This window comes from Pistacia vera, unplaced genomic scaffold, assembly GCF_008641045.1.
Source record: "Pistacia vera cultivar Batoury unplaced genomic scaffold, PisVer_v2 Contig284, whole genome shotgun sequence".
Taxonomy (NCBI): domain Eukaryota; kingdom Viridiplantae; phylum Streptophyta; class Magnoliopsida; order Sapindales; family Anacardiaceae; genus Pistacia; species Pistacia vera.
The window spans coordinates 154,248-293,915 of NW_022196095.1; the positions used below are offsets into that span (position 1 = coordinate 154,248).

Sequence of the window (139,668 nt, forward strand, 5' to 3'; positions counted from 1 at the left end):
AGAGAAGCATGAAAATGTAGTCACTTCACTTCTGTGACAAAAGAGAAACGAGGGTTATGTCACGGAGATGCTGTAAAATCAACAAGATAATATGGATAATTTAATTTATTATAAAATAAAATAATATTCAAGAAAAAGTGATGATTTCTCGATACCTACTAGTTAAAATCCATTCATTCATATAATGTTGCATTCTTTTTAATTAATAAAATTATATATATTTTTTTTTCTAATGTTTAATTCAATAAAGTGCAGGAAAAAAAAAAAAGGTTACTGTAAGGATCTTTGTGTGAGATTTGATAATCTTTTCTCATTTAATGCTTGTTTAAGTTGTAACGCTCTCTCAAATATTGTAATTGGCTAAGCATTTAAAATATAAATTCAATAGTGCCGGTGGGCCCCACCCTGAGTAGACGTACAGTTATACCCCTCTTGAATTTTTTTAATTATTATTTTTCCTTTATTGAATATCTACTGTTTAAAGTAAAAGGACAAAAAAAAACAGTTTGATGTAATATAAATCACATGTGATGTGGGTACATTAAACCACTATCTCTTCGGGTTAAAATTAAATATATTTTTCCTTTTTATAGAATTTTTATTTTTGTGACATCACATAAGGAGGATGACCTCTCTAACTCTGGTGACAATTGGGTTAAATTTTTATGTTTATAACATTTGTTTAATCAAGCCAACTTTTTGGCACTGTTTATTTAGAATAACAAGCAGATTACTTGTTCGGAAAGTAGGGACTCTCCCGTAATTATAACAAAATCAAAGGTCAAGTAATAGGCCTACCCTTTTGGTAATTTAACGAATACAGTGGGTCCCACCTGTTGGTGCATAAAGCCATTGAGTACTTGTTACCAAACTGAGAAGAAAATTAACATAAAAAAACCAATAAGGAAAAAAAAAAAAATTTATTAAAGAAAATCTTAGGGTTTGACTGAAAAAAATTTGTTTGCGAATCGCGTGAAACCCCCAATAGAGAAAGTAGTGAGTCGAATCACGGGTTCCTCCGAGTTCGGTTCACTCTCATCTTCCTTGAAAGTTACAACCTTACAAAGATCCATCCGAAAATATCGCAATTTTAGAGAAAATGGGGCAAAACAAAAGTGGGGTCGTTTTTTTTTTTTGAACGTTGGGATCGTAGGGTAAAAAATAGTGCTTCGTTATTTTAAAATTTGGAGGGATCTTTTGTTGGAAATTTTTGGTGGGGTTTTTTTTTTTTGAATTTTATTTTTTCTTGTAAATTGGGGTGAAAATTGTAAATTTGCATGCAATCCGGAGGGGGTGGAGGTGGTGGGCCCAGCCGGAACCCGACGGGCCGGGCAGCATCGACATCGTCTGCGGCGTCGCCGTCTTCGTCATCTTCAGCTGTTTCGACTCCCCACCTGGGGTTTGATTCGGTGCAACAGCAGCAGCACCAACAGCAACAACAGCAGCACCAACAGCAGAGACAGGTAAGGAATTTGGCCAAATTGGCGCTTGGGTTTTGTAATTGAGAGTGTTTATGGAAATGGGTAGGGTTTTGTTACATAATTGAAAGGGTTTTGGCAAATGGGTTGGAATTAACTTTTGTAATTAATGATTCTGGTGTGATTAGTGTAGAACATGTTCTATATCAGTTGATTTCGGATTTTAAATTTTTGGGTTTTTTGGAAGGCCAACAGTGAACTGTGTAGCATTAAACTTTCGAGCTGCTGAACGGAAGTCGGGCTTGTGCTATGCTTAATAACACTCATATGGAGCATAGTTACAACCAGCTGGAGTTTTCGTCCATTATAAGAAGTTGTATTTCTGAACACAAATAACATTAGTTTATGGATTCAGATATGGAATAATCAAAATATTAGTTTAGGGTTGAAACTTAGTGCAGTGAGTTCAGTGTCGGGATTGATTGCAATGATCATAAAAGAATGCTGATTGTATAAATTTCAGTTCTACATGTTCTAGCAACAATCTTTACATGTTCTAGCAACAATCTTTTGGACTTGTTGTTATACCTTATATATGTTGTTTTGATTTCTATTCCTTGTTTTATTTGGTGGATCTCTATCTACATGTCATTTGTTGTTTTGGACTATTGTTTTTGTTATTATTTATTTCTTGGGTTCTTATCATTATGTAAATTCAGATATCCATGAAATTTTTTTATATACTTCTCACGAAATGTCTTTATGCTTTTTTAGCTCTCCTAAATATTGAATGTATGTGGTGTGATGTATATACATCTGAATTTGATAGTTACATTGTCTTCAAACTTGGAACATTTTTATTTTTTTTGTTTCTATTCTTTCTTGTGGATATCTGTCATAATTGTAGTTCTCATTCTTCGTCTGCATTGTGTGGCTGGTGATATTTTTTTGTCATTGTTGAATTTTATTGTTCAATCATTAATGTATCTGGGTCTAATATGAAATATGTGTTTTGAGTTCTACTTTTCTAACTGTTTTTGCAGTCATTCCAACAACAATTACTTCGAAAATCAGAAGGAAATGATGCCATTTTAGCATATCAAGTTGGTGGTCTCCCAGGAGTAATGGGAGCGGGAGGGGGGAACTTTGCTTCATCTCCAGGGTCCATGCAACTGTCTCAACAGTCCAGGAAACTGTTTGATTTTGCCCAACAGCATAATTCATCCCAGGAGGGCCAGAATAGAAGTCAAGGTATTGAGCAACAGGTTCTAAATCCTGTTCATCAGGCTTATCTCCAGTATGCTTTCCAGGCCCATCAAAAGTCTGCTTCAGTTGTGCAATCTCAGCAGCAAGCTAAAATGGGTATGCTGGGTCCTGCATACGGGAAGGATCAAGATCCGCGGATGGGAAATTTGAAAATGCAGGAACTGATTTCCATGCAGTCAGCCAATCAGGCTCAGGCGTCATCCTCCAAAAATTCATCGGAACAGTTTGGCCGTGTTGAAAAGCAGATGGACCAAGGTCAGCAACCAGCTTCTGACCAGAGGAATGAGCCAAAACCTCAAAGTCAGAACAGTATTGGTGGGCAATTAATGACCGCCAATATGATAAGGCCTATACAGGCAGCACAGGCTCAGCAAAATGTCCAAAATGTGGCTAACAACCAGTATGCGATGGCTGCTCAGTTGCAGGCATGGGCACTTGAGCGAAATATTGATCTGTCACAACCTGCAAATGCCAACTTGATGGCGCAGCTCATTCCTCTGATGCAGTCTAGAATAGCTGCTCAACAGAAAGCAAATGAAAGCAATATGGGTTCACCATCATCACCTGTCCCTGTTTCAAAGCCACAGGCTACTTCGTCACCTGTTGCTAGTGAGAGCTCTCCCCATTCTAATTCAGTGAGTGATGTATCTGGACAATCTGGATCAGCAAAGGCAAGGCAGACAGTGTCCCCAAGCCCTCTTGGTTCAACTTCCAAAGCTGGTGCTGCTAACAGTCATTCACTACAACAGTTTGCTGTTCATAGCAGAGAAAACCAAGTGCCTCCCAGACAGCCGATTGCCATTGGAAATGGAATGCCTCCTATGCATCCTCCACAGTCGACTGCAAACATGAGCCAGGGTGTGGATCAGTCTTTGCCTGTAAAAAGTTCAGGTGTCCCAGAAACTTCTCAAATGCAGTACCTCAGGCAGTTAAATCGTTCTTCTCCACAATCTGCAATTCCTTCCGGTGATGGAGGTTCAGTTAATGTCTCATCACAGGGTGGCCTGGCTCCCCATACACCACAGCAGCGGTTTGGGTTCACGAAACACCAACTTCATGTTCTTAAGGCTCAAATTCTGGCATTTCGGCGGTTGAAGGTGTGCAAAAATCTCGTTTTCTCTATCTCCTCTGTGTGCTTGTGTTTGTGTGTGTTCTAAGCACCAGTGCAAATTTTTGCTTCTTAGCAAGTGCTGAATGGACTATTTTAATTGTCTGCTTGTTTGACAGAAAGGAGAAGGTAACCTTCCCCAAGAGCTTCTTCGGGCCATTGTTCCACCAACCCTTGAGTTGCAGCAGCAGCAACAGTTTCTTCCTGCACCAGTAAATAATCAGGAAAGATCTTCTGGAAAGATGGTAGACGATCAATTGAGACATGTAGAGCCTAACGGAAAGGATTCACAGTCTGCTCCATCAATAAATGGACAAAATTACATGAAAGAGGAATCTTATGCAGGAGATGATAAAACAATTATGTCAGCAGTTCACGTGCAAGGTATGCCTACTGTGATCAAGGAACCTGCACCAGTGGTAGCTACTGGGAAAGAAGAGCAGCAAAACCCTGTTAAGTCGGACCAGGAAGTCGATCGTAGTCTTCAGAAAGCTCCTGTAAGAAGTGAATTTACTGCAGATAGAGGAAAGTCTGTTGTGCCACAGGCAGCAGTGTCTGATGCAATGCAAATTAAGAAGCCTGCACAAGCGACCACTGCCTCTCAGCCAAAAGATGTTGGCTCTGCCAGAAAGTATCATGGTCCGCTTTTTGATTTTCCCTTTTTCACAAGGAAACATGATTCAGTTGGGTCGACTACAATGGTTAACAGTAATAATAATCTAACATTGGCTTACGATGTCAAAGATCTTCTTTTTGACGAAGGAGTGGAAGTCCTGCATAAGAAAAGATCAGAGAATTTGAAGAAGATCAGTGGTATACTTGCAGTAAACTTAGAGAGGAAAAGGATTAGGCCCGATCTTGTTCTGCGATTGCAGATTGAAGAAAAAAAGCTTCGACTCTTAGACCTACAGGCACGCTTAAGGGATGAAGTCGACCAACAGCAGCAGGAGATAATGACAATGCCTGATAGACCATACCGTAAATTTGTCCGGCTGTGTGAGCGTCAACGCATTGAGCTGATGAGACAAGTGCAAACCTCTCAGAAAGCCATGAGAGAGAAGCAATTAAAATCGATCTCTCAGTGGCGTAAGAAACTTCTTGAGACTCACTGGGCCATCCGTGATGCACGGACTGCCCGTAACCGGGGAGTTGCAAAGTACCATGAGAGAATGTTGAGGGAGTTCTCTAAAAGAAAGGATGATGACCGGAACAAAAGGATGGAAGCCTTGAAGAATAATGATGTCGAAAGGTATAGGGAGATGTTGCTGGAGCAGCAGACTAGTATCCCAGGTGAAGCTGCGGAGAGATATGCTGTTCTCTCTTCATTCTTGACTCAGACAGAAGAGTATCTTTACAAACTGGGAAGTAAAATAACTGCTGCCAAGAATCAGCAGGAAGTGGAAGAGGCAGCAAATGCTGCTGCAGCTGCTGCAAGATTGCAGGCATGTTTTAATCACATTTCATTCTCTCTCTGTCTCTTCCACACCCTTTTAGTTGTTAAGTTTTAGCCTCCCAAACCCTCATAGCACCCATGCCATGAATGATGAATCTATGGAATTTATTTTACCCCTTATTTGATTTTTTCTTATATTACTAACTCATTCCTTTTTTATTTGCTCACAAAAGGGTCTTTCAGAAGAAGAAGTTAGGGCAGCAGCAGCTTGTGCTGGTGAGGAAGTGATGATCAGAAATCGATTTATGGAAATGAATGCACCCAGGGATAGTTCATCTGTTAACAAGTAAGTCCTCTGTTGAATTACTTGCTTCAAAAAGTTTTTTCATATATGATAGATTCAGGATGGAGTTAAAATGCATTGCCAGAAGAATTGTCAGCTCCATGAGATGGAAGTTTTGTGCTAGCCATGGATTTAGAATATGTCTATTATATGCAATAACAGTTTATAGTTTTATATTAGTTGTGTTTTCATATTGTTTAATATATTTTATTTTTCATTTTAACTCTAAAGTCAGCTTTATCTTTAATACTTGTACCATGCATAGTAGTTTTCTTATTTTGTCGTTCCTTATGTTTATCTTGATGGTTTTCCCCAGGTATTATAGTCTTGCACATGCTGTGAGTGAAAGGGTTGCAAGGCAACCCTCAATGTTACGAGCTGGAACCTTACGAGATTATCAGCTTGTAGGTTGCTGTTTAATATTTTTTTTATTTCTCTGTGTTTGCCCTCTGTTTAACTATCTTTTGTTTCATATTATTATTTTAAGCCTTTTTTATGTTTTATTTGGCAGGTTGGGTTGCAGTGGATGCTTTCTTTGTATAACAACAAATTGAATGGAATATTGGCGGATGAGATGGGTCTTGGAAAGACTGTGCAGGTGATTTTTTGTTAGGATCAGTGGTAGAAATCCTTTCTTAAAAGAGGAGATAACAGGAAATATCTTATATTTGTAATATTGGGGGACATAGCAGTTTCATATGTCTTCATCTGTTTGTTCATATATGTTAGCATCTTTCCGAATGTAGTTACTTAGTCTGACTGATACGGTACTTGGATAACATTAGAAATTCTCCCCGTCTGATGCAAGGAGAGTAAAACATAATGTGTTGATACAAGTACCTTTTCTGATATTTTATTTTCTGTGCAGGTTATGGCATTGATTGCTTATTTGATGGAATTTAAAGGGAACTATGGCCCACATCTAATAATTGTCCCTAATGCTGTTTTGGTAAACTGGAAGGTTGGTTTCTTTTCATTGCATTATGGCTATGACCATTTCTAATTCTTTTTTCCAAAGTGGCTAACCGTGTTCCCGTGGCAGAGTGAGCTACATACTTGGCTGCCATCAGTGTCATGCATTTACTATGTTGGTGGAAAGGATCAACGGTCAAAATTATTTTCTCAGGTAAGTGGCATATATTTGCGTACATATTGTTATTGGAGATTCTGTTTAGTTGATGTTTATTTTGTGCTACTTTTTTGTAGGAGGTCTGTGCCCTGAAATTTAATGTACTTGTGACAACTTATGAGTTCATCATGTATGATCGCGCAAAACTTTCAAAAATTGATTGGAAGTATATCATAATTGATGAAGCACAGCGAATGAAAGACAGAGAATCAGTTTTGGCCCGAGATCTTGATAGATACCGCTGCCAGAGGCGCTTACTTCTTACAGGGACACCTTTACAGGTATGTAAAGGGAAAGAGATATGTTCTAGTAATGAATGTGTGATCTCCCTAGTTACGAATTTTGCTATTATTCACCTTTAAAAAAATAAAAAGGCTTTCTTGTGGCTTCATTTTCAATTACCTGCTGTGTTCTGTGAATTGACATGATATCCAACAATAGGCTTTCTTTGAGTATGTATATGCAAAAAGGTTCCATAGTTGTCTGCTCTGGTGATTATTTATAGTCAATAATTCTGGGGAAGATATAAATGGCGTTGAAGTGACTTTTTTAAAATTGTAACAAAAAGAAAAATTATGGTTGAATTGTTTAAAATTCCTCAATGTTAATTTTTGATTGGCTCTTAAGGAACTGACTGACTGATTATATCTTTTAATGTACTCAATTTGTTTAACTGAGCATGAAGTGTTTTTATTTTGCAGAATGATTTGAAGGAACTTTGGTCACTTTTAAATCTACTTCTTCCTGAAGTGTTTGATAACCGGAAAGCATTTCATGATTGGTTCTCACAACCATTTCAAAAGGAAGGTCCTACCCACAATGCAGAGGATGACTGGCTTGAGACTGAGAAGAAGGTCATTATCATCCATCGACTTCATCAAATTTTGGAGCCTTTTATGCTCAGACGTCGTGTTGAGGATGTGGAAGGTTCACTTCCACCCAAGGTATGCTATTATAGCAATTGCAGTTAGTCATTTCCTTTTATATTTTTCTGATTCCCGATACTATTTCTGGACCGCAGGTCTCCATAGTTTTAAGATGTAAAATGTCTGCTATTCAGAGTTCTATTTATGATTGGATTAAATCAACTGGTACTCTTCGAGTTGATCCTGAAGACGAGAAGCTCAGGGTGCAAAAAAATCCACTATACCAGGCTAAGGTGTATAAAACTCTAAATAATAGATGTATGGAGCTTCGGAAAACTTGCAATCATCCTCTTCTTAATTACCCATATTATAATGACTTATCCAAAGATTTTCTTGTGAAATCATGTGGGAAGCTGTGGGTCCTTGATAGGATCCTTATAAAACTTCAAAGAACCGGGCATCGAGTACTGCTCTTTAGTACCATGACAAAACTCCTTGATATCCTGGAGGAATATTTGCAGTGGAGGCAACTTTTGTACAGACGAATTGATGGAACTACTAGTTTAGAAGACCGTGAATCAGCTATCGTGGACTTTAATAGCCATGATTCTGACTGCTTTATATTCTTGCTGAGTATTCGTGCTGCTGGACGAGGTCTTAATCTTCAATCTGCTGATACTGTCATCATATATGATCCTGATCCAAACCCTAAAAACGAGGAACAAGCAGTTGCTAGAGCCCACCGCATTGGACAGACAAGAGAAGTTAAGGTCATTTATATGGAAGCAGTTGTTGACAAAATTCCCAGTCATCAGAAAGAGGATGAATTCAGAAGCGGTGGTATGGTTGATTTAGAAGATGACTTTGCAGGTAAGGATCGATATATGGGATCTATTGAAAGCCTCATAAGGAATAACATCCAGCAGTATAAGATTGACATGGCTGATGAAGTCATCAATGCTGGGCGTTTTGACCAGAGAACAACCCATGAAGAGAGACGCATGACTTTGGAGACATTATTGCATGATGAGGAGAGGTATCAAGAAACTGTTCATGATGTTCCATCACTGCAGGAGGTAAATCAAATGATTGCAAGGAGTGAAGATGAAGTAGAACTGTTTGATCAAATGGATGAAGAGCTGGATTGGATAGAGGAGATGACCAGGTATGACCAGGTACCAAAGTGGCTTCGAACCAGTACTAAAGAAGTGAATGCTGCTATTGCTAGTTTATCAAAAAAACCGTCGAAGAATATTTTATTTGGTAGCAATATCGGTGTTGTGGAACCTAGTGAAATTGGAACTGAGAGAAAAAGAGGGCCCAAGGGAAAAAAATATCCAAACTACAAGGAAGTGGATGATGAAAATGGAGAATACTCTGAAGCAAGTTCTGATGAGAGGAATAGATATTCTGTGCATGAAGAAGAGGGAGAAATTGGAGAGTTTGAAGATGATGAAGACAGTGGTGCTGCTGGGGCGCCACCAATCAATAAAGATCAATCAGAAGAAGATGGTCCAGTTTGCGAAGGTGGGTATGAATATCTCCGGCCTTCAGAGAACACAAGGAACAACCTTATACTTGAGGAAGCTGGTTCCTCCGGATCATCTTCTGACAGTCGGAGATTGACACAGATTGTATCTCCAGTTTCTTCTCAGAAGTTTGGGTCTCTGTCTGCATTAGAAGCTCGGCCAGGCTCTCTTTCAAAAAGGATGGTATGTGTAATACTTACGTTGATGCTTTGTTATTGGATTAGCACATTTGTCCTATCTTTTTATTTCTGTACCATTAATATTGCCAGCCAGATGAACTCGAGGAAGGGGAGATTGCAATATCTGGAGATTCTCACATGGACCACCAGCAATCTGGAAGTTGGACTCATGATCGTGATGAAGGTGAAGATGAACAGCAGGTCTTGCAACCCAAGATAAAACGAAAGCGTAGTATTCGAGTTCGGCCTCGTCACACTGTTGAAAGGCAGGAAGAGAAGCCTTGCAATGAGGCACCTTCTCTCTTGCCATTCCAGATGGACCATAAATATCAAGCACAGTTAAGGACTGATACTGAAATGAAAACACATGGTGAGCTCAATTCTTCCAAGCATGATCAAAGTGAGTCATCTTCAAAAAGTAGGCGGAACCTACCTTCAAGGAAAATAGCTAATGCCCCAAAGTTGCGTGCTTCACCGAAATCTGGCCGATTGAATTCTCTATCTGGTCCTGCAGAAGATGCTGCTGATCACGGCAGAGAAAGTTGGGATGGTAAAGTTATGAACGCCGGTGGGTCTTCAAATTTTGGCACTAAGATGTCTGATGTTATCCAGAGAAGGGTATGTACTGTATTTTTGCTATTATCTGGTTCATTAAGTGGTAGGTATTGTCTATAATTTGCTCCTCTGGGTCTTAGTGTCTATTTCTTTTTCCTACAGACTTGCTTCTCTGTTTCTATATTGTTGATATTTTTTTTTGTGATCTGCATGATTGTTGTTCCTACCTTACATCTTTAGCCATACTTGGCCTTTTTAATTCACTCAGCTGTTCCCTGTTGAATGTGTTGCTTGATATGTTGATTGCTGTGTGACATGTAACATACTTTGATTGATATTGTTGATTGCTGTGTGACATATAGCATCCTTTTACCATTGGCTCTTATGTCTTTTCTATGCAATAATTCCAAGTTGGTGGAAGGGGATTAAAAATAATTTCCCTTAATCTGTTGACTTTTGACCCTTTTTCCGCTGCTTTCCTTCTTTTCCTTACTTGCCTATTACTGATCATGCTGTTTATTTTGTGAAATGACCTGAAATCTCATGTCTGCAGTGCAAAAATGTAATTAGTAAGCTCCAAAGGAGAATTGATAAGGAAGGACATCAAATTGTACCTCTGCTAACAGATTTGTGGAAAAGGATTGAAAATTCTGGTTACATGAGTGGAGGTGGAAATAATCTTTTGGATTTACGGAAGATTGATCAGCGGGTTGACAGAGTAGAGTATAATGGGGTGATGGAGCTGGTGTCTGATGTGCAGCTTATGTTAAAGGGTGCAATGCAATTTTATGGCTTCTCACATGAGGTATGGTTCCTCAATCCTCATCTTGAGCGTCTAAATTAGAATCACACCTCAATATCTGTGGCCATTAAAATTCAATTTTTTTTTTTTTAACTCAACAAAGTTGCTTCCAAGTCACGCCACCATTTGCTTGTCCTTGTTTCCCAGTAAAATTTAAAAATTATTCTTCTTGTGATTTCACGGATCTCCCACTGACCTGCAATAAATTCTCGTAGTTCTCCATTTGCTATCTCTAGCTAAAGTATTTTCAGCCTTATTGCATCTGAACATATTATTATGCTGTGCAGGTTAGATCTGAAGCAAGGAAAGTACACGATCTATTTTTTGATATATTGAAGATTGCATTTCCGGATACAGATTTACGAGAAGCCAGAAATGCACTTACTTTCTCTGGTCCCGCATCTACCTCTATCTCTGCTCCAGCCCCAAGACAGGTAGCTGCTGGCCAGAGCAAGAGACACAAGATGATAAATGAGATGGAACCTGGTCCTAGCCCTTCCCAGAAGCCACTACAACGAGGCTCTATTCCTGTCAGTGAAGACAACACTAGGATTAGAGTGCACGTGCCTCAGAAGGATTCAAGGCTTGGAAGTGGAATTGGCAGTAGCCGGGAGCAATTCAAGCACGATGATTCTCCACATCCCGGAGAGCTGGTTATCTGCAAGAAGAAAAGGAAAGACCGGGAAAAGTCAGTCGTGAAGCCAAGGACTGGTCCGGCTGGCCCCGTCTCACCCCCAAGCTTGGGTCGTAACATGAAAGGTCCAGGTTCAATTCCCAAGGATAATATACGGCAGAATCAACAATCTACCCAACAAGGGTGGGCCAATCAGGCTGGTCAACCGCCAAATGGTAGTGGTGGCAATGTTGGTTGGGCTAATCCTGTGAAGAGATTGAGGACAGATACCGGTAAAAGGAGGCCAAGTCAATTATGATTTTACTCAAGGGGTAGTGTATCATTTTAATGAAAGAAATTAAAAAATTGTTGTTATTGAGTTGAAAGCGCAGTGTATAACCGGTCCTCGCAGGCCTCAAGTTCAGTTAGTCCTTACTGTTAATATAGTTTAGATATTTGGTTCGCCATTGTATACCTGTTCCTCCATTATTGAAAATCAGTAGCTTTTCATAACCGCCTCATGATACCACAAATCTTTGTAAAGTGTGTACCTTAAGATGTCTGTCGTTTTGACGTCGATGTTACTCGGTGGAAGAAAACGGGCAGGCAAATCTCTCTTTGATTTTTGTGGGATCTGCTTTAATTGCTTTTCATAGTGTAACTGATCTGAAATAGTGTTATGATTTTGCCTCAGAGCGAAACCGAACTACCACATGTCGTGTATTTGCATCCTCTAACAAATGCGCAAATAAAATATTGCAACTTCAGTTTATGCATTCACAGAACATAGCTAATAAAAAAGAGAGAATTTGTTCGAGTATTTACAAATTATAGTATTGACTATTGAGTCTATTGGCACACAACTAGTACAGGCCGGGCTAAAGAACTTTCCCTACTGCATTCAGCTGGGATTGAATATTTTATTTTTACAAGCAAGTTGAGATTGATCTAACAAAGTTAAAAAGAAGAATGTACAAAACAATCATTATGGACATGATGAACTACTAGGGGTCACCTTGGCCTGCCACAGCCTCATCGCTTGAATTATATTCGTCTTCACTCATCTCCTCATCACTCGAGTTCTCTTCTGGGGTGGCTTCTATATCTTCTAGCCGGGCATATTTCTCACAGAACTCTAGACGAAACAGCAACATTTTTTTTGGCACAATTGCAAAGCAAAAGCTAAATATTAGTAAGACATTCATAAACTACATCTTCATAACATAAATAAATATCAATATCACTAAGAACGGTCCTGTATGGAGAAAACTGCACACTGCAGTGGTTCCATGACTGATATATAGACGTTAAATTAATTTCTTTAACAAAAAAAAATGCCATCTAGTCGTGTAGACCATTAGCAGATGTCACAACCACCTGCATATCAAATTTATTGCAGAAAATGGATAGCAAGGAACGCACAATCATACTTCAAATTTATAACAAATCAAGTAAAAAACCTTATAAGAAACAGATGTAGCATACATCGAAGGATAACTACAGTAGTATATTGGTGCAGTCTTATTGAAATCGCAAAGAATGCATATTCAGAACCCTAAAACTTGAGAAAATCACTACCTTTAACTCTTTGTTCATAAGCAGGTCGATCTCGCATCATCAGCGCTGCAGCTTCTCCATTCAATGGGTCTGAAGGGTTGGGATACAGAAGAAGTTGTGGCAGAAATACTTCAAACACATTAACCAGATCTGAAATATAATGGTCTAATAGCATAAGAAATCGCTACGGCTGGTAAGCAACTTTGAATCAAACTGAAATTGTATCGATTATTACCAAACATGGGGCTCCAAGTCTGATTAATAACATCTAAACAAACAGAGCCAGACCTGAAATTAATATGCACCAAGATAACCAAAACTTACACATAGTTCTCATTAACCAGATAAATGTAATGTACTACCAAAATAGAAAATTACAGATTTGAAATTGAAGTATTTAGTAACTCACAACTCATCAATATTTGGATGGTAGATCTTATTAACAAAGCCTATAGAGGGAGATTTATATGGATAAGCATCCGGTAGCTCCACTTTTATCCTCCATATGCCTCCATGATAAGGACCTGCCCATTTTCCTTTTTTTCATTAAAAAAGTAACCAATTCACTGGAAAAGTTGAGTACTAAACCAAGAATTAAACAATTAAGCTTCAATAGATTAGAGAAGAAAAAATTCATGTTGCTCAGAACCAAAAATACCGTAAATAAGTATGAAACTTATTGAAACCAATTCAAATAATGAGTTTACATCAAATCAGCGGCTCGAAAAAGCACCCGAGTAGGAGTATCCAATTTCTTAAAAAATTTACAGGGCACAAGTGGTTGAAGTCCGCAGGATAAAACATGGATATTAAGAACAAACTCAATACTTTGCTATTTATAAGTAAAATCTATACAAGTACTAAGATTCTATTAATTACATAAAATAATGAATCAATTAACTAAAAAAAGCATCTCTGAAGCTACAAGTCCGGGAGAGATAGAAGGTCAACTTTGTTGTAAATCTAGAAAATAAGCATATACCACAAAAGCAACTTCCACACAAAGCTCAAGATTTCTTATAAAACAGCCAAAAATGAAAGAAATCATAAAACAAAGACATGGGTATAGAAAATTTACTCTCATTAGGTCCATGAAAATGTACATAGAACTCTTGCATGCCATCATTGATCATCTCTACCTTGTAATCACTCATCATCCTATCAAAATTAAAATAAAAAAAACAGAGGAAAAGCTAGCAAAATCAAAAAGACGAACCTTCAACAACAACCAAAAAAAAAAAAAAAAAAAAAACTAATAGATGATTATTAACAGTTTCATCAAGTCCATCTCCCGTCGTTTGCTTGGTGAAGACATGATTTCCCTTTTTCCGGTTTTCCTTCTTGGGTTTCAAAGAGAATTATAGAGAAATGAAGAGGTCACACAAGTTAGCTAGAAGCTTGTGCGACTGGGATAAGCAAAAATAGTTCTGACATAAATGTGGAGATGTAACTAATACAACAATTAACAGTGGAATAAAAATTCAATTACGACCCTCAATAATACATTATTATCATGTTAATCCCTACAAGATTCTTGTTGACTGATATACTGTAGTAATATTAGTACATTGTAATAATAAATATTTCCATAAGGCCCCTGAATAATTTAATTAATCAGCATCATCCATTATTGTCCTCCTTACAATTTCAAAGATTCTTTCCAATCCAATCTAGTGATTAAATTTTATGTCGGCGATTAAATATTACAATAATTACCAGGTCTTTTTAACAATCAATGGGCGGGTGAGGATTTTGAACAAATTAACTTAGCAAAGACGTGTGCGGCTTATATTATGTAAATTCAACCGTATTTCGTGTCTGCGTAAGACTTCTTTTCCAAATCACAAACAGAATATTTAATGGGCATGTTCCAAGTATATTTGGTGGTATTTTTATGTTTAATATGGCTATTTGTTACATATAGATTTTAGGCAGATATTTATTCAAATTGTGGTCAGAAGAGATGATTGATGCCACCCAAAGACTGCTTGTTAGTGTACAAAAAACAGTTTTAAAAATTATTCAAGAAAGAAAAGATTTAATTTTAAATAATATATAATTTAATCATCTAAAATTGTTAATAGAGATGAAGGGTCTCTTTCTCTACCAACTTTGTGCAGCCCATTTTGTCGTTATACATTTATAGACGCCTTCAATTAAGAAAAAAATATAACCCCATGATTTCTGAAAGCACCCTAAAGAGCAAAGGGCATTTTCCTTATAAATAAATGAAGAAACCTCCTGTAACGCACGAGTTGTAGTGTTTATTTACAAAGATTAAAGTGTGTTATCTACTAATGCTATTGAATAATGACACGTCACCATTTTTAAAACTAGTACTCAAGGGATTTCTTTCCCGTAGAAAAGGCATTGCTACAATTTGAAATCTAGAAGTACTGATGGTTCCATCCATCTCCTCTCCAGCCTATTGGCTCCTCACTATATTAATTCAGCCCCGCTGTGAAGACCATTTGGAAAATTAATAAAGGACAAGAGTACAACATATTTTTAGGTTGGGAAAATACAGTGAATGTATATATCTCAAAACTGAGCCTACTAACCAAAAGCCATTTCAACACCCATCAAGTTGCTTGAGCTTTACAGTTGGCTGCCCCCACCACCACCGTAGCTTTCAATAACTGTCTTCAAAATTACCCCTTAACTGGCAAATTTTAAATCACTTTCTTCCAGTGGAATACCAAAACAACTATCCAAAATGACCACAAAACAAAACACAAAAATTGACAGACTTTACAAGCTTCCATCCCCTCATCTTTCAAGTACTATCTGGATCTTTTATGCTTCTTGTTGGGGGAATGAAAGATGGAGCTTGCCGACTTCATTGTTTCATGCACAAAACTGTTAGTTACTAATTCTGATTCATAATCATCATCACTGTCGACTTCTTCCGAGTTGGACCTATTTTGGAGTGCTCTGCGCTGCAGAAGGAAGACATTAAAGTAGTAGCTCACGAGTTCTTCCCTGCTTTTGGCTGGAAAAAACTTGAATATCTGGTCCCAGAAACACTTATCAAGAGATGGAGGATTTAATCTCACTATATTCTTGAACTTTTTCTGTTCTTGCTCAGTCCAAGAAAGCATAACTTCTTCACCCATCTTATCAATTTTCCATTTGTGAAAAGCTGAAGACAGTTCAAGTTTCAGTCTGTACCTTTTCTCAGCAATATGAAATCTAACACATTCAATAGATGCTGGGAACTGACAACCACACGAATCTTGTCTTCCCTTTCCGATACGATCCCTTTCAATTAAAAATCTATGTTCTACCTTTTCCAGTGGCCAAACCCGAGTCCCTAACCACTTAACGTCACTTTCAGAAGGCACACCAGTCCATTCTGGAACTTCAGCTTGAAAACCTGGTCCTATAGGAATTGGTTTCTCAACGTCATAGTCAAACACTGAAAGTCTAGTTGAGGAATCAGTGCATTGAAGCAATTCTTTGTCAGCACGATTTTCCATCCCTCCCTTGCTTGAGCCATTCTGGCCACCTGTGGAGAGTGACTGTGAACAAGCCTGTGCTTGAGATGTTTTTCCTAAAAGGTGCTTCTGGCTGCAGTTTAACCTTTCTCTGAGATTGTAACTGGATGCAGCATGATCATCATACAAGCAAGGGTGCATCTTCTGATTTTTCTAAAAAATGGAAAACTTATTCAACTCATAATTGTAAATAAATGGAGATAAAGTTCTATAATACGTCTGTTAAACATAAACCTAAACACAAGTCAGCATATACATAGTGGAGAAACCCAAATCTCATTTATGTTCACAAAAATTCAGTTGGCAGCTGCAAGCAATTCCAACACAAAATTCATTACCACAAGCACCAAACACTCACCTCCTCTATCCTACTGCTCCCAACAACAAAAAAAAAGAGAGGACAATGAAAAGAGAATTACAGGAACACCTGTTGATGTGATTTCCTACTAAACAATAACTTAAAAATTGACATTATCAGTGAAAGTTCAAATTATCATGAACTTAAGGGCTCCAGTGGGATATGGAAAGCAACTATAATAGATCAAGACAACCTCTTTATTAATAAAATCCATTAGGATGTGCTCTTTTAGAAATTCATAGTGTTTTTTGAAATATTAAAAAGGTTTGATCCACAAAAAAAAAAAATAATAATAATAATAATGGTGTTTAGCATGTTTGTTTGATAACAGTATTTTGAAAATGTGAAAATGAAAATGTGTTCAACATGTTTGTCTGAAAATGATTTTAAAAATTACAAGAATATAATTTGAAATCATGTTTGGCAACAAAACATAATCAAAATGGATCTTAATTGGATCAAAGAGATGGAATAGAATATGGTGTAAATCGAGTGAAAAAATCATGTGTAGAGAGCAATCTAGATTTAAGTTTCATGTAAATTTTGTTTAGGAGAGAAAAAAAGAGTTTGCTCTGTCAAAAAAAAAAAAAAAAAAAAAAAAAAAAATGACGACCTTTTTTAGTTTTCTTTGTTTCCTGAAAATAAATGGAAAACATAAACGACTAAGTGTTTCACATTTGAAGGACCAAAAAATGAAACAAGAGATTGGGTGCATAAACGAACATACCCTTAATTGTGCCAAACGGGGAAGGTTCATGTAAATTTTGTTTAGGAGAGAAAAAAAGAATTTGCTTTTTTTCAAAAAAAAAAAAAAAAAAAAAAAAATTGATGACCTTTTTTATGTTTCTTTGTTTCCTGAAAATAAAATGGTAAAACATAAACGACTAAGTGTTTCACATTTTAGGACCAAAAATGAAAAAAAGAGAATTGGGTGCATAAACGAACATACCTTAATTGTGCCAAACGGGAAGGAAGCTTGACTGTATAAAGTAAACAAGAAAGAACCCGTAACAGCCACAATCAAACCATATTCTGACAGTATAATATTAAATCCTAAGGTATATACAATAAATTAGGCATTCCCAAAATGCATAGCAATCAACAAGTTAACCGTATGCAATGCTATTGTCACAAAGTAGCACATCAGTTATTGAAACACCAATTGAAGGATATGAACAAGAAGGTGTTAGGAGAAACTTAAACCTCATGCCAAAAAGATATAACTATGAAATAAACATGAAAAAGATAAAGCATAGCATATCAACCTTAAAAAAAAACCACAAACCCAAACAAAGAAATGACTTAACAAGGCACTTGAAAGGCACAGCCTATAGCCACTATATAAAGATAAGAGTGTTTTTCAATTGACTTTACAACTGACACTGACAAAAATTTGTAGCAGACAAATACCTGACCAGGAGATTGTTCAACGCTTGAATCAACATGTCTTTTAAAGAAAACTGCCTCTCGATAAGATAAAACTTGCTTCCATAACTCCCCATTTCCATAAGACTTCCATTTCGACTTATCAGGTAATGAACCAACCACAGAATTGCATGGATTCATGGCAATCCCAGTAATCCAACTCAGCATTTTCCACGTAGACCCATGTTTCCTTTTACGACTAGACCTCTCTTCCTTTTTCTCATGACAACTAGAACTCTCTTCCTTTTCCTCGACAAATTTCGAATCTAGCATCACAATACCATCTTTATCACTATCAGCACAGTTCTTGCCCCCATCTGATTCCCCCACCACCACACTCTTCGCCTCCTCATCATTACACTGTTCTCCTGAATCCGATAAATTCAGTGCACATTTTGTTATGTCAGCATCATCCAGACTTGAATCCCCAAAATCAAAGCTATTCTTGTCCCCTTCTAAATCGAAAACTGTGCTCTTTAGCTCACCATCATCACAAAATTTCACGACTTCAACAGCATCCACATATCTCTTTACTGGACCAATGTGCATAGTTCCCTCATCATTAATACATTTTTCAAGTCCCTTAGACTCCACCACCATACTAAGATCATTTCTACAGACATTCACATCATTTTCAAAATCCAATTCTTTCAAATGTGGATACACCTCATCCGTTTTCTTTGAACCCGATAAAAAACCTTCAAACTCTGCTCCTAACTTCATCAAATACCCACTCAAACTTGAGCCAGTATCAACTGAATTACTCTTGGAGTCTCTTCTATCATCAGCAACTCTATCTAACCATCTCTCTAAAGCATCCAAATACTTAGCATAAACCAATTTAATAGATACTGAAGCACTCAAACCCAAGCCAGATTCTTTAGCTACTAAATCCCACAATCCATACGTCGAAACTTTATCATATCCACCTTTCTCTCTCACAACCAAAAAGAGTTTTAACAAATCAATAGGTTGTCCATCTTTAAGCATTGGAGGGAGAGGCCGAAGGCTATCTTGGGCATAGATCTGCTTAAGAAAAAAGCGAAGAAATTGGTCAAAACATAATCGAAGCTTTTTGCATTTGAGTTTAGATTCCTCAGAAGACGGTTCAAAATCGATCCCGAGTCCTTTTGCCTCGAGATTCTTTTGTTTTGAGGTTCTTTGGCCGCAATCTACAACAGACCCATTTGCTACCATCGACCACCCTGCCATGGATTTTCGATTTCGAGATCAAAACCCTAAAAACAAATTATGTTTGTTTGTAATCTTCGCATCATATTAGCAAAACAAACAAACAAAAATCAAAAACCTAAAAAATAAAAAGGACATCACAGTCGTTCTCATCTTCATTACCAACAGAATTAAAAAGAAAATCGTCTTTTAGATGATTCATTTTACGAACAAGTGACGATTATCATCTGGGTCATGTTTGTCTTGGCGGGAAAAAAATCAATCTAGGGTTTTGAAGAAAACCCAGTAAACGTTTTAAGGTCCCGCGCACTCTTTTGTAATTACAGACACAATATAACGTGTGAAAGGGAAAAGAGAGGGTTATATTTCAAGTTTTGAACAGATACAGACCCTGGTGTTCAATATCAAATAGAGTTGTATTATTGCATTATTGATTTTGTTTTGGGTTTATCGTTTTTGTCATTGTTGAAGTAAAAGAAAAAATGAAAAAAGAAATGAAAAAAAGAAAACGTACCAGACGGGTAGAAAATTGGGTGTGTTAAGAGTGGGGCTTGGAGTTGAATGAGACCTTCCGTGAAGACCTCCTTAGACTTTGGCTTTTTCTCTTTCTTTGCCCTATAAACTCCTCCACTTCATTTTTTAAGCCCCTTTTCCCTTTGGGTCTTTTTTATAAAACCGAGTGGTGAAAGTATAATAGGGTTCGGAGATGGATACTATCTCCTTGATTTATAGTTGTCATGATTGGCTAACCTTGGTTAATTATTGACTATGGGCAGAGTTTAACTTGGGTTGGGTTGAGTAGAGTTTTGAGTTAGGGATTTTGATTGTGATTGTGATTGTGAAAGGGATATTTTTGGAAATTAAAAATTATATATTTATTATGTATGGTTGTCTTTTGAAAATCAACCAACCCATTTTATAAACAATAAGACCCTATTTTTCATTTATCATATTATTCTATTCAATCATTATTCATATATAAAATCACTTCGACTTCAAAACTTTGTGTGTTTTATTCCTCCTGTGTGTTAATCAATTCCTTATCTAGTTTTTTTGTTTTTTTTTTTTTCAAAATCTTAATATAACAATTACAGATCTAATGATTCAACGTTAACTAATCATAGATCCAATGGTGATAAAGTTATCTTGTTAATAACCCTTAGATTATAGTTCAAGAGTTGATCTCTCACGATCTAAGGGCTATCACAAAGAGGTAATATCACAATAGCTCAAAGACTATGATTCAAAGTGTTGTTCACTTGTGATCTAAAGGGTGTCACAAAAAGGCAACATTATATAATGTAAGTCAGTAATTTCATTGTTTGATAAAAGTTAATATAATACAACCTTTGTATAATCATAATGGTGAGACCAAACAATTTTATTACTATAAAGAGATTATAACTTAACAGAGGTGTAGCATAGAGATAAAGTATGCACTACATTAATAATTAATTAGAGGTGGGAAAAGCCCAAGCCTAGTCGTCCCTTCAAGGTTCGGGCCCAATTTGGGTCTGGTCCTTGAGGGCCCAAGCCCAAATAATCAGGGACGGGTCATGGGCCCAAGACTGGTCCTATGGGCTTGGACAATTTTTTTATAAAATTTTATTTTAACTCTTACGTTTATTGTCAATTTCATATTAAATAGAGGGTTTTGGATATTTTACAGGGGTTAAAAGGAAATTGGAGAGGGGGTTTGGGCCCGAGCCTATGATCAGAGGAGGAATCGGCCCTAGGCCCAGGCCCTCCTCCCTTTGGCCTAGTCTGGTCCTAGGACCGGTTTTTTTGGGTTGGACTTTTTAGGTCCAAGCCTAATTCCCACCTCTATAATTAATTAATGGAGTATATCAAATCCGAGGTATAGATATTAATAAAAGAGACAACATAATTTAAAAAAACTAGTACATGTATCTATGTTGTATTGGGAATATATAAAGTTATCTTAAAAGTCTAAAATTTTGCATTCTTTTTAATGTTTTTCTCTCACTGTAAATTTTATAAATACATTGGACTATAACGCAACCCATGCAATCTTCAACCAATTCAAGTGATACATTTCCTTCTTCCTCTAGCAAATCAACCATGCCACCAAAAGTTAATACACGACTCGATTGATCGAAAATATTTGTGTTGAGTTATGTAAAATGAAAGTTAATACATATAATTATTACTATTGGAGGCAAATTCCTTAAAACGAGACCTAAACAAATTATAACTTATTACAATGTGGAGTTTATTCTTATTAATAACTATAAGGTTTAATCGAATAAAGTGCGAAATAATAAACAAAAAATTTATTCGAAACACATAATCCAGGATTATAAATTGATGTTAATAACTCATTCAAAACAAATATATGTATAAGATTGACCATTCGTTATAATCATACCTTTGATTGGAGGCTTCTTCGATTTTGGTTGTAGAAAACGCTACCACTTTAAGAGGAGAAGTAAACGAGCGGTAATCCACACAAAGACAAGAATTCCCACATGATCAATTTGCTAATTTGACGGTAGAGGTTCAAAGATGAAAATTTTCTAAAAGAAAATTTCTCTCAACAACTTTTTTAACTTGGGAGGTAAGATAAGAGAATGAAATAAGGGTCAAGGCCCCTTTTTATAGGCAAACCCTAACCCTAATATTCCTTTGACATATTCCAAGAATATTTCTCACTAATATTCATTATTTATAAGTAAATAATTAAACTTTACTTAGGGCCCCCAAAAAAGTCGGTTTGGTATTTTATTATTATTCAATAACAATTTACTATTTAAAATGTATATACAATAGTATATAAATTTAAATAATGATAATTTATTCATTAAAAAATATATATATACACCAATATATATATTGAAATAAATATGTAATCTTAAAAATTAAATCCAATATTAACGCGAGAATCTTCCAACAAATTTAATCGCATTGTAAGATTTAACAAAATACCCCTTCGCCCTGAAATACCGAAAGTGCCCTTATTCAAAATCTTCTTTTATTTGTCTTTTAAGTGTGTGACTCGTGGACTCCTTATCTTATCGGCAGTGTGTGACCCATGGACTTCTTATCTTATTGGTAGTGGGTAATATCGCAATTGACACTTAATAAATTGTCTCATTACACATCGACTCATATTGACCTCTAACCAAGCATCATGGCCACCTAATAGATTCGGATTCAGCATATTAGCTAAATGTTAACGGTATGGTTACTGTGCAATCAAATATTTTCATCATCTATTATCTTATCAAGGTTTGAAGTACATAAATAAGGTCAATTTCAAATATACTGCCTTGAAATGTTTGTATTCGGTAATCAAACTAATGACTTGATAAAATTGAACTTGAGCACCTACTCAATTTCATTGTGGTAATAGTTTTGGGTTGTTGTCATTTACCAAATTACTTAACGACATAAATTCTCCTGTATCCAAGAGTGATGAATCATATGTCGATCCACCATAGCCATAGTGTACTTCTCAATGTAGTCAATTACTCATGTACTGATAACCCTAAATAGGACTACGTTAGGTTAGCATCAAACTACATCGATATTTACACACGACGGTTTGGTGATCTCAAGTCTAAGGATCATATACACCACCATATGTTAGAGGATATATTCCATAGACATTGGGGTTACCATCTGTATGGAATCCTCTAGTGGATCCATCTAGTGAACTTGCCAACTGCAAGCACTAATGCGTTGCACCAAGTTGTCACCAAACAACTTCAACATGTAATATCTGTTACTATTTTTTGATAGGGTCGTTAAACGCTATGATAGCCTTATCGTATTATCTATACCGTTACTTTAGGATAATACTAAGGCTATAGACGTTTTTAGAATGACCACCAAATATGCTCACAAGGATCTCACAATCAAGACTTATTATCACTTGATTCCCTCGTCATAGTTCCACCATTCTAAAGACATGTATTATAACATATGTGAAATATGATTTACATAATACTGTGATACCTTATATTAATATTAACATGTTTTACAAATAGTCAATTACTACAATAAGATTGACTCTAGTGTAGCTACCCTAACAATAATTGGCCCAAGTTAGGACCATAATTTTTTATGACTGTATAGAAGTTATTCCTATATAAAGTATCAATGTAAAGAGGTTTTATTGTACTTGAAAAATGATAGAAATTAATACATTCAACAATTCTTTAATAGGGACATCCTTATATACATTTGAAAGTATCATACTTCAATACTGTTGGATTCATTTGTAAAATATCATTTCACTCTAACGTTGATGAATCTAATAATATTCCAACATTATCCTCACAAAATTTATATACGGATGCTCTTACTATAAAATTACTATTCATATATTTTTATTGTAAAAGCAAACAACTCAACACTTATAATCCAACTATAAAAAACTAAAACTAAACATATTATTTATATTCAACCATTCATCTTCAGTTTATAAACCAATTCATTTTTTTGTGATTAAAAAAAAAAAAAAAGCAGCACCTAATGCTACAACTTTATAATATCTTATAAGTAGGGCGGATCTAAATTTTTTTGTTAAGGTTGGTCAAAATCAAAACTAATTACACATTAATATTTTTGTTAGGGTGGGCCAAATTCTAGAAATTGTACATATTAATATTTAAAAAAAAAAGAAGGGTGGACCACCCTCAACTAGTATTGCATCCGCCCCTGCTTATAAGTTCCTTTATATCAAGCGACATGATAATTTTTTTAAGAGTAATGTTATGTGCATTAACCAATTTGTACTAATCCAAATATTAACATTGAAAATTTAAAATTTCTCAAAAAAAAATTTTAATTTTTAATATTAATACTTGATTAGTACAAATTAGTTAATGCACATAGTATTATTCTTTTTTTTAAATGTACATATCATGACCGGGTCAAACTATAGTCATATCGAATATATCGCCAACCAACGATTTCAACCGTCCAAGTGTCCTATCTCACTCGTCGACAGAAGTTTGCTGCCTTGCTGGGCATTATCTCATGCAAATGGCTTGTGATTCCTCGGCTAGTTTTTGTTAAACTTTTCTATTTAAGAAATTTTAACATATTTTAAAAATAACACAAAACTTAGTTAAAAATTACCCATTGTGATCTTTTTGTATTTATACTATTTTTTTTCCTAAAATTAAAAGTAATTTTAAAATTAAATAAAACAAATCCCTTATAAATTATTTATAAAGTTTCAATAAGTAATTATGGAATAAGCTACAAAATTCTCAAACTAAATCTAATAATACTTATCTCAAATTTCATATCGTCACCATATGGTTTTTCGGAAGAGTAATATTATTGAATTGTAATTATTAGATCTAATCTAATTAAATTGGGTGTATTGTTGGACTTAAAAAAGAAATTTATGGTTAGTATTAAGTACTAAGTAGATCAATCAACTGGATTTTTTAAGGATTGTATACGAGGTTTTAAAATTTAATTCCGTCCACAATTAAGGTGAAGAGGTAATTTTTTTTAAGAAAAAAATTAAAGGCAACTATTAATAATAAAATAAAGAAGACAATTAATTTAAATAATTTATATAAAAAAATTTGAGTTAAAATAGTAAAATACTAACCCAAAATGAAAGATAAGATGGGCATAACCACGACGGAAGAGCGCAAGCGATGATTATTTTCCAAAAGAGGGACTCAAATGTTACAAAAAAATTATTTTCTGGTTTTTTAAAAGATAGAAGGATCATATTGTAAATATAAGGAATTTGGGTGCATCATATAAAACAGAAAAGTACGAGGGCCTAGTACAGTGAAGAGCTGGAAAGGTCCATAAACGGAAGGTGTTAACAGTTAACACACTTAACGGAAGTCGTTAATTCACTTTGATTAATGATTACTATGTTTACGGTAATACGTAGACCGTCAAATATGAGAATCATTCATCAGCCATCTCAAAGTACTAAAAAAGAAACATGGTAGTGTTAGTGGCCAAAGCTATATATACAAGCTAGCTTAAGTGTTAGAATTTTTTTATTTTTTTTTAAATAATCGGAGTTCGAGTCAGTTTATGTGCATCTCAATTAATTTCTCGGATCCATTGAAGTTTTATACGTGCATCTCAATTAATTTCTCGGATCCATTAAAGTTTTAACACTTTACAAAAGCAAATGATTAGGTAAGCCACAATATTATCATACTAGATGATCTCAAAATTTGAATCAAAATAATTCAAAGAACGGAACAATCAAAAACCGCTTAGGATTTATCGTTAAACTATGGTTGATGAGATGGATGAAACCCAAGTCTACCCATCAAATCTTTGCTGCAATCCTCCCAAATTCCGCATTCGTTCAAATGTTTGCTCAACCTGAAATATATATATTCACTTTTAATGGCTAAAAAAGTTGAATTATAATAGTATAATTAATTAATAGTAATACGCTACTCACCTCCTTATTCCAGTTGGTTTTGTAAATGATGTACACCAGGATCATTGTCTGCAGAAAAGTCCCACAAATCATGCCAACCCAAATTCCCTGTTACAACAACACCGATCCACACATGTAATTCATGCAAATAATTGTAAATGAAATTCATAAAAGCTTCATCTTAACTAATTGTTACCTGCACTCCATATTCCATCTTGTAACCGAGAAGAAACCCAAGAGGGAGCCCAACAACGTAATAGCAAAACAAGTTTATATAAGCCACCAAAGCTTGCCACCCTCCACCCACAGCAACTCCTGCCAACATTATTTCTGTAATAATATGTTGATATATAACGTTTGGGATCTGTTAATTGTATTATATACATATATATCTCACCAGATATAACAGGCTGGACACTGTTTAGCACCATGGTTATACCAAGTAGGTAAGCTAAGTTAGACACAGCTTTTTGCATCTGTTGGCTGTCTGTGAAGATAATGGAAAACTGGTGTCTTGTTGCCATGATAATAGTTGCAGCAATAATCCCAACAAGAAGAGATTGCAAGACTGTGACAACCACAGAGTATTTTGCAGCTCTGGGATGTCCTGATCCAAGCTCATTAGACACCCGTACGCTGGAAGCAAAGACACGATTAAAACTAGCACCAACATAACATTACCAGAAAAAAATATCAAACATCCACATTTGTTACCTTATAGCTGCGTTGACTCCAATAAAAAACACGCCTTCCCACCCATTGATGTTCATACTGAAACAAACAATTGCAACTAAAACTAAGCATGACCACATACAACTCAGAAATAGTTTGTCAAATTAAGAAGTAAATTGGATTCTCACCATATAGAAAGAGAACCAACGGCGATAACTGGATCATCAAGATGACCAGTGAGAACAATTATGGTCATAAAATACCAAAACTCAAGGCAAAGCATAACAGCTGAAGCTATAGACAGTCTTACAAATCCCCACATATCTTTAAAGGCCAACCAAGACAATCCTTTCCACCCATCTTTACACCAACCAACCACATAAATAATCTGACCAATCGATATCCCCCAAGCTGATATGTCATAAGCAGCAGCAGCTCCAGCAGTTCCCCAATCAAACACATGTATAAACAGAAACAATAAACCAATGTGCCCAATCAAAGCTACAAAACCAATCCATGCTAGAACACCAACTTTGCTTTGTGCCTGCAAGAATTTTTGGGTTGGGAAATTGAAGGCTAATGAAAACATTTGAGGCATTACTTGAATAGTATATGTCCCAGCAAGTTCTGCAATGTCATCTCGTTGCCCAAGAAGCTTTAAGATTGGTGTTGCCAATATGAAAAGTGGCATTAGGAGGAAGCAGGCAACAAAAAGGATTATCCATGAACGTTGCATGTATACACCTAGTAATTGTACTTGCCCCGCGCCAAATGCTTGTCCACATAGCGTCTCAAGTGCGCTTCCCATGCCAAGCTGCATGCAAATGTATTATGGCTCTTAATACATTACCTTAGATTCCATAAATAAGAAAATTAAAGGGAAGAAATTAATGAATAGAAAAACGTTATGTTGAGTTGAATTGAAGGGTGCTAACCAAGAATCCAAAGGAGAAATTTGAAACGACAGATAAAGCAATTGAAACTGCAGATAACTCAATATCTCCAATATGGCCAACAAAGATATTGGTAAATGAGTTAATCCCATAATTGCACAAAATGTTGAAAGCAATAGGAGCAGCAATGGCCCATAGCTTGTTGGACTCAACAAAACATATATATTTTGCGTCTTGAAAGTTATGAACAGGAGGGTAATCAGCCTCATGGGAAGCAAGCAACGAGGTAGGAGCATGATGGAGATCAGCTGTGTCCCAGATATCGATGCCATCAATGGTGGATACTTTTGATCCCTTTAAATGCCTCATTATAGGTGATGAATCATCAGTGGAGGATGAACAACTTGTGTTCCCCTCTGCCGTAAGTTCTTCATTTTCCTTATGGTTCCCAATTTTTGCTGCTTTAATGAAGTCCTAATTCAATAAATTTTGGATTGAATGAGCTTAGAGTTATTTTCTTTTCATTTATTTCTTCCTGTAACTTAAGTTTGTCTTTGAGCTATTACTGGTGTTTAATGGTAGCTATGAATAACAGAATAAGGTTGTCCGTTGAAAGATAAAAGAGTTTTTACTAAAAAAAAAAAAAAAAAACAGAAAAACTTGTTGAGATGTGCATGCCATGTGACATTCTCTCTTTAGTCTTTAATGTGAAGCTTTACGATAGATAATGACCAGTGGTATCAAGGAAGGTTTGTACTTTGTATTTGAATGGTGCATATGGAATGGATGGTAAGCACTATTAACTATTTTCAAATACTGGGTTTCACATGCTTCTGATCTGAGCCAATAAAAATGTTTACCATTAATTTTATTATAGGAATTTGGTCTCTCTTTATGGGTCCTGGTCTCCTGGGCTAAAGATGGCAACTAGATAGTTGGGTTCAACTAAATGGACCATCATACATAACGAAGCCAGATGGGCTTACAAGCAAGCTGCTGAGGCCATTACAACGCAAAGAAGAAGATCATCTAATAATAATAAGATTTCTTAATGAACCAAACATTAGCACGAAGTTACGTTTCTAACAAGAAGAACAAATTGAACAACTTTCCTTCTGGGAAAGAGACAAAACGGATCCAAGAACTTTCAATTCCCAGCAGGCGCCTATAATGCACGCACTGGGTTAGAAGGTGAGAATCATGGAGCGTGCAAAGGGTTCTTGCTTGTTGAAGTGATGAGGCTGCATTCTATGTATCCAACCAATACATGAATTCAAAACTCAAAAGGAAGAGATAAAACAATGGACAAATTGAATCATTCGACTACTTAACAAAAAGTTGATGTGATTGTGCGGCAATTATTGGTTGAGCTGCCAAGTTTGACTCATTAATTTTGAGCTATTAACTGTAAGTGCATCGATATTATGACGATCAGTTGGCCTTGGGGCTATTTATGGTTAAACTATGGTTGATGAGATGGATGAAACCCAAGTCTACCCATCAAATCTTTGCTGCAATCCTCCCAAATTCCGCATTCGTTCATATGTTTGTTCAACCTGAAATATATATATATTCACTTTTAATGGCTAAAAAAGTTGAATTATAATAGTATAATTAATTAATAGTAATACGCTACTCACCTCCTTATTCCAGTTGGTTTTGTAAATGATGTACACCAGGATCATTGTCTGCAGAAAAGTCCCACAAATCATGCCAACCCAAATTCCCTGTTACAACAACACCGATCCACACATGTAATTCATGCAAATAATTGTACATGAAATTCATAAAAGCTTCATCTTAACTAATTGTTACCTGCACTCCATATTCCATCTTGTAACCGAGAAGAAACCCAAGAGGGAGCCCAACAACGTAATAGCAAAACAAGTTTATATAAGCCACCAAAGCTTGCCACCCTCCACCCACAGCAACTCCTGCCAACATTATTTCTGTAATAATATGTTGATATATAACGTTTGGGATCTGTTAATTGTATTATATACATATATATCTCACCAGATATAACAGGCTGGACACTGTTTAGCACCATGGTTATACCAAGTAGGTAAGCTAAGTTAGACACAGCTTTTTGCATCTGTTGGCTGTCTGTGAAGATAATGGAAAACTGGTGTCTTGTTGCCATGATAATAGTTGCAGCAATAATCCCAACAAGAAGAGATTGCAAGACTGTGACAACCACAGAGTATTTTGCAGCTCTGGGATGTCCTGATCCAAGCTCATTAGACACCCGTACGCTGGAAGCAAAGACACGATTAAAACTAGCACCAACATAACATTACCAGAAAAAAATATCAAACATCCACATTTGTTACCTTATAGCTGCGTTGACTCCAATAAAAAACACGCCTTCCCACCCATTGATGTTCATACTGAAACAAACAATTGCAACTAAAACTAAGCATGACCACATACAACTCAGAAATAGTTTGTCAAATTAAGAAGTAAATTGGATTCTCACCATATAGAAAGAGAACCAACGGCGATAACTGGATCATCAAGATGACCAGTGAGAACAATTATGGTCATAAAATACCAAAACTCAAGGCAAAGCATAACAGCTGAAGCTATAGACAGTCTTACAAATCCCCACATATCTTTAAAGGCCAACCAAGACAATCCTTTCCACCCATCTTTACACCAACCAACCACATAAATAATCTGACCAATCGATATCCCCCAAGCTGATATGTCATAAGCAGCAGCAGCTCCAGCAGTTCCCCAATCAAACACATGTATAAACAGAAACAATAAACCAATGTGCCCAATCAAAGCTACAAAACCAATCCATGCTAGAACACCAACTTTGCTTTGTGCCTGCAAGAATTTTTGGGTTGGGAAATTGAAGGCTAATGAAAACATTTGAGGCATTACTTGAATAGTATATGTCCCAGCAAGTTCTGCAATGTCATCTCGTTGCCCAAGAAGCTTTAAGATTGGTGTTGCCAATATGAAAAGTGGCATTAGGAGGAAGCAGGCAACAAAAAGGATTATCCATGAACGTTGCATGTATACACCTAGTAATTGTACTTGCCCCGCGCCAAATGCTTGTCCACATAGCGTCTCAAGTGCGCTTCCCATGCCAAGCTGCATGCAAATGTATTATGGCTCTTAATACATTACCTTAGATTCCATAAATAAGAAAATTAAAGGGAAGAAATTAATGAATAGAAAAACGTTATGTTGAGTTGAATTGAAGGGTGCTAACCAAGAATCCAAAGGAGAAATTTGAAACGACAGATAAAGCAATTGAAACTGCAGATAACTCAATATCTCCAATATGGCCAACAAAGATATTGGTAAATGAGTTAATCCCATAATTGCACAAAATGTTGAAAGCAATAGGAGCAGCAATGGCCCATAGCTTGTTGGACTCAACAAAACATATATATTTTGCGTCTTGAAAGTTATGAACAGGAGGGTAATCAGCCTCATGGGAAGCAAGCAACGAGGTAGGAGCATGATGGAGATCAGCTGTGTCCCAGATATCGATGCCATCAATGGTGGATACTTTTGATCCCTTTAAATGCCTCATTATAGGTGATGAATCATCAGTGGAGGATGAACAACTTGTGTTCCCCTCTGCCGTAAGTTCTTCATTTTCCTTATGGTTCCCAATTTTTGCTGCTTTAATGAAGTCCTAATTCAATAAATTTTGGATTGAATGAGCTTAGAGTTATTTTCTTTTCATTTATTTCTTCCTGTAACTTAAGTTTGTCTTTGAGCTATTACTGGTGTTTAATGGTAGCTATGAATAACAGAATAAGGTTGTCCGTTGAAAGATAAAAGAGTTTTTACTAAAAAAAAAAAAAAAAAACAGAAAAACTTGTTGAGATGTGCATGCCATGTGACATTCTCTCTTTAGTCTTTAATGTGAAGCTTTACGATAGATAATGACCAGTGGTATCAAGGAAGGTTTGTACTTTGTATTTGAATGGTGCATATGGAATGGATGGTAAGCACTATTAACTATTTTCAAATACTGGGTTTCACATGCTTCTGATCTGAGCCAATAAAAATGTTTACCATTAATTTTATTATAGGAATTTGGTCTCTCTTTATGGGTCCTGGTCTCCTGGGCTAAAGATGGCAACTAGATAGTTGGGTTCAACTAAATGGACCATCATACATAACGAAGCCAGATGGGCTTACAAGCAAGCTGCTGAGGCCATTACAACGCAAAGAAGAAGATCATCTAATAATAATAAGATTTCTTAATGAACCAAACATTAGCACGAAGTTACGTTTCTAACAAGAAGAACAAATTGAACAACTTTCCTTCTGGGAAAGAGACAAAACGGATCCAAGAACTTTCAATTCCCAGCAGGCGCCTATAATGCACGCACTGGGTTAGAAGGTGAGAATCATGGAGCGTGCAAAGGGTTCTTGCTTGTTGAAGTGATGAGGCTGCATTCTATGTATCCAACCAATACATGAATTCAAAACTCAAAAGGAAGAGATAAAACAATGGACAAATTGAATCATTCGACTACTTAACAAAAAGTTGATGTGATTGTGCGGCAATTATTGGTTGAGCTGCCAAGTTTGACTCATTAATTTTGAGCTATTAACTGTAAGTGCATCGATATTATGACGATCAGTTGGCCTTGGGGCTATTTGGGCTCAGCGTCATCATGCTGTCACGTGATTACAGGATAATACTATACTAATAATCTTCTCTCATAAACTTTCTTTCATAACTTTGATGTGAAAACTCGCAGTTAATCAGCTTACAATTAATTAATAGGACCTATGTAAAACCTATCATAAACTAACTAATTATGAGTTATCACATCATAATTGTGTGAGAGAGGATTGTTGGTGTAGTATTATTCGGATTTTGAACCCAATTTAGACTGTGCACATTCAAACAAATACCGTAACAACATCATCACCTAACTGCCCTTTGATGAAAAAAGGGAAACGTATACATGCACTTAAATACAATCACAGATATGTACAGCTGAAAAGGACATTAGGCATTTGAATCTATTTGGAATCATTTGAGAAGTGGCAAAACTTCTAAAGCAACATTAACTCTTTTTATACTTGCTTGGTAATCTACATTACATTTCTTTCTATTGCATTTTTAAATTGACAAAAAAAAAAGAGCTTCTAAACTTAAGGAGAAGACTGGAGTAACAAAAACTATAGACTTGTTACTGAACTTGGCTTTTCTCATCAGTTTTCCCGACAAATTTGTCAGTTAAAACATTCATTGGGGAAGAGACATTTCCAGAAGATGAATGTGAACCTCCAGTTGATACTCTTATATTGCCAGAACAGTCACCAGCAATGGATGCCCCATTGTTGGAATCCATCCTGATTCCGTGATATGACTCCCCGGAAACAAGTGCTTGTATTAGTCTTGGTGGTGGAGGAGTGGTCACCTCCACTACTCCCTCCAACATCTTAACCACCATCCCCATTGTAGGCCTCATTTCCTCGTTATCTTGTATGCACCAAATTGCCACCAATGCAACACGCTCTGCCTCCTCAACATTATAAACTCCACCTAGTCTATCATCCACGATTGCTGCCACATTGCCCTCAATTATTTGCCGTGCTGCCCATGGAGGGAAAAACCATTTTTCCCCATATTCAGCTCCACCACCACCATCAACATTACCATTGCCTCCAGAAGCTGGTGCCTCAACGTTTCTGCGACCTCCTATTAACTCTAACAATGTCATTCCATAGCTATAAACATCAGCTTTTGCTGTAATTGCCAATCCAGATATCCATTCCGGTGCTACATAGCCCCAAGTGCCCCTCATTGTGGCCAATACTCGGCTAAAGTCCCGACCAATTAACTTTGCTAGTCCAAAATCTGATACCTTGGCTGTGTAATCACTATCCAAAAGAATGTTTTCCGGTTTGATATCACAATGGATGATGCAGTCTCTGCATTCCTCATGTAAGTATGCAATACCTCTAGCCGTACCAATGGCTATCCGAAATCTAATATCCCAGCTTATATTAGGACTACCTTGGCGTAAATAAGAACTCAAAGGACCATTTGGCATGTAATCATAAACCAATAGTCTGTGAGAATTCTCTGAGCAAAAACCTCTAAGTCTCACTAGATTAACATGTTGAATGTTCCCAATAGTGCAAACCTCTGCCCTGAACTCCTTTTCTCCACTTCCAGGCCTTTCAAGGCGTTTCACTGCAACAATAGTTGCATCTGATAACTCTCCTTGAAAAACTGTCCCGAATCCACCATGCCCAAGTTTGTCTGAGAAACCCCTTGTCACTGTGTGAAGTTCTTTGTAAGAAAAAACCTTCAAATTCAGCACTGAAAATACACCATCTTCATCCTTACCCTTCTTCTTCTCTCTTCTCTTCCGTAAAATCAGCAACACCACCGCTGTGAAAGGGATATTTTTGGAAATTAAAATTATATATTTATTAGTATGTTTGTCTTTGAAAATCAACCAACCCATTTTATAACAATAGACCCTTTTTCATTTATCATATTTTCTATCAATCATTATCATATAAAATCACTTCGACTTCAAAACTTTGTGTGTTTTATACTGTTGTGTTTAATCAATTTCTATCTAGTTTTTTTTGTTTTTTTTTTTTTCAAAATCTTAATATAACAATTACGATCTAATGATTCAACGTTAACTAATCATAGATCCAATGGTGATAAAGTTATCTTGTTAATAACCCTAGATTAAGTTCAAGAGTTGATCTCTCACGATCTAAGGCTATCACAAAGAGGTAATATCACAATAGCTCAAAGACTATGATTCAAAGTGTTGTTCACTTGTGATCTAAGGGTTCACAAAAAGGCAACATTATATAATGTAGTCAGTAATTTCATTGTTTGTAAAAGTTATATAATACAACCTTTGTATAATCATAATGGTGAGACCAAACAATTTTATTACTATAAAGAGATTATAACTTAACAGAGGTGTAGCATAGAGATAAGTATGCACTACATTAATAATTAATTAGAGGTGGGAAAAGCCCAAGCCTAGTCGTCCCTTCAAGGTTCGGGCCCAATTTGGGTCTGGTCCTGAGCCCCAAGCCCAAATAATCAGGGACGGTCATGGGCCCAAGACTGGTCCTATGGGCTTGGACAATTTTTTTATAAAATTTTATTTTAACTCTTACGTTTATTGTCAATTTCATATTAAATAGAGGGTTTTGGATATTTTACAGGGTTAAAAGGAAATTGGAGAGGGGTTTGGGCCCGAGCCTATATCAGAGGAGGAATCGGCCCTAGCCCAGGCCCTCCTCCCTTTGGCCTAGTCTGGTCCTAGGACCGGTTTTTTTGGGTTGGACTTTTAGGTCCAAGCCTAATTCCCACCTCTATAATTAATTAATGGAGTATATCAAATCCAGGTATAGATATTAATAAAAGAGACACTAATTTAAAAAACTAGTACATGTATCTATTGTATTGGGAATATAAAGTTATCTTAAAAGTCTAAAATTTTGCATTCTTTTTATGTTTTTCTCTCACTGTAAATTTTATAAATACTGGACTATAACGCAACCCATGCAATCTTCAACCAATTCAAGTGATACATTTCCTTCTTCCTCTAGCAAATCAACCATGCCACCAAAATTAATACACGACTCGATTGATCGAAAATATTTGTGTTGAGTTATGTAAATGAAAGTTAATACATAATTATTACTATTGGAGGCAAATTCCTTAAAACGAGACCTAACAAATTATAACTTATTACAATGTGAGTTTTCTTATTATAACTATAAGGTTTAATCGAATAAAGTGCGAAATAATAAACAAAAAATTTATTCGAAACACATAATCCGATTATAATTGATGTTAATAACTCTTCAAACAAATATATATAAGATTGACCATTCGTTATAATCATACCTTTGATTGGAGGCTTCTTCATTTTGGTTGTAGAAAACGCTACCCACTTTAAGAGGAAAGTAACGAGCGTAATCCACACAACAAGAATTCCCACATGATCAATTGCTAATTTGACGGTAGAGGTTCAAAGATGAAAATTTTCTAAAAGAAAATTTCTCTCAACAACTTTTTTACTTGGGGGTAAATAAGAGATGAAATAAGGGTCAAGGCCCCTTTTATAGGCAACCCTAACCCTAATACCTTTGACATATTCCAAGAATATTCTCACTAATATCATTATTTATAAGTAAATAATTAAACTTTACTTAGGCCCCCAAAAAAGTCGGTTTGGTATTTTATATTATTCAATAACAATTTACTATTTAAATGTATATACAATGTATATAAATTTAAATAATATAATTTATTCATTAAAAATATATATATACACCAATATATATATTGAAATAAATATGTAATCTTAAAAATTAAATCCAATATTAGCGAGATCTTCCAACAAATTTAATCGCATTGTAAGATTTAACAAAATACCCCTTCGCCCTGAAATACGAAATGCCCTTATTCAAAATCTTCTTTTATTTGTCTTTTAAGTGTGTGACTCTTGGACTCCTTATCTTATCGGCAGTGTGTGACCCATGGACTTCTTATCTTATTGGTAGTGGGTAATATCGCAATTGACACTTATAATGTCTCATTACACATCGACTCATATTACCTCTAACCAAGCATCATGGCCACTAATGATTCGGATTCAGCATATTAGCTAAATGTTACGTTATGGTTACTGTGCAATCAATTTTTTCATCATCTATTATCTATCAAGGTTTGAAGTACATAAATAAGTCAATTTCAAATATACTGCCTTGAAATGTTTGTATTCGGTAATCAAACTAATGACTTGATAAATTGAACTTGAGCACCTACTCAATTTCATTGTGGTAATAGTTTTGGGTTGTTGTCATTACCATTACTTAACGACATAAATTCTCCTGTATCCAAGAGTGAGAATCATATGTCGATCACCATAGCCATAGTGTACTTCTCAATGTAGTCAATTACTCATGTACTGATAACCCTAAAGGACTACGTTAGGTTAGCATCAAACTACATCGATATTTACACACGACGGTTTGGTGATCTCAAGTCTAAGGATCATATACACCACCATATGTTAGAGGATATATTCCATAGACATTGGGTTACCATCTGTATGGAATCCTCTAGTGATCCTCTAGTGAACTTGCCAACTGCAAGCACTAATGCGTTGCACCAAGTTGTTCACCAAACAACTTCAACATGTAATATCTGTTACTATTTTTTGATAGGGTCGTTAAACCTATGATAGCCTTATCGTATTATCTATACCGTTACTTTAGGATAAACTAAGCTATAGACGTTTTTAGAATGACCACCAAATATGCTCACAAGGATCTCACAATCAAGACTTATTATCACTTGATTCCCTCGTCATAGTTCCACCATTCTAAAAGACATTATTATAACATATGTAATATGATTTACAAATACTGTGATACCTTATATTAATATTAACATGTTTATACAAATAGTCAATTACTACAATAAGATTGACTCTGTGTAGCTACCCTAACAATATTGGCCCAGTTAGGACCATAATTTTTTTATGACTGTATAGAAGTTATTCCTATATAAAGTATCAATGTAAAGAGGTTTTATTGTACTTGAAAATGTAGAATTAATACATTCAACAATTCTTTAATAGGGACATCCTTATATACATTTGAAAGTATCATACTCAATACTGTTGGATTCATTGTAAAATATTCATTCACTCAACGTTGATGAATCTAATAATATTCCAACATTATCCTCACAAAATTTATATACGGATGCTCTTACTATAAAATTACTATTCATATATTTTTATTGTAAAAGCAAACACTCAACACTTATAATCCAACTATAAAAAACTAAAAAAACATATTATTTATATTCAACCATTATCTTCAGTTTATAAACCAATTCATTTTGTGATTAAAAAAAAAAAAAAAAGCAGCACCTAGCTCACCTTTATAATATCTTATAAGTAGGGCGGATCTAAATTTTTTTGTTAAGGTTGGTCAAAATCAAAACTAATTACACATTAATATTTTTGTTAGGGTGGCCAAATTCTAGAAATTGTACATATTAATATTTAAAAAAAAGAAGGTGGACCACCCTCAACTAGTATTGCATCCGCCCTGCTTATAAGTTCCTTTATATCAAGCGACATGATAATTTTTTTAAGAGTAATGTTATGTGCATTAACCAATTTGTACTAATCCAATATAACATTGAAAATTTAAAATTCTCAAAAAAAAATTTTAATTTTTAATATTAATACTTGATTAGTACAATTAGTATGCACATAGTATTATCTTTTTTTTAAATGTACTATCATGACCGGGTCAAACTAGAGTCTATCGAATATAGTCGCCAACACGATTTCAACCGTCCAAGTGTCCTATCTCACTCGTCGACAGAAGTTGCTGCCTGCTGGGCAATCTCTGCAATGGCTTGTGATTCCTCGGCTAGTTTTTGTTAAACTTTTCTATTTAAGAAATTTTAACATATTTAAAAAATAACACAAAACTAGTTAAAAATTACCCATTGTGATCTTTTTGTATTTATACTATTTTTTTTCCTAAAATTAAAATAATTTTAAATAAATAAACAAATCCCTTATAAATTATTTATAAGTTTCAATAAGTAATTATGGAATAAGCTACAAAATTCCAAACTAAATCTAATAATACTTATCTCAAATTCATATCGTCACCATATGGTTTTTCGGAAGAGTAATATTATTGAATTGTAATTATTAGATCTAATCTAATTAAATTGGGTGTATTGTGGACTTAAAAAAGAAATTTATGGTTAGTATTAAGTACTAAGTAGATCAATCAACTGGATTTTTTAAGGATTGTATACGAGGTTTTAAAATTTAATTCCGTCCACAATTAAGGTGAAGAGGTTTTTTTTTAAGAAAAAAATTAAGGCAACTATTAATAATAAAATAAGAAGACAATTAATTTAAATTTTATAAAAAAAATTTGAGTTAAAATAGTAAATACTAACCCAAAATGAAAGATAAGATGGGCATAACCACGACGGAAGAGCGCAAGCGATGATTATTTCCAAAGAGGGACTCAAATGTTACAAAAATTTTTTCTGGTTTTTAAAAGATAGAAGGATCATATTGTAATATAAGGAATTTGGGTGCATCATATAAAACAGAAAATACGAGGGCCTAGTACAGTGAAGAGCTGAAAGGTCCATAAACGGAAGGTGTTAACAGTTAACACACTTAACGGAAGTCGTTAATTCACTTTGATTAAGATTACTATGTTTACGGTAATACGTAGACGTCAAATATGAAATCATTCATCAGCCATCTCAAGTACTAAAAAAGAAACATGGAGTGTTAGTGGCCAAAGCTATATACAGTAGCTTAAGTGTTAGAATTTTTTTTTTTTTTAATAATCGAGTTCGAGTCAGTTAATGTGCATCTCATTAATTTCCGGACCATTAAGTTTTATACGTGCATCTCAATTAATTTCGGATCCATTAAGTTTTAACACTTTACAAAAGCAATGATTAGGTAAGCCACAATATTCATACTAGATGATCTCAAATTTGAATCAAAATAATTCAAAGAACTGACAATCAAAAACCGCTTAGGATTTATCGTTAAACTATGGTTGATGAGATGGATGAAACCCAAGTCTACCATCAATCTTTGCTGCAATCCCCCAAATTCCGCATTCGTTCAATGTTTGCTCAACCTGAAATATATATATTCACTTTTAATGGCTAAAAATTGAATTATAATAGTATAATTATTAATGTAATACGCTACTCACCTCCTTATTCCAGTTGGTTTTGTAAATGATGTACACCAGGATCATTGTCTGCAGAAAAGTCCCACAAATCATGCCAACCCAAATTCCCTGTTACAACAACACCGATCCACCATGTAATTCATGCAAATAATTGTAAATGAAATTCATAAAAGCTTCATCTTAACTAATTGTTACCTCACTCCATATTCCATCTTGTAACCGAGAAGAAACCCAAGAGGGAGCCCAACAACGTAATAGCAAAACAAGTTTTATAAGCCACCAAAGCTTGCCACCCTCCACCCACAGCAACCTCTGCCAACATTATTTCTGTAATAATATGTTGATATATAACGTTTGGGATCTGTTATTGTATTATATACATATATATCTCACCAGATATAACAGGCTGGACACTGTTCAGCACCATGGTTATACCAAGTAGGTAAGCTAAGTTAGACACAGCTTTTTGCATCTGTTGGCTGTCTGTGAAGATAATGGAAAACTGGTGTCTTGTTGCCATGATAATAGTTGCAGCAATATCCCAACAAGAAGGATTGAGGACTGATACCACAGAGTATTTGCAGCTCTGGGATGTCCTGATCCAAGCTCATTAGACACCCTACGCTGGAAGCAAAGACACGATTAAACTAGCACCAACATAACATTACCAGAAAAAATATCAAACATCCACATTTGTTACCTATAGCTGCGTTGACTCAATAAAAAACACGCCTTCCCACCCATTGATGTTCATACTGAAACAAACATTGCAACTAAAACTATGCATGACCACATACAACTCAGAATAGTTTGTCAAATTAAGAAGTAAATTGGATTCTCACCATATAGAAAGAGAACCAACGGCGATAACTGATCATCAAGATGACCAGTGAGAACAATTATGGTCATAAAATACCAAAACTCAAGGCAAAGCATAACAGCTGAAGCTATAGACAGTCTTACAAATCCCCACATATCTTTAAAGGCCAACCAAGACAATCCTTTCCACCCATCTTTACACCAACCACCACATAAATAATCTGACCAATCGATATCCCCCAAGCTGATATGTCATAAGCAGCAGCAGCTCCAGCAGTTCCCCAATCAAACACATGTATAAACAGAAACAATAAACCAATGTGCCCAATCAAAGCTACAAAACCAATCCATGCTAGAACACCACTTTGCTTTGTGCCTGCAAGAATTTTGGGTTGGAATTGAAGGCTAATGAAAACATTTGAGGCATTACTTGATATATATGTCCCGCAAGTTCTGCAATGTCATCTCGTTGCCCAAGAAGCTTTAAGATTGTGTTGCCAATATGAAAAGTGGCATTAGGAGGAAGCAGGCAACAAAAGGATTATCCATGAACGTTGCATGTATACACCTAGTAATTTACTTGCCCCGCGCCAAATGCTTGTCCACATAGCGTCTCAAGTGCGCTTCCCATGCCAAGCTGCATGCAAATGTATTATGGCTATTCATAATTATCCTTAGATTCCTAAATAAGAAAATTAAAGGGAAGAAATTATGAATAGAAAAACGTTATTGTTGAGTTGAATTGAAGGGTGCTAACCAAGAATCCAAAGAGAAATTTGAAACGACAGATAAGCAATTGAAACTGCAGATAACTCAATATCTCCAATATGGCCAACAAAGATATTGGTAAATGAGTTAATCCCATAATTGCACAAAATGTTGAAAGCAATAGGAGCAGCAATGGCCCAACTTTTGACTCAACAAAACTATATTTTGCGTCTTGAAAGTTACGAACAGGAGGTAATCAGCTCATGGGAAGCAAGCAACGAGGTAGGAGCATGATGAGATCAGCTGTGTCCAGATATCGATGCCATCAATGGTGGATACTTTTGATCCCTTTAAATGCCTCATTATAGATGATGAATCATCAGAGGAGGATGAACAACTTGTGTTCCCTCTGCCGTAAGTTCTTCATTGCCTTATGGTTCCCAATTTTTGCTGCTTTAATGAAGTCCTAATCAATAAATTTTGGATTGAATGAGCTTAGAGTTATTTCTTTTCATTTATTCTTCCTGTAACTTAAGTTTCTTTGAACTATTACTGGTGTTTAATGGTAGCTATGAATACAGAATAGGTTGTCCGTTGAAAGATAAAAGTTTTTACTAAAAAAAAAAAAACAGAAAAACTTGTTGAGATGTGCATGCCATGTGACTTCTCTCTTTAGTCTTTAATGTGAAGCTTAAGAACCCGTAACAGCCACAATCAAACCATATTCTGACAGTATAATATTAAATCCTAAGGTATATACAATAAATTAGGCATTCCCAAAATGCATAGCAATCAACAAGTTAACCGTATGCAATGCTATTGTCACAAAGTAGCACATCAGTTATTGAAACACCAATTGAAGGATATGAACAAGAAGGTGTTAGGAGAAACTTAAACCTCATGCCAAAAAGATATAACTATGAAATAAACATGAAAAAGATAAAGCATAGCATATCAACCTTAAAAAAAAACCACAAACCCAAACAAAGAAATGACTTAACAAGGAACTTGAAAGGCACAGCCTATAGCCACTATATAAAGATAAGATTGTTTTTCAATTGACTTTACAACTGACACTGACAAAAATTTGTAGCAGACAAATACCTGACCAGGAGATTGTTCAGCACTTGAATCAACATGTCTTTTAAAGAAAACTGCCTCTCGATAAGATAAAACTTGCTTCCATAACTCCCCATTTCCATAAGACTTCCATTTCGACTTATCAGGTAATGAACCAACCACAGAATTGCATGGATTCATGGCAATCCCAGTAATCCAACTCAGCATTTTCCACGTAGACCCATGTTTCCTTTTACGACTAGACCTCTCTTCCTTTTTCTCATGACAACTAGAACTCTCTTCCTTTTCCTCGACAAATTTCGAATCTAGCATCACAATACCATCTTTATCACTATCAGCACAGTTCTTGCCCCCATCTGATTCCCCCACCACCACACTCTTCGCCTCCTCATCATTACACTGTTCTCCTGAATCCGATAAATTCAGTGCACATTTTGTTATGTCAGCATCATCCAGACTTGAATCCCCAAAATCAAAGCTATTCTTGTCCCCTTCTAAATCGAAAACTGTGCTCTTTAGCTCACCATCATCACAAAATTTCACGACTTCAACAGCATCCACATATCTCTTTACTGGACCAATGTGCATAGTTCCCTCATCATTAATACATTTTTCAAGTCCCTTAGACTCCACCACCATACTAAGATCATTTCTACAGACATTCACATCATTTTCAAAATCCAATTCTTTCAAATGTGGATACACCTCATCCGTTTTCTTTGAACCCGATAAAAAACCTTCAAACTCTGCTCCTAACTTCATCAAATATCCACTCAAACTTGAGCCAGTATCAACTGAATTACTCTTGGAGTCTCTTCTATCATCAGCAACTCTATCTAACCATCTCTCTAAAGCATCCAAATACTTAGCATAAACCAATTTAATAGATACTGAAGCACTCAAACCCAAGCCAGATTCTTTAGCTACTAAATGCCACAATCCATACTTCGAAACTTTATCATATCCACCTTTCTCTCTCACAACCAAAAAGAGTTTAAACAAATCAATAGGTTGTCCATCTTTAAGCATTGGAGGGAGAGGCCGAAGGCTATCTTGGGCATAGATCTGCTTAAGAAAAAAGCGAAGAAATTGGTCAAAACATAATCGAAGCTTTTTGCATTTGAGTTTAGATTCCTCAGAAGACGGTTCAAAATCGATCCCGAGTCCTTTTGCCTCGAGATTCTTTTGTTTTGAGGTTCTTTGGCCGCAATCTACAACAGACCCATTTGCTACCATCGACCACCCTGCCATGGATTTTCGATTTCGAGATCAAAACCCTAAACACAAATTTTGTTTGTTTGTAATCTTCGCATCATATTAGCAAAACAAACAAACAAAAATAAAAAACCTAAAAAATAAAAAGGACATCACAGTCATTCTCATTTTCATTACCAAAAGAATTAAAAAAAAAATCGTCTTTTAGATGATTCATTTTACGAACAAGTGACGATTATCATCTGGGTCATGTTTGTCTTGGCGGGAAAAAAATCAATCTAGGGTTTTGAAGAAAACCCAGTAAACTTTTGAAGGTCCCGCGCACTCTTTTGTAATTACAGACACAATATAACGTGTGAAAGGGAAAGAGAGGGTTATATTTCAAGTTTTGAACAGATACAGACCCTGGTGTTCAATATCAAATAGAGTTGTATTATTGCATTATTGATTTTGTTTTGGGTTTATCGTTTTTGTCATTGTTGAAGTAAAAGAAAAAAAGAAAAAAGAAATGAAAAAAAGAAAACGTACCAGACGGGTAGAAAATTGGGTGTGTTAGAGTGGGGCTTGGAGTTGAATGAGACCTTCGGTGAAGACCTCCTTAGACTTTGGCTTTTTCTCTTTCTTTGCCCTATAAACTCCTCCACTTCATTTTTTAAGCCCCTTTTCCCTTTGGGTCTTTTTTATAAAACCGAGTGGTGAAAGTATAATAGGGTTCGGAGATGAATACATTCTCCTTGATTTATAGTTGTCATGATTGGCTAACTTTGGTTAATTTTGACTATGGGCAGAGTTTAACTTGGGTTGGGTTGAGTAGAGTTTTGAGTTAGGGATTGTGATTGTGATTGTGATTGTGATTGTGAAAGGGATATTTTTGGAAATTAAAAATTATATATTTATTATGGATGGTTGTCTTTTGAAAATCAACAAACCCATTTTTTAAACAATAAGACCCTATTTTTCATTTATCATATTATTCTATTCAATCATTAATCATATATATAATCACTTCGACTTCAAAACTTTATGTGTTTTGTTCCTCCTGTGTGTTAATCAATTCCTTATCTAGTTTTTTTGTTTTTTTTTTTTTCAAAATCTTAATATAACAATTACAGATCTAATGGTTCAACGTCAACCAATCATAAATCCAATGGTGATAAAGTTGTCTCATTAATAACCCTTGGATTATAGTTCAAGAGTTGATCTCTCGTGATCTAAGGGGTATCATAAAAAGATAATACCACAATAGCTCAAAGACTACAATTCAAGTGTTGATCACTTGTTATCTAAAGGCTTTCGCAACATTATATAATGTAAGTCAATAATTTCATTGTTTGTAAAAGTTAATATAATAGAACTTTTTTATAATCATAATAGTGAGACCAAACAATTTTATTACTATAAAGAAGTTATAACTTAATAGAGGTGTAGTATAGAGATAAAATATACACTACATTAATAATTAATTAGAGGTGGGAAAGGCTCGGGCCTAGTCGTCCCCTCAAGGTCCGGGCCTAATTTGGGTTTGGTCCTTGAGGGCCCAAGCCCAAATAATCAGGGACCGGTCATGGGCCCATAAGACCGATCCTACGAGCTTGGTCAATTTTTTTATAAAATTTTATTTTAACCCTTATATTTATAGTCAATTTCATATTAAATAGAGGGTTTTGGATATTTTACAGGGGTTAAAAGGAAATTGGGGAGGGGGTTTGGGCCCGGGCCTAGGCCTAGGCCTAGGACCAGAGGAGGAATTGGCCCTAGGCCTGGGCGCTCCTCCCTTGGGCCTAGTCTAGTCTTAGGACTGAGTTTTTAGGTTGGACTTTTTAGGTCCAGGCCTAATTCCCACCTCTATAATTAATTAATGGAGCATATCAAATCCAAGGTATAGATATTGATAAAAGAGATAAACATAATTTAAAAAAACTAGTACATGTATCTATGTTGTATTGGGAATATATAAGTTATCTTAAAAGTCTTAAATTTTGCATTCTCTTTAATATTTTTCTCTCAATGTAAATTTTATAAATACACTGTACTATAATACAACCCATGTAATCTTCAACCAATTCAAGTGATACATTTCCTTCTTCCTCTAGCAAATTAACCATGCCACCAAAAGTTAATACACTACTCGATTGACTGAAAATATTTGTGTTGAGTTATGTAATATGAAAGTTAATACATATAATTATTACTATGGAGGCAAGTTCCTTAAAACGGGACCTAAAAAATTTATAACTTATTATAATGTGGAGTTTATTCTTATTAATAACTATATGGTTTTAATCGAATAAAGTGCGAAATAATAAACAAAATTTTTATTCGAAACACATAATCCTGGATTATAAATTGATGTTAATAATTCATTCAAAACAAATATATAAATAAGATTGACCATTTGTTTATAATCATACCTTTGATTAGAGGCTCCTTCAATTTTGGTTGTAGAAAACGCTACCACTTTAAGAGGAGAAGTAAACGAACGGTAATTCACGTAAAGACAAGAATTCCCACATGATTAATTTGCTAATTTGAGGGTAGGGGTTCAAAGAAGAAAAATGAAGAAAAATTATCTCTACAACTTTTTTAGCTTGGGAGGTAAGATAAGAGAGTGAAATAAGGGTCAAGGCCCCTTTTTATAGGCAAACTCTAACCCTAATATTCCTTTGACATATTCCAAGAATATTTCTCACTAATATTCATTATTTATAAATAAATAATTAAAATTTACTTAGTGCCCCCAAAAAAGTCGATTTGGTATTTTATTATTATTCAATAACAATTTACTATTTAAAATGTATATACAATAGTATATAAATTTAAATAATGATAATTTATTAATTAAAATACATATATATACACCAATATATATATATATATATATTGAAATAAATATGTAATCTTAAAAATTAAATCCAATATTAACACGACAACCTTCCAACAAATTTAATCGCATTGTAAGATTCACCAAAATACCCATTCGCCCTGAAATGACGAAATTGCTCTTATTTAAAATCTTATTTTATTTGTCTTTTAAGTGTGTGACCCGTGGACTCCTTATCATATCAACAGTGGATAATATTACAATTGACACTCAATCAATTGTCTCATTACACATCGACTCAAATTGACCTCTAGCCAAACATCATGGTCACCCAATAGATTCGGATTCAGCATATTAGCTATATGTTAACGGTATAGTTACTGTGCAATCAAATATTTTCATCATCTATTATCTCATCAAGGTTTGAAGTACATAAATAAGGTCAATTTCAAATATACAACCTTGAAATGTTTGTATTCGGTAATCAAATTAACGACTTGATAAAATTGAACTCTAGCACCTACTCAATTTCATTGTGGCCATAGTTTTGTGGTTGTTGCCATTTACCAAATTACTTGACGGGATAAATTCTCCTGTATCCAAGAGTGATGAATCATATGTCGATCCACCATAGTCATAGTGTACTTTTCAATGTAGCCAATCATTCATGTATTGATAACCCTAAATAAGACTACGTTATGCTATCGTCAAACTACACTAATATTTACACACGACGCTCTAGTGATCTCAAGTCTAAGGATCATATACACCACCATATGTTAAGGATATATTCCATAGACATTGGGGTTAACATTTGTATAGAATCCTCTGGTTGATCCATATAGTGAACTTGCCAATTGCCAGCACCAATGCGTTGCACCAAGTTGTTAGCAAACAACTTCAACATGTAAGATTTGTTATTATTTTTCGATTAGGTCGTTCAACGCTATGATAGTCTTATCGTATTATCTATATCCTTACTATTGACGTTTTTAGAATGACCACCAAATGTGCATCTCACAATCAAGACTTATTATTGCTTGATTTCCTCGTCATGGTTCTACCATTCTAAAGACATATATTATAACATATGTAAAATACGATTTACATAATACTGTGATGCCTTTTATTAATATCAACATGTTTTACAAGTAGTCAATTACTACAATAAGATTGACTCTAGTGCACCTATCCTAACAATAATTGGCCCAAGTTGGGACCATAATTTTTTATGACTATATAGAAGTTATTTTTATATACAGTATCACTATAAAGAAGTTATATTATACTTAAAAAATGATAGAAATTCATATATTCAACAATTCTTTAATAAGGACATCCTTATATACATTTGTAAGTATCATACTTGAATACTATTGGATTCATTTGTAAAATATTATTTCACTCTAATGTTTATGAATCTAATAATATTCAAACATAATCCTCACAAAATTTATGTAAGGATGTTCTTACTATAAAATTACTATTCATATATTTTTATTGTAAAAGCAAACAACTCTAACACTTATAATCTAACTATAAAAAACTAAAAATAAACATATTATTTATATTCAACCATTCATCTTCAGTTTATAAACCAATTCATTTTTTTGTGATTAAAAAAAAAAAAAAAAGCAGCACCTAATGCTACAACTTTATAATATCTTATAAGTAGGGCGGATCTAAATTTTTTTGTTAAGGTTGGTCAAAATAAAAGCTAATTGCACATTAATATTTTTGCTAAGGTAGGCCAAACTCTGGAAATTGTGTATATTAATTTTAAAAAATAAAATTAAGGGTGGGCCACCCTCAACAAGTACTGCATTTGCCCTGCTTATAAGTTATATATATCAAGCGATATTATGCAGTAAAACTTATCTATAGTGATACTTTATATAGAAATAAACTCTACATAGTCATAAAAAAATCAATTCCCAATTTGAGATAGTTATAAATAAGAATAAACTCTACATTGTAATAAGTTATAATATTTATAATTTTTGTCTTAAGAAAAGTTGCCTCCATATAGTAATAATTATATGTATATTACAAAAAAATATATGTTATGTTACGTTAAAGGTTTAAGATGAAATAAAATATTTATCTAAAGTTGTTTGATATAATGATTTATGCTTTAGAGTTGTTACTACATTTTTTAACTTGCAGGTACATTACTCGCTAGCATGAACATTTTCTTGTTAAAGTCATATATTTTTAGTTTCTTAAGTATGCTTAGAGTTTCTTGGCACAAACTTTTTGTATTTCTATACTATCATCCTCATTATTATTTTCTTTATCTTCTTGTCTAATTGTAGTAATGATTTATTCTTTAGTTAAATCATACATGACTTATTGCTCATTTGGATGATTAAAAAAGACATTAATATCTATTCGAATCTAATCACTAAATTCTACAATGATTATTTGATTCTCCTCATCCACTTCATTTATAACTTGAAATTCATCGATATCAGGGATCTTAATTTGGTAATGATTAAAACAATTGACAATAGTATGTGGCTTCACATTAATTTGTTACATAATTTTGTAATGATTAAAACAATTGGCAATAATATGTGGCTTCACATCAATTTACTGCATAATTTTATAATAATTAAAACAATTGACAATAGTCTGTGGCTTCACATCAATTTGACCATACAACAACTATATTTACAATTTCATCAAGGACACTTATCTTTGCTAGTTTCAAGACACGATCTTCTATCCATTTTAAAAGTAGACAATTGAAACATTGAATTGAAATCTTAATAATATTAAAACATCAATTGAAATCATAATACTGTACTATTAAAATATGAATTATAAAGAAATTTTTGTTACTACACTTTTATTAAATTATAATATTTTCATAGTAATAAAATTAATTAATCCTACCAATATGACTGTAAAAAGACTTTACTGTAGTTTTTTTTTTTTAAGATACATATCATAGGTCAAACTACAGGCATGTCGAATAGATCGCCAACCGACGATTTCAACAGTCCCAAGTGTCCGATCTCACTCGTCGACAGAAGTTAGCTGGGCATTATCTCATGCAATTGGCTTGTGATTCTGATTCCTCGGCTAGTTTTTGTTAAACTTTTCTATTAAGAAATTTTAACATATTTAAAAAATAACACAAAACTTAGTTAAAAATTACCCATTGTGATGTTTTTGTATTTATACTATTTTTTTTCCCTAAAATTAAATAAAACAAATCCCTCATAAATTATTTATAAAGTTTCAATAAGTAATTATGGAATAAGCTACAAAATTCCCAAACTAAATCTAATAATACTTATCTCAAATTTCATATCGTCACCATATGGTTTTTTGGAATAGTAATATTATTNTGATTCCTCGGCTAGTTTTTGTTAAACTTTTCTATTTAAGAAATTTTAACATATTTTAAAAATAACACAAAACTTAGTTAAAAATTACCCATTGTGATGTTTTTGTATTTATACTATTTTTTTTCCTAAAATTAAAAGTAATTTTAAAATTAAATAAAACAAATCCCTTATAAATTATTTATAAAGTTTCAATAAGTAATTATGGAATAAGCTACAAAATTCCCAAACTAAATCTAATAATACTTATCTCAAATTTCATATCGTCACCATATGGTTTTTTGGAATAGTAATATTATTGAATTGCAATTATTAGATCTAATCTAATTAAATTGGGTGTATTGTTGGACTTAAAAAAGAAATTTATGGTTAGTATTAAGTACTAAGTAGATCAATCAACTGGATTTTTTAAGGATTGTATACGAGGTTTTAAAATTTAATTCCGTCCACAATTAAGGTGAAGAGGTAATTTTTTTTAAGAAAAAAATTAAAGGCAACTATTAATAATAAAATAAAGAAGACAATTAATTTAAATAATTTATATAAAAAAATTTGAGTTAAAATAGTAAAATACTAACCCAAAATGAAAGATAAGATGGGCATAACCACGACGGAAGAGGGCAAGCGATGATTATTTTCCAAAAGAGGGACTCAAATGTTACAAAAAAATTATTTTCTGATTTGTTAAAAGATAGAAGGATCATATTGTAAATATAAGGAATTTGGGTGCATCACATAAAACAGAAAAGTACGAGGGCCTAGTGTAGTGAAGAGCTTGAAAGGTACATAAACGGAAGGTGTTAACAGTTAACACACTTAACGGAAGTCGTTAATTCATTTTGATTACTATGTTTACGGTAATCTGTAGATCGTCAAATCTGACAATCATTCATCAGCCATCTCTGTAAGTACTAAAAAAGAAACATTGTAGTGGTAGTGGCCAAAGCTATACTGTTAGAATTTTTTTTTTTTTTTTTTTTTAATAATTCGAATTAATTTAGGTGCATCTTAATTAATTTATCGGATCCATTGAAGTTTTAACACTTTAAAAGGATAAAGAATAATGTAAGCTATAATATTATCGTGGTAGGTGATCCTAAAGTTTGAATCAAAAAACTCAAAAAAAAGAACAAACTCTCTTAACCGTCAAGTCAATCCCTTGAGATTTATTGTTAAACTATGGTTGATGAGATGGATGAAACCCAAGTCTACCGATCAAATCTTTGCTACAATCCTCCCAAATTCCGCATTCGTTCATATGTTTGTTCAACCTGAAATATATATATATTCACTTTTAATGGCTAAAAAAGTTGAATTATAATAGTATAATTAATTAATGGTAATACGCTACTCACCTCCTTATTCCAGTTGGTTTTGTAAATGATGTACACCAGGATTATTGTCTGCAGAAAAGTCCCACAAATCATGCCAACCCAAATTCCCTGTTACAACAACACCGATCCACACATGTAATTCATGCAAATAATTGTACATGAAATTCATAAAAGCTTCATCTTAACTAATTGTTACCTGCACTCCATATTCCATCTTGTAACCGAGAAGAAACCCAAGAGGGAGCCCAACAACGTAATAGCAAAACAAGTTTATATAAGCCACCAAAGCTTGCCACCCTCCACCCACAGCAACTCCTGCCAACATTATTTCTGTAATAATATGTTGATATATAACGTTTGGGATCTGTTAATTGTATTATATACATATATATCTCACCAGATATAACAGGCTGGACACTGTTTAGCACCATGGTTATACCAAGTAGGTAAGCTAAGTTAGACACAGCTTTTTGCATCTGTTGGCTGTCTGTGAAGATAATGGAAAACTGGTGTCTTGTTGCCATGATAATAGTTGCAGCAATAATCCCAACAAGAAGAGATTGCAAGACTGTGACAACCACAGAGTATTTTGCAGCTCTGGGATGTCCTGATCCAAGCTCATTAGACACCCGTACGCTGGAAGCAAAGACACGATTAAAACTAGCACCAACATAACATTACCAGAAAAAAATATCAAACATCCACATTTGTTACCTTATAGCTGCGTTGACTCCAATAAAAAACACGCCTTCCCACCCATTGATGTTCATACTGAAACAAACAATTGCAACTAAAACTAAGCATGACCACATACAACTCAGAAATAGTTTGTCAAATTAAGAAGTAAATTGGATTCTCACCATATAGAAAGAGAACCAACGGCGATAACTGGATCATCAAGATGACCAGTGAGAACAATTATGGTCATAAAATACCAAAACTCAAGGCAAAGCATAACAGCTGAAGCTATAGACAGTCTTACAAATCCCCACATATCTTTAAAGGCCAACCAAGACAATCCTTTCCACCCATCTTTACACCAACCAACCACATAAATAATCTGACCAATCGATATCCCCCAAGCTGATATGTCATAAGCAGCAGCAGCTCCAGCAGTTCCCCAATCAAACACATGTATAAACAGAAACAATAAACCAATGTGCCCAATCAAAGCTACAAAACCAATCCATGCTAGAACACCAACTTTGCTTTGTGCCTGCAAGAATTTTTGGGTTGGGAAATTGAAGGCTAATGAAAACATTTGAGGCATTACTTGAATAGTATATGTCCCAGCAAGTTCTGCAATGTCATCTCGTTGCCCAAGAAGCTTTAAGATTGGTGTTGCCAATATGAAAAGTGGCATTAGGAGGAAGCAGGCAACAAAAAGGATTATCCATGAACGTTGCATGTATACACCTAGTAATTGTACTTGCCCCGCGCCAAATGCTTGTCCACATAGCGTCTCAAGTGCGCTTCCCATGCCAAGCTGCATGCAAATGTATTATGGCTCTTAATACATTACCTTAGATTCCATAAATAAGAAAATTAAAGGGAAGAAATTAATGAATAGAAAAACGTTATGTTGAGTTGAATTGAAGGGTGCTAACCAAGAATCCAAAGGAGAAATTTGAAACGACAGATAAAGCAATTGAAACTGCAGATAACTCAATATCTCCAATATGGCCAACAAAGATATTGGTAAATGAGTTAATCCCATAATTGCACAAAATGTTGAAAGCAATAGGAGCAGCAATGGCCCATAGCTTGTTGGACTCAACAAAACATATATATTTTGCGTCTTGAAAGTTATGAACAGGAGGGTAATCAGCCTCATGGGAAGCAAGCAACGAGGTAGGAGCATGATGGAGATCAGCTGTGTCCCAGATATCGATGCCATCAATGGTGGATACTTTTGATCCCTTTAAATGCCTCATTATAGGTGATGAATCATCAGTGGAGGATGAACAACTTGTGTTCCCCTCTGCCGTAAGTTCTTCATTTTCCTTATGGTTCCCAATTTTTGCTGCTTTAATGAAGTCCTAATTCAATAAATTTTGGATTGAATGAGCTTAGAGTTATTTTCTTTTCATTTATTTCTTCCTGTAACTTAAGTTTGTCTTTGAGCTATTACTGGTGTTTAATGGTAGCTATGAATAACAGAATAAGGTTGTCCGTTGAAAGATAAAAGAGTTTTTACTAAAAAAAAAAAAAAAAAACAGAAAAACTTGTTGAGATGTGCATGCCATGTGACATTCTCTCTTTAGTCTTTAATGTGAAGCTTTACGATAGATAATGACCAGTGGTATCAAGGAAGGTTTGTACTTTGTATTTGAATGGTGCATATGGAATGGATGGTAAGCACTATTAACTATTTTCAAATACTGGGTTTCACATGCTTCTGATCTGAGCCAATAAAAATGTTTACCATTAATTTTATTATAGGAATTTGGTCTCTCTATATGGGTCTTGGTCTCCTGGGCTAAAGATGGCAACTAGATAGTTGGGTTCAACTAAATGGACCATCATACATAACGAAGCCAGATGGGCTTACAAGCAAGCTGCTGAGGCCATTACAACGCAAAGAAGAAGATCATCTAATAATAATAAGATTTCTTAATGAACCAAACATTAGCACGAAGTTACGTTTCTAACAAGAAGAACAAATTGAACAACTTTCCTTCTGGGAAAGAGACAAAACGGATCCAAGAACTTTCAATTCCCAGCAGGCGCCTATAATGCACGCACTGGGTTAGAAGGTGAGAATCATGGAGCGTGCAAATGGTTCTTGCTTGGTGAAGTGATGAGGCTGCATTCTATGTATCCAACCAATACATGAATTCAAAACTCAAAAGGAAGAGATAAAACAATGGACAAATTGAATCATTCGACTACTTAACAAAATGTTGATGTGATTGTGGGGCAATTATTGGTTGAGCTTCCAAGTTTGACTCATTAATTTTGAGCTATTAACTGTAAGTGCATCGATATTATGACGATCAGTTGGCCTTGGGGCTATTTGGGCTCAGCGTCATCATGCTGTCACGTGATTACAGGATAATACTATACTAATAATCTTCTCTCATAAACTTTCTTTCATAACTTTGATGTGAAAACTCGCAGTTAATCAGCTTACAATTAATTAATAGGACCTATGTAAAACCTATCATAAACTAACTAATTATGAGTTATCACATCATAATTGTGTGAGAGAGGATTGTTGGTGTAGTATTATTCGGATTTTGAACCCAATTTAGACTGTGCACATTCAAACAAATACCGTAACAACATCATCACCTAACTGCCCTTTGATGAAAAAAGGGAAACGTATACATGCACTTAAATACAATCACAGATATGTACAGCTGAAAAGGACATTAGGCATTTGAATCTATTTGGAATCATTTGAGAAGTGGCAAAACTTCTAAAGCAACATTAACTCTTTTTATACTTGCTTGGTAATCTACATTACATTTCTTTCTATTGCATTTTTAAATTGACAAAAAAAAAAGAGCTTCTAAACTTAAGGAGAAGACTGGAGTAACAAAAACTATAGACTTGTTACTGAACTTGGCTTTTCTCATCAGTTTTCCCGACAAATTTGTCAGTTAAAACATTCATTGGGGAAGAGACATTTCCAGAAGATGAATGTGAACCTCCAGTTGATACTCTTATATTGCCAGAACAGTCACCAGCAATGGATGCCCCATTGTTGGAATCCATCCTGATTCCGTGATATGACTCCCCGGAAACAAGTGCTTGTATTAGTCTTGGTGGTGGAGGAGTGGTCACCTCCACTACTCCCTCCAACATCTTAACCACCATCCCCATTGTAGGCCTCATTTCCTCGTTATCTTGTATGCACCAAATTGCCACCAAAGCAACACGCTCTGCCTCCTCAACATTATAAACTCCACCTAGTCTATCATCCACGATTGCTGCCACATTGCCCTCGATTATTTGTCGTGCTGCCCATGGAGGGAAAAACCATTTTTCCCCATATTCAGCTCCACCACCACCATCAACATTACCATTGCCTCCAGAAGCTGGTGCCTCAACGTTTCTGCGACCTCCTATTAACTCTAACAATGTCATTCCATAGCTATAAACATCAGCTTTTGCTGTAATTGCCAATCCAGATATCCATTCCGGTGCTACATAGCCCCAAGTGCCCCTCATTGTGGCCAATACTCGGCTAAAGTCCCGACCAATTAACTTTGCTAGTCCAAAATCTGATACCTTGGCTGTATAATCACTATCCAAAAGAATGTTTTCCGGTTTGATATCACAATGGATGATGCAGTCTCTGCATTCCTCATGTAAGTATGCAATACCTCTAGCCGTACCAATGGCTATCCGAAATCTAATATCCCAGCTTATATTAGGACTACCTTGGCGTAAATAAGAACTCAAAGGACCATTTGGCATGTAATCATAAACCAATAGTCTGTGAGAATTCTCTGAGCAAAAACCTCTAAGTCTCACTAGATTAACATGTTGAATGTTGCCAATAGTGCAAACCTCTGCCCTGAACTCCTTCTCTCCACTTCCAGGCCTTTCAAGGCGTTTCACTGCAACAATAGTAGCATCTGATAACTCTCCTTGAAAAACTGTCCCGAATCCACCATGCCCAAGTTTGTCTGAGAAACCCCTTGTCACTGTGTGAAGTTCTTTGTAAGAAAAAACCTTCAAATTCAGCACTGAAAATACACCATCTTCATCCTTACCCTTCTTCTTCTCTCTTCTCTTCCGTAAAATCAGCAACACCACCGCTGTTAATGCAAAAATAGCAAATGATCCAACAATGCCAACAACTAAAATCACTGTTGTTGATATATTTTTCTTTGCAGTACCTCCCCTTTGCACTCTAACATACAACACATCCTCGGTTGTGCTATCAGTCGTCAAATTCCTCAGATTCAAGAGTTTCCCAAACACATTCTTGCACAAATTAGTTCCGGCATTATGATACAACCCGATACAAGAGCAATTACTTAAACAAGAACTCTCACAGACCTTCCTACTAGCCGAAAATGATTCAGTAACAGCACCCACAAACCCCACAACACCAACCTCCTCAAACATATCACTCTGATGACACAAATCATTACTCGTGCGGATACAACCACTGGAGTAATCGCCAGAATCCCAGCCATTACCATCAGATGGCCTAAACCCACTAAAACATGTACAAGGCCTTAACATTGTGCCCTGACAAAACCCAAAATTACCACATAAACCATAAACTCTGCACTTATCTTCCGGCCGTGACCAGAACATGTTCCAATTTTCATTCTGCTGTGACCAAGTATACTGCTTAAGCTGTCCACTTGGATCCAAATGAAACTTTGTCAATGGCGGCTTTAATCCGCTGTCGATTGACTTTTCTGTGTAACCAAACGTCGCCGTGGGCTTGCGCGGGTTCACGAAATAGAACTTGTATATATAAGGGATGGTCATTTCTGGTACATTAACAAATGAATTACCAGTCCAGTTCCCAGTAGACCAGTAAACAATAGTACCATTGTACACAAGTTCAATTTCATTGTAGCCTCTTGGTTTTAGCCTCAGTGAGTAAAAACCAGGTGATGGATCGGACAAACTCTTCCAAGAAGTTAAAGATCTATCACTACTGAGGTTCATGCCAGGAAGCCACGTGTCAGTTGGGTGTTCAAAACTTTGCCACACTAGTAAACCCTCAGGTGATAATAGAACAAAATTCCCAGAGTCTAAGAAAGAAAAATGAGTTGCCTTTTCAGTGTTTGTGGTTTGCCAAATGATAGAGTTTTGCGAATCTTTAATTGCTAATTTACCAGTTTCAGTGATTTGAAGTGTAGATAGTGTTAAACTCATAATGGGTTTTTCACGATTTGCAACCCAAACATATGTTGGTGTAGGAATTGAATTTGAAGCGTACCAAATTCCCAAATACCAGCCAGCTTCCTCATTTGTTGAGAAGAACCCAAGCTCGAACGTCTGGTTTTCGCTTAAAATTGTAGAGTTGCCAGCGACGATAACACCTGTCTCATTCTTTGTAAGAGAAACACCCAAACTTGTAACCCCTCCGAGTTGCAGGGAATGAACAGCAATTGAGGTCCGTAATACAAGGAATGTTTGAAGAAGAAGAAGAATGAAAAAAGACATGAAAGAAGAAGTGAGGTTGGGTAGTGACATTTCCAGTCAGTTCCTCGAAAAGTTGTTTGGTTCGCCAGAAAGTGTTATTTTCTTGCAAAGTGACATGGAATGGAATCTATGTGAGTTTTCGAAGAAACACTTCACTGACTCTGTAGTCTGTAGTCTGTAGTCTGTAGTGACGACTGAAGAGAGTGAGAGCCAGACTCTGGATTCTTTCTTTCTAGATATCTTACAAAAGCTGCTATTCACGGACACATCACAATGTCCAAAATGTTTCCTGTATTATTAGTCATTTACAAAACTACCCTCAACATCTAACCAAATAAATCATCATTGAGAACAAAATATGTCCAAAGATTTTGTCTGAAATTAACAGGATTTTGTGGTACCCGTAATTGATTACAGATTTACAGTTAACAAGAAAATCATGTTGGATAATATTATTACAATGAAGAGAAATTAAATGGATGAGTACTGAGTAGAGGATATTTTGGTAAAAGAAAGGGCGGTTTTTAGAAATAGAAAAAGGTTTGGTGGCAGACAAATGTAGTGAAGTCCACTCACGAGGTCATTACTTTTCAACAAAAGGATTATAGAAAGACATAAAAATATAATAATTTAAAAATTGTTTTACCATTATTCTATACCACGCGCGCAGTCCACTTCTTGGATGAAGTGAGATTACATTATAAAGCCTCAACAACCTCAATCGTGGCAACATCATATTGGTTCATCAATTCCGCAAGTCAATCTACTCTACCTGTCCTTTGACCTTCTCACTTCCGTGAAACCAAATTTTCAAATAAAATTTTTATAAGTTGATAATTATTTTGAAGACAAACGTTAAGCACATTTAATTTGGTCCACATGTTATTACAATGTTAAATGTTTAATGTAATCAATTTATTTTGTAAATGTTGACAAGAAGAGAAGAGGAAATTGATTTGATGACTTGCTGAAATATTAAACGTGGGTAAGAAGAGGTAATATTTTCTAGAAACAACGTGATCAAGTAGTTGAACTTCCTTTTTTTTTCTTATTTGAGTTTTGGTTAATTTATATACACTTTAATTAATCTATACAGTCTATTGAATATCCTAAACGTCCAATAAGTCAGACAAATCACAAATGTGGTAAGTAATCATTTCGTGAAACTCAAACACAAAACTTTTTCGCAACCACTCAGACTTGTCATCTCATCACAAGACTATTAGTTCAAGTGGTTGAACTTGCTTCAACCAAAGTGCCGCGTGTTTTACTTAACAGCGAAATAAAACCGATCGTTGAACTTATTCAAAAGAATAATGCTACACTTACAAAAAAAATATTAAAGAGATTCTCGTACAAAGTGATTGTGACAAAAAAAGAATAGAAAAATAATTATAATAAGTTTGACTTTTTCATTCATTTTTTATTACCTTACTTTGTATGAAAATCTTTGTAAGACTTTTTTGTAAATATAGTATTATTGTAGTAAAAAGGGTAAAAGATATAGGTAGCAACTACCTGGTTAGCTTTTCATACTAATAGTAATTGCGCATGCATTAGGCCACAGGTTTTGCAATACCAAAATTCTTACTGAAAATGCCATACGATAACTGCAGGAAACGGCTTTCACTCGTTTATGACAATTCTGAGAGGATTTTCATCACTTACCCCCTTAAGATTTTAATACAAAGCAAACTTCATCTAGCTTCTTGATGTAGCACCAACAACCTTGCTTTTCATTGACCTCTTGCAAAGTCTATGAAGATATCAAGTCATAGGCTTACACACTAAGAAGAAAAAAAAGAATATTTGGAGCTTTTTAAATGACAGATACCAAAATGACTGCCGGGGAGGAAAAAAATCTGCAGTGGAAAATGGTAAACATTCACATGAAAGGTATAAGCTTAGATCATACATGCTAATGAGAAACCAATGAAAGTTTCTTCTTTAAGGGAACTAAATTAATTTGGCATTTCCATAAGGCGGAATTTAAGTGCAGTGTCATGGCTAAACAATACAAAAACATTTAATATATCATATGATTTAACATGGATAGAAAACCTTGTGTCAAACCCATCAAAAAATTAAACAAATATGATTTACAAAAACAGCACAAATGAGCAAATATATGGAGAATAATACAACATGCAAAGAATTCCCAAAAAAAAAATTTAAAAAAAAAAAAAATAATAATAATAGAAAGAAAACACTTTACAAGAGAACTTTTATCAACACTGACAACACAACATGGAAGGGAACACTGACCATTTTTGTATTTTGCAAATGGAGTATATCTGATTTACCCCCAACAACATTGCAGCTCACATCATTCTTCTACCTCAACTCAACCAGTGAAACGGGGAATAAAGAAGGAGAAACCTGCCACCACGCTGGGTCAAAACTTTGTTTCTTTACTTTGGACTAACCCACCAAAATAATGACATCTTTAAACAGTTCAACCTTCAAAATAATTACAACCTAAGAGAAAATGGATCCGTCAGCACTATTCGCCGACCAGCCATTAAACAAAATGCAACTGCAGCTATCATTTCAAACAGCAAAGAAACTTCTATATCCAAAGAGACTTGGAGCTACTAATCAAAGGTGTGGTTGAATATCATTTCCTGTGACAATAAGAACACGTCACTCTTTCATTAGTTTAAAGGCATAAGTGGTGCACATGTAAATAGAAATCCAGTGATACATTTGATTCCTCTGAAAAATAGTTGCACTGATTCAAGCAGTCATCAACTGACAACACCATAAATCTAGCCAGCTTACCTGTACATTCAATAGAAAGTACAGGTATCATGGTAATACAATTCTAATGTTGTCTACTTCTAAGGTAAAAGACTCCTCATGCAGTGTGCATGAATTTTACTGGAGTAGAAAAGGCATCATTTCAGAAGAACCAGACATCACATTATAAGATAATTTACAAAGAAATGAAACATTCAATCTAATTATTGCACATTCAATTAATTTCACAAGGCAAACCTGATCACATATGGGGCAGGAGTCACTTCTTTCATTCCACTCCAAAATGCATGAGAGGTGAAAATGATGTTCACATTTTGTGATAAGTTTTGGATTCTCTGTATCATATTCTGCAAGAGGAAGTACCGAGAAAATGAAACATCAGTTATGAAATGCTAAAATATTAAAGCAATGCAGTACCAGAATTATTTTACTGCCCATTAACCAGCAAAAAAAATAGTAATACAGAGGATAACAGAATTAATGCCTCAAAAACTGATAATACTACACCTTCAAGACAAATGGGGCAGGTGTCCTCCTCTTCTGCCACTATGGATTCATTTAATTTCGCAACTTCTGATTTCCTTGGTGAGACAAGCAAAGAACTAACTTGAGTTTTGCAGTCTAATTCTTCAAGATCTTCACATGTGGGTAATGTTTCAAAACTACCACCACTAATAGTTTCTCTAACAGACTCTGAATCTGTTGATGGCGGACATCCGAAAACAACATCATACGGCAAAGGTGCAGGAGGGGGCCGGAAAGTGTCAGGTGTTGATGCTTCCAGATGAAAATCAACCAGGAGTCCTCCTGTAAAGGCAGAGGCTCCGCCACTGTGAGATGTTAAGGACTCCTGCTCTTCCAAAGCTGGTGGACACTGCATTAATCAGTTCTATAAGTTCAAGAGGGATGGACTAGAAAATTACTAATGAGCAAGTTGTTGACAATAGTAAGTCAGTAGAGATTTCCACCTAAAAGCAACATTCTTGATAGAAACACCTAAACATAACATTACTCGCCATCAACTATGGCATGCCTTGTACGGCAGCAGAGGGGGGAATTTTTTTTTTATAGCATGTGCCTTCTTCTGTCAGCGGCTTCCCCAAATGGCACATCCTAAATCCCTTCCCAGAAAAACATTTGAGATTAACACAACTGCCCCCAATATTTTCAACTCAACTCCTCATAAAATCTGTTAACTTCACATGTTACCATTCCACTAGCTCAGACTTCAAATACTCCAATCAAAACAAAATCCTAATAATAATTGTAACACTAAATCTGTAAAATAAACACATTCATATATAATTAAAAGGAAAAGGTCCACAGACCAGAACAGCTATCTTGTTGGAGATGTAAATTTACATTTCTCCAATATCCATTCCAAATGCAAACTGAACAGCAGAAGATGACTACTCAATATAGATATCAGCTATTAAAAGTGCCAGCAACAAAGACCAAAGAAAATGAGTGTTTGAAAATCCAAAGACACGTAATTTGAGAGAAACCATTACTAACATAGTAGTATACAGGTGTTCCATGTAGATGAGGTTTCCTGGAAGAACAACAACAGCCTCCCATCCCTGCAATTATTTCTGTTATCCACCCAATACAAGCAGTGGTTGGTGCATTATTTCCTGTCATTCAGCATCGGGAAGAGTCAAATATTACACAGCTTACAAATGAAAAGAAGTTAGCAATATAATAATAAAACTAGCTCAATTTATACAAATTGACTACGAAAAATATATCTGGGAAGAGAAAATAGAATGGCACGATGAGGAACAAGTGAACAAGTAAACCAAGAATTTCCAGACAACTCAAACAGCCCTTTTTTGTATATGATTCTAACACTTTGAATTAATATAATTTAGCTTAGAATACTAAAAAAAAAAAAAAAAAGAAGCAGTAAATACTCAAGTATACAAATACAATAATTACTATAATCAAAACAACCAAAAAGGAAAAAAATTTAAGTCACATAACAATCCAAAGAAAAAAAAATCAGAAGATGGTTAAACCATTATTAAGAAACCAGATTCAACAACAAAAAAATAATAAAAGTAAAAGAAGAACGAAAACCCTAATCAGGAAGGTCGATAAGATGCAAAAGATAACCAATTCAAGCAATCATTATCTTGAAAGTTTACATAGAAACTATGGAAGCTTACCTCCTAGCACACGAAAGTAAAGAGGAAGAGCGAGAGAAAGAGACAGACACAGAGTGAGGGTCGGTGAAAAGAAGGTAAAGAGTGAGGTTTTCAGTATCCTTTTTTTATTTGCGGTTTTATTATTATTCTTCTTTTGTGCTGTTGGTTGTTTTATACTTTCTTCCACATTATGCGCTCCACAGTCCACACCACTCATACCTCTCTCTTGCCTTCATTTCATGTCTCTAAAAAAATGACTCCTCTACAAATAATATCAGGTATTGAGTCACTCATGAAACGGAAAATAAAAACTCAATCAAATAAGCTACGCAGGTATTTTTTATTATGAAATTTGTATATTTGACTGAGACTCTTGAGTCTTTAGTGTGAGTCATATTTTACTACTAATAAAAATAGCTGGTAATTTTAAAATCCCAATTTGAATATGCAAAAACGGATTTGGATATCCAATTATATATATATATATATATAGGATCATAATACATATAAACTCTATATTAGAGGCGGCTCCATTTGCATCATCCTTAATACTGATCTTATTAATTATTTAATTGAATTGTCGGTACAAATATCTATATCCATTCCACTATAATGTTTCACTTGATATTTTAATAGAATGAGACAAAAACCCATTTGTTACATATTGTGTAAATACTATATAGTCATTAATAATCAACATATTTACTTTCTTTTATGTGAAGAATTTTTTTTAAAGTAAAAATAATACGTTGAGGGTATTAATAAGTAAACCATAGGGTAATTCACATGACTATTGAATGCGTTCAAGCGTTCTAACTGTCCTCCCTGTTTTCTCATCTTATGCTCTCCAAATCCCGCGCTTCTTCAATCTCCAAGTGTTATCATGCTCACCAAACCTCTCTTCAACTTCCACAAAACACGACCCATCTCTCCTCGCGGGTCTACCCACAACCTCAGTGCCGATTCCTGAGTCAAATCACTTAAACGACTTCCACTCAGACCATTCTTTCTGCTCTTACGCCCTCAAAGTCTTAGCCAAATGGCCCAAATTTGGTTTTCTTCAGAAAGGAAAACAAATACATGCACACATAATAAAGTTAGGACTACACAACAAATTATCCTTGCAAAATCAAATATTACATCTTTATGTTAAATGCAAGGAGTTTGATGATACAGGGAAATTGTTTGATGAAATACATGTGAGGAATGTTGTGACGTGGAATACAGTAATTTGTGGGGTTCTTGGTTGTGGTTTTAACTTCAAGTCAAGTCCGTATCTGGGTTTTCTTTACTTAAAGAGAATGCTGTTAGACAATGTGGGTTTAGATCAGATAACGTTTAATGGTTTGCTTCGTGCGTGTGTTGAAATAAATGATATTGAGATGGGTTGGCAACTGCATTGCTTTATAGTGAAATTGGGTTTTGATCTGAATTGTTTTGTTAGCAGTGCTCTTGTTGATTTGTATGGGAAATGTGGTTCAGTTGAAGATGCGAGGCGGCTTTTTAATAAAGTTGTGTGTAGAGACTTAGTCTTTTGGAATGTGATGGTGTCTTGCTATGCCTTGAATTGTTTGGCAGCTGAGGTTTTTCGGGTATATGACTTGATGCTGTTGGAAGGTCAGAAGGGGGATGAATTTACATTTTCTAGTTTGCTCAATGCATGTGGGACATTGAGATCTTCTGAATTGGGGAGGCAGATTCATGGCCTAATAATTAAACAGTTTTTTGATTTAGATGTTTCAGTGGCTAGTGCACTCGTTCATATGTATGGCAAGTGTGGAAATATAGATGATGCTCGCAGAGTTTTTGATGCTATGGCTTCTAAAAATCTTGTTTCATGGAATACCATGATTGTAGGTTATGGTCAATATGGAGATGGAAAGGAGGCTATGAGACTTCTCAGAGATATGTTTCAAAGAAATTTTCACCCAGATGAACTTACCCTGGCTAGCATTCTTAGCTCATGTGGCAATTTATCCATCATTTGTGAAACCATGCAAGTTCACGCTTATGTGGTTAAATATGGATTTCAAGCTTTCCTATCCGTTGGAAATGCTTTGATAAATGCATACTCCAAATGTGGTAGCATTGCTAGTGCATTTAAATGTTTTAGTTCAGTCACAAACCCCGATCTTGTTACGTGGACTTCAATTATTGGTGCACATGCATTCCATGGCCTTTCTAGAGAAAGTATTGAGATTTTTGACAGGATGTTATCTGGAGGTATAAGGCCAGATCAAATTGCATTTTTAGGAGTTCTTTCAGCCTGTAGCCATGGTGGGCTAGTTGACGAGGGGCTGCATTACTTTAATTTGATGATCAATGACTATCAAATTATGCCAGATTCAGAGCATTATACTTGTCTCATTGACCTTCTTGCTCGAGCTGGTCTGCTACATGAAGCTTATAATATATTGGCATCAATGCCTTTTGAACCTAGATCTGACACTTTTGGAGCATTCATCGGGGCATGTAAAGTTCATGGAGAAGTAGGATTAGCAAGATGGGCTGCAGAGAAGCTGTTTCAGTTGGAGCCTTACAAGCCAGTGAGTTACACTCTTGTATCTAACATGTATGCCTCTGAAGGGTATTGGTCTGATGTGGTGAGAATACGCAAAAAGATGAGGGACAATTGTAATTATAAAGTTCCAGGTTGTAGCTGGATGGAGATTGCTGGTGAAATTCACACCTTTGTATCAAGTGATAAATCCCATCCACAAGCTGTACACATTTATGCTATGTTGGGAACAATGTTCGGCCTTGAGGAGGATAAAATTGTTTCCAGTGCCTATGTATTTGACTGTGACCTGGATGAATGTGGGTTTAACATTCCCGGCTAACCTATTGCTTTTAATTTGAAGAATGAGAACTTCAAGCAGTTTTGTTTCTTTCATGACTTCCAGTTTGCTTCTCTTCTTGAGGTAAGGATATGCATATCTTCCACGTCTTTCATAGAATCTGCTCATCCAACCAAAATGTAAATTGTTCTCTATGAATAGTAACAAGAATCCCAATTGATATTACCAATAAAAAAATGATATCCTTACAAAAGACTCATACAAAGAGGGTTACAAAGTGACATCATCTGAAAGAAAAAAACAAAAAAAACGGAAAAAGAGGAAAAGAGAAAGAGAAATCATAAAAATCAAGGATGAGGATTGTCTTTGTATGCTCCTTTTGTATGTGTCTTTGTAAAACTAGCCAATAATATCATGAACCCCTATTGCTAAAATCTTCCATAATAGTCTAGATTCGTGAAAGTCCCACAGTAGCTATCTAATTGGCGTGTAGCTCAGTGCATTTTGGGGTTGTTTGCGTCTGGTAATGTCAGTTCAGTATCTTGCTTACCATCTCACTGATCTTAATTTATGTCTGAGTATATCACGTGATACTCAAAGACCCCCGCATAAAATACGCCTTCCATTCAATTGGGCCTACCTGGGCTGGACCAAGCTGAACTGAGAGTTGATTCTGGTCAGTGTTAAAAAACTAAACAAGACAAACTTCTACATTGTTAAATTAAGGATTGAAGCATTATGCAGTCTTGGTGGAAGTCATTGAGGTCTGATGACATCTATGCTTGTATCAACTGCAATATACCAATGAGTAAAATCTTCTAACTCAATTTTGCCCACTCCACAAATATATTTCATATGTCTTTCTTTATTTTGTTGGTTCTCTGTCGTCACACTGAAAACTTTTAACAAACCTTTAATTATCATGAAACTTGATTGATGTCGGCATTATATTTGTATATAATCATTATCAGCTTAAATCAATCCTAATATTTATCCATCTGTCATCTCTAAACAGGTCTTTGATTGGTAGATTTCCCTTCAAATTCTGGCAATCTTCAACTAACTACAGAATATTGTCAATGTCCTCTCCAATTTGTGGTAATGTTGATTGATTTAAACTGTTGAAAATCTTTACTTTAACTACAGTCTACAGAACATAATGGATTAACTTCTAATCAAAGAGAGTTCCTTCCTCCTCCTCTAATCACAGGACATGAGATTTGTATAATTTCCTTTTAGAGTATATTGTATATGTACTTGGTATATGGAGAAAGTAAAACGTTGTATGATTCACACGAGATGAACTGATTAATTCATTGCTAGCCTAGAGAAGAAGTGGGACCTAATTGTTGATCAGATCAGAAGAGGTTTCACAGTGAGTTTTGGCAGGTGATATTGCTCCCCACCAAGGCACCAACTTCTGTTCTGAAGTTGCTGTTTTCAAGTAGTAGTTTGTAAGAATCCCTACCCGACCAACTATTGTTTTCATTTCATTTCATTTATCCACCTGATTCTGATATTGACAAAGTAAAGATTATCACAATACTATTACATGGCTGTGACATCGGACAACTGATACGTGTTAATAACGCTCAAGCCAATAGATATTTCCAAATTTTTGTCTTGTCTGGAGTATCCAAAGACAGCCAGCCACTCTTCATTTAGCCGGGAGGACCACGGTGCTAGCTAAGCTAAGAGGTAGTTCGCGACTTTTGACATTTGACTTTTGACGATATTAATCGGGCCCTGACCGGCTGACCCTGATCCTGATGGGCATATATATTTCCCTTTTTTTAGTAATGGTTTAATTACACTTTTTTACCATTTTTTTAAATACCATTTTACTATTTAAATTTATATTTTAGCAGTGAATAGAAAGCAAATTCATTCCAGACTATTAGGACTTTTCAAGAGAGAAGGTCAATGAGTCTTTTAGTAGTAGAAAATTGGATTTTAGTGATTATGATTGATCAAAATTTGACTTAAGGGAGACGACTACACAAACCCTAATCGTTGGACTGACGGCGATTGGCTAAGTCGATGAGAGTAGGGTTTAAAAGGTTTTGGTGAATAATGATCAGAAAAGAAAATGGTGTTGATGTAGGATCGCAACGATGTTAGAATCGGAAATGAAATATAAATTTAGATAGTAAAGTAGTATTTTAAAAGTCTGTGGATGAGAACGTATCATTAAACCATTATTTTGGTGAAAAAAGTCCTTTACTCTTTTTTAAGACAAGTTAATTAATATATTGTTGGTTAATCCTACGAAACCACTTGGTAGACAACAAGCAGCTAAGGGTCTGCTTGACAGTTTTTTTCCACACGGGTTCTGAAGGGTTTTTAATTAGACTGGTTTTAAGGTGTTCTAAGACCATTAATTGCTATATTTTTTATACACTGGTTTTGACTAGCTCAAAAACCCTCCAGAACCAATGTATTGTATTTTTTAAGGGTTTATAAAACCTCCCAAATCGGGGTGTTTTGGTTGGTTTTAAAATTTTATTCCACAAATACCATATCCATTACAAAACTATTATAACTACGTCAAAAAAAAAACTTTTTAACCAATTATGCGCATCTCCAACCATTAAATATAAAATAATTTAACAATCATAAAAAATTATATATATATATATAAATTATAAAATTTATTCTTGATGCTTTCTTGGAGAAGTGGAGCTAAATTTTTTCAATCATTCCAAATGCTACAAAATACAAAGATGATAAAGAGACTTAATCACATTTGAAGTTATAAAATACTAATAAGTAGAAAACAAATAAATAACTCTTACTTTTGTAATTAAAAAAACAAAACTCCAATACGGTTAAGTTGGGTATTTTTATGGGCATATATGTAAATTTATCATTTTAAAAAACAGTCAAAACCGCTGGAAAATAAACTTCCAAACACAAATTGAGTGTTTTAAAAACCGTTACTAAAAACTCTTAAAAACCGCTGCAGTAGTTTACTTTCAAAACTTTTACGGTGGTTTATCCTCGTAATCGCTATCATGAAACTCCCAATCATACCCTAAGGTTATAATTGCAGTATTGCACCATACTAATGGACCCACATTGGCCCAAATTAAGTAACGTATTTATTGGTTTAATTGAAGTTTCAATTGGCAAAAGACGCATGTTATTGTTATCCATTACCCATCACTTGAAAATTCAAAGTCTTCCATACGCATTTTAAGTTGCAACAAACACTCTCCCTACAACTACCCGCCACTTTACGTCACTTTTCCAATTGCAAACAAACAGCCTGTTAACTTCTCTTTGTTTGTCTCTCTCTCTCTTTCTCAGAGAAAAAGTCGTAATAGTAATGAAAAGTCCTCAACCACTTTATGGGCGACGGAACCCCAGCACGGGCATTGGGTCAACGCCGGACCGCTTCTCTTATTCGCCCAGTTCATCCTACTCTGAGGCATCAACCGTCCGCAAGACTGCCAAGAACACCGCGGCCGTTGTCGCCAGATCGGTGGCGGGAGTCTTTGTTGCTTGCTTCACTCCTCCTGAAACCACTAGCTCCAAGAGTTTTGTTGACTCTCGCGAATTTAAAACTACTACTACGGGTAATTCTTTTATTGCAAAAACTTTCAGACGTTTTAGCTTGATAGGTTCAAGATCCGGTTCTAGAAGATTGTTTTGTTTACTAAATTAAGCTTTGTTGATGTTGAGAAATTACGAATGATGTATCATGTTAAGATGGTTCAAATTTTCAGGATTATCGGATGCTTCAAGAACTAGTAGTACGGGGAGCCGAGGTTCAAGTCGTGGTGTTTATGCTAATTCATACAATTCAACTCATAGCAGAGAGCCTGGAAATGTACAGTTCACCATGGAGGAAATCTACAAGGCCACTAGGAACTTCTCCCCTTCGTTCAAGATTGGACAAGGTGGATTTGGAACTGTTTACAAGGGCAGATTGGATGATGGAAATGTTGTTGCAATTAAGCGAGCTAAGAAGGTTAAGATTAAATTTATCTTTGTTTCTTTAAGGGTTTGAGGGAAGAAACTGTAGAATGTATGATCTCGGGTGCATTGATTTCACTAAGTTTGTGGTTTATGTGTGTTTGCAGAGCCTATATGATAAGCATTTGGGTGTGGAATTTCAAAGTGAAATTCGAACACTAGCACAGGTGGAGCATTTGAATTTAGTCAAGTTTTATGGGTACTTAGAGTACCGAGATGAAAGAATTGTTATTGTGGAGTATGTTCCAAATGGAACTCTCAGGGAACACTTGGATTGTGAGTTCTTCCAATTTGGCTTTTTTCTTTCTGTGTATAACATGGATGCTTAATGGAAATTTGTTAACTGAAATTTGAGAAACATAAATGCAGGTGTGCATGGCAACATTCTTGACCTTGCTGCACGATTAGATATTGCAATTGATGTAGCACATGCTATTACCTATCTTCATATGTATACAGGTATATTTTAAGTTTATTTAATCGTATAAATTGAGAATGTGTAGAGAGATCTAACTAGGTGGTGCTTTGGCTTTTCATGTAGATCACCCAATCATTCATAGAGACATAAAGTCTTCCAACATTTTGCTAACTGAAAACTTTCGAGCCAAGGTAACAGACTTTGGTTTTGCAAGATTGGCAGCTGACACTGATTCAGGCGCAACCCATGTGTCAACCCAAGTTAAAGGAACTGCCGGTTACTTGGACCCAGAATACCTCAGAACCTATCAACTTACAGAGAAGAGTGACGTTTATTCATTTGGTGTGTTACTAGTTGAATTAGTCTCAGGCAGGCGCCCAATTGAACCTAGAAGGGAACTCAAGGAGAGGATAACTGCAAAATGGGTATGATTTTCCCTTCTTTTATTACTTGCTCTATGCAAATAATAATGCGCCAGGCACACGATTGGTCTAGTTGGATAGAAAAATTAAACGTTGAGACTTATTGCTTTGTAATTGCAGGCGATGAACAAGTTCACTGATGGAGATGCCATTTCAACATTGGACCCAAAGCTAGAACAAACTGATGCAAACAACTTGGCCCTTGAAAAAGTTCTTGAACTAGCATTGCAATGCCTGGCTCCACGCAGACAGAATCGGCCAAGCATGAGAAGATGTGCAGAGATCCTATGGAGCATTCGTAAGGATTACAGAGAGCTTTCAGCTTCAGACATCCGTTTACTACCCTCTTATTCCCAGAGGAGCGCTTCAATAAAAGAAAAATAAGTAGGAAATGACAGACCAAGAATGGATCCAAGGTTTAAATGGCCATTTTGGTGAAGTACATTCAGCTTGCATCAAGGCATGCAAATAGAAATACTTGAAGATCAAGAAATACGCGGACTTCAATCAAACCAACCAATTGAAAATCGTGAAAAAAAAGGTAGTGAAAGGAAGCCTATTACTTCCAGGAAACAGATGTGAAAATAGTGTTTTACTTGTTGCTGGCATATGTAGAGGATTATTTTTCTTGAGGTTTGGCTTGTGTATGGGAAACTCATTTAAACAATGGGAGTTTCTTTGCTTCTTACTAGTGTGTACTTTTCTTTTTTTTCTTGATTATTGATTTGCTCAGGAGAATTTGTAATAATTTTGAAGCCGATCTGTATTTTATCTAGTAGATATTCTTGTATGTATATGGAATTAGCAGAGGGAAAAATGTTTTGAGTCATCTTCTAACATCTATTACTAATTATTTCTGAAAAAACCAATAAAAAAAAAATAATATAAAGAAAATTTTTTTTTTTTTTTTTTAGTTCCAAAATTTGATAGTACGTAAATTTTTTTTTTTTTTTTTTGTTCCAAAATTTGATAGTACGTAAATTACACCAATTGCCAAAGCCTCAATGTTTGTCAGTCTTTTCGATCATGGAGGTCAACCTTATAGAGTATGAATTCTTAGGTTTTTATCTTTTTCTCAACTGGGTTTTTGAGACCAACTTTCAGTTGCGACATCTTTTTCATTTCTTGGGGATTACCTACACGTCTGTCCAAATGGCGAAGAAAAACTATTCAATCTTTCTCTTGAAGATTTAAAATTTAAATTACAACATACAACAATCTAGAGCGGTCTTCGAGTGTTTCCATTATGATGTATGAAATAAACTAATCATATGAAAGATGTTATAAATACAAAAAATACCCTTTAAAACATACAATTGAAAGACCACATCTTCGCCCTAATGTCCTGCTCTGCCCCTAAAACTTATGAACAAGTTTTCTGCCTCACTTCTATCTCCTACCTATTTGTGTATAAATATTTACTTAAATGACGACCACCCCCCTCACTTCTATCTCCTACCTTACATTATAAGGATCCCACAACGAACAGCTTCTGTCGAGGAGTTTAAAAATGTCTTATTTGTCTACAATTATCTTCTTCAGATCAAATGTTTGAAAGATTCAATTGGTCTAGGCAGCTAAATGATTTTTTTTCCCTGCATGCCTAAAGAAATCACTTTTTTCCTTGGTGCTAAATCTGCAAAACTTTCTGCCTCTTCATTCCCTCCTATCACCTCTTGGGGTTGAATCCTGCGTAGTTAACTCATAGCTTGCTTCTACTGGCCCTGGATTCTCACTATTTACGTTATCGACTTTTGAGCAAAGGAAGAAGAAGGAAGACGTGTATATGGTGACATGCCAAACACTACAAAACCATTTAATACAACGAATATGAGAGAAATAGAGAGACAGAAATGAGAGACTAATGAATTCATCATACCTGTGCCAAATCCAGTAACTTTCACTGCTTTCTAACTTCCAACTTATTGCTGCCATTGCTAGTGCTGTGAAACCTACTAGTACAAATGCCCATCGGAACCGTAGCAATAATGTCTTGATTAAATTACGAACCCTTTGTGTAACAGTTTGCTGACTACAGTTACAAAAGAAAAAGAAATCAATTCCATTTGGTCTACTGTCCTGTATATCATACTGGCATAATCTCATGTGTGAATTAATTAGCTGGAATCTGTCATAGTATCCAATCACAAAAATCAGCCATGCTGCATCAGGATGCAGCATGGCCAGGTCACCAAAAAGCAGCAATACAGTTTAGAACTTATATTTATATAAACTTCAATTTGATTGAAATACGCTTGAAAAATTAAAAAGAAGAATTAAAGTAATACTGATATGTTCTTTTATTTTAAATGCATGAGGAGCCAATAGAAAGTTACATGAATAAAAGTTCAGGATTGACATGAAAAGAATATAAGTTACCTGTCCAGCATGTTCCTACAAAATCCAATTGAAAAGGAAAACAACCTAAACTTAGTAGAGAGCTCCACCACCCATCCAATAAGAAGACCCAGTATCCCAATCGCTATGACAAGCATAATATTGGAAGACCTACAGAGTTTAGCATGGTTAAATGCCTACTGTAATTACTGAGAAACAAAGTCCTGCTTTGAACAAAATTGAACTATATCTACTGGTTCAAGATACCTCGTTGCCTTTGTTATAGCCATAAGGGCTGTAAGGATAGCTACTGCTGTGTGAATTGTCCTTTTCAAAGCTTCATCAACAGTAGTTAGATACACGAAAGTGCTCACTACAGCCATGAAAGAGAGCCAGAAGTCCATGAACTGAAAGAATTGCCAGTACGCCTTATCAATAACATCTCAAACAAATAACCTTATGAAGCATGTGTGTATCCATATGGAAGGGATCCTCATACCTGTAAGACATTATAGGATAATGCACACCAGGTGCCAACATCACATGCATGATATAATCCACTTGAAATACCACTAGATGTGAAGAGTACCCATTCTGCAAATGCCTGCACAGAGAATTAATTGTCCTTTAGGTAACAGGAAAATTATTCGATGGATCAGAAAGCTCAGGCTAAATTTAGCTGATATGTCTTGTCTTGTCTTGTCCAATAGATATACAAATATGTGTACCAGACATAGAGCTTTACCTTCTTTCGAAGAGCACGATAGGCGGGAAGTAGAGCTGCAGCATTTGATGCAATGAGAGCAATCGATTGCCATATGTGCCCTACATCAGTTTTCAGCTGGTGGATTAGGTAAAAAACATGCTATTAGCATAATGCTAAGTCTCTTAGATTCATCTCATATGCATATTGTCATGAAAAGCTAAATTTTTTATCTCATCAGTAGAAAGTGGAAAAAGAAAACATGGACTGTTGGAAGATAGAACAAAATTATTGGCCATGACTTCCAGGTTTTTACCATCTTCTCAACTAATTCAGAGATCTACAGCTCCTTAAGACAAACTTGAGTTTTCTAAATCATTGCTTTTCTATAAAGAGCAAGGGGCAGCTTATTATCAGATGGACAGTTTGGATATGATTGACAAAAGAAAAACACTTTGGTAGCAATCTTGACATCATCAGCATCAGTGTATATCAGAGACTAAATGAATTTTTTCTTTAACTTCAAAGTAACATTTACCTTGATGAGATACAATTTCAACACTGCAGTCAAAGCCTCCATGGTCGCGATCACAGGAGCAGTAGCTGTAAAAAAGAAAAAAGGACAATTAAAAAAGCCACAGAAAGCAAAAAAACAAATACAGTTATAAGCTCCTGTATGCACGTATCAATGTTCCAACTATAATACTTCTGGGTAAATTCATTAAAAAAAATAGAAGACCACATAAAAAAATTTTAAAAATTTATGAATACGGGGAGAACTGTATATAAAAACCTGTATGATGTCAATCCACTTGCATCAAAAGCATATCTACATTGCCCATGAGATGAGCATCTTCTTGGGCATCTTTCAAGGGAAACAGACATGGTAGTCTCACTACTAGAGGTATTGGCATGTCTTATTCCAAAACCCCAAGTTCCTTCTCTAGCATATAAGATATAAAAATCAACCTTTTCTTCACTTGAATTATACAACTTGAAGAAAATAGAGCCACTACTGCTATTTGTTCTGTTTGCATAGTAATAGTCCCAGCTCTGAAGGGATGGTAATCCTCGAAATTTAGCATATATTTCAAATTTCATCTTTGTATCTGATGTCAGTTGGATGTGGATATTTCCTCCAGCTGCACCAACAGGAACGTCCATGAGAAAATAAGTCCAAATATCATCTGATTCTCCACCATAAGACGAGTTGCTTAAAAGAGGTTCAAGAGGAAAATCAGCAGAATCTGTGGGGACTTTTCCACTGACTGGTATATAACTGAATTCAAACAGGTATGACTCTCTCCTGATTCCTGTCTGCAGACAACCATTTTCAACTAGTCAACAAAATTACTTTGGATATGTTTCTTCAAGCATTAACAGAATACACACACAACAAAAGATATTCTATACATAATGTTAATGTAAAATGTAGGATGATGTAGATGTTTAAAGGTAAAATCTACAAGGTAACATATTCTTATTATATACTAAAGCCTGTCCTTTAATCATTTATTTTTCACCTTACAAGCCAAGATATTATTTAAACTCAAGCCTCCGAAAGATCAATTTCCTATTCATCCAGCAAAGGGATCAAAATGGGATCATGGAGACACTTGTTTACATTCATATACACAATGATGCAATTTGGCATGCAAAACATGAAACTGCACTTCCATCCTAAGCTTAAAATCTAACAGTCACCATATCAAAATACCCGTATATATTTCTGTTCTTGATCATAAAACTCAACATAATATTAGAAAGGAGACCTTTAGAGGTGCAAGGAACACAATCTCACCTGAAGATTATATATTTCCCACATACAATTCAACCCTGCCTTTCCCATAGGACATTCAAGTACTTGCCATTCCAAAGAATAGCAAACTTGTGCATTAGTATCATGAATCTCTCCAAGTTCTTTTGAAAGATTAACAGGTATAACAGTAATATACCAGCGACCAACCTTAGGTGAGGGAATAGTCAGTGGCTCTTTATGTATATCAGCCGAAAAATCATACAAGGTTGCTGAAGGCAGTGCACCATGACGAGCAAAACACATTATGTTAGTTCCACTAACATTTACAGAGTTATTTGAAGGTGTCATATTGAAACTGACATTCATAGCCATAATGGTTAATTGTTCTGTGATTCCCACCACATCCAAGGAGTAGACATTAGTTTCACCAATTCCATGGCAAGGTGTGTTAAAAGAGTTTCTGCAAGAAACCACATTTATAGTTGTCCCGTTGTTCACCTTACTATCAGAAAAGTTTCCAGTAAAATTATAACTGTCAGATCGAGCACATGATAGAGGGTTGACTGTCTGGTTGCAGAACTGGCCCCATATTGTTGAGGTTGTACATCCTTCCACACTCATGTTGGCAATAAAAGAATATGATGAGCCTCGAACAATCTGCAGTACCAGAGAATTAGCTGCAACCTCATTTCTCAGAAATGTTTGCAAGATTCAGGAATTTGTGGAATCAAGATCCCTTTAACGAAGAGGACAAAGAAGTTAATCAAAAAGAGTAATAGGAAATAAAAACTAGTTATAATGATCATACCATCTTTGATTGCGTCCTTGTATCTCCAACGCCATTGAAAAGACCAAGATACCAAACTCCTGGAGATATCTGAGTAAAAGACACATAAGTTAAATGCTGTCAACTATTGTTAACAGACAACAAATTTTAGAAAGAGCAATCACAATAGTGTTTGTGAAGTAAACCATGCGCCACCTTACCATAAAAAGGATATGGAGACAGAAAGTAAAACTAATATAAACAAAGAAAAATTCAGGGACGAGTTCTATTCCCATATAAGAAGAAATCTATTTAGCAAAAGTAAAAAAAAGATAAACCTGCTCATTTGTCAACTTCACTGATATATTTTTCTGCATTGGAAAACACTGCTCCACATACTCAAGATCTTCTAACCCCTTGGAAGATCCATTTGAGAGAGAACCTAACACTGCAAAAGAAGATTTTTTTCCAAAGGTATTTGAAATTATTAATCTTGCATATTTGAAACAACAAAATTGCACACACAGGCCGGTTGGGTCTTCATGTACCAACCAACAGGAAATTAAGAAAAAGGGAAGATGGGGATTTCTGAGTTCAGTTTATACAGAGCATACCTAAACCATTTAGAGCTGTCTCTGAGACATCCGGCAGAGGGAGACTGCCATCCCTCAAGCAGATCAATGGCAGAGTGCTTATAGGAACCTTTGCTATTCTTTTGACATCCTGCAAAAAAAAATTGAACAATAAGCTAATAGGAAAGCAAATGAATCGTATGGAACAGAATGAAAAGGTGATCTCGTGCATTCCCTTCAAAATTCAAGCCAAAAAAAGTTTTTGAAGAAAAAGAAAACATCAAGACAAAAATAACTTCAAAAATGATCTTACAATCAATTAAAGCATCAAACATGCTTAAATACAGATATTAATTACATTTGTAGGGCATTCTTTTGCAAATCATGTCTACAAGGGCTTGTAAATTAAAGATAATATTAAATTCAAGTAACCGGAGTCCGAAAAGAAACTAAAAACTCAGTAATAAGGCCCAACAGCATCTGTTATGATAAAAAGACCTCACATTCTTTAAACAAAGATCTGCAACTTACAAGGTCTACGTCTGATTCCAACTGTATAGACAATGAAGAGAACCATGCTGGCAAATCAACTTGAACAAGACACAACACCAAACCAGTTAGATATTAGCATTGTTAATTGATACCAAAAATAAAAAATAAATTAAGAAAATAAGAAACGAAATAATGTTAGCATTTACAAGACAACAGAAAATTATAGGATAATGCACACCAGGTGCCAACATCACATGCATGATATAATCCACTTGAAATACCACTAGATGTGAAGAGTACCCATTCTGCAAATGCCTGCACAGAGAATTAATTGTCCTTTAGGTAACAGGAAAATTATTCGATGGATCAGAAAGCTCAGGCTAAATTTAGCTGATATGTCTTGTCTTGTCTTGTCCAATAGATATACAAATATGTGTACCAGACATAGAGCTTTACCTTCTTTCGAAGAGCACGATAGGCGGGAAGTAGAGCTGCAGCATTTGATGCAATGAGAGCAATCGATTGCCATATGTGCCCTACATCAGTTTTCAGCTGGTGGATTAGGTAAAAAACATGCTATTAGCATAATGCTAAGTCTCTTAGATTCATCTCATATGCATATTGTCATGAAAAGCTAAATTTTTTATCTCATCAGTAGAAAGTGGAAAAAGAAAACATGGACTGTTGGAAGATAGAACAAAATTATTGGCCATGACTTCCAGGTTTTTACCATCTTCTCAACTAATTCAGAGATCTACAGCTCCTTAAGACAAACTTGAGTTTTCTAAATCATTGCTTTTCTATAAAGAGCAAGGGGCAGCTTATTATCAGATGGACAGTTTGGATATGATTGACAAAAGAAAAACACTTTGGTAGCAATCTTGACATCATCAGCATCAGTGTATATCAGAGACTAAATGAATTTTTTCTTTAACTTCAAAGTAACATTTACCTTGATGAGATACAATTTCAACACTGCAGTCAAAGCCTCCATGGTCGCGATCACAGGAGCAGTAGCTGTAAAAAAGAAAAAAGGACAATTAAAAAAGCCACAGAAAGCAAAAAAACAAATACATTTATAAGCTCCTGTATGCACGTATCAATGTTCCAACTATAATACTTTTGGGTAAATTCATTAAAAAAAATAGAAGACCACATAAAAAAATTTTAAAAATTTATGAATACGGGGAGAACTGTATATAAAAACCTGTATGATGTCAATCCACTTGCATCAAAAGCATATCTACATTGCCCATGAGATGAGCATCTTCTTGGGCATCTTTCAAGGGAAACAGACATGGTAGTCTCACTACTAGAGGTATTGGCATGTCTTATTCCAAAACCCCAAGTTCCTTCTCTAGCATATAAGATATAAAAATCAACCTTTTCTTCACTTGAATTATACAACCTGAAGAAAATAGAGCCACTACTGCTATTTGTTCTGTTTGCATAGTAATAGTCCCAGCTCTGAAGGGATGGTAATCCTCGAAATTTAGCATATATTTCAAATTTCATCTTTGTATCTGATGTCAGTTGGATGTGGATATTTCCTCCAGCTGCACCAACAGGAACGTCCATGAGAAAATAAGTCCAAATATCATCTGATTCTCCACCATAAGACGAGTTGCTTAAAAGAGGTTCAAGAGGAAAATCAGCAGAATCTGTGGAGAATTTTCCACTGACTGGTATATAACTGGATTCAAACAGGTATGACTCTCTCCTGATTCCTGTCTGCAGACAACCATTTTCAACTAGTCAACAAAATTACTTTGGATATGTTTCTTCAAGCATTAACAGAATACACACACAACAAAAGATATTCTATACATAATGTTAATGCAAAATGTGGGATGATGTAGATGTTTAAAGGTAAAATCTACAAGGTAACATATTCTTATTATATACTAAAGCCTGTCCTTTAATAATTTATTTTTCACCTTACAAGCCAAGATATTATTTAAACTCAAGCCTCCGAAAGATCAATTTCCTATTCATCCAGCAAAGGGATCAAAATGGGATCATGGAGACACTTGTTTACATTCATATACACAATGATGCAATTTGGCATGCAAAACATGAAACTGCACTTCCATCCTAAGCTTAAAATCTAACAGTCACCATATCAAAATACCCGTATATATTTCTGTTCTTGATCATAAAACTCAACATAATATTAGAAAGGAGACCTTTAGAGGTGCAAGGAACACAATCTCACCTGAAGATTATATATTTCCCACGTACAATTCAACCCTGCCTTTCCCATAGGACATTCAAGTACTTGCCATTCCAAAGAATAGCAAACTTGTGCATTAGTATCATGAATCTCTCCAAGTTCTTTTGAAAGATTAACAGGTATAACAGTAATATACCAGCGACCAACCTTAGGTGAGGGAATAGTCAGTGGCTCTTTATGTATATCAGCCGAAAAATCATACAAGGTTGCTGAAGGCAGTGCACCATGACGAGCAAAACACATTATGTTAGTTCCACTAACATTTACAGAGTTATTTGAAGGTGTCATATTGAAACTGACATTCATAGCCATAATGGTTAATTGTTCTGTGATTCCCACCACATCCAAGGAGTAGACATTAGTTTCACCAATTCCATGGCAAGGTGTGTTAAAAGAGTTTCTGCAAGAAACCACATTTATAGTTGTCCCGTTGTTCACCTTACTATCAGAAAAGTTTCCAGTAAAATTATAACTGTCAGATCGAGCACATGATAGAGGGTTGACTGTCTGGTTGCAGAACTGGCCCCATATTGTTGAGGTTGTACATCCTTCCACACTCATGTTGGCAATAAAAGAATATGATGAGCCTCGAACAATCTGCAGTACCAGAGAATTAGCTGCAACCTCATTTCTCAGAAATGTTTGCAAGATTCAGGAATTTGTGGAATCAAGATCCCTTTAACGAAGAGGACAAAGAAGTTAATCAAAAAGAGTAATAGGAAATAAAAACTAGTTATAATGATCATACCATCTTTGATTGCGTCCTTGTATCTCCAACGCCATTGAAAAGACCAAGATACCAAACTCCTGGAGATATCTGAGTAAAAGACACATAAGTTAAATGCTGTCAACTATTGTTAACAGACAACAAATTTTAGAAAGAGCAATCACAATAGTGTTTGTGAAGTAAACCATGCGCCACCTTACCATAAAAAGGATATGGAGACAGAAAGTAAAACTAATATAAACAAAGAAAAATTCAGGGACGAGTTCTATTCCCATATAAGAAGAAATCTATTTAGCAAAAGTAAAAAAAAGATAAACCTGCTCATTTGTCAACTTCACTGATATATTTTTCTGCATTGGAAAACACTGCTCCACATACTCAAGATCTTCTAACCCCTTGGAAGATCCATTTGAGAGAGAACCTAACACTGCAAAAGAAGATTTTTTTCCAAAGGTATTTGAAATTATTAATCTTGCATATTTGAAACAACAAAATTGCACACACAGGCCGGTTGGGTCTTCATGTACCAACCAACAGGAAATTAAGAAAAAGGGAAGATGGGGATTTCTGAGTTCAGTTTATACAGAGCATACCTAAACCATTTAGAGCTGTCTCTGAGACATCCGGCAGAGGGAGACTGCCATCCCTCAAGCAGATCAATGGCAGAGTGCTTATAGGAACCTTTGCTATTCTTTTGACATCCTGCAAAAAAAAATTGAACAATAAGCTAATAGGAAAGCAAATGAATCGTATGGAACAGAATGAAAAGGTGATCTCGTGCATTCCCTTCAAAATTCAAGCCAAAAAAAGTTTTTGAAGAAAAAGAAAACATCAAGACAAAAATAACTTCAAAAATGATCTTACAATCAATTAAAGCATCAAACATGCTTAAATACAGATATTAATTACATTTGTAGGGCATTCTTTTGCAAATCATGTCTACAAGGGCTTGTAAATTAAAGATAATATTAAATTCAAGTAACCGGAGTCCGAAAAGAAACTAAAAACTCAGTAATAAGGCCCAACAGCATCTGTTATGATAAAAAGACCTCACATTCTTTAAACAAAGATCTGCAACTTACAAGGTCTACGTCTGATTCCAACTGTATAGACAATGAAGAGAACCATGCTGGCAAATCAACTTGAACAAGACACAACACCAAACCAGTTAGATATTAGCATTGTTAATTGATACCAAAAATAAAAAATAAATTAAGAAAATAAGAAACGAAATAATGTTAGCATTTACAAGACAACAGAAGAAAAATAATAATAATTGAGACACAACAGAAAGAGTTCAGCCATTAGGTCACTTTCTATTGACGACCAATTCGAGCAACAAACTCATCATTAACTACTACTCAAAATCAATTAATCGCAATCCCAAATCCAACGCGAAAGCTGACATTTTAACTGATTCTGCAACAAATATGTAGTTTTGATCGGTAAAACTCAAAGAGTAACACTTGTAATACGAACATCATAAATTAAGTAGCTATTAAGAAAACAGAAAACGGTGATTCTTGCATTAAATCTGTTTAAAAAAAAAAAAACCTCGATAATTGTCCAATGAAAAGCGTAATTAATAAACTAAAACTACAACACCAGAGTTAACTAGAAGCACACGTGAGAGTAACAACAACAATCAGCAAACGCATTGATTAAAGAAATTTGATGACATACCTCTGATATAACGCGAATCAAATGGTCTGAGACGGGTTTCAGGGTATCTAAAGCTAGATACGGAGAAAGTGTTATACGTATCGAGCTCAACAAGCGAAAAACAGCGAGTACTGGAAGAGGAAAAAATCAACAAAAGAGTGAGAATCAGATAAGAACAATGGTACAGAATCAAATTCTCTACCATTTTTCTTTAAATATTTCGGGGAGGATTCTCTTGGAACAAAAGATAAAAGAGATGGTTTTTAATAAAAATTTTGGTTAGTGTGAGTGGTTAAGGAAATGGGTATTTAAGTTTCTTTCTTTGTTTAATTAATAATACAATCGAGAATTTGTGCCACGGTTGACTTGTGTTGGTCAAGCAGCCAAGGTAATCGAATCGAAGGAGCCGAGGATTGCAAAAACCACGCGCCAGTAAACAAAATGATCGGCCACGCCCTTTGGCTCTCAAATGACTGGGTTAAGGTTATGCCTAAGTGGGAAATTACATATATATATATATATATAGGAACTTCACCTTCTTTCTACTGTAAGAATAAAGAATCTTTGATTATACTGCAATTTTAGTTTCCACTTTATTTTTAAAACTACCATGTGTTACTTATGTGTTAACACGTAATATATTTCCATCATTACTATATTTGCAATATGTAAGGAATTAAATGAGTAAATTAATAATAATTGAATAGTAACTACCAACTTTCTCACGTGTGAAAAGCAAAGTCGAATACCTCGTGCCTCATGTCTCATGTCTGAAACCGAAAAAGTACAAGAACAAGACGTCTTGTCCAATATGCTGAGAATGGGCCCCACGTAGTTTTAAACATCCACCTGGCGAGCATCAAACGGTTATCACATAAAGTTAAGCATTGTACATTGTAGCACAAAAATAATCAAGAAAAAAGTAAAAAACTCCTTTTTCCCTCCTCCTTCATTTGGCTCTGCCATCTCCGTCTCCACGAGGACGACGACGTCGTCTTCTGCTTTCTCTTCAACTTGGTTAACTCGGAAACCCTAACTCACGCCTAATTCCTAAACTCCAAAGCAAAAATGACTGTGATAGATTTGATCACCAGAGTCGATGCGATTTGCAAGAAATACGAAAAGTACGATGTCGATAAGCAGAAAAACAACAACGTCGCCGGCGACGACGCTTTCGCTCGCTTATACGGCGCTGTAGAGGCGGACCTCGATGCTGCTCTCCAGGTACTTTATCGTTTAATTTTAGCATACTCTTTTCTCTCATAATTTTAATTTTTTTTTTAATTTGTTTAAGAAATCGGAGGCGGTCGCAACGGAGAAAAATCGGGCGACAGCAGTTGCCATGAACGCGGAGATTCGAAGAACGAAAGCTAAATTGCTTGAAGAAGTCCCGAAGTTACAAAGACTTGCTTTTAAAAAGGTCTAATTTTTAATTTAGACAGTGAATTGTGACAGAATAATATTCGTTTTGTTGATGGTAGTGTATTAACGAATAAATGAATGGGTTTGGAGTAGGTCAAAGGGCTTTCAAAGGAAGAGCATGAGGCTCGAAGTGATTTAGTTGCTGCACTGAAAGAAAGGATTGAAGCGATACCTGATGGATCAACAACTGCAGCTAAACAAAGTGATGGTGGGGCAACTTCGACCTCGTATACAGGAATCAAAATTGATTCATATTCAGGTATTAATAAGGAAGGTTAAAAATTTGCTTTCAGAGGAGGTTTGGGGATTAATGGGGAATGAAAGAAAAGGGTTACGTGGTCTATAATTAAACTGTTTGATCTCAAATGTTTTTACTTGAATTATGTCAGATGGGAAATTCGATAATGAGTACTTTCAAGAAACAGAAGAGTCGAACCAGTTCAGGCAAGAGTACGAAATGCGGAGGATGAAACAGGCAAGTCTATTGAATTGGTGGATGGATTATCGTGGTTAAGGAAATTTATAAGCTAAGTGTTTTTTATATCATGATTCATGAGTTGAATGGGGTGAATTTGAATTTATGCAGGATCAAGGTTTAGAAGTTATAGCAGAAGGATTGGACACGTTGAAAAACATGGCACATGACATGAATGAGGTTTGTTTGTGTAAATTCTTTCTGTTATTTGTGATGTAAAAGAAGTGGAATCAACTGTTATTTTCTCGATTGTCGTTTTGGCAGGAAGTGGACAGACAAGTGCCTATGATGGATGAAATAGATGAAAAGGTAATTCCCTATTGCTTTAATCATACCCACTTCCTTTATCCTTCCCAATCTGGCATGGGATCATAACAATATAACTTTGTCATCACAATACCACTCCTTTGAAGGTTATGGATTCCATTGTTATGATATTAACTTCAGTTTCCCTGAATACTTTTATTTATTTATGAGGGATTACCTGTCTTTTTATTCACTTTAAAATGAGTCTCCTGTATTGAAGGGACTTACTTGAAAGGTTTTATTTAACATCATCCAGGTTGACAGGGCTACCTCTGACCTCAAAAGTACTAATGTGAGGCTCAAGGATACTGTAAACCAGGTAAATTTATTAAGTGGGATAAGAAATTTATGGTCCAATTATTTATTCGTATATTAAATGAATGCCCTACCTCTTATTTCTGGTTTCGTTTTGTTTATTGATTTTATTTCAGCTGAGGTCCAGCCGCAACTTCTGCATTGATATCATTCTGTTGTGTATAATCTTAGGCATTGCTGCCTATCTGTACAAGTAATTATTTCCTTTGCTTGAAATGTTTGTATGACTACTGATGTTGAGATACAATGTTTTTTTTTTTTTTTTTAAAAAAATTCTTGGGTCAATAATATTTGATGAAACTAATAATTGTTGCTTTGTTGCAGTGTGTTGAAGTGAAATTGGTGTTCAACCTACAACTTCCACGACCTCTCTACTTTTCCAGGTCATGGGTCTTCTATGGCTTTAGGTTCTATTTGCGTTAACTTCTCCACTTGTATGTATTGTGGTATATTGTGTCTCCCTGGCTTGAGGATTTTTAGTGTTTATGTATAAAATTATATTTTTGGCCGTTTTATGGTAACTTTTTATCTTGTTTCATATACTAAAAATTTCGGCAATATGAGCTCCCATTTGTTTTATGACAATTTTCGTTAACAATATTTGTCAAAATCTTGATTTGATGAGAGAATCTGTACAAATTTCGAAGAAGTTTTAAGTTGAAATAAAAAAAAAATGAACAAAGTTTCTAATGAATTTCGGAACCTAACGGGTTCGTCAGAAAATTATCAGTTTTACCTTTGATTTTAAAAATTAAAGGTACAAATTGTTAGTTTCTAAAATCAAGAAGGTGAGATTATTCTCTATTTTATAATTTTGTTATTAGATTTTTGTCTTTTTAAATGGTATGTTTGTAGAAACAATGGCATTAATATAATGTTAGATAAAATATTAAATTAATTCATTTTTAAATATATTTTTAGCAAAAACATTATGTTATGTAAGGTGGTGGTTGTCATCTCACACACACGCATAAGCGCGTGAGTACACAAGTAATTTACCCATATGATTAGTTTTGATATTCCCTGTTGGGGATCAAAAATAAATTAGTAATAAATTACAAACTAGTAAAACTACTAGAGCTCCTTAAATGTCCCTGCTTCTTTTAGCACGACCACACCCTACGTGAAACTCGCAACTCAGCCACACCCTACTCGAAACTCGCAATTAAACCACAACCCTTTCTTCGCATTATCAGACTCTCACCCTAATTTGATGTGGAATTCTGCGTACCTCAACGCCTACACTGGTTCCTTTGGGTGGTTTAGNCACAAGTAATTTACCCATATGATTAGTTTTGAAATTCTCTGTTGGGGATCAAAAATAAATTAGTAATAAATTACAAACTAGTAAAACTACTAGAGCTCCTTAAATGTCCCTGCTTCTTTTAGCACGACCACACCCTACGTGAAACTCGCAACTCAGCCACACCCTACTCGAAACTCGCAATTAAACCACAACCCTTTCTTCGCATTATCAGACTCTCACCCTAATTTGATGTGGAATTCTGCGTACCTCAACGCCTACACTGGTTCCTTTGGGTGGTTCAGTAATTTGATAAGGGCTCTTAGCCTAATCATAGTCAGTAAATTCGCTAGTATAACGCGAATTATTATAATTCGCAAATTTCCATATTCTATCCATGAATTATATGCTTCAGGTTTTATTTTCATATTTTGTTCGTATCTGAATTTTTATAAATGAATTTTTTACTATTTATCGTATCATGCCCATAAAATTTTTGTATCTTTTTTTTTCCTGTACCTGTATTTACTAATTAAGGTGAGTTTTTATTATAGACTATAATTTGAATCTTAGTTATATTATTTATTTATTTTATTTGTTTGGAGCTCTCATTCGACTTTAAATTTTAGTTTGTTATGTGTTTGATTTGAGACTATAATTGAATCTTGGTTATATATTGTATTTTAGTCTGGAGACTATAATTTAAATCTCAGTTATATATTATGTTATATTATTAGGTCTAATAACTATTAATTAATTGAATAGTTTGCATTTAAAATGCTATATTGATTTTAACCAAGTGATCCATGAAAAGTGCTAAAACTAAGATTGATATTATCATATTTTTCAAAACATATTATTGATAATAAGTCGTATTAAACCCGTATATATTTATACTGTATTTTTCCTGTATCTGAATTTATATAAACGTATTTTTTATCATTTTCTGTATCATACCTATAAAATTCTCGTACATTTTTTAGTCGTACCTGTATTTACTAACTAGACTCTTAAGTGTATTACTCAAAAAATCTTGAGTTCGAGTTTTTCCCGATTGTTAATAAGAATGACCGTTACCTGATGAGTATTGTCAGTGCTGCAAAGAAATAGCTTAGGTTATGACCCAAAAGGAAAAAAATACACCGATTCATCCAACAAAGTAACTTAAACACCTTCTTTCATTTTAAAATGGGCCAAATACACAAAAATTGTTGTTAAATCATATTCTAATTTGTCTTATTATTTAAATATAGTAGTGTTTACAAAAATTTCAGGATTAACATAAATATGTTGAAGCTTTATTGTATGAGTGTTTAATGTAAGACAGTTGAGCTTGGCACGTATGACATAACATAACTAGAAAGTAGATGGTCTTGTTTCAAAACAAAACAAAAAACAACTAGCAATATATCCCAAGTTCCCCAACACACGACGACGCGCTCATATAAAACGCATTTCCCCATGAAAAAATAAAATAAATGTCGATGACAATGGATACCGAATTGTTTCTTAGCGGGCAACCGCAACGATGGCTCTGGATGCAGTGAAGTGAAGAATCAAATAAGAGTGGGGAGTCTTTTGCAATATATTTACCATGTGCTCCACCCTCATTACCGATAGATGATTTTCTTCCCTGAACCAAAAAAAAAAAAAAAAAAAAAAAAGCGAAACTCCCGGCAGGATGGTGTACTTGATGTGTACTAGAGTCTATAGACATAGTAAGACTAAGACTAAGAGAAACAAAATCAAAATACGAACGTGACAGTTTTTAATCTAATCAATTTCCCACACATTTCATTAATCATAACTATTCCTATGCCCTACTCTGTAGAGTAGCTAGGGTTTATTATTATTATTATTATATACTCGTTTTGGATGGCTTAGAGAAAAACCTTTAATTCTACCCAGTCAATGGATGTAATAAAAAGTAAAAACTGACTTAATTCTAATTATATAATCGAAAACTAGGTATTGAATTTTTACACGTGACATAGTTGAGTTCGTGGTTGATACTTTAACTAATAAATTTAAACACAAATGACGTTGACATTGGAGTTTGTCTTGCGAAGTTGGCGTCCACAAAGTAACTTCGACCCTGCCCCTATTTATGAATTACAATTTCTAATCTAATCTAACCTAACCTAACCATTTTCCTGATTTTACCAAGTGTGGGATGTTATATTATAATATTACATTTTGGAAAAAAGTTTTAATGGTCCATTATTGTCACCTTCATTGAGGCAGTGACATACACAGTGCCCCACTTTGCCGCTCACTCTTTAAAAAGTAATAAACTAATAAATACATTATTTGATGTTATTATTTTTATTTTTCCATTATATTACTTATGAAAAATGCTAGAATAGTAAACTTCTTCTTACAAATTTCTTTTCAGAATTTCGGTGTGGTAGCTTGTAATTGATCAGTTTATAATGGGTCTTATCTGGTCTCATCTGATAAATTGCGTCTGACCAATTGCTAGCTACCATGTCGGAATTGTGAGAGAAAATTTGTGAGAAGGGATTGTGGGTGTAGCATTAGTCATTATTTATTAATGACATAGTTATATGCAAAATTAGTTAGTTTTTTTTTTTTTCTTTTAAACTGATGGTTATTTTAAAATTCTTCAAAAAAAATTTAAACTAATTTAAACTTTAAGCAAATTTAATTTAAAATAATTACTCATAAATGACATGATGGTAAAAGAGTAAAATGAGGTTCTATGAACTTCTAAGTTCGAGTCTCCCAAGCAATAATAAGGGTGGCCACTGACCTACTGAAGCTATTACCCGTCTGATAGTTTTAAGACTCCGAAAGATTAGTTGAGATACATATAAGTTGGCTCAAATACCCTCGATAATAAAAAAAAAAATATTTAAAAATATTTCATAAGAGAGATGATTGAATATACTCCCAGTTACAAAGATATCATAACTAAGATGGTTTTCAGTAAAGAATTTCCATATTTTTAAACTTTTATCTTACAATTATAACTAATTAGGTTTAAGTTTAACTCTAAGGAAAATAAATTTAAAATATTTGAAACCTAATAGACATTCGCAATCACTAGAACCATAAAATGCCACGTCATTACACAAATAAAAAATCAACGCAAACCAACAGCACAGGCTGAAATTACAAAAACACCCTTGCATTTCAAAACAGTGATTAGTACAATTCCTCGGGTCCAGTTGAAACACACCGTAGACATCCTCCTACTGCCATGTTAATCGAGTGATGCTAATCTCACCAGTCAAAAAACTTCTAAATTCTAATAACCCTAAACAACTTACCCAAAGTTAAAAACAAACCTAAAAGAAAAATAAACACCGATAATTTTCAACCGATTAAATACAAGAACAACAAACCAACATCAGTTTTTCCCCATTCCATCTACATAAGCGACTTCAATGATCTTGCTTTCACTGGTTTCCTCATTCTCTTCTTCCCACTATCTCCATTCTCGTCATCCTCATCGTCTTCGTCATCTACAAAATCAATATCTTCGATTTGAGAAGAAGGCGGCGTTGTACTCTGCTGATTCATATCCTCAACTTCTCTATCTTCAACCTTTTTCCCTTCATTTACTTTATCACCTCTCCTCTTGCCCCACAAAGGCCCAAACCCAGAATAATAGTAAAATTCATATGGATTGGACGACGATGACGAACCCTTCTTGGCCCGAGCTCGGCCTCTACGCACTGCTATTCCCTTATCGGGTTTCTTACTAAAAGAAGAAGTGTTATTGCCGTAAGATTTGGTTAACGATAAGTGATGGTCGCACATGGTGTACCCATCTTTGGCTTCATTTCTGCATTGCCAGCCCTTGCCGTCAGTTTTGATACAGTACAACGTTTTGTATTCTTTCTCAAACCCAAATTTATCTTCCATTTTCGTTTCTTCATTATCTTCCATTCCATTATCGTCAATAATCATATCTTCGACCTTGAACATCACTGCCTTCTCTTCTCCGTCCATCATCGAAGCCACGCTGCGTATATATAGAACACATTTACAACCACAGGCCACTCATACTTCTTACCCATTACAAATTTTGGATAATTACTGCTATACCATACAACTATTCCAAGTGATAAAGGAAAAACCCTAATGCTCCAAGGAGAGAAAAATACGAGATAAAATGTGTATTAAAGATTCGATTTGAAGAAGAATAGTAGATTACCTCTCAACAGCGCCGATAGAGTCTCCAAAGCTCCCATTTCCCGTAAAGCTATCTTCTCCTTCCAACTGATAAATAAAACGCAGGAGAATGAAAAGCAAAAGAAAAGATAATAGCGCGAAATGGTGACGACCCCATACCCTAATCGGCTATTTGAAGGAGAATACACGACAAAAACGAGAAAATTTAGGGTTTTAATGAAACCCTAATGGGATATAATCACAAAACCCTAGAACCCAGAAGAGAAAATGCAGGTAAATGAAGGTAAAAGGAGAGAGCAGTGAAGAGGGTTTTGGTAGATCTGTGATAATATCGACAAAAAAGAGATAGATAAAAACACACTAACTCACCTGAGGATTGAAAGATGGGTAGGTCTCTTGAGAGAACGAAATCACATCCCATGGCGACTGGTTCAGCTGGCACACGTGTGTCTGCAGACTCTCTGGTGTTGAAGCGTGCGAATACAATATCGAAGAGAGCTTTGCGTTTTTGCGAATCCTCATATTCAAAGATAGATAGACACAGATGTAATAGAGACAGCTATTTATATTAGATCTTAAGCTTTTCTATTTTCTATTTTTCTATTTACTTTTTTTTTTTTCACTTCTCTCTCTCACAGGCCAAGCCGGGTCTCTCTCTCTTGGTTTTATTTTTGCAGATCTCACAGAACTCGATAATCAGGGTTTCTTAACTTTCTGTTGCTTTCTCGGCCCTTCATATGTTTCGTTTCGTTCTTTTCTCTTGACATTTTTACCCTTTGTTTTTCATTAATTTCCGCATATTTCTTTGGGAGAAAAGAAAGCTGGCCGCTATTACACGTCACGCTAGTTGTCCAAAGCTATTGTTTTTCTTCTGTAGCCTGAGAATTTATCATCTGCAATCGCTTACATCTTAACCTCCAATGGCTTCTCAAAATTAAGCAAATTTAAATGACTTATTGTTTTTGAAACAAAAAAAAATTCAAACATTTTATACGATTAATGTGATATCAAATGAATAAAAATTGAAATTCTAATAAAATTAAATAGTTTGTATATATAATTATTTATTTTAAAATTTTAAGAAAACCTACGTGGCATGTTTATAAATTTATGTGAAGAATATATGACTGCGTGCGTGATTGTGGCAATAGGGGAGGAAGTCTGTCCAACATGGAGTAGGGGTATTTAGGTCAATAAGATTAGTTCTAAAAAAATACATTAAAATACATATAAACCAAACATCTTTTCTCCTAGAACAGAGAGGAAATAATGAAGCGTGAAGACACGCGCTAAAATGCACGCTCGTATGACGAAGTGGCAAACAAGTATGGCCCATATTAAAAATGGATTTGATGAGTGTACTGCATCGGTCCCACTCTTGTGAACTCAATAAACGGTTTTGGATGCACAAGAAGTAGATAATACAGTGCGAAGAGTGCAGAGAATTATCCAGAGCTAGTGTTAGAATGTGTAAATTATAAGAGCAGAATCTGATAATTCCAAAACATAGCGTAATAGTAATAGTAATAATAATATGAATCATATGATTCTATTTTAGGCTATTTTCGCCTACGTGTAAGTTAAAGCATTTATCCTAGGCCAGAGGTTGTCCCTCTCATTAAAAGCTAGCTCTAATTACAGATATAAAGTTGAGTTGGATTTATATTTTGAAGATTCTTTCTAAAGCGGTGATGGAGATCATGTTTAAGATGTGGAGTCAACAACAGTTGACCTTCAATTACAAATTTTTTTAATTTATTTTAGAAAATTAATTCTCTTTTTTGCTTTTATTTTAAAATCAATTTATTTTTCTGAAAGAATACGTGGCATTAATCAAACAAATTATAGTATATAGTTCGTATGAAGGGAATGAGTATTTGTTTTAGTAACTGGTGAGGGGATAAAGTGTATTTTGGTTGGCGGAGGACCGAAACGTTGAAACATACTTTGTGCAGTTAAAAAGGCGCACAGTCTTTTCAATTAAAAGCAAATATCATCCACCCCAGAAAAATTTAACTTCATCACTATATCTCCGGACCCCCTATAAAATGACTAGACAGGACCTCTTGTGTGGGGTACCGTTATCTACGCTTCCACCCATGTTGTATCACATTTTGTCACTAAATATATCAATTAATAACAAAAGTTTGTAAAAATAATTATTATTAATAATTAGTTAATGTTCAAAATTTAATATAATTAATTTTAAATTTTTATGGGGTAGATTATGGAATCTGAGAAAATCCGGTGATGAGTAAGGCTGGATAGACACTATTCGTTGATATTTTTCTTCTGTGTTTGTGTGTGATTTAATTCTTCAGTTTTTAAAGGTTTCTTCTTGTTTGTTTTTGAAGGGTTTGTGCATGATCCAACGGTGATCAATAAAAAGTCGGCAGATATTGTGACGCACGTGTTTTTAGTACATAAAAAGTTAAGAGAGGAAAACTCAAAAGCACCAGCCACCAGCATGTAAGTCAATACAGTAAATAGTTATTGATGGTATTTGTGAATGTATACATCTGTTCTTTGCTTCAGTTCTCGCCCCGCCATGATGATGGAATTATATTCTAACTTCTTTTGAAGTAACATATGACAGTAGTTAGATAGTGCTGCTGGTGTCAAAAAGATAGGAGATAATTCATGAAATTAGGAGTCGGTGTGGGTGGGTGGTGTCAGCACTGCTATTTGATTTGATTTCTCTAAAACATCATTAGACATTCGAACCAAGTTTATAAACATATTTTATTTGAAAACAAAATCCAATTCAATATGATACCGGAAAAATGAACATAACCTTAGATTACTCTACATCTGTGACCATTTCCCATATAAGATGCCCATCTCAAGTGCGGGCAAAGATTATATTAATTAAATTAAAGATGCGAAGTATCCCTGAGAATAACATCAGGAACCATTGAATCATCCTCTTCGTCATCATCCAATATGTCATGAGGAGTCTGCATTTGTGATAGCTGCTGGAATTTTGGAGCAGTACTCCGCACTTTCTTTTTCAATAATTTCTTCGCATAAAAAGTTCCCCCTGCAACTGCTCCTACTGAAAATAAAACGCCCAACACCACCATTGTCCACTATGAAGAGAAACACAAATGAACCTCATCAGTTGAGCTCGGTGATAAAGGGAAAAGAAAAGAAAAATAATACTCACATTTGTATTGTTAATACTTCCGACTTGGGAAAATTTGGTTGTGGTTGAATCCCTAGATGAATCTGAAATAATTTGTGTGATATTTGTCAGAACCTGTATAAATTAACCTAGAAAATGTAGAGAGAATGGAAAGTAAGACACGCAAAACATAACTCAAGTGTTAACTGTGTAATTTAGCTAGTTAATCATTTTATGATCGTGTTGTAGCTAGGAACATCAATAGTTATAGATTCAAACCCAAATTAGATCTACAGTACTGGAAGTCTGCAGGAAAAGTTGTACACATGTATATATAATTTAACAACTAGTAAAAAACGTTTTTGATAAGCACACCTGTTAGGGGTTTTGTTGGGACAGAACAGTCGGCACTTCCTTTCCAATCAGGCGGACAATTGCAAGCTTCTCCTTCAACCAAGCACTCAGCTAGATGAAAACAGAAAATTTGACCACAAGGCACCCCGCGATGCTCACAATGCTCTCCTGTATACCCTGGAACACACTTGCACTCATATTTCTCACCCTGGACAATCTCTTTACAACTTCCTCCATGTTCACACCAAAACGAGTTTGTTCCATCACACATTGTCATCTCCTCATCACAAAACTCTCCTCTGCATATACATTCCAAACACGACATTAATTTTCCATTATATACCTTCATTATCATTATTGACACAATATTCTAGCTTCGATTTTCTTTTACTTACCCGAGAAATGAGCGATCACCCTCTAAGATGGTGGATGGATCTGGAAGATTACAAATGCAACCACCGCTACTGTTGCACGACCCAGTTTTGCATCTTCTGTCATCGCATGGTAAAGAATTCACATTCAATGATCCAAGCAACAAGTAAATAACTATAAGCACAAATTCAACTAATCTAGGCATCTCAAAATGTTGAGAGAAAGACAGAGAAAGGTAGTTTTGATTGTTCTTGTCATGTGTGCTTTCTTTTTTTGTGTTATACAAAAATTAAGATCGACCAATAAGAGAGTCTTCAGGTTTAAGCAAAGTTAGAGAGAGAGAGAGATGGATGGAGGGAATGATATGTTGGTTGTGAGATGAAAGCGAAATTGAAACTATCACAGACGCATTCAGTTAAAATTACGTATACTAGGCTTGATAGTAATTGTATTTCCTTCATTGGACTGAAGGACAGATCTGGAATTTAATTGTTTCCAAGGTGTTTTTGGTGAAAGGTAGAGTGTTGTTTCATTTTGGAGGGTAGTGAAGTCAAACAATGCATGGTAATAGTTTATTCCAATTTTGATCCAAGGAAGTCATCACTATCAACGAATCACGTTTATCGAGGTTTAAATCAATAGAGACTTGGGCTGAGCTTTAAGAAAAGAAAGCAATTGGGCCACAAGCAGAACTGAACTTCTGCTTTAAAGTGGCCTCCTCTTGGGGCCTAACTTTGCTTTACGACTAAGAGGGCACCGGCTTTGGGCCACAAAATATTTTCTTCACGTTTAGGTTAAAGTGTGTAGATACAGTTGCATCAATCATAAATTTTGATGTTGGTGGGCCACGATAACAGATGCGTATGCGCATGTAGAATGGAAAATAGGTAACCTGGGTGGCTGACCCTAAAAAAAACACAAGGATTTAATGGGTCTTGTAAGTTCGAGTTTCCTTAATGATAAAAGAGTAAAAAAAAGATATAATATAAACTCTCAAGAGAATGATTTAACATGATTTTTTAAACTTGAGTTTTTTTTAGGGTAAAAAAATAAGAGAATGATCTAATATGATTTATCAAGTTAGAGTCTCCATGATTACTAATAAGAGTTGCTCCTGGAGTTTGTACCGACCAATAATTTAAGGACTAGAGGATGGCCAAAGTATATGTAAACCTGGACACCAGTTAAAAAAAAAAAAGAAAAAAAAAAAAAGAAGTTACAGTAATACTGCCCTAATGAATGATTTATTTTTGTACAAACAGGGCCTGTTTTGTTCTATCAACTTAAGTTATTAGTACTCATGGTACAGAGATTGCTGCTACCGAGGCACATGATTTGTACCTTCCTAGTTCGCAGTTCCACTATATTTCATCACGAAAAAAGAAATCATAACAATATCTTAATGGAAAACCAGAGCTACTGTGATTATTACTCTTAGATAAGATTCTTTTACTTTCTTTTTACGCTAAGCATCAAGCATAGGATACTCTTTCAAAGTCTGTTAAAAGTCTTTCGGCTTATGATTATTATATGATGATGATGATGAAGAAGTTAGATCTTAACCGTACATAAAATTTGATTTATCATAGAGATAGTTTCTGTACCCTTTGAGATGTTACATATACTAAAAGCAGAGCCAGAGCCCCATTCATTATTTGTCTTATTGTACAGTTTAGCAGAGATAGCTTAGCTGTAACTACAGCTTACAGAGCCTGAGATAGGGATGGCTCAGGCGCAATATCCAATGTTAAATTTGAATGCACCCACCACCACCGACCTTTTAGTGTTACTTCTTATCAGATCAACATGAGCTCGCAAACACAAACCTGACCTGCACTACTCATCATCATTACCCTGTCTTCAACCTGCTGTAATTATTTGCTTTGGAAATTATAATTGGTTAAGTCCTTCTCCTAATTAACAATAAACATTTTAGTCTTAAAATAATGGCCATAATTGAATTCATTTATGACGATCCATTGACACATACTGACAAGATCCTAACAAACCGGTCAGCCACCTGCTTAACAAACTTAATTTAATACAATATTTCAAACCCCCTTGAGAAACCAAACCACATACCTACATACGTAACTTGAAACTTTCTAACTCTAATTTAATTCCTCATCAACGAACAGATTAAACCATTTGTTCTCTAGNCCCTAATGAATGATTTATTTTTGTACAAACAGGGCCTGTTTTGTTCTGTCAACTTAGTACTCATGGTACAGAGATTGCTGCTACCGAGGCACATGATTTGTACCTTCCTAGTTCCACTATATTTCATCACAAAAAAAGAAATCATAACAATATCTTAATGGAAAACCAGAGCTACTGTGATTATTACTCTTAAATAAGATTCTTTTACTTTCTTTTTACGCTAAGCATCAAGCATAGGATACTCTTTCACAGTCTGTTAAAAGTCTTTCGGCTTATGATTATTATATGATGATGATGATGAAGAAGTTAGATCTTAACCGTACATAAAATTTGATTTATCATAGAGATAGTTTCTGTACCCTTTGAGATGTTACATATACTAAAAGCAGAGCCAGAGCCCCATTCATTATTTGTCTTATTGTACAGTTTAGCAGAGATAGCTTAGCTGTAACTACAGCTTACAGAGCCTGAGATAGGGATGGCTCAGGCGCAATATCCAATGTTAAATTTGAATGCACCCACCACCACCGACCTTTTAGTGTTACTTCTTATCAGATCAACATGAGCTCGCAAACACAAACCTGACCTGCACTACTCATCATCATTACCCTGTCTTCAACCTGCTGTAATTATTTGCTTTGGAAATTATAATTGGTTAAGTCCTTCTCCTAATTAACAATAAACATTTTAGTCTTAAAATAATGGCCATAATTGAATTCATTTATGACGATCCATTGACACATACTGACAAGATCCTAACAAACCGGTCAGCCACCTGCTTAACAAACTTAATTTAATACAATATTTCAAACCCCCTTGAGAAACCAAACCACATACCTACATACGTAACTTGAAACTTTCTAACTCTAATTTAATTCCTCATCAACGAACAGATTAAACCATTTGTTCTCTAGTAGCCACAATAATAGTAATATATATAAGGGGGGAAAAAAAAAACAAAATTGGAACCCAACATGAAAAAAAAGCAAAGAAAATAGCTCCTGTTTGTAATATTCACTAGTGAATTTGTCCGGAGAAAATAATACGAGTAATTAACTTTTTATGTTATTACGTACCAAATTTTCAAATTTTTTTTTCATGTATATATACAACTCAACGCACAAAAATCCTTCACCGATTTCACCCCTAGAAAAAGTCTTTACAACCCTGGAATCGAACTGTACTCACTGTAAAGATCACCAACCCCAGAAGCAGCCCAGAGCCGTTGATTAAACTCCTCTTGCATCTCATCAGGCACAAACGGTGTCCTACAAAGAGGACATGTTTTTTGATCGTGGTCCATCCAAGGGTCCAAACAAGCCCTGTGAAAAATGTGCTTACAGTTCCTCAACCACCTGATCTCTTCTCCACCTTCAAACTCATACAAACACACAGCACAATTTTCTGGCGACTCTCCGCCGACCACCAGGTCCTGGAACTTGATCACAGGTAGGATTTCTCGGATCAGGAGAGCGGATACGGGCGGGTTTTCAATAATCCGGGTCGAGCTTGAATCGACCCAAATGACATCTGTTTCGAGAAAATCAGAGAGGCCCAGATATTGAAAGAAGCAGAAAATGATGTTTCTGATGAAACCCAGAAAGAAAAGTGTGTGAACAAAGAGCTTTGGCAAGAATACTTCTGTGTACCCGACCGGGAAACCCATGGAACTTAATTAAGAGAGAAGAGTTGTTTATGAAGTAGAGAGTTATGGTTAGCGAGAGTTATATAAAGAGAGAGTTTTCTAAGAGAGAGATAGAGGAAGCTTCTGTTTCGGCTACGGCTTGTTTTAATGCTTTCTATAATTTATATATATGAGTCTATGATTGTATTTTTAGTACAGAGTACCATGAAGGTGATACAGTTACAGACTGTCGTTTTAGGGTTTAGGATGAGCCAATTAAAATAGACGTTAACGGAGCTTCATTAGGTGGGTCCCACATCAAGAAGGCAATTTAATTGGTGGGTGAGCCATTGATAAATTTTGTTTAACCGGGTAAATTTATTATTCAGAGAAGGCTGCGTTTGGCTTATTCTTAAAAGATTAAAAAATGGTAATAATTTATTTCCACAAGTTCCAAAATTATACACGTGTCACGTGGTGTAATTGGAAGGGTGGAGGAAGATGATGGTGGATGCTCCATCATCTCACTGTTGTTGAATTATCTTTGCCTCTCTCTATAGGCTAGGGGTTACCTCGAACAAAGAAGATTTCTTCAATAAACCCAAGCCGCCTCATTGTGATTTTTGCAAAGTTTACTTGAATATTTTATTGATTTGATATGATGATGAGGCGAGGGGTCCAAATATATATAGTAAGCATTGAGGAAAACAAAGCAATAATATAATCTCTTCAGAAAACAAGAATTAAAGACGCATTAGTGTTTTAATTATATTTGTTCAGGTGTGTGTGCGTCCATCTCCATCCCATCACAAATCATTGTTTGCAGACCACAAACGCACAACTTGAAATATTGTATTCTCAATTCCCATCTTGCTCTTCCTCATCTCCTAGCCCATACACCACCTTTTTTTTTTTCTCAGCATAATCATTCATTTTTGCTGATATTTGTGGCGTAGCTTTGAGGAAAAGAAAGGTGGAAGTTGGCATTCTTCAAATATTAATTATAAAGCTTAAGATTTACAAATTCCGTGTTTTAAAACAAAAATGTATTTGTTGTTTGTTTATTTTCTAAGCATTTTATTTTTTATATTGTAGTGGGCGTAGCAGTAGCATATTTGATGCCCCACCTTCAATGTTGGTTGATCATGGACAAAAAGGGAGGAAATAGTGCATCTTTACACAAATTAAAAACACAATTCAATGACATTTAGTCTTAAAAGAAAAAGCAGTGATGAAATCAGCTCCAAATAAACAGTGTGAGGGTGGGGTAGTCCCATGATAACAAGAGAAGACGAAGGCCCATGCATAAAATTCGAAAGTAAAGTGGTAGGGCAATACAGAGAATTGAGACAGGACAAATATCGTCGGTGGTGAGAACCCCGGCCAACCAGCAAAGCGTCATGGGTGGATTAGTTTTGAAAACAAAGTCACCATCACCACTGTTAACATTAAGTCCAAACGGACATTTTAGAATTTTTGCTTTGCCTTCCCAATCCAAGACACCTTATGCCCCAACTGCCCCTCACACTCCATTCCAGTTCACCCCTAACATTCAAACTTCACTCTACGTCTCTACCATATATTAAGGGTGATCGATTATGTGTACCCTGTATTTTTTGAAGGTCGATTCCAAAGATTTGGAGGGGTAACCGGAACCTAATTTTGGGTACCCCGGTGAACTTAATTACTCCCTTACGTTTTGAAAAATAAAAAATACACCCCAAAAAATTTCATACACCCCAATAGTTTACCCAGATACTTGGACCTTGGTTCCAATTTTCTAGATCCGTAACCAGATTTTAATGGCTCACCCTTACTATATAAAGCAATTTAATTTATAGGCGGTGATTCTGAAGAGAAATTAGATGATGGTATCGCAGTGCAGTATAGGTGGTTAGGTAAAAAGGTTTGGTGCACCCAAAAATCAATTAAGTATAGTTGATGTGAAATAAAGAAGTGATGAAGTTTTGATTACAAGGGGTCCTAATGCTTAACTGAAATGTCGAGGGACCCAATTCATATCCCAAATGTTTTGATCTCTGTCTCGCTCACCACCTTCAACTATTATCTTCTATTTCTTGACTAATTATTTGGATTTTTATAATGCTCTCATTTTGGTGGTTTTGATGCGGACATGCTTCTTGTTTCTATCCACTCAATTCTACTAACAACCTTCTTCATCTACTTCTCACATATCTTGTTTTTAATTGAGTCAACTGTCAATTTTGCCACTTGCTTGATTTGCATTAATGGAATCATGGATTTCAAAAGTTCACCCAAACCCAACTACCCATGCTCAGCCTTTTTATTTATTTGATGGGCCTTGGAATTAGCTCGGGTTAGTCCCAGTTTCGAATATCCAGTTGGGGGGTTTAGCAATAAACTTCTAATTCTTGGGTTGGGCTCAAAGATCACATCGAAGAGCCCAATAGTTAAAATCCCATTGGAGAACATAATGTCCATAGTGAGTCAACTCTAGTCAAAGCAAGGACGGTTACTCGTTGTACATCCCTTATATTATATCTGATCTTAACTTCTTTAATGTACGAGTAAATTTACGACTTTTGAAAAGCTAATTTGAAAAGATTACGTTATGATCTTATAAATCTAAATCGTAACGGTAATAAATTTGTTCTTACCGCGGGTACGGTACCTGAGAATTGAGATGCTCTAGCATTAATTGCAGTAAAAAAGTGTGCCAGGTCAGAATGGACACACCCTTCTATTTAAGTCCACGTCAGATATTCATGGGACAAGTAGAACGTCTATTTTCTCATCAAATAAAGAAAAAATAAATAACCGAGAATCGCTTCGGGTCTACGAAACAAGACGAGATCTACCATTTCAACATAAATATTTCAGATCTAATGATTCATAGACCTCTGTAACAACACAAACCCAACCGAGACGACCAAAATGTACATGTCGTATGGATGGCCACAGGTGATCCCACTGGAGCAAGGACAGTGTCCGTCGTCTCAACGGATCATATATTTGAAAGTCATCAGTGGCTTATTACTCGTTGTGTCTCCTTCTCATGTCGAGCTGTGGAGTTCCTCGCAGGTACTTTTTTGAATTTTATGCATTTATTCAGTAGTTAGGGTTCTTAATTTTATGTTTTTAATTTGTAAATTTGGGGTTTATTTACAGCACAAAGTGAGGTTAGGGAAATATAAGAGGGATTCAGAGTCGGTGCAGAGAGAAGGCGAGAATTTACAGGCCGTGTGGAGTCCCGATGGCAAATTGGTCGCTGTGATTGTAAGTTTCTGGATGATTTGTTCTTGTATGTGATTTCTTGAACATTGCGTTGAAATAACGTTGACATTGTTTAAATTAGAGTCAATTTGCTTGAATTAGTGTTCACTTTAACTGATTAGTGTAACTTCTAGTGTTTGTTTTGATTACGTTGAAATTAACTATTATTTTCTTTTATAAAAGCTATAAAGCAATGCCTTTAACGCTTAATTTGTGCGTTTGTTTGCTTGCTTGCTTGGCAGACGTCATCTTTATTTCTTCACATTTTCAAGGTCCAGTTTACAGAAAAAAGAATACAAGTTGGAGGAAAGCATCCTTCTGGTTTGTTATTGGCAAATATATTTCTCGTTCTCAGTGAGCAGGTGCCTTTTGCAGAAAAGGGCTTTTCAGTGTAAGTACCCGTGCTTTTTAGTTTGGGTTGATGTTTGATTTCTCCTTTGACTTAAATTTTCAAGGATGTAGAATTTGATTGAAGTCGATTTCTTCTTCCTTATCTTAGGAAAGTTTGTGGGAGTTGATTTGATGTTTCTCATTCTGTGTGGTTATTGGGCAATCCAGACACAATAAAATCTTAGTCACACGTAAATGATGGTAGAATTTCTCCTCTTCTTTAAGCGACATACACTTTACTGAGGTCGTTAGTGAGTCAGTGCCTCTTTGTTCTGGTGTTCTTTATTTGTACTTATTGAGAAGAAAATTAATAGAATGAACAGCTGTATGGATGTATCCAATTTATATTAGTCACAGTTTTCGGTGTTTTTCCGTGAGAAAATATATGCTACTTGGAATTTGAATTATTGAATATGATGTCGATCTCATGGAGAAAGTGTTGACAATGATTTTTAGGAAAACTGATTGATCTATCAATTTATGTTTCGTATGTTGCTTTTGGCTGATTGACATGATGTATACTTGCCAATTTGTTTATGCTTTGATTTTGTATGCAATTCTTCTGAAGTCTGATCCTGCTAGTCTTCTTGTAATGTTATTTTTCTTTAGGAGCAATATTGTGAGCGATAACAAACATATGCTACTTGGACTTTCTGATGGATCTTTATATGGTATCTCATGGAAGGGGGAGGTAATCTGAATATGATTCACATTAGCGATTTTGAGCATACAGTGAAATAGCACTAATTTGTAGTATTAGTCTATTTATTTCTTTTAGCTCAGTTTATTTAGTAATATCCCATTTAATTATCGATACTCTTTTCTACAGTTCTGTGGAGCATTCGAACTCAATCACTTTCCAGATGATAGCAGCACAGTGACACCGTTACAAAATTCTCTGAGTAATGGCCTTGCGTCTGCAGAGACTTCAGGAGCTTTTGTGCCTGATCTCAAAGTCTCCAGAAGGTGTGCTACTGCTATCGTTCAGCTGGAGCTTTGCTTTCCAATGAGACTGCTTCTTGTTCTATATTCTGATGGAAAACTGATGTCATGCTCTATAAGCAAGAAAGGTTTAAAGCAACCCGAATTTATTAAAGTTGAAAAAGAGTTGGGTTCTGGTGATGCTGTATGTACTTCAGTGGCGTCGGAGCAACAAATCCTTGCTGTTGGTACCAGAAGGGGGATTGTTGAGCTATATGACCTGGTGGAATCTGCATCACTCATTCGTACTGTGTCTTTGTATGACTGGGGGTAAGGCAAAAAACTGGGGCTAACATGTTAGTTTTGAATTTTAGATCTTATATCTTTTACTGAAGTTTTTATGAGTTTCTGAAGGTAAATCTCTGGTATGCCTAATCTAAGGTTTCTGAAATAATATTCACCTCCTCTTAGTCTGTACTGTTACATTGACTTTACTCACATCTGTTCTTCAAATCTGTGTGGTGGTCGGTTCTGATATAACTATACTCTAGTATGTCTGATGGAACAGTTATCTTGTTATCAATGGATAGGGGTATGGACCTTTGCTGAATCTGAGGACTGAAGTTATCTGTCCATGGGTTTGTGATTTGTCCAATTTTTTATTATGTTAGCTACTGTATAGAAAGCTTTAAGTTAGTGGACTTTTGCCTGTTTTATCTGAATAGTAGTTATACTGAAAAACTGAATATAAAAAAAAAGGGAAAAATGTAAGGGAAAGAAAAATGCATATGAGAGTGATGTACTTGATTTATTTTGTATTTTGCAGATACTCAATGGATGATACTGGTTCTGTCAGTTGTATTGCATGGACACCTGATAATTCTGCTTTTGCTGTTGGGTGGAAGTCAAGAGGACTTACTGTGTGGTCTGTTTCCGGGTGTCGTTTGATGTCAACAATCCGTCAGATTGGCTTAAGTTCTGTATCTTCTCCAGTTGTGAAGCCAAACCAAGACTGTAAATATGAGCCACTAATGAGCGGCACCTCGCAGGTTCAGTGGGATGAATATGGATATAAGCTTTACGCAATTGAGGAAGGATCTTTGGAGCGAATTCTTGCATTTTCCTTCGGCAAATGTTGCCTTAGTAGAGGAGTATCTGGCATGACATATGTCCGTCAAGTAATTTATGGTGAAGATAGGTTATTAGTTGTGCAGTCTGAAGACACTGATGAACTTAAGATTATACACTTAAACCTTCCAGTTATGCACCGAAACTACAAACTATAATTAATACAATAAAATTTTGTCATTTACCATATGGGTGTCTCTAATATGCTTTTGCTTTGGCCCAGGTTTCTTATATTTCCCAGAATTGGCCTGTCCAGCACGTGGCAGCTAGCAAGGATGGAATGTACTTAGCAGTTGCTGGTCTTCATGGGTTAATCTTATATGATATACGGATGAAAAAGTGGCGAGTGTTTGGAGATATCACTCAGGAACAGAAGATTCAGTGCAAAGGTTTGCTGTGGCTGGGAAAGATTATTGTTGTCTGCAACTACATTGATTCTTCTAACACGTGAGCTATATTATTCCATTTATGTCTTTTATGGATAATTCTCTAGAGGTTGGCTTTATCTGTTGAAATATATTAATAAGTTATGAATATATGGAAGTATAGTTGTCAAAATGCCTGGATGAGTCTTGACAGTGATCTGCTGGTTGCTATTTGCCCTATGCAAATGTCTCAGGATTAATGTCCTTTTACTTCTGTATTTGGTAGTTCACATTCCGTTCCTCGCCTATAAAGCATTTTTTATTATTTATTTTAAGAAGGGGGAGTAGTAATATTGTTCAAATGTTTGTTTCATTTCAGGTATGAGCTGCTTTTTTATCCTAGATATCATCTTGATCAGAGTTCACTACTCTGTCGGAAACCTTTGCTTGCAAAACCAATGGTGATGGATGTCTACCAAGATTATATACTGGTGACCTATCGCCCATTTGATGTCCACATATTCCATGTGAAATTATTTGGTGAATTGACACCTTCTAACACTCCAGACCTACAGGTAAAGGTTTATTCTAGTACTTGTTAGGAATAATTATAATCTCTGATATTATTATTCAAATAGTTTTGTACTTGTGAAGTTTCACTTTGTACTCTGAATGAGAGTGCTTTGATGAATCTTTATTCTTCATGCATTTTTAAGTGATAAAATGACAAACAGCTTTCTACAGTACGAGAACTGTCAATCATGACTGCGAAGAGCCACCCAGCTGCTATGCGCTTTATCCCTGGTCAGGTTACTGGAGAAAGTACATTAAACAATCATGTTTCAACTGAAGAAGATCTATTTGACAAGGAGCCTGCAAGGTATGAGTCCGCAAATAATAAGTAGGATTTTATTTGAAATATATGCCACTGAATGGATTCATGTGTTGCTAGATGTTTGATATTGAGAGCCAATGGGGAGCTTTCACTTCTGGATTTAGATGATGGAAGGGAAAGGGAGCTTACTGATTCTGTTGAATTATTTTGGGTTACTTGTGGTCAATCAGAGGAGAAGACGAGTCTAATTGAGGAAGTTTCATGGTTGGATTACGGCTACCGAGGGATGCAGGTAACCAACTTCTAAGTTCCATCCTTTTTTCCCCTTAAGGCGCTGTGTTGCTTTGTAAATGTTTCGTTTTTATTTTCTGCCATTTGTACTTTTCTGATATAGATTCTTGATGGAAGCTCATTTCTACAGGTTTGGTATCCGTCTTCAGGTGTTGACCCTTTTAAGCAGGAGGATTTTTTGCAAGTATGTATATTTTTTTTTTTTTGGTTAAGGCTGTTTCTATTATGGAATGTTGCAGATAGCTCTGAGAAGGACATGCAAAGATCTGTAGAATTTGTTTCTTCAATTATATATATTTTATTTTAATATCTGATTAAGTTTTTAGGTAGCCAATGACTAGAAACTAAATAAAACCGGAAACTACTAATCTGAAATAAAAATAAAAGATGGAACTGGTTTTAGTTTTTTTCCCTCTTGTTGGATGTTAAGTGGTGTTAATGGGATTTATTTGATAGTGATTGAAATGAATGCTCTTGTTCTATTTAGGATGCCGAAAAGACTTAACTTCTTTTTAGCTTTTGGTTCTTCTTGATATCATTATGAGACGGTTATTCGTTGTACATCTCTTATATTATATCTGATCTTAACTTCTTTAATATACGACTTTAAAAGATTACTTTATGAGTTATAATTAAGAAGATAAAAAAAAAAAGAAAAAGGTGGAACAACTTACGCATACCCAAGTTTGTCGAAACGACAAGTTGGTACTTAAAGGTTTTGCAACGCCAAACAGGTACCTTCCTCATGTGCTGTTGTAATTTTGTTTGTTCATAGTAAAAAGACTAAAATCCTTTAAAAGTTTGATATTTTAGTTTTTTTATAAATTTAAAAATTTCTAAAAAACTCTATAGTTTGCTAATTTAACTAAACACCCTTATATATAAAAAAGTTTGTTAATGACAAAAACACCACACCACCTGCAGGCTAGATTCCGGCCACCACCGTCGGAATCTGGCTGGAAATTGCGTTACGACACAAACCTTCAGATCTGTGTCGTAACGTGTCGATCTGGCTTTTTTCGGCCAGATCCGTGGCTGATCTGGCCGGAAAAGACCAGATCTACGGCTAGATCTGGCCATCGTGGCCGCAAAACTCCATTTGCAGCGTCGACAGCCAGATTGGCCGTAGATCTGACCTTTTTCGGCCAGATCACCATGAATCTGGTCAGAAAGGCCAGATCGATGCGTTATGACACAGATCCGATGGGGTCTGTGTCGTAACGCAATTTCCGGCCAGATTCCAGCGGGGGGCCGAATCTCGCACTGCAGGTGGTGGGAGTGTTTTTGTTATTTAACAAACTTTTTATATATAGGGGTGTTTAGTTAAATTAGCAACCTAAAGGATTTTTTAGAAATTTTATAAAAAACTAAATATCAAACTTCAAAGGCATTTTAGTCTTTTCACTGTTAACAAATAAAATCACTAACGCATATGACGAAGATATCTGTTTGTCATTTTAAAATTTTTTAGATATTAATTTATCGTTTCGATAAATTTTGGATATGCACAAATGGTTTGGCCTGAAAAAAAAATCTTGTAAATCTAAATGTAACGTTAATAAATTTTTCTTACCGCGGTTACGTACTGAGAATTGAGATGCTCTAGCATTAATTGCAGTAAAAAAGTGTGCCAGGTCAGAATGGACCACACCCTTCTATTTAAGTCCACGTCAGATATTCATGGGACAAGTAGAACGTCTATTTTCTCATCAAATAAGAAAAAAAATAAAACACCAAGATCGCTTCGGGTCTACGAACAAGACGAGATCTACCATTTCAACATAATATTTCAGATCTAATGATTCATAGACCTCTGTAACAACACAAACCCAACGAGACGACCAAAATGTACATGTCGTATGGATGGCCACAGGTGATCCCACTGGAGCAAGGACAGTGTCCGTCGTCTCAACGGATCAATATTGAAAGTCATCATGGCTTATTACTCGTTGTGTCTCCTTCTCATGTCGAGCTGTGGAGTTCCTCGCGGGTACTTTTTTGAATTTTATGCATTTATTCAGTAGTTAGGGTTCTTAATTTATGTTTTTAATTTGTAAATTTGGGGTTTATTTACAGCACAAAGTGAGGTTAGGGAAATTAAAGGGATTCAGAGTCGGTGCAGAGAGAAGGCGAGAATTTACAGGCCGTGTGGAGTCCCGTGGCAAATTGGTCGCTGTGATTGTAAGTTTCTGGATTTTGTTCTTGTATGTGATTTCTTGAACATTGCGTTGAAATACGTTGACATTGTTTAAATTAGAGTCAATTTCCTTGAATTAGTGTTCACTTTAACTGATTAGTGTAACTTCTAGTGTTTTTTTGATTACGTTGAAATTAACTATTATTTTCTTTTATAAAAGCTATAAAGCAATGCCTTTAACGCTTAATTTGTGTTTTGTTTGCTTGTGCTTGGCAGACGTCATCTTTATTTCTTCACATTTTCAAGGTCCAGTTTACAGAAAAAAGAATACAAGTTGGAGAAAGCATCCTTCTGGTTTGTTATTGGCAAATATATTTCTTGTTCTCAGTGAGCAGGTGCCTTTTGCAGAAAGGGCTTTTCAGTGTAAGTACCCGTGCTTTTTAGTTTGGGTTGATGTTTGATTTCTCTTTTGACTTAAATTTTCAAGGATGTAGAATTTGATTGAAGTCGATTTCTTCTTCCTTATCTTAGGAAAGTTTGTGGAGTTGATTTGATGTTTCTCATTCTGTGTGGTTATTGGGCAATCCAGACACAATAAAATCTTAGTCACACTAAATGATGGTAGAATTTCTCCTCTTCTTTAAGCGACTACACTTTACTGAGGTCGTTAGTGAGTCAGTGCCTCTTGTTTCTGGGTTCTTTATTTGTACTTATGAGAAGAAATTAATAAAAATGAACAGCTGTATGGATGTATCCAATTTATATTAGTCACAGTTTTCGGTGTTTTTCCGTGAGAAAATATATGCTACTTGGAATTTGAATTATTGATATGATGTCGATCTCATGGAGAAAGTGTTGCAATGATTTTTAGGAAAACTGATTGATCTATCAATTATGTTTCGTATGTTGCTTTTGGCTGATTGACATGATGTATACTTGCCAATTTGTTTATGCTTTGATTTTGTATGCAATTCTTCTGAGTCTGATCCTGCTAGTCTCTTGTAATGTTATTTTTCTTTAGGAGCAATATTGTGAGGATAACAACCATATGCTACTTGGACTTTCTGATGGATCTTTATATGGTATCTCATGGAAGGGGAGGTAATCTGAATATGATTCACATTAGCATTTTGAGCATCCAGTGAAATAGCACTAATTTGTAGTATTAGTCTATTTATTTCTTTTAGCTCAGTTTATTTAGTAATATCCCATTTAATTATCGATACTCTTTTCTACAGTTCTTGGAGCATTCGAACTCAATCACTTTCCAGATGATAGCAGCACAGTGACACCGTTACAAAATTCTCTGAGTAATGGCCTTGCGTCTGCAGAGACTTCAGGAGCTTTTGTGCCTGATCTCAAAGTCTCCAGAAGGTGTGCTATCGTTCAGCTGGAGCTTTGCTTTCCAATGAGACTGCTTCTTGTTCTATTTTCTGATGGAAAACTGATGTCATGCTCTATAAGCAAGAAAGGTTTAAAGCACCCGAATTTTTAAAGTTGAAAAAGAGTTGGGTTCTGGTGATGCGTATTGCTTCATGGCGTCGGAGCACCAAATCCTTGCTGTTGGTACCAGAAGGGGATTGTTGAGCTATATGACCTGGGAATCTGCATCACTCATTCGTTCTGTGTCTTTGTATGACTGGGGTAAGGCAAAAAACTGGGCTAACATGTTAGTTTTGAATTAGAACTTATATCTTTTACTGAAGTTTTTATGAGTTTTGAAGGTAAATCTCTGGTATGCCTAATCTAAGGTTTCTGAAATAATATTCACCTCCTCTTAGTCTGTACGTTACATTGACTTTACTCACATCTGTTCTTCAAATCTGTGTGGTGGTCGGTTCAATATAACTACTCTATTATGTCTGATGGAACAGTTATCTTGTTATCAATGGATAGGGGTATGGACCTTTGCTGAATCTGAGGACTGAAGTTATCTGTCCATGGGTTTGTGATTTGTCCAATTTTTATTATGTGACCTACTAAACTGCCCCTCACACTCCATTCCAGTTCACCCCTAACATTCAAACTTCACTCTACGTCTCTACCATATATTAAGGGTGATCGATTCTGTGTACCCTGTATTTTTTGAAGGTCGATTCCAAAGATTTGGAGGGGTAACCGGAACCTAATTTTGGGTACCCCGGTGAACTTAATTACTCCCTTACGTTTTGAAAAATAAAAAATACACCCCAAAAAATTTCATACACCCCAATAGTTTACCCAGATACTTGGACCTTGGTTCCAATTTTCTAGATCCGTAACCAGATTTTAATGGCTCACCCTTACTATATAAAGCAATTTAATTTATAGGCGGTGATTCTGAAGAGAAATTAGATGATGGTATCGCAGTGCAGTATAGGTGGTTAGGTAAAAAGGTTTGGTGCACCCAAAAATCAATTAAGTATAGTTGATGTGAAATAAAGAAGTGATGAAGTTTTGATTACAAGGGGTCCTAATGCTTAACTGAAATGTCGAGGGACCCAATTCATATCCCAAATGTTTTGATCTCTGTCTCGTTCACCACCTTCAACTATTATCTTCTATTTCTTGACTAATTATTTGGATTTTTATAATGCTCTCATTTTGGTGGTTTTGATGCGGACATGCTTCTTGTTTCTATCCACTAAATTCTACTAACAACCTTCTTCATCTACTTCTCACATATCTTGTTTTTAATTGAGTCAACTATCAATTTTGCCACTTGCTTGATTTGCATTAATGGAATCATGGATTTCAAAAGTTCACCCAAACCCAACTACCCAGCTTCAGCCATTTTATTTATTTGATGGGCCTTGGAATTAGGTCGGGTTAGTCCCAGTTTCGAATATCCAGTTGGGGGGTTTAGCAATAAACTTCTAATTCTTGGGTTGGGCTCAAAGACCACATCGAAGAGCCCAATAGTTAAAATCCCATTGGAGAACATAATGTCCATAGTGAGTCAACTCTAGTCAAAGCANAAAAACCACTAACTCATCCCAATAAAATTCCACAGTCAAAGAAACACACATGTTACTACATTCCAATCCCATACAATATCTCACAAATTTTCTAGCAGCTAAATTTGAAATTAAAAGAGCAATGACGCAATCTTAACCCAACAATATGAAAACGAACAAAGTGAAATGCAATGCAACCATTCAACTTATGGACATTTTCTAAGTGATGGGTCACATCAGTTGACCATCAAACTTAAACGTAGGATTAGGAGTGTGATTAGCAATAATTTACAAAGATTATATGATAATTATGTACGAAAATTATTATTACTGTATATATTAGTGATGTCAGAGGCTAAGAATCCTAAGATAAAGTGATAAAAGCAGTTGATTGTTATCAAAATATTTTGTCATGTTGAATGGTAGTCCCAAACTACCATACGGCTTTCTGTTTCTCGTAAAGGTAGAGTGACTGTTATTCCCAGAATAGAAGGAAAAAGAACCCGAAATGGAGAAAATATAAATTCCATGATTAATGTAAAATATATAGGTTAAACAAGATTACTTACCTCTGAAATATTATTAGTAGCAGCCCAATAGATGATGTAACAAAGGCCATGAGCGGTGAAGAATGCCATGACGATGTGGCCAAGCCATATATGATACTTGATGCTAGCCTCCGATGTTAAGCCAAAAAGTGGTAACACCGACGACCCCCGTGCCACCGGAAAGAAGAGAAATGCAAGACCTATGTTTCCAACAACACCTAGCCACAATCCTGTACTGTCCAACTTTGCTTGCCATCTGCCAAAACCGTCACCAATCTTTAATATTATTGTTAATTAATGTTTAAATCAAGAGTCAAATCAAAGGTTTATACGTAATTATTAAGAATAACATTACACTTTCTCCCCTTTCTCAGCCGCTGATTGTGGGGTGATATGAACAAAGCTATTATGCAGGTCATTCGAGAGAGACCAAATCAGGAGTGCTATGAACATGACAGAGAAGCCCAATTCTATGCCGGAAACAATCCCTAGAGGACCTTTTACGAGCATCGGCTTTTTCCATAAGGTGAATATATTTTTTCTGCCGTCAGTGTAGTCGATACAAAACCAATAAAAAAAAAAAAAGTATATTAGTCAGAATTGAACTTTGTATTTCCCATCAAAAGAGCTAAAAGGCTGACTACCTTTCCAGTTTATAGTCATTCAATTTCTTTCCAAGATGGTGGTATATGCAGGCCGAGACAGCAATGAAGAGAGTGGGAAAGGTGTAAATCAAAAGCGTTACACCTGTAACACAAACCACATATCATAAATCGCTAACAAAATAGATGTTAGGGCGCCAGCACCATAAATATGAAGATGAAGCAATATGTTGCACAACAGTGAGATCTAATTTTCAAGTGTTCTAACCTTGTATTCCAAAAAACTTAGAAGAATTATACTTTGCTCGTAAATAAGGCAACCATTTTTGGAAGTAAGTGTTGGTAGACATCATGATCCACATCATGAGAGTGCCCAAAAACACTACCATCAACAGTAGCTTTATCCCAGCGCGAACTGTTCGTATTTCTCCATGAGATGAAGCCATCTCTCTCTCTCTCTCTTTCTCTCTCCTAAATTATACGGGAGAATCTTTGTGGAGAATGTAAGTGGAATGACTATATATAGGAGAGAATTTGTAAATAATATTTTAATGCATGTGAAAAGTAGACTTTCGGATTTGTGTATTTCAGAAAAAAGCATAATTCACGACACGTCAGTATTTTTTTTAATCTGTTTATCATTTTGATTAAATATAAGTATTACGTGGCAAATGAACAAGTTCACAAGGTTTTAGGGTCAACATTTGTGGGCCTTATGAGACACGTGGATACGATTACCTCCCTCCAAAATGCAAGCTTCATGCAACCCTTGATGACGTGGCTGATAATCTAAGCAAATAAACCATACACTATACAGAAGTTATGATTTTAGTCCCTGTTACTTGGAATTTGAATTATTGAATATGATGTCGATCTCATGGAGAAAGTGTTGAAAATGATTTTTAGGAAAACTGATTGATCTATCAATTTATGTTTCGTATGTTGCTTTTGGCTGATTGACATGATGTATACCTGCCAGTTGCCAATTTGTTTATGCTTTGATTTTGTATGCAATTCTTCTGAAGTCTGATCCTGCTAGTCTTCTTGTAATGTTATTTTTCTTTAGGAGCAATATTGTGAGCGATAACAAACATATGCTACTTGGACTTTCTGATGGATCTTTATATGGTATCTCATGGAAGGGGGAGTTAATCTGAATATGATTCACAGAATCACATTAGCAATTTTGAGCATACAGTGAAATAGCACTAATTTGTAGTATTAGTCTATTTATTTCTTTTAGCTCAGTTTATTTAGTAATATCCCATTTAATTATCGATACTCTTTTCTACAGTTCTGTGGAGCATTCGAACTCAATCACTTTCCAGATGATAGCAGCACAGTGACACCGTTACAAAATTCTCTGAGTAATGGCCTTGCTTCTGCAGAGACTTCAGGAGCTTTTGTGCCTGATCTCAAAGTCTCCAGAAGGTGTGCTATCGTTCAGCTGGAGCTTTGCTTTCCAATGAGACTGCTTCTTGTTCTATATTCTGATGGAAAACTGATGTCATGCTCTATAAGCAAGAAAGGTTTAAAGCAACCTGAATTTATTAAAGTTGAAAAAGAGTTGGGTTCTAGTGATGCTGTATGTGCTTCAGTAGCGTCGGAGCATCAAATCCTTGCTGTTGGTACCAGAAGGGGGATTGTTGAGCTATATGACCTGGCAGGATCTGCATCACTCATTCGTACTGTGTCTTTGTATGACTGGGGGTAAGGCAAAAAACTGGGGCTAACATGTTAGTTCTGAATTGTAGATCTTATATCTTTTACTGAAGTTTTTATGAGTTTCTGAAGGTAAATCTCTGGTATGCCTAATCTAAGGTTTCTGAAATAATATTCACCTCCTCTTAGTCTGTACTGTTACATTGACTTTACTCACATATGTTCTTCAAATCTGTGTGGTGGTCGGTTCCGATATAACCATACTCTAGTATGTCTGATGGAACAGTTATCTTGTTATCAATGGATAGGGGTATGGACCTTTGCTGAATCTGAGGACTGAAGTTATCTGTCCATGGGTTTGTGATTCGTCCAATTTTTTATTATGTTACCTACTCTATAGAAAGCTTTAAGTCAGTGGATTTTTGCCTGTTTTATCTGTGGTTTATCTGAATAGTAGTTATACTGAAAAAATGAATATAAAAGAAAAAAAAAAAAAAAAAAAGGAAAAATGTAAGGGAAAGAAAAATGAATATGAGAGTGATGTATTTGATTTATTTTGTATTTTGCAGATACTCAATGGATGATACTGGTTCTGTCAGTTGTATTGCATGGACACCTGATAATTCTGCTTTTGCTGTTGGGTGGAAGTCAAGAGGACTTACTGTGTGGTCTGTTTCCGGGTGTCGTTTGATGTCAACAATCCGTTAGATTGGCTTAAGTTCTGTATTTTCTCCAGTTGTGAAGCCAAAACAAGACTGTAAATATGAGCCACTAATGAGTGGCACCTCGCTGGTTCAGTGGGATGAATATGGATATAAGCTTTACGCAATTGAGGAAGGATCTTTGGAGCGAATTCTTGCATTTTCCTTCGGCAACTTTTGCCTTAGTAGAGGAGTATCTGGCATGACATATGTCCGTCAAGTAATTTATGGTGAAGATAGGTTATTAGTTGTGCAGTCTGAAGACACTGATGAACTTAAGATTATACACTTAAACCTTCCAGCTATGCACCCAAACTACAAACTATAATTAATACAATAAAATTTTGTCATTTACCATATGGGTGTCTCTAATATGCTTTTGCTTTGGTCCAGGTTTCTTATATTTCCCAGAATTGGCCTGTCCAGCACGTGGCAGCTAGCAAGGATGGAATGTACTTAGCAGTTGCTGGTCTTCATGGGTTAAAATTATATGATATACGGATGAAAAAGTGGCGAGTGTTTGGAGATATCACTCAGGAACAGAAGATTCAGCGCGAAGGTTTGCTGTGGCTGGGAAAGATTATTGTTGTCTGCAACTACATTGATTCATCTAACACGTGAGCTATATTATTCTATTTATGTCTTTTATGGATAATTCTCTAAGGGTTGGCTTTATCTGTTGAAATATATTAATAAGTTATGAATATACCTTTACCTTTTTTAATGAAGGTAGTATCTACTTTCCTGGTTGCGTCATATTTGATCATCAATTAAATATTATGTGTGTTTGATTTAGCTGTTGGTATTCCATTAATGTTTTGGAGGTCAAGATTTGAAAAATAAATCTGTTAAACTTAAGGTATTCTGATCTGGTTAGTGGTCTTTATATTCTGTATATCTGAGTTTGTAAAGTAACTTGATATTTGGCTTTTAGTTGGACCCGGAGTTGGAGTTTGACCGTGAGGTATATCCTCTGGGTCTTCTTCCAAATGCTGGTGTTGTTGTTGGTGTTTCCCAGAGACTGTCATTTTCAGCAATCACAGAGTTTCCATGTTTTGAACCAACTCCTCAAGCCCAAACTATATTGCATTGCCTACTTCGGCATCTTCTTCAGGTATCACTGGTGCTGCTTTTTTCTTTTTCTGTATATAGAAGGTCCTTGACCTTTTACTATTAGTGAAAGTCTTTTCTAATTATTTTTCATGTATGGTTTTCCAGAGGGACAAAATCGTGGAGGCTTTACGGTTGGCACAGTTATCTGCAGAAAAGCCTCATTTTTCACATTGTCTGGAGTGGCTTCTTTTTACTGTATTTGATGCTGAAATTTCCAGGTATGTTTTATCAGATGGAAGATTGAATATATAAGTGTGATTTGAACATTGTTGTGCTCATGACTCCCCAAATTTGAAAAGATAAGTGCCCAGTTATCTTGATTCACAAAGTTATTAACTTTTTCCATGTTTTTTTTTCCTTTTTTGACTCACAAAGTTAAAAACTTTTTCTATGGTTTTTGTGTTGGACATTGGCATGTTGATTGCATGTATTTTCTTGGAATTCTGCTTGACCATTTTATACTCTGTTCTTGCTTGCTATGTACTCTTACTTTTCTTTATGCATATATCGTGTCTATCTAATGTAGTGTTAACTTCTTACAGGCAAAATATTAACAAGAACCAGATCTCAATCCCTAAACGTTCTGCCAACCGCTCTCTTTTGGAGAAGACTTGCGATTTGATTAGAAATTTTCCCGAGTACCTTAATGTCGTTGTCAGTGTTGCAAGAAAAACTGATGGCCGACATTGGTCAGACTTGTTCTCTGCTGCTGGAAGATCAACAGAGTATGCTCCTTTACTTGTTAATAACTGTTTTTGGTTTTGTCCACATGCTTGAAGGGTATCACAAAACAATATATTTAGGAAGTGTAGCTGGACAAACTGAGGTTATTTTAATGTGCCAAAAGTTGAAGTTAGAGGTGGTTTGACCATCATTTTTTCCCTTAAGAGAGTTCCTCCAAATCATGCAGGTGGTATTTCGTTAGTTCCCATGGCTTATTCTGAATAATCAATTCACACTTGGGAGGTTATACCCATTTTTGTTTGTCAACCTAAGAAGTCCTTTTTTTTGTTGTCAGTGAATGGACTAGTGAATAGAGAAGTAGATGTTCTTTATTGTTTTGTCGCATCGCATAAAATTGAGGAAATAAAATTCTTATAGGAATTAATTTGATTATATATTTATGTCATACTTATTGCTTAGTAGTGTCAGACATAGAGGCAAGTCATAATTAATTGTTTAACGTAAGCAAATGAGATAAACTTTCACGGAAGGTATCTGCTTGCCGAAGCATTTTTTTAGTTTTGCTGTTATTCTTTGTTTGATTTTGCTGACCTAAGATACCAATGAAGTCTTAATTGAAGGAACAAATGGAGTTATTGGTTTTCTCAAAAGATTTGTAGATGGTCATTTTTCCTCTTTACTCTACCGAAGTGCTGGTGTGAGTTTTTGTGAACATTGCTGGATGTGAAAATTTCTTTTTTGAAGCAAGTATTCACATGTTCTTCATATATTATATTTGCTATAATGTTGTGTTTTAAGGGGAAGAAAATGAAGAAAAAGTTAAATGTGTTTATTATTTGTTATTTAATAGGTTGTTTGAGGACTGCTTCCAGAGGAGATGGTATCGGACTGCAGCTTGCTATATTCTTGTAAGATTTAAAATCTCTCTTTGCTGAGGAAGAGTTACAATTTTCTTGCTCAAATATATTAGGCCCCCTGACTGTTAGCAATTTCATGTCTCTGTACAATTAAGAAAGTACTTGTCAATTTCTTTCTACTGTACCAGTGACAACTGCTCTTCAGTACAATCTACACTCGTTAGTTGAAAATCTTGCTGTCAGTCTTCTTTCATTATCAGATGGGTATGCATTTTAATTGGCAAATGATAATTGACACATCACTGAATACAGAGATGCTACAGACACCAAAAATTGGTATCGAAAATTTGCACCGAAATATGTGGCCCCTGACTCGGACGTCGCCACGTAGGACACGATAGAAGACTTTCGTAAATGGATGTTCGGACGGCCATCCGTCCTTCATGGACGGCCATTCATTCAGGAATGGACAGCAATCCATAACAAATATTTAAAAATAAACTAAAAATCAATGGATCACCGTCCAAATACTAGGGACGGATGTCCCTTTAATATAAATGGCCGTTCAAATTATATGGACGGTTGTCCAAATAAGCATGTCCATCTAGTGTGGACGACCGTCCTTATAAAAGGGGCAACCGTCCACAATAGATGGACTGGCGTCCATTTAGTGTTAAAATTTAAAAAAAAGAAAAAAAAAATAAAACAAAACATTAGATGGACGCCAATCCATCTGGTGTGGACGGTCGTTCACATGAGATGGACTAGTGTCCATATTATGTTAAAAATTTAAAAATTTCAGAAACAATTACATTTTTTTCCAAGACATTTAGGGATTTTGTTCCAAAACTTGCATAAAAAACGCCGAACAATAGAAACACCATATCTGCAGCCGTTTAAGCCACACTATTTGCCGCCGTTATTCACTTCTTCATCTTCATCGTTTGGGCTCCGACTATGAGTATTTTTTTGTTTTTTTATTGAACGAAGTTAAAAACTGTGATATGGAGGCTTTTCTTTAACTTTCATTTATTGTGTGCAATTTAGAGATTTACACAATGTGTAATTGTTTGTTCCTTAATGATTTTTCTGTTACTTTCTAAAAAATTGATAGTAGAAGTTAACAGAGCCAGTTGTGTGAATTGGGCAGAAACTTAACATTTTGGGTACCATTTCTGCTCTAAAATTCTGGGTTAATGGATAATTGTAGTAGCAAACATTATGTATATCAAGATTGTATATCAGTGTCTTTCCATTCCAATGATTCTGCACAAACCAGAAATTATTCTAGTTTAAAGAACTTTTATGATATATGATGTATCACTTGTTTTTCTTTGCTCGTTCAAATTTGCTAAAGGTAATTTCTAGATATAATTTCACATGGGCAGAGATTAGCTCAAAGTAGGAATCGGAGGGCTCCCTTCTCTAAAACAAACTTGAATTCATTATTTCTAACAGCTCATCCAACATCACCAACACAAAAGAAAAACCTAAGCCTCTTTGCTGACGTTTGTGGTACCCGTTTTAAGTCATTTTCCAACAGTTTTGATGATGCTTTGATTATCAGAAATCTAGGTTAATTGATTCTCAGTACTCTTATTTTCATATGAAGTCTATTTAATATAACATTCAAAACTGTAGCTACTATTGCTGAGAATTTGGGTTTTTTTATAGTTAGTTATATATTATAAAGTGAAATAATAGGTTGATTAATTAATATTTCCATTCACTCATCTCAAAATCTGAGTTAAATGTTCTGTCGACATAAGCATTCTGCATTTATCTGCAGCTTGAATTGATAATGCACGAAGTAGAACAAGTTTCTTTACCAAGGAAGCTCCAATAATTGTAGTTCACATATTTACATTAACATTTAAACATTGTGGCCAGCCAAGGTCCCAAAGATGGTACATTGAGATGTAGATGTAACATGGATAAACAAAGGGAAGAGACAATCTTGATATACATAATGTTTGCTACTACATGAAAAAGTTGAGTTTGGCAGAGTTAGTTTGCAAGTCTTTGGCAGAGTTGGTGATGATTGCAATAAGTTGAGTTTGGCACAGTTAGGAATTTGAGAATTGTATTCTTTGTTGCTGAGCTCACATTTACGGGGGCTTATTGTGGGTTGTTGTGCTTCAAGTAACCATACAATGATAATTTTTGTACATGGAAATTCATGTTTTTGCCATAAGATAGTGTTAGTAACTGCACAGTTTAAGTTAGTTTAGTTGGTTCTAATCTCACTGAAAATGAAACTTTGACTTGAGTTTGAGTTTGAGGAAGGGTGTAAGTTTGGTTATGACGATGATTACTTGACATGTTAGATGTCATTTGAAGATGCTCCGTTGCCATTAAAACGGACGTATGTGGACAAACATAGTGTGCTGGGCACTATTACTTAGTTTATTGTTTTTATCTGGAAAGGCATCATTATTGCTGTTAAAGTCCAATTACCAGGGAGGCTCAAAATTCATTTCAAGCTCAGCCAAATGAACCTGCTCAAACCACACCTTATCTTGGAGTTTCACAGTAGCATCATAACTCTTTTGATCAGCTTACCAGTGTGCCTCAATCTGCCATTCGTTCCTTGACAAACACTACCTCCCTGGTAATTGGACTTTAACAGCAAGTTGTTTGTGTCTATTGTCATTATATTGAAAGACACAGCACAAACACTTGAAATTGTAGACTCTAAAGAAGCAAACAAATATAAACTTCAAACATGATTTTTCATTATAGTTGTCTTTTTTTAATATCTGCAGAATTTCTTATGGTTATGGATATGTTTTTTTAGGAAGTTGCTAGTTTTAGAAGAAAGCAGAAAATGGTAAGAGCAAAAAATACAACCATTCCTCATGGAGGCACATCGTCATCTGGAGTCCAATTTCGAGACGTGCAACATAAAAAACAATACAAAGAGATGGTGAAAAGAGATATTTGTCTTGGAAGAAGTTTGGATTTAGGATTTATAGCAAGTTTGGGTTTAGGTGATGAGATTAATGGTTGGATCCGTAATTTGAAATGGGACCAGTTGGTGAGTATTAGATATGACGAATATAAGCATTTGATTTATGAGTTTTTTAGTAGTTTGGAAGTTGTGGAGATAGGCTAATGATTTTTCGGCATATACTATGTATTTTAGATTAAAGAATCAAAATTGTGTAGTGAGGCCACATGATTTAGCAATCTGGATAGGGATTGATTTTGAAGGTTTGGATAAAATATCAAGAACGTGGGATTCCAAAAAAGCTTGGACGGATGTTTCTGGAATAGGGGTTTACCATCCACATAGGTGTAAATCTACAAAGTTAAAGAATCCTGCCATGAGAGTTTTTCACAGATTTCTGACTTTCACATTTAATGGCAGGAAACAGACAAATGGAAATGTGACAGTCAATGATTTATTGTTGAAGCAACAATAACAAGGAAGCAAGTAAATTCAGCAAAGTTATTGATTAAGAAGTTGGGAGAGATTAAAGCAAAAAAAGGAGAAATTTATTAGGGGATGCTTGTTATGCTAATATGTGAGAAGTTGGGTTTAGAGATCACCCTTTCCGATGAAGCCAATAAGATAACATTTTCTGCAAATAATTTGTTGGGGGATGTCACATTGTGTAAAATGGGTTTGATTAAAAAGAATGTATCAGGAGAATAGTTTCTGATTAGGGATGAAATGGAGGAAGAGACAACGGTTCAGGAAGGTGTCCCTGTTCCAGAAGGGGAAAATCAAGGACGAGTTATGTGCGCAAAAGAAGAAGAAAGAGTATTGAACCTGGATATTCTCAGAATGTAGAAGAAATGTCTTCTCATACCTTAGACGAAATAGTAAGCAGATTTGAGTGGATCGAAAGGTTTCAAGAGGAGAGTTTTTCACGTATTGAGAGGAAAATGCAAGAACAATAGGATCAATTGCAAAGCGATTTCAACTCGTTTGCATCAAGAATAGAAGAAATGGTTGACATCCTTGGGGAACGCATGACAGAAATATCCAGCATGATGAAGAAATTGTCAATAGCCTCCTCCTCCTCCAGTCAGCCTCCACCCTCTACACTATGATGAAGAACTTCTCAACAACCTCCACCTTCTCAACATCCTTAGGGAACGCACTATGAATGTTAATTTTTATTATGTTTAGTTCAAATACTAAATTATATGTACACAAATATGTTAATTAATAAAGTTTGATTTCACAAGATGTTCTCAATTAGCTAAACTTCTCAATATCATATGAATGTTAATTCTCAGTATGACTGTTATGTACGAAGATTATATTTGCCACAGTATCATATCATTAATTATTGTTCAATACATATCTGAATGCTCATGTATATGTAATACTAGACATTCCAAAAGACATATCAAAATTAAAATCTCAAATGAAATGTAGAATAATATATACTGAAATGTGACGATAATATATACTGAAAACATTTAGAATAAGAATAAGATACATTTACGTTATTATAATGAATTCAGAACCCTACAACCAACAATCTACTCTTACCCAACCAGCAACAAAAATAATTAAAAAAAAACAACTGAATCAGCATATAGCTCAACTGCATTCGTCAAAAATTAACCATAATACGAATAATTTGTACCGAATACAAATGTATATGCTTCAACCGGTTAACGATATTAAATCTCTCCCAACAAAACATGTTCATCATTTACATCCTCCTGCCCAGAACATAAATTACTTTTTTTCTGCGAGATTTTGAACCAGACCAGTGGACAACTGTTAATGTTTAATAACCACAATTCAGCACATGTTATAGAAAACTTAAAGTTTTTACAATTATACAACATACATAACACATACCTGAGTAGCAACAACATCAGTTGACAACACTTGAGTTCTCGGTATACTTTCAACAATGTTGTCTCGCTCTGCTGATGATTCTTTCCCTATAAAGTAGCATAACACATTAATAATCAAGTAAATATTATTATAAACTTCAAAGAAGTAAATAATGTTTCAAAAAAAAATGTCATGTAAGAATAGGTGTATAACTCATACCAATTATTTGTTTTCACAATTTTTTATTTTTAGCCCTACGTACAATTTCGTCAACCTTCAATTGCTTTCTTTTGTATGGAGGATGACCTTTGCTACGAACTACACGTGGACTAATAATTGGACTATTCCCCTCTTTGGGAGGACTGTCCCCCTCTTTACTACCAAGCCCTCCCTCACTTTCCTTCTGTTTCAACTTATTTCTCATGCCAATCATAAATTCCATCAACATGTTACAGACTTCCTCATTGTTTGATGTCATATCGGCTACTGTCAGCATTATATTAGACAACTTCTCAAAACGTTGTCTTTTAACATTGATGCTCCACCTATTATAACTTACCTTGATTTTTGTATGAGATCTTTTTATGTTTTTCCTTCAACGCCGTAGAATGTACTTATCTGGAATGTGTGAAACCCTTTTATGAATCAACACAATAATGGCATGTTTGCATAAAATCCCTCTGAACTCTAACAAATGACAATTACAACGAATATCACATGAACTTTCTTCAAAGTATACCAGAAAGGAAACACGCCGATTACTATCTCCAAACCAAATATCTTCTAAAACTTGATACTCCTCATACGAATAAGACTTTTTCAGAAAAGATAATTCATAATAAATCTTCCCCGCAATCTCTTCTTGAAACTCTTTAAATTTTGTAATTGTGTATGCATTTTGAAATTGTTTCTCAATAGGGTAATTATTTATGCATGGTATCCAAGACTTGAAAGATCTAAAATAAGTTTCCCTTTCCTTTTCCACTTTATCTTGCAATGCATTATCATATTGTTCCACAAATTGTTTCAATGTTGTTTTGGAATTTACATATCCATCGAAAAATGCATTCATACTTTCACTACGTTGGGTAAGGGACATAGCTGCCCAGAAAGCATCTTTAAGAAATGCAGGCACCCAACATACTATTTCTTTGTACAATCCACATTATACACATCAATGAATTTGTTCCACCGTTCTTCAAACTCTTTATGTGTCAACGAATCATATACAATATTGTGTAACGTAAACTTTACAGTTTTATATTCCTTATACCCTCTTAACTTCTCAGGCAGTTTCTTTATTATATGCCATAAACACCACTTATGTCTTGTACCGGGGAAAACAATCTCAATTGCATTTTGCATGGCCTTATCTTGATCAGTGATAATTCCATTAGGAGTAAAATCCATGCATTCAAGCCAAGAACGAAATAGCCATACAAATGTCTCTGTGTCCTCATGGGAAATTAACCCACAACCTAACAATGTTGAATGTCCATGATGATCAACCCCCACACAAGCAACAAATGACATATCATATTTGTTCGTCAGATACGTTGTGTCGAAGGTCAAAACGTCACCAAAATCTTTATATGCGCCCCTACTTCTAGCATCAACCCATATCACATTCTTTAATTGACTCTCTTTATCTCCATCAGTCATATACCAAAAATTTGAATTCTCATTTTGCATTTTCATAAAATACTCTAGTACTGCAGAAGCATCTCCAACTCAAAGTCGTAGCCTTCTAACTTTTTCAATGTAGTTCCTACAATCTTTTTGTAGAAACGTCAAATTCTCTATACCTCCTGCCTCAACTGAACATGACTAAAAATTTTTACATGGTCTAATCCCGGCCTGATCATTAACTTCAAGCCTCCTTTTCACAAAAGGTTGTATCATTCGGTTTACCTTGAAATATCTTCTTTTCGTTGGACTTGTAAGATCATGGTTATGTTCAAGCACAATTTATTTAATTTCCTATTTGTATTCACCATTCAAAGCTACACTAATCCGACTCTTACAATCTGTTTTCGCAACAGGTTGTTTTTTCAAGGATTTCTGGATTTGCTTTTCTTCTTCCCATAACAAGAACACGCCACTGTCACGTATCTCATCTCCCCATCATCTCCTTTCTTTGACGTACGTATCATTGCTTCAAAACCCCTTTTATTCCCATACCTTCTGTAATACTTCACCAAACTATCAACTGAGTCAAACACCATTCCAATATGAGGCTCCACTTCTTCCTCTACACATCCTATATCTTCTAATTCATCACATTCATTTTCCTAATTCAATGGTTTTATAATAAATAAAATTAGAATGTACTAATACAACACATCATAATAAACAATACAATACAACATATTTAAAATAGTTTCGAACACAATTTACCTCAACATCATTGAAACAAGTCAAATTGGACTCTTCCATATTCCGTAATCTCATGCACAACTAATACCAGTTTTCGCGTTCACGAATCTAGTTCACAACAGTTGTCAACAAATATTATCTATCAATTATTTTGTATTGTAACATATATTCAATCCAAAATAGAATATGAAACTAAATGAATATATAAAATAAGTCAAAATTCTTTACCTTAACAAATATTTCGGAGCTTTAAAATGTTTGATATCCTTATTTTCGTTTCTATGCTAAATGGTTATCTCTATAAAAAGAGGTGTTGCTGCTGCTACTTGGCTGTTGAGGAAGAAACCGGTGTCGAAGTAAGGAGAAGAGAAGAGAAGAGAAGAGAAGAAAAACAAATAAAAATGAAAGTTTTTTTTTCCTTTATTATTTCACCAAAAAAATTGGCGCTTATTTGTAAAGCGTATTAGACAAGCTATTGATTTTTATAACAATTTTTTTTTTTTAACAAAGTATGGACGCCAATCCATGTAATGCAGACGACCGTCCACATTGGATGGACTGCGTCCATATTGTGTGCATTATATTTTAATTTTTTTTTTTTTTTAAATTTCACAAAGGATGGACGCCAGTCCATCTCATGTGGATGACCATCCACAATAGATGGACGGTCATCCATCTAGAGTGCTTTTTGGACGGCTGTCCATATTAACGGGACGCTTGTCCCTAGGATTTGGACGGGAGTCCATTGTTTTTTTATTTTTTTTTAAATACTTTTTATGGACTTTATGGACTCTTGTCCATTCCACAATGAATGGCCGTCCAGGAAGTATGGACGACAATCAGAAAATGTTGGATGGCCATCCATTTACGAAAGTATATTATCGTCTTACATGGCGACGTTCGAGTCAATTACCACATATTTCTGTGCAAATTTTCGGTACCATCTTTCGGTGTATATAGCATTTTTGCACTGAATAAGGGCATTTCTAGGTTGAAATCTTTGAACTATTTTCATGATAGACTATAATTCGTACAAGAAGTGTGTTTTCATGTTGGTTGGAGGAGATAAATAGTGTTATGGAGTTATGAACAACAAGTGGGAATCGGGAACTAGGTTTTCCTTTTGCATTATAAATTTCAGTGAAAAAATGTGATTATATGTGCATTAAAGCTGGAAAAATGCCATGACAAAATATAATCTTTCCATTTCCAATATGATTGTCACAGGTGTTAGAGTAAATGCCCTAGAGTCAATCAATTATTGTAGAATTGACTCTTTGTTATAATGTTCATTAATCAATAAAAAGGTATTTTATTCTATATCGCGTAAATCATTACTATTGCAATATGTATTGATATATGTCCTTAGAATGGTAGAACCGTGACGAGGGTATCAAGTGTTTCAAATCTTGATAGTGAGAACCCTATGAGCACATATGGTGAACATTATAGAAAAGTCCGTAGCCCAAATATTATTCTGAAGTAAGGGCATAGATAATACGGTAAGGCTATCATAGTGTTGAACGACCCTGTCAAAAGACAGTGACTGATCTCACTTGTCAAGGTTGTTTGGTAACAACCTGGTGCAACACATGGGTGCTTGCTGTAGGCGATTATACCGTAGCAAGTTCACTTGACTGACCCACCAGAGGATTCCATATGGATGGTAACCCCAGTGTCTATGGAACAAATCCTCTAACGAATGGTGGTGCATGTGATCCTTAGACTTGAGATCACCAGAGCGCCTTGTGCACCGATTGGTGTAGTTTGACACTAGCCTAACGCAGTTCTTTTCAGAGCTGTCAATATGGTGGTGATTGGCTGCATCAAGGAGTGTATCAAGACTATGGTGGATTGACAGAGGATTCATCACTCCCGGGTATGGGAGAAAGTTATCTTACGGCGCAATTCAGTATATGGCAATGACACTAAAACTGTGGCCATAGTGGGATTGAGTTATTGCTCTATCCAGTTTATAATACAGGTCATTGGTCCAGAAACTGAATAAATAATATCGAGAGTAACCGAAGGTTAACACTATTTCTATGCCTTCGTCTCGTCGAGATAATGTATGATGAAATGATCGAATTATATGGTAACCATATCGTTGAACAAGTAGCTATTTTGCTGAATCCGAATCTATCGGGTGACCATGATGCCTTGCTAGGGGCCAATCTTGGTCTGTGTATTAGTGAGACGATTAATTGGTGTTAAGCGCGATACTATACACTGCCGATATGATGAGGAGCCTATGGGTCATACACATAGAAGATAATTTAAGATCCAAAAAGAAAGAAGGGTGTTTTCATCTTTTAAGGCGAAAAGGTATTTTGGTAATTTCACAGTGTAATTAAATTTGCTGAGGTCGTAGCCTTTATTTAATTTGTTAGAAAAATTAAATAAGTGAAATTACGTTTAAATGTGTGTTCGCACATATTTAAATACATTATCATTATTGTTAAATATTAATATATATTTAAATATATATATTAATTGATTTTAATTGAGATAATGATGGAAAATAAAATAAATCAAATTAGGAGTGTTTGGCAACATGGGGCGTTTGGGTTGGAGCCCAATCCTATTTCGTATGGGATTAGGGCAAATTGATTAACTATAAAAAGAAAAGTGTGTGTGTTAATTAATTGAGGAATTGATTTCTTTCTAAAAGAAAAACACACACAACAGCCCATTTTGAATACACTCCCACAGCAGAAAATTTGTTTGGCCTAAAATCAATTCAATTGATTTTACTTTCTTCTTAATCTTGAAGCCAAAGAGGATCTAGCAAATCCCTCTTTGGTTCTTTTGAGTTTGTCTTCGTGTGGACTACGTGGGTTCGATCCTACACTTGGATCAATAGCAAAACGTTCAACGACAATCGTGGTGGAGCCTCCAAACATGCGTTTGTTTCTCTTAACTCATGTTGAATATTTATGCAGATTTTATTTAATATAAATTGTAAAATCATACCCTTGATCTTGGCTCATGTAAACGATCCTGTTATATTATAATTTTTTGTTTCCACTGCGTATACGGGATTGTTTACTAACAACAGGTGATTATTAAACTTGAAGGTCCTGTTGTCAATCAATATTGTGCTTTACGTTTATTACAGGTTCGATTTATTCTTGTCGGTTTCAAATTTTGTTCTCTTTTTTCATTGTCGCTTCATGACTTAATTCTGACCAAGGTTGTTAATACTATGCAGGCAACACTTGATGAATGTTTATATGAACTTGTTGGGGAACTGGTATCAGTTTGGACATAATAATTGATTTTTGCTCAACTGGAAAATTATATGGTTAATAACCTTTTTCTTTTTTTTGTTTAAATATTTGATGTTTAGGTGAGATTCTTACTGAGATCTGGAAGGGAATTTGAACCAGCATCAACTGATTCAGAAAAATTATCACCCAGATTCTTGGGCTATTTTATTTTTTCTTCTAGTTACAGGAGGCCATCTTTGGATAAAAGGTTAATTTGCTTTCTTGTGATGTTTGGCATGCATCTGAACCCTGCATCTTAACATTTCCAATTATATTTAGTATGCTTTTCTTCTTTTGGACAACACCTCATTCAAGGAGCAGAGTCCTATTGTTGCTTTTGTTAAGAACATTTTAGAAAGTCATGCTAGCTATTTGATGTCGGGGAACGAACTTTCCAAGCTTGTTGCATTTGTAAAAGGCACTCAGTTTGATTTAGTGGTAAGAATAGCTTACAATGTCCATTTGGGTTGTGACGTAGATTAAAGTGATCATAGAGCTTTGCTATCATTTACTACAGGAATATCTTCAACGAGAAAGATATGGTAGTGCCCGCTTAGAGAATTTTGCTTCAGGGCTTGAACTAATTGGGCAAAAGGTATCAATTTATCATCAATCTCTCATTTTGTGCCTAATTATCTTTTCAAGTTGGCTTACTGTTTTCTTGAGTTATTGGATTTGCATACATTAAGTATGTATATTTTGTTGCAAAATTATCTCAGAAATAGGACACAAGTGATAAGAGCTTGAAAATACACATTTTGTTAGTGGTTAATTGTGGGAAATTAGGCTAAATTTGGTAAAGTTGCTTACTATTTTCATAATTGCCTTTTACAGGATCACGGGTGTTTTTGAGTGTTTTTCAGGCTAATAATGCTTAAATGTTATGGTCGGATGAAGAATCATGCTGGCAACGGAATGAGTGACAAGTGAAAACAAACGGATCAAGAATTGGAGTTGAATTGAAGAAGTTATGGAAGTTGAAGTAAAGAGAAGATTCTAGATTACATTCTAGCTTGAGCATGCCTCGGTATTTTGAGAATATCTTGAGTTGTAGAAATCAAATTAAGACGATTCTTAGACTGTTGGAAAGCTGATTCAAAGGGATACATTTCATCTGTTTACCATTTTTCCAAATTTCATCGTTATCGAGTTCAAAAATCACCATCTCTAAAGAATAGTAGAATGATGCGGGAAGAAGACCAGTAGCTACTGTGCCGCAACAAACTTTTTCCAATAGCTAATGTGCCGCAGCATAGTGCCAGGGCACAGTCACCAAAGTTAAAAACTGGTTATCCATTTTTAGGTAGGAGAATAAGGTTAAGAGTCCTAAACCAAATAGAATTAAGAAAAATAAAACTTTAACCATTGTGGGATATAAAGAGAAGTCTTTTAGCATTATTTGGCGGATTCTTTGGGGAGAAGAAGAGGAGAAAAATCTACAGAGAAGAGAAGTAACATAAGTTCTGGAGCTTTGATTTACAATATAGAGAAGTTCTTTTTGTTCTTTTCTTATAAACTCATGATGATTGTTTTAATAAAGATGATTATTTCTTTCATGTTCATTATGAATTAAATTTATTCTCTAGGGCTAAGATGTACCCCAATCTCTTGATTATGTATTGATCTTTGATTAATAATTTTTATTAAGAACTCTTCCTAAGTTTTACTATTATTCCCAATGCTTTTGATTCTTAAGGGCCCAAGAATTGAATGAACTAATGGACAAGGTTGAGATCGAGAGATGATACCTAGTTGGTCTACGGTAGTAAAACCATAGGTTGAGCGAACGCTACAGATAAGTTATCGTGACTTGTGAGGTTTTGGTAAACTCCATAGAATGTAATGATCTCCAATTGCTTAAATCTGATTAGAGATAATTCGGGTTAGTAATTAGGGGTTAATTTGATAATTGTTCGAGAGAAAGTTATTGAAAATTTAGGGAGTTTGACCTGTAGGAAGAGCTTAACAAAATTAGTATAAGAGATCGATACATATGAATAAGAGTTGGTGTGAAGTCTATGCCCTAGGTCTAGTCATCTTGTTTTTACCCAAAAGTTTATTTTAATTGTTCTCTTTTCAATTTTCTTTTTAAATTCAATTGTTAATTTAGTTTAGATTTTCTTTGATACAATTTGGATTGATCTAATAGTGATAGGATAGTTTAATTGGTAATTGATAATTGTAATTCCCTTCAGTTCGATATCCGTAATTTTACACTTTATTACTTGCACGATTTCGTACACTTGTGAAAATCTATAACAAGTTTTTGGCGCCGTTTTCGGAGAATTGCTTTTATATTATCAATATCAATACAAGTTGTTTAGTTGCTAATTTGGTTTGTATTATATTTTTTTTAATTATTTTATTTTTTAGTTCTATATTTTTAGTGTTGAATTGTACAGAGGAGTTAGTTCAATGGCTGATACAGGAGTTGAAATTGTTCAAAGAGTATTGAAGGACTACTCTAGTCCTACTGTTGAAGGGTGCTATTCTAGCATAAGGAGGCCACCAATTCAAGCAAATACTTTTGAAATAAATCCAGGAATTATTCAATTGATACAACATTCGATTCACTTTGCAAGGTTACCTAATGATGATCCCAACCTGCATATCACAAACTTTCTAGAGCTATGCGACACATTCAAACACGATAGAGTATCTGATGATGCAATTAGGCTTAGACTTTTCCCCTTCTCTCTTGGGGATAAAGCTAAGGCTTGGTTGATTTCTCTGCCATTATGAAGTATTATTACATGGAATGAGTTAGCTCAAGCATTCCTTACGAAATATTTCCCACCTGTCAAGTCTGCTAAGATGAGGAGTGACATCACTAATTTTTTCCAGCAAGATATGGAGTCACTCTATGAAGCTTGGGAGAGATATAAGGATCTCTTACGGAGGTGTCCTCACCATGGGCTGCCAATATGGTCGCAAGTGCAGACGTTTCACAATGGGTTGCTGCCAAATATACAAGTGATGATTGATGCTGCAAGTAGGGGAGCTTTGAATAATAAAACACCAAAGGAAGCCTATAAATGGATTGAGGTGATGGCAAGCAACAATTACATGAGACCTTTGGAAAGGAATGCTCCTAGCAGAGTAGCAGGAGTGTATGAAGTCGATGGCTACACCGCGTTGGCTACTCAACTTTCAGCCATTCAAAAGCAATTGGGAGTTGCTCTAAACGTAAATGCTATTAAAACTCATTCTCTAACATGTGAATTTTGAGCAGGAAATCATTTATATCTAGAGATTGCCAAGAAGGAAGTCTGTTTGCTCAACCTGAACAAGTGCATTATGTCAACAATTTTCAAAAAGGGCAAGGGAATCCATACTTAAGCACATATACTCCAGCATGGGAAAATCATCTAAACTTCGCGTGGAGTAACAACAATGAGCACAAACCATCACCAAGCTTCCAACCTCAAGAGAAGAGATCTAATATGGAGAGTGTGCTCACTAAATTCATAGAGGAGTCCGGAAAAAGATTTGACAAGAATGAAGTCAACTCCAAAAGTATGAAGTTTTATTGCAAAACCAATCCGCTTCCATAAGAAATCTTGAAACTCAAATGGGGCAAATCCACAATATTTTAGTAGGAAGAGTTCAAGGAACATTGCCGACTAATACTGATAAGAATCTGAAGGAGAGAGTCAATGCTATCATGCTGAGAAGTGGTAAGGAGTTGAAGGAAGCAAGCAAAGAAGGAGAAACAAAGGAAAAACTTGAAGATGAAAAAGAGGGCAGAACCAAGTGTGCCGCAACACTGTGTTGCGGCACAGGGGCAAAAATTGACAAAAATGCCCATGTTGCGACAAATGATGACACGACCCTCCCCTATCCTCACAAAGTGCAAAATCAGAGATTGGATAAGCAATTCGATAAGTTTACGAACATGTTTAGAACTTTACACATTAACATTCCTTTTGTAGACATGTTGGAGCAAATGTTGAAGTACGCGAAGTTTCTGAAGGAGATTATCACCAAAAAGAGGAGGTTTGAAGAACATAAGACGGTGATGCTTATAGAAGAGTGTAGCGCGTTGCTATTGAAGAAATTACCACAAAAGCTTAGAGATCCAGGGACTTTCACAATTCCTTGCACAATAGGTAATGTTCATTTTGCTAAAGTTTTATGTGACCTAGGAGCTAGTGTTAACCTCATGTCATTTTCAATTTATAAGAAACTAGGCCTAGGGGAAGTAAAACCAACCACAATCCATCTTCAATTAGCTGATAGGTCTATAAAATACCCCAGGAGAGTAGTAGAGGATGTCTTAATAAAAGTAGATAAACTATTTATCCCGGTAGATTTTATTGTATTAGATATGGAAAAAGATCGGGAGGTGCCTCTAATTTTAGGAAGACCTTTTCTAGCTACGAGTAGAACGCTGATAGATGTTCATAAAGAAAACTAATCTTGAGGGTAGAGGATGAACAAGTTGAATTTAATGTTTTTGATACTATGAAATGTCCACCCAAGTTAGATACTTGCTTTGAGATTAGCATCCTTGATGATAAAGTAGCTGAGACCTTAGAAGAAAAATACCCTCGTTTACCCCTAGAAAAATGTGTTGTCAATTTTAGGACTTTGGAGGAGGAAATTGAGAATAAGCGGGAAAGAGAGCAATTGAAGCTTTATGTAGATGGTAGCATTAAAGATAGAAGAGTTTGGATTTTCCTAGATGATCCAGATTGAAGGATTTGAAAAGTCGAGTTTACGACTCTAATAAAGCGCTTCTTGGGAAACAACCCAAGCTCTCTACTTTAATTTTGAATTTATTTTAGATTTTCGGTTAATGTGTAAGTTGTGATAACTTTGGTTTGGTTTGATATGTTAGTTGTTTATGTTTCACCCATTATTTCTGTTATGCACACTTAATTGGCCAAGAAAGGCACATAGTTTGTTTTTTTTACTAGATTTCCAATGACTATTAGACACGGCAAACGTTATGCATGCCTTCACGTGATTATCTCCACGTTCATCTTGAACACGAAAGGCATTGTAGTTGTTCTCTTTGTACATTGAAGACAATGTTCATCTCTAACGTTGGGGGTAAGGAATACCTTTTTTTTATGGCCAAATTTAGTTTCATTCGATGGACATCTTTGAATACCTTTTGCTTTGAATTATCTGCTTAAAAGCTTTTGGGTGGAATTGTTTTAGGTGTCTTGTAGGGTCAAAGAGTTAATGTATTTTGTTTTGTTTTGGAACTCATACATAAGTTAATGATAAGACCAGATTGTGAATTTATAACATTGAGATTTTATTAACTTTCGCGTAGTGTAAGGATGATAGTGGATGACAATTGCATTTAGTTATGACTCTCTTGGGAATGGGTTTGATTGGTTTAATAATTTGGAAACTTAGAGATGTTTTATGTGTGTTTTTATGGGTAATAATTTTTTTTTTGTGAAAATTGTGCATAAACTCTAGAACTCATTTGATAACCACTTGAGGCGAAATCCTAGAATCCGCATTGCCTAGGATATGATTTAGGCAATTTTCTTTAGAACAATTGAGCCTTTCAAGCTAACCTATATTACTTTATCCCTAGTTAACCCTTTGAGCATATTATTATACACTTGGTAAGCCTTACTCTTTTTTGTTGTAAACCTACTATATCTCACCTTGACAATGAAGCCTAAAACACTTTCCGGCCCATTTTATTGTGAGAGACTTAATTTGGGGTGACCTTATAAGAAAAACTAATGAAAAGAAGTGTGGTAAAGAAAATAAATATATATTTTGGACCACAACCTGAGTATGTACAATGAGATAGGTTGGGGGTTGTGAAAAGAAAAAAAAATGATAGTAGAAGCAAGGTGGGGTAGACGAATTTTTTTTTGAGTTACTATCTTCCTAAAAAAATGAAAATAAAGAAAAATTGGCAGAAAAATAGGAAGATGTAGCTGGGGAGAAGAACTTGAAATGAGGTACATTACATGGGAGTTTGTGCTAATGTTGGAAAGAAGAGTTCAATCAATGTGAAAGGGTAGAGGGCAAATGAGAAGGGAAGCAAGAAAGAGATTGTTCATGATCATTTACTGTAAAATATTAAGTCTCTTACATTTTGTTAAAAATTCCTTTCTGTTCTTTCATAAACCATTACCCTGGCCTAACGTTACAACTATGAAAAAGACCTAATGATCCGAGGTAGTGATTGGATTCTACATTAGTGGAGAGTAGTTTGAAAAGTGAGCCTATGGAGTTTGATTGCACATTTGTTTTATTTTCGTACTTTGCCTATGGAAGCTACATATAAAATCATCTGGGTTTTTGGATGAATGGTTTGTGAATGATTAGGAGAGAGTCAATAACAAAAATGTAGTTGAAATTCACTTATCCTTTGCATTTGCATGTTGTTAATTATTCGATCTGTTCACATTGACACAATTTTTGAGACGATTATATGTATAGATCCTAAAATGTTTGTTTAAGTCTTTAGTTTTGAGTCTAGGTGAGGTTAGGTTTGGATGTTTGTAGGTATCATCGCTGGAAACCCTCACGAGACTACAACTCATCCAACTAGGGCCGCCTAGGGGTTTAAAGGCTTGTTGCATATGCTAAATGCAACCGTGACAATCTACGGAAGTGATTTAGGATAGTTTAGATATAGACTTTATTTTGTTTGTGTTTTCAAGCTAAAGGACTTGTTCTATCGCTTAGCTTGCTAGGGACTAGCAAGAAGCTGGTTGGGGGTTGTGATAAAAGCTTGAAAATACACATTTTGTTAGTGGTTTATGGGGATTAATTGTGGGAAATTAGGCTTAATTTGGTAAAGTTGCTTAATATTTTCATAATTGCCTTTTATGGGATCACGGGTGTTTTTGAGTGTTTTTCAAGCTACTAGTGCTTAAATGTTATGGTTGGATGAAGAATCATGTTGGAAATGGAATGAGTGACGAGTGAAAACAAACAGATCAATAATCGAAGTTGAATTGAAGAAGTTATGGAAGTTGAACTAAAGAGAAAATTCTAGATTACGTTCCAGCTTGAACATACCTCAGTATTTTGAGAATATCTTGAGTTTTAGAACTCGGATTAACATGATTCTTAGACTGTTGGAAAGCTGATTCAAAGGGATACATTTCATATGTTTACGTTTACCACTTTTCAAAATTTCATCGTTATCGAGTTCAAAAATTACCATCTCTAAAGAATAGTGGAATGATGCGGGAAGAAGGCCAGTAGCTACTGTGCAACGGCACAGTGTCGTGGCACACTTTTTCTAGTAGCTAATGTGCTGCAGCATAGTGCCAGGGCACAGTCACAGAAGTTAAAAACTGTTTATCCATTTTTAGGTAGGAGAATAGGGTTAAGAGTCCTAAACCAAATAGAATTAAGAAAAATAAAACCCTAACCGTTGTGGGATATAAAGAGAAGTCTTTTAGCATTATTTGGGGGATTCTTTGGGAAGAAAAAGAGGAGAAAAATCTACAGAGAAGAGAAGTAACAGAAGTTCTGGAGCTTTGATTCACAATATAGAGAAGTTCTTCTTGTTCTTTTCTTATAAACTCATGATGATTGTTTTAATAAAAATGATTGTTTCTTTCATGTTTATTATGAACTAAATTTATTCTCCAGGGCTAAGATGTAGCCCAATCTCTTGATTATGTATTGATCTTTGATTGCTAATTTTTATTAAGAACTTTTCCTAAGTTTTACTATTATTCCTAATGCTTTTGATTCTTAAGGGCCCAAGAATTGAATGAACTAATGGACTAAGTTGAGATCGAGAGATGATACCTAGTTGGTCTACGGTAGTAAAACCATAGGTTAAGCAAACGCTAGAGATAGGTTACCGCGATTTGTGAGGTTTTGGTAAAATCCATAGAGTGTAATGATCTCCAATTGCTTAAATCTGATTAGAGATAATTCGGGTTAGTAATTAGGGGTTAATTTGATAATTGTTTGAGAGAAAGTTATTGGAAATTTAGGGAGTTTGACCTATAGGAAGAGCTTAACAAAATTAGCATAAGAGATCGATACGTATGAATAAGAGTTGGTGTGAAGTCTATGCCCTAAGTCTAGTCATCTTGTTTTTACCCAAAGGTTTATTTTAATTGTTCTCTTTTCAGTTTTCTTTTTAAATTCAATCGTTAATTTAGTTTAGATTTTTCTTGATACAATTTGGATTGATCAAATAGTGATAGGATAGTTTAATTGGTAATTGATAATAGTAATTCCCTTGGGTTCGATATCCGTAATTTTACACTTTATTACTTGCACGATTTCGTACACTTGCGAAAATCTACAACAACAAGTAGTCAGAGCCTGTAAGCCTACTTCTCTTCTATTCAATGTCAAACCTAAATTTCTTTTCCGTACATGATTTTCATTCGATAGTTGAGTTCATTATTGTCTCATCATTATGGTCTTATGATATAGTTGAAAATGTCTATTAGTAATTAAAGGCCTCTCTTCTTTAACATTCCTATAAATTTAAATTTTCTGAAAGGTAGTCACTAGGGTTTTATCTGGACAAACAAATTAGAGCAGGAAAAAATTGCCATATATCTAACTCATTAACTTATGAAAGTTAGGAGGATCAACTTATCAAGTGTATTTACTCTGAGAAGGAGAAATTTTTTTTTTTTGGGTGACGTGAAGCCCAATATCTGTATTAAAAAATGGGTGCCAAATGAAGATTTTTCAGTGTATTAAAAACCACTGTAACAAATTTTATTTGGTTTCTGATTGACTCTCTCTCTTTCCCTCTTTTTTCTTTTCTTTTACAGCTTCAAATGGGTACGTTGCAGAGCAGGTTGGATGCAAAATTTCTCTTGGCTCATATGTGCTCTATCAAGTTCAAAGAATGGATAGTTGTTCTTGCCACTCTTTTAAGACGATCTGAGGTATAATTGTCAGAGTTTGAAAGAGAAGGCAAGAGAAGCAGGACTATGTTGCCAGAATATGCCTGAGAAGAGAAAAGAGAAAAGAAACATAGAGAATTTTGTGTGTATTATATTTTGTAAATCTGTACAATAGCCAATTTATACAATTGTGTAAATGTAAAAAAGGAAAACAATAAATACAAAATCCCTATAATTTGTTCCATCAATCACATGAATTAAGGTGATTGATTAAACCTTAATTTACTCCCTAATCTCAACCACCAGAGATCAAAGGAAAAGAATAATTCCATATTTCGTCACTCCCCCTCAAGCTTGTGGTTTGTAGATGTCAAAAACTCCAAGCTTGCTAAGTAGATGTGAATGTTGTCTGCTGCATAATGACTTTGTGAAGATGTCTACTGGTTGTTTAGAAGTACTAATGTGTAGAGTCTTAATTACCCCTTCTTGTATTTTGCTCCTGACGAAGTGGCAATCAATTTCTATATGTTTCGTTCTTTCATGAAATACTGGATTTGCTGTAATATCGTTTGCAGCTTTGTTGTCATAGTATAAAAAAAATTGGTTTACTTACTTGCACTTCTTAATCTCTCAGTAACCCCAGAATCCAGATGATCTCACATGTTGTCTTTGCCATGGCTTTGTATTCGGCTTCTGCTGAAGAGAGGGATAAAGTAGTTTGTTTCCTGGTTTTCCAAGAAATAAGTGCTCCCCCTCGCTTCATACAGAACCCAATGAGTGATTTTCTTGTCATCGGACATGTAGCTCAGTCTGAATCACAATGTGCTGTGATATCTAAGCCTTTGTTACGAGGAATGAGAAGCCCCATAACAAGACACCCTTTTAAGTATTTCAATACCTTTATTGTTGCATCCATGATAGATTGTTTAGGTCTGTGCATGAACTAACTAAGAATGTGAACCGCATAGCTGATGTCTGGTAGAGTCATTGTGAGGTAAATTAGTCGGCCAACAAGTCTTTGATAGTTTGTAGGATTTTCCAAAGGTGGATCATTTTCTGAGGATGATGTCCCACTATCATATTCTTGACTGGTTAACTTGGTGTTCTGTTCTACTGGAATAACACTTAGCTTGCATCCTGATAGCCCAGAACCAGAAATGAGTTCTAAGACATATTTTCATTTACTAAGAGATATCCCTACTGGAGATCTTACAATTTCGATTTCGAGAAAATATTTTGGCTTTCCCAGATCCTTTATTTAGAATTGTCTGTTGAGATGTTGTTTTAAGGATTTGATGCCTACTTCATCATTTTCTGTAATGAGAATGTCATCGACATAGATAATTAGAGCAATAAATGTTTTACCTCTATGTCAAGTAAACAATGCATAGTCATGTTTAGACTGAAAAAATCCTATGTCAGTGAGAGTTGCTATGAATTTATCATTCCATTGATGGGATACTTGCTTTAAACCATAAAGGGATTTTCACAGATGACATACTTTCTGCTTCCCTTGTCTGCAAATTCCCGGAGGAAGATCCATATAGATTTCTTCATGGAGGTCCTCGTGAAGAAAAACATTATGAACATCCATTTGATGTAGAGACCAATCGTGAACTGAAGCAACTGTAAGGAAGGCACGGACAGTGACATGTTTGGCAACTGGGGAAAATGTTTCCTGATAATCAAACCCCTCACATTGAGTGAACCCTTTAGCCACTAAACGGGCTTTGTAACGCTCAACTGACCCATCGGCACGGTGCTTGATTTTGCAGACCCATTTGCAGCTAATGGGTTTTTTATGAGTAGGATGAGGAATTAAATCCCATCTGTGATTCTAATTCAAGGCGGCTAGTTCATCAGCCATTGCTTGACGCCAGTGGGAATATTTGACAGCATTTAAGTAACAAGTGGGTTCTCGGTCAGCAGAGATGTGACTGATACAAACTCGGTGGGAGAAAGACGATCATATTCACATAATTAGAGATAGGATATCAAGTACCTGAAGAATGTGATATAGTAGGACACTCATAATCAGCTGTCCAGATTGGTGGTCGAGTCTGACGAGCAGTGCGGCGGATGGGTAAAGGTGGAACTAAATCAGGAGACTGTGGAGGAGAATCGGGAGGAGAAGACTCTGCTGGAATATTGTCAGTGGCTGCTGAATCAGTATCAGAATCAATAATAATAGGTTGCTAAGGAGCCTCAAGAATAGGTATCATAGAAAAAAAGAAGATATGGGGAAGTGACAGCATCATCATGAGAAAATAGCTGAGAAGATAAAGATGAAACCTGGTCAGCGTTGGCAAAAGGGAATATGTCTTCATGAAACACAACATCTTTAGATATTATAAAACGATCTTTAGTTGGATCATAAAGTTTGTAACCTTTCTGGAGCATGGGATAGCCTATAAAGATACAATGGGTGGCCCGAGAGCCGAACTTATCATGAAAGCCAAGAGTAGTAATATAACATAGACAGCCAAATACTTGGAGGTGATCAATGGTTGGCTGTTTCTTGAATAATAACTCATAAGGAGTTTTCCCGTGAAGAACTCTGGTCGGCATGCGGTTGATCAGGTATGTGGTTGTGATCACACATTCACCCCAGAATGAGACAGGAATGGTGACTTGGTGTTTTAGGGCCTGGGCTACCTCTAAGAGATGACGGTGTTTTCTTTCAACAACTCCATTTTGTTGTGGGGTATATGTGTAAGAACTTTTGTGAAGAATGCCAAGGGATAAAAACAGAGAAGAACAATTATGGTTGAAAAAATCTCTAGAATTGTCGGTTCTAACTCGCTGGACTGATGTATGGAATTGGGTATTGACCATAGAGAGAAAGTGTTTAATGTAGGTAAGTGTTTGGGTTTTAGATTGCATGAGAAAAGTCCATGTCCCCTGGGAAAAATCATCAACAATAGTAAGAAACAATCTAGATCCATCACGATTGGGGTGTGATATGGCCCCAGATGTCAAGGTGGATTAGGGCAAAAGGTTGAGTGGTGGTGGATGTGCTATGTGGAAAACTAGTTCTTGCTTGTTTAGCTAAGGGACATATTTGACATTTGGGTTGAGGGATAGTGGCATTGTGACCTAATCTTTGATGGAAAATAACAGAAGCTTTATTAAGCATTGTATTACAATTGGACATTTTATTGGATGTAATACAAGGAGAAATAACTTTAGAAGACGCATTGGGAACCCAGTAGTACAGACCTTTATTGGCTTTACCCAAACCCATCAATGTCCCAGTCAAAACGTCCTGAAATTCACAGGTATTATGACAAAATTTCATAGTGCAACTATTATCAGAACATAATTTTGATACGGAGATAAGGTTAAAATGGAATGCAGGGACACATAAGATATTTGTAAGTTGTAAATGTGCAGATAATTTTACGGTCCCTATATGAGTGGCTAAGGCAATGTTTTCATTCGGCATACAAACGGAGGTGGATGAGGTAGTAGATATAGTGGTGAAAAGTTTTGGGTCACAAATAATGTGATCACTAGCCCCTAAATCAATAATCCACATATCAATTGTAATAAAATTTAAGCAGTAAGAAATACCTGCATATGATGTTGTGGGTGCTGTTGGGATTTTATTCAGCATTTGGAGAAGGTGGTGATATTGATTAGAGGTGATTAGAGGTGCTGCAATTGGAGGTTCTGTAGGGATAGCATCGACGTGATTGACTAAAGAATTTCTAGTTTTTCGTTGTTGAGATACCCATTTAATTGCCAACAACGATCCTGAGTATGATTCCTCCATTTATAGTATTCACAAAATAGTTTACCCTTGCCCAATTTTGAATTTCTGGGGTTGGTTGACCCAGTATGCCAATTTGACCAACTATTGGGTTTGTCTGACCCATGATTTGACCCAGAAGCCTAACTGCTTGGCCCATTTGACCCGCCTCGTGACATGGCATCATGTGAGCCATTGGATGAAGTGAATGACGCGACATGTTTCTGACCGTTAGATCCACTTTGACCTGCATATAAAAGAACATGTTTTTCTTCCAATTGCCCTAGCTGCCCAATGTCCCCATTCAACCCTTCCTTCTCCGGTGATCGATAACTTGCAAAAGCCAACCCATGAGTCTGCTAATTGCCATCATTTACCTATCGTTGACTCTCGTCTTGAAGGCGAGTTGGAAAGTTCGCCGGAGAGTGGGAGGTGGTGATGTGGCGAGAACTTGGCTGCGGAAGGCGAGGAAAGCATCATTCAAACCGAGGAGAAAATGGCTCAATCGGTCATGATCGCGAATCCTCGCCCATTGTGCAAGTGTTGCAGGTGGCCTTTCTAGGGTTTCTTCCATCACATCAAGCTCATTCCAAACGGCGGAGAGCTGATTGAAGAACGAGGTTACCGAAGAGTTTTGTTACTTGATCTCGGCAAGTTGTTACCGGAGATGGAAAATTTTGGCCAGATCAAGCTTCCCGTACATTTCTCGAATATTTCCCCATATCTCAACCATGATTTCAGTCGGAGGAAGACCAGCAGCCACCTCTGATGACAAACAATTGTTGAGAAACGATTGAACCAACATATTGCAACGGTGCCAGTGCCACTGAAGGTGAGAGTCAGACAGTGGTTGGGAGTTTGGATCGAGGAAGTCAAGTTTATCTTTTGTGATCAAGGCTCGGCGAAAATCGCAAGCCCAACTGGAATAATTTTCGAAACCTGTTAAGGTGTTCTTGATGAGAACCAATTTGGGGCCAATAGAGGGGTGTGCATAGAGCACATCGCCTAGGACAGGGCGATTGTTGCCGTTGCCGATGGCTGGAATCAGGTGAAAGGGAAACGGGTAGGGATTTGGGTTTGAACCCAGACCCATTGGAGGTGTAGGATCCGGGATGTAACCCGGCATTCCAAATGGGTGGGTAATTGGGCTTGGATCATGTTGAGGTTGGTGCTTTGGGTTGGAATGTTGGGCTTCTGTGATTGTTGGGTTTGGGCCGTCTGTAATGTTTGGGTATGGATTGTCTGTGAGGATTGGGCTTGTGTTTGGGCTATCTGTGATATTTGGATTTGGGTTTATCTCCATTTTGGAGTTTTGAGTAGTTGTAAAATAAAGAGGAAACCAATAACTGAGTATCTATTTGTTTGCAGGGACAGAAAAAAAATGGCTAGTTGATTTGAGAGAATGCGGAAGCTGGATTCAGATCAGAAGAGAATTGATTTGAGGTGAGTCTGACTCCTCACCCAATAAAGCCTTGTTGAATGGAAGGATTACCCCCTCTTATAAATCAGTAGGTTGGAGCATGCCTAGTCGGTGTGAGACTCCAACACTTTCCCTCGCGATCAAGCTCATATGTTGGGTCATGCCAATTATTAGAGGTAGTTATCGACTCTAACTCTTCACCCGTTGGTCAAACACTCAGTTCAACTGAACCTGGGCTCTGATACCATGTCAGAGTTTGAAAGAGAAGCAGGACTATGCTGCCAGAATATGCCTGAGAAGAGAAAAGAGAAAAGAAACGTAGAGAATTTTGTGTATATTATATTTTGTAAATATGTACAATAGCCAATTTATACAATTGTGTAAATGTAAAAAAAGAAAACAATAAATACAAAATCCCTGTAATTTGTTCCATCAATCACATGAATTAAGGTGATTGATTGAACCTTAATTTAATCCCTAATCTCAGCCAGCAGAGATCAAGGGAAAAAAAATCATTCCATATTTAGTCAATAATTGATTTATCCAACAGAACTCTGGTACTTGCCAAAGCTAACTTTTACATGTCTTTCACGTTCCAGCTTTATGAAGCTGCCAGCTTAAAATACCTTTAAAACATCGTGCATTAGATAATGAATGCCTTGGCTTAACATTTTCATTTCCCTGACGCTTTAACTAAAATATTATCTGAACCATGGAAATCGGGATTGCATACTTAAGATTTTCCTTCTGGTTTTATGCAGGTTCTTTTTGATCTTTTCCATCATGATACGAGGTTATGGAAAGCATATGCAATTACATTACAGGTATGTGTCTTTAAAACGTTGTTGATTATGAGAATAAAATTGGTAATTTGTAGATGTAAATATTTTAATTTTTGTATCTACTTATTTCAGTCTCATCCCATATTCGCTGAGTACCAAGATCTGCTTGAAGCCTTGGAGGAGAGACTTACATCTGTTGCCAATATGGAAGACAAATGAAGATGGTCTGCAACTTAAGAAGTGAAGCCTTATGCTGTTTGACAACAGACGGGCTACCGAGAGTATTTTTTCTAATGAGACGTTCCCTTT

General features: G+C 35.4%; 18 protein-coding genes, 1 long non-coding RNA gene, 1 other non-coding gene and 1 pseudogene across 28 annotated transcripts in view; 6 read left to right on the forward strand and 15 right to left on the reverse strand.

Moving 5' to 3' along the window:
• The first annotated feature begins 884 nt into the window (after nt 1-884).
• On the forward strand, nt 885-11,971 carry LOC116134242 (ATP-dependent helicase BRM). Its single transcript, XM_031419913.1, has 14 exons — nt 885-1,463; nt 2,462-3,781; nt 3,912-5,234; nt 5,419-5,531; nt 5,845-5,932; nt 6,040-6,126; nt 6,397-6,489; nt 6,571-6,654; nt 6,735-6,938; nt 7,359-7,601; nt 7,679-9,235; nt 9,322-9,849; nt 10,340-10,591; nt 10,876-11,971. The coding sequence occupies exons 1-14, from the start codon at nt 1,278-1,280 to the stop codon at nt 11,518-11,520; spliced, it is 6,723 nt and encodes a 2,240-aa protein (XP_031275773.1). The 5' UTR covers nt 885-1,277; the 3' UTR covers nt 11,521-11,971.
• On the reverse strand, nt 11,956-14,198 carry LOC116134243 (ubiquitin-conjugating enzyme E2-23 kDa). 2 transcript variants are annotated; one of them, XM_031419914.1, is made up of 6 exons: nt 14,030-14,198; nt 13,837-13,916; nt 13,168-13,294; nt 12,994-13,046; nt 12,780-12,908; nt 11,956-12,336 (listed from the first exon to the last, which is right to left on the reverse strand). In XM_031419914.1, the coding sequence occupies exons 1-6, from the start codon at nt 14,071-14,073 to the stop codon at nt 12,206-12,208; spliced, it is 564 nt and encodes a 187-aa protein (XP_031275774.1). In that variant the 5' UTR covers nt 14,074-14,198; the 3' UTR covers nt 11,956-12,205. The 2 variants fall into 2 exon arrangements, with proteins under 2 accessions (XP_031275774.1, XP_031275775.1); XM_031419915.1 differs by having other exon boundaries at nt 13,168-13,282; nt 14,030-14,197.
• An 810-nt stretch (nt 14,199-15,008) lies between these two features.
• LOC116134257 (AT-rich interactive domain-containing protein 1) lies at nt 15,009-19,903 on the reverse strand. Of its 4 annotated transcripts, none has more exons than XM_031419932.1 (3): nt 19,744-19,903; nt 18,024-19,064; nt 15,009-16,408 (listed from the first exon to the last, which is right to left on the reverse strand). In XM_031419932.1, exons 2-3 carry the CDS (start codon nt 19,026-19,028, stop codon nt 15,542-15,544), a joined length of 1,872 nt encoding a protein of 623 aa, XP_031275792.1. In that variant the 5' UTR covers nt 19,029-19,064; nt 19,744-19,903; the 3' UTR covers nt 15,009-15,541. The 4 variants fall into 4 exon arrangements, with proteins under 4 accessions (XP_031275792.1, XP_031275791.1, XP_031275790.1 ...); XM_031419931.1 differs by having other exon boundaries at nt 18,024-19,243; XM_031419930.1 differs by having other exon boundaries at nt 18,024-19,276.
• A 5,580-nt stretch (nt 19,904-25,483) lies between these two features.
• Nucleotides 25,484-27,563, reverse strand: LOC116134209 (protein DETOXIFICATION 34-like). Its single transcript, XM_031419885.1, has 7 exons — nt 27,237-27,563; nt 26,490-27,115; nt 26,344-26,400; nt 26,027-26,265; nt 25,826-25,944; nt 25,651-25,737; nt 25,484-25,568 (listed from the first exon to the last, which is right to left on the reverse strand). The coding sequence occupies exons 1-7, from the start codon at nt 27,561-27,563 to the stop codon at nt 25,506-25,508; spliced, it is 1,518 nt and encodes a 505-aa protein (XP_031275745.1). The 3' UTR covers nt 25,484-25,505.
• Nucleotides 27,564-28,687: 1,124 nt separating this feature from the next.
• On the reverse strand, nt 28,688-33,658 carry LOC116134210 (protein DETOXIFICATION 34-like). The gene is made up of 8 exons (XM_031419886.1): nt 32,381-33,658; nt 30,421-30,852; nt 29,674-30,299; nt 29,528-29,584; nt 29,211-29,449; nt 29,010-29,128; nt 28,835-28,921; nt 28,688-28,750 (listed from the first exon to the last, which is right to left on the reverse strand). The coding sequence occupies exons 1-8, from the start codon at nt 33,656-33,658 to the stop codon at nt 28,688-28,690; spliced, it is 2,901 nt and encodes a 966-aa protein (XP_031275746.1).
• Nucleotides 33,659-38,789: 5,131 nt separating this feature from the next.
• On the reverse strand, nt 38,790-42,305 carry LOC116134211 (annotated as a pseudogene).
• Nucleotides 42,306-50,158: 7,853 nt separating this feature from the next.
• Nucleotides 50,159-52,512, reverse strand: LOC116134212 (protein DETOXIFICATION 34-like). Its single transcript, XM_031419887.1, has 8 exons — nt 52,492-52,512; nt 51,874-52,305; nt 51,127-51,752; nt 50,981-51,037; nt 50,664-50,902; nt 50,463-50,581; nt 50,288-50,374; nt 50,159-50,203 (listed from the first exon to the last, which is right to left on the reverse strand). The coding sequence occupies exons 1-8, from the start codon at nt 52,510-52,512 to the stop codon at nt 50,159-50,161; spliced, it is 1,626 nt and encodes a 541-aa protein (XP_031275747.1).
• Nucleotides 52,513-53,770: 1,258 nt separating this feature from the next.
• Nucleotides 53,771-56,967, reverse strand: LOC116134287 (G-type lectin S-receptor-like serine/threonine-protein kinase SD2-2). Its single transcript, XM_031419971.1, has one exon. It carries the CDS (start codon nt 56,435-56,437, stop codon nt 53,825-53,827), a length of 2,613 nt encoding a protein of 870 aa, XP_031275831.1. The 5' UTR covers nt 56,438-56,967; the 3' UTR covers nt 53,771-53,824.
• A 1,592-nt stretch (nt 56,968-58,559) lies between these two features.
• Nucleotides 58,560-61,441, reverse strand: LOC116134292 (probable E3 ubiquitin-protein ligase RHB1A). 4 transcript variants are annotated; one of them, XR_004128711.1, is made up of 6 exons: nt 61,315-61,441; nt 60,662-60,780; nt 59,654-60,020; nt 59,384-59,493; nt 58,865-59,010; nt 58,560-58,765 (listed from the first exon to the last, which is right to left on the reverse strand). XR_004128711.1 is itself a non-coding variant. In XM_031419977.1 (5 exons), the coding sequence occupies exons 2-5, from the start codon at nt 60,722-60,724 to the stop codon at nt 58,721-58,723; spliced, it is 585 nt and encodes a 194-aa protein (XP_031275837.1). In that variant the 5' UTR covers nt 60,725-60,780; nt 61,315-61,441; the 3' UTR covers nt 58,560-58,720. The 4 variants fall into 4 exon arrangements, 3 of the variants coding, with proteins under 3 accessions (XP_031275837.1, XP_031275836.1, XP_031275838.1); XM_031419977.1 differs by lacking the exon at nt 58,865-59,010; XM_031419976.1 differs by lacking the exon at nt 58,865-59,010 and having other exon boundaries at nt 58,560-58,864.
• A 649-nt stretch (nt 61,442-62,090) lies between these two features.
• On the forward strand, nt 62,091-65,237 carry LOC116134213 (pentatricopeptide repeat-containing protein At2g46050, mitochondrial). The gene is made up of 2 exons (XM_031419888.1): nt 62,091-64,214; nt 65,107-65,237. The coding sequence occupies exon 1, from the start codon at nt 62,091-62,093 to the stop codon at nt 64,131-64,133; it is 2,043 nt and encodes a 680-aa protein (XP_031275748.1). The 3' UTR covers nt 64,134-64,214; nt 65,107-65,237.
• Nucleotides 65,238-67,308: 2,071 nt separating this feature from the next.
• LOC116134288 (calmodulin-binding receptor-like cytoplasmic kinase 2) lies at nt 67,309-69,748 on the forward strand. Its single transcript, XM_031419972.1, has 6 exons — nt 67,309-67,669; nt 67,820-68,064; nt 68,177-68,345; nt 68,439-68,528; nt 68,611-68,912; nt 69,030-69,748. The coding sequence occupies exons 1-6, from the start codon at nt 67,420-67,422 to the stop codon at nt 69,291-69,293; spliced, it is 1,320 nt and encodes a 439-aa protein (XP_031275832.1). The 5' UTR covers nt 67,309-67,419; the 3' UTR covers nt 69,294-69,748.
• Nucleotides 69,749-70,431: 683 nt separating this feature from the next.
• LOC116134214 lies at nt 70,432-75,670 on the reverse strand (the record flags this gene model as incomplete). The annotated part of the gene is made up of 13 exons (XM_031419889.1): nt 70,432-70,713; nt 70,789-70,941; nt 71,289-71,417; nt 71,514-71,653; nt 71,746-71,850; nt 71,992-72,071; nt 72,488-72,552; nt 72,743-73,255; nt 73,743-74,365; nt 74,517-74,585; nt 74,813-74,922; nt 75,089-75,197; nt 75,578-75,670. Coding segments are annotated over 13 exons (2,337 nt in total), but the record flags the coding sequence as incomplete, so codon positions are not given.
• A 63-nt stretch (nt 75,671-75,733) lies between these two features.
• LOC116134215 lies at nt 75,734-80,470 on the reverse strand. Its single transcript, XM_031419890.1, has 10 exons — nt 80,182-80,470; nt 79,581-79,639; nt 79,092-79,200; nt 78,816-78,925; nt 78,520-78,588; nt 77,754-78,368; nt 76,746-77,269; nt 76,491-76,555; nt 75,995-76,074; nt 75,734-75,853 (listed from the first exon to the last, which is right to left on the reverse strand). The coding sequence occupies exons 1-10, from the start codon at nt 80,363-80,365 to the stop codon at nt 75,734-75,736; spliced, it is 1,935 nt and encodes a 644-aa protein (XP_031275750.1). The 5' UTR covers nt 80,366-80,470.
• Nucleotides 80,471-81,228: 758 nt separating this feature from the next.
• On the forward strand, nt 81,229-83,263 carry LOC116134290 (syntaxin-71-like). Its single transcript, XM_031419974.1, has 9 exons — nt 81,229-81,384; nt 81,455-81,580; nt 81,676-81,841; nt 81,972-82,057; nt 82,169-82,237; nt 82,322-82,366; nt 82,620-82,682; nt 82,795-82,871; nt 83,003-83,263. The coding sequence occupies exons 1-9, from the start codon at nt 81,229-81,231 to the stop codon at nt 83,013-83,015; spliced, it is 801 nt and encodes a 266-aa protein (XP_031275834.1). The 3' UTR covers nt 83,016-83,263.
• A 3,793-nt stretch (nt 83,264-87,056) lies between these two features.
• Nucleotides 87,057-88,710, reverse strand: LOC116134289. Its single transcript, XM_031419973.1, has 3 exons — nt 88,452-88,710; nt 88,105-88,169; nt 87,057-87,912 (listed from the first exon to the last, which is right to left on the reverse strand). Exons 1-3 carry the CDS (start codon nt 88,602-88,604, stop codon nt 87,315-87,317), a joined length of 816 nt encoding a protein of 271 aa, XP_031275833.1. The 5' UTR covers nt 88,605-88,710; the 3' UTR covers nt 87,057-87,314.
• Nucleotides 88,711-90,807: 2,097 nt separating this feature from the next.
• On the reverse strand, nt 90,808-92,287 carry LOC116134291 (protein crumbs homolog 1-like). The gene is made up of 4 exons (XM_031419975.1): nt 91,956-92,287; nt 91,582-91,859; nt 91,249-91,310; nt 90,808-91,171 (listed from the first exon to the last, which is right to left on the reverse strand). Exons 1-4 carry the CDS (start codon nt 92,135-92,137, stop codon nt 90,956-90,958), a joined length of 738 nt encoding a protein of 245 aa, XP_031275835.1. The 5' UTR covers nt 92,138-92,287; the 3' UTR covers nt 90,808-90,955.
• A 2,860-nt stretch (nt 92,288-95,147) lies between these two features.
• On the reverse strand, nt 95,148-95,863 carry LOC116134294 (E3 ubiquitin-protein ligase RHA1B-like). Its single transcript, XM_031419979.1, has one exon. It carries the CDS (start codon nt 95,756-95,758, stop codon nt 95,252-95,254), a length of 507 nt encoding a protein of 168 aa, XP_031275839.1. The 5' UTR covers nt 95,759-95,863; the 3' UTR covers nt 95,148-95,251.
• A 2,623-nt stretch (nt 95,864-98,486) lies between these two features.
• On the forward strand, nt 98,487-114,420 carry LOC116134275 (RAB6A-GEF complex partner protein 1-like). Of its 2 annotated transcripts, XM_031419949.1 has the most exons (16): nt 98,487-98,779; nt 98,867-98,974; nt 99,214-99,362; nt 99,971-100,052; nt 100,191-100,612; nt 101,109-101,541; nt 101,634-101,857; nt 102,155-102,350; nt 102,510-102,655; nt 102,728-102,902; nt 103,032-103,085; nt 112,422-112,601; nt 112,706-112,818; nt 113,143-113,325; nt 114,135-114,192; nt 114,330-114,420. In XM_031419949.1, exons 1-16 carry the CDS (start codon nt 98,633-98,635, stop codon nt 114,330-114,332), a joined length of 2,673 nt encoding a protein of 890 aa, XP_031275809.1. In that variant the 5' UTR covers nt 98,487-98,632; the 3' UTR covers nt 114,333-114,420. The 2 variants fall into 2 exon arrangements, with proteins under 2 accessions (XP_031275809.1, XP_031275810.1); XM_031419950.1 differs by lacking the exons at nt 98,487-98,779; nt 98,867-98,974; nt 99,214-99,362 and adding an exon at nt 99,499-99,562 and having other exon boundaries at nt 114,330-114,417.
• On the reverse strand, nt 108,505-109,613 carry LOC116134280. Its single transcript, XR_004128706.1, has 3 exons — nt 109,393-109,613; nt 108,878-109,269; nt 108,505-108,778 (listed from the first exon to the last, which is right to left on the reverse strand). It is a non-coding gene; the product is annotated as an uncharacterized LOC116134280 (long non-coding RNA).
• A 10,051-nt stretch (nt 114,421-124,471) lies between the features above and the next one.
• The window catches only part of LOC116134278, a 15,498-nt gene continuing 301 nt past the window's right edge, over nt 124,472-139,668 (forward strand). Inside the window, exons 1-7 of the mRNA XM_031419952.1 lie at nt 124,472-124,574; nt 124,671-124,798; nt 124,893-125,028; nt 125,108-125,185; nt 133,332-133,448; nt 139,339-139,401; nt 139,492-139,668. The exon at nt 139,492-139,668 is cut by the window's right edge and continues 301 nt beyond it. Of these exons, the coding sequence (XP_031275812.1) occupies nt 124,527-124,574; nt 124,671-124,798; nt 124,893-125,028; nt 125,108-125,185; nt 133,332-133,448; nt 139,339-139,401; nt 139,492-139,578 (657 nt within the window). The 5' untranslated portion in view covers nt 124,472-124,526 and the 3' untranslated portion in view covers nt 139,579-139,668. The remainder of the gene's footprint in view (nt 124,575-124,670; nt 124,799-124,892; nt 125,029-125,107; nt 125,186-133,331; nt 133,449-139,338; nt 139,402-139,491) is intronic.
• LOC116134334 lies at nt 127,402-127,508 on the reverse strand. Its single transcript, XR_004128720.1, has one exon. It is a non-coding gene; the product is annotated as a small nucleolar RNA R71 (small nucleolar RNA).

Bases quoted from the DNA above. Each gene is read 5' to 3' on its own strand.
- LOC116134242 (XM_031419913.1), top strand. From the start codon at position 1,278: ATGCAATCCGGAGGGGGTGGAGGTGGTGGGCCCAGCCGGAACCCGACG. The intron at 6,939-7,358 runs GTATGTAAAGGG...TTTATTTTGCAG, and splicing joins TTACAGGGACACCTTTACAG to AATGATTTGAAGGAACTTTG. The intron at 7,602-7,678 runs GTATGCTATTAT...TCTGGACCGCAG, and splicing joins AAGGTTCACTTCCACCCAAG to GTCTCCATAGTTTTAAGATG.
- LOC116134243 (XM_031419914.1), bottom strand. From the start codon at position 14,073: ATGTCTTCACCAAGCAAACGACGGGAGATGGACTTGATGAAACT. The intron at 13,917-14,029 runs GTTAATAATCAT...TAATTTTGATAG, and splicing joins GAGATGGACTTGATGAAACT to GATGATGAGTGATTACAAGG. The intron at 12,909-12,993 runs GTAATAATCGAT...ATTATATTTCAG, and splicing joins GACTTGGAGCCCCATGTTTG to ATCTGGTTAATGTGTTTGAA.
- LOC116134257 (XM_031419930.1), bottom strand. From the start codon at position 19,250: ATGGCAGGGTGGTCGATGGTAGCAAATGGGTCTGTTGTAGATTGCGGC. The intron at 16,409-18,023 runs GTATTTGTCTGC...TCCATTTTTTAG, and splicing joins TTGAACAATCTCCTGGTCAG to AAAAATCAGAAGATGCACCC.
- LOC116134209 (XM_031419885.1), bottom strand. From the start codon at position 27,563: ATGAGGCATTTAAAGGGATCAAAAGTATCCACCATTGATGGCATCGAT. The intron at 26,266-26,343 runs GTAACAAATGTG...CTTTGCTTCCAG, and splicing joins GGAGTCAACGCAGCTATAAG to CGTACGGGTGTCTAATGAGC. The intron at 25,738-25,825 runs GTAACAATTAGT...TTGTTGTAACAG, and splicing joins AGATGGAATATGGAGTGCAG to GGAATTTGGGTTGGCATGAT.
- LOC116134210 (XM_031419886.1), bottom strand. From the start codon at position 33,658: ATGGGTTGGTTGATTTTCAAAGACAAACATACTAATAAATATATAATT. The intron at 29,585-29,673 runs GTGAGAATCCAA...TGTTTGTTTCAG, and splicing joins GTTGGTTCTCTTTCTATATG to TATGAACATCAATGGGTGGG. The intron at 29,129-29,210 runs GTGAGATATATA...TAATGTTGGCAG, and splicing joins TGTCCAGCCTGTTATATCTG to GAGTTGCTGTGGGTGGAGGG.
- LOC116134212 (XM_031419887.1), bottom strand. From the start codon at position 52,512: ATGGCATGCACATCTCAACAA. The intron at 52,306-52,491 runs GTTTTTCTGTTT...TTATTGAATTAG, and splicing joins TGGCATGCACATCTCAACAA to GACTTCATTAAAGCAGCAAA. The intron at 50,582-50,663 runs GTGAGATATATA...TAATGTTGGCAG, and splicing joins TGTCCAGCCTGTTATATCTG to GAGTTGCTGTGGGTGGAGGG.
- LOC116134287 (XM_031419971.1), bottom strand. From the start codon at position 56,437: ATGTCACTACCCAACCTCACTTCTTCTTTCATGTCTTTTTTCATTCTT.
- LOC116134292 (XM_031419976.1), bottom strand. From the start codon at position 60,724: ATGGGAGGCTGTTGTTGTTCTTCCAGGAAACCTCATCTACATGGAACA. The intron at 59,494-59,653 runs GTGTAGTATTAT...TTCCTCTTGCAG, and splicing joins CTGCCCCATTTGTCTTGAAG to AATATGATACAGAGAATCCA. The intron at 58,865-59,383 runs GTTTGCCTTGTG...ATTTTCTCTTAG, and splicing joins CCTGCCCCATATGTGATCAG to GTTGTAATTATTTTGAAGGT.
- LOC116134213 (XM_031419888.1), top strand. From the start codon at position 62,091: ATGCGTTCAAGCGTTCTAACTGTCCTCCCTGTTTTCTCATCTTATGCT.
- LOC116134288 (XM_031419972.1), top strand. From the start codon at position 67,420: ATGAAAAGTCCTCAACCACTTTATGGGCGACGGAACCCCAGCACGGGC. The intron at 68,346-68,438 runs GTGAGTTCTTCC...ACATAAATGCAG, and splicing joins TCTCAGGGAACACTTGGATT to GTGTGCATGGCAACATTCTT. The intron at 68,913-69,029 runs GTATGATTTTCC...TTGTAATTGCAG, and splicing joins AGAGGATAACTGCAAAATGG to GCGATGAACAAGTTCACTGA.
- LOC116134215 (XM_031419890.1), bottom strand. From the start codon at position 80,365: ATGGTAGAGAATTTGATTCTGTACCATTGTTCTTATCTGATTCTCACT. The intron at 77,270-77,753 runs GTGAGATTGTGT...GGTTGTCTGCAG, and splicing joins GGGAAATATATAATCTTCAG to ACAGGAATCAGGAGAGAGTC. The intron at 75,854-75,994 runs GTAAAGCTCTAT...TTCTCTGTGCAG, and splicing joins ATCGTGCTCTTCGAAAGAAG to GCATTTGCAGAATGGGTACT.
- LOC116134290 (XM_031419974.1), top strand. From the start codon at position 81,229: ATGACTGTGATAGATTTGATCACCAGAGTCGATGCGATTTGCAAGAAA. The intron at 82,238-82,321 runs GTTTGTTTGTGT...TCGTTTTGGCAG, and splicing joins TGGCACATGACATGAATGAG to GAAGTGGACAGACAAGTGCC. The intron at 82,367-82,619 runs GTAATTCCCTAT...AACATCATCCAG, and splicing joins TGGATGAAATAGATGAAAAG to GTTGACAGGGCTACCTCTGA.
- LOC116134289 (XM_031419973.1), bottom strand. From the start codon at position 88,604: ATGAGGATTCGCAAAAACGCAAAGCTCTCTTCGATATTGTATTCGCAC. The intron at 88,170-88,451 runs GTGAGTTAGTGT...TTTATTTATCAG, and splicing joins ACCCATCTTTCAATCCTCAG to TTGGAAGGAGAAGATAGCTT. The intron at 87,913-88,104 runs GTAATCTACTAT...ATATATACGCAG, and splicing joins TCTATCGGCGCTGTTGAGAG to CGTGGCTTCGATGATGGACG.
- LOC116134291 (XM_031419975.1), bottom strand. From the start codon at position 92,137: ATGCCTAGATTAGTTGAATTTGTGCTTATAGTTATTTACTTGTTGCTT. The intron at 91,311-91,581 runs GTGTGCTTATCA...AAATTATTTCAG, and splicing joins CCCAACAAAACCCCTAACAG to ATTCATCTAGGGATTCAACC. The intron at 91,172-91,248 runs GTGAGTATTATT...TTCTCTTCATAG, and splicing joins GAAGTATTAACAATACAAAT to TGGACAATGGTGGTGTTGGG.
- LOC116134294 (XM_031419979.1), bottom strand. From the start codon at position 95,758: ATGGGTTTCCCGGTCGGGTACACAGAAGTATTCTTGCCAAAGCTCTTT.
- LOC116134275 (XM_031419949.1), top strand. From the start codon at position 98,633: ATGTACATGTCGTATGGATGGCCACAGGTGATCCCACTGGAGCAAGGA. The intron at 98,780-98,866 runs GTACTTTTTTGA...GTTTATTTACAG, and splicing joins AGCTGTGGAGTTCCTCGCAG to CACAAAGTGAGGTTAGGGAA. The intron at 101,858-102,154 runs GTGAGCTATATT...GTTTCATTTCAG, and splicing joins TACATTGATTCTTCTAACAC to GTATGAGCTGCTTTTTTATC.